The sequence below is a fragment of the Bubalus bubalis genome, chromosome 3 (genome assembly GCF_019923935.1).
Source record: "Bubalus bubalis isolate 160015118507 breed Murrah chromosome 3, NDDB_SH_1, whole genome shotgun sequence".
Lineage (NCBI taxonomy): Eukaryota > Metazoa > Chordata > Mammalia > Artiodactyla > Bovidae > Bubalus > Bubalus bubalis.
In genome coordinates, this window is record NC_059159.1 from 75,065,395 (window position 1) to 75,209,573 (window position 144,179).

At 36.7% G+C, this 144,179-nt stretch overlaps 1 long non-coding RNA gene across 1 annotated transcript; it reads left to right on the top strand.

Moving 5' to 3' along the window:
- Positions 1-39,720: 39,720 nt before the first annotated feature.
- Positions 39,721-104,017, top strand: LOC123332756. The gene is made up of 3 exons (XR_006549761.2): positions 39,721-40,178; positions 100,520-100,629; positions 103,958-104,017. It is a non-coding gene; the product is annotated as an uncharacterized LOC123332756 (long non-coding RNA).
- Positions 104,018-144,179: the final 40,162 nt, after the last annotated feature.

Here is a 144,179-nt window from a genome sequence, read left to right on the forward strand (position 1 = left end):
GTTGGACATGACTGAGCGACTGAACTGAACTGAAAGAACAGCTGGTCCAGTGTTTCTCCACCTTTTAAATAGTCTTTCAAGCCAAGATGATTTAGTTCCCATACATTCCTAACATGAGCGAGCATTGCTTATTTTTTATTTATTTTTAAATTGGAGTACATTTGATTGACAATGTTATGTTAGTTTCTGGTATATAGCAAAGTGATTCAGTTAATGTGTGTGCATGCTCAGTCACCTCTGACTCTTTGTGACCCCATGGACTGTAATCCATCAGACTCCTCTGTCCATGGAATTTCCTAAGCAATAATACTGGAGTAGGTTGCCATTTCCTTCTCCATGAAATCTTCCCTACTCAGGGATCAAACCCACATCTCCTGCATTGGCAGGCAGATTTGTTATCAATGAGTCACCAGGGAAGCCTCATGCCATACAGTAGGTCCTTGCTACTTATCTATTTTATATATAGTAGTTTGTGTCTGCTAATCCCAAAGTCCTACTTTATTCCCACCCTACTCTCTTCCCCTTTGGTAAGCATGGGTTTGTTTTCTGTTTGTGGGTCCCTTTCTGTTTTGTAGGTGGGTTCATTTGTATCCATTTTTAGATTCCATACATACGTGATATAGTAAAAAAATTTTTTGATCTATTCCAATTTCAAAAGCATAAAAAATTGTCTATCCCAATTTCAAATGTATCTCAACAAGAAGGACAAAAAATAAGCTCCTTTGTGATGTTATACAATGGAGAAAAGACAATCTCTTTAACAAGTGGTGCTGGGACAACTGGTCAACCACTTGTAAAAGAATGAAACTAGAACACTTTCTAATACCAAACACGGAAATAAACTCAAAATGGATTAAAGATCTAAGCATAAGACCAGAAACTATAAAACTCCTAGAGGAGAACATAGGCAAAACACTCTCTGACATATATCACAGCAGGATCCTCTATGACCCACCTCCCAGAATATTGGAAATAAAAGCAAAAATAAACAAATGGGACCTAATTAACCTTAAAAGCTTCTGCATAACAAAGGAAACTATAAACAAGGTGAAAAGACAGCCTATAGAACGGGAGAAAATAATAGCAAATGAAGCAACTGACAAGCAACTAATCTCAAAAATATACAAGCAACTCCTACAGCTCAATTCCAGAAAAATAAATGACCCAATCAAAAAATGGGCAAAGAACTAAATAGACATTTCTCCAAAGAAGATATACAGATGGCTAACAAACACATGAAAAGATGCTCAACATCACTCATTATCAGAGAAATGCAAATCAAAACCACACTGAGGTACCATTTCACGCCAGTCAGAATGGCTGCGATCCAAAAGTCTACAAGCAATAAATGCTGGAGAGGGTGTGGAGAAAAGGGAACCCTCTTACACTGTTGGTGGGAATGCAAACTAGTACAGCCACTATGGAGAACAGTGTGGAGATTCCTTAAAAAACTGGAAAAAGAACTGCCTTATGACCCAGCAATCCCACTGCTGGGCATACACACTGAGGAAACCAGAAGGGAAAGAGACACGTGTACCCCAATGTTCATCGCAGCACTGTTTCTAATAGCCAGGACACGGAAGCAACCTAGATGTCCATCAGCAGATGAATGGATAAGAAAGCTGTGGTACATATATACAATGGAGTATTACTCAGCCATTAAAAAGAATACATTTGAATCAGTTCTAATGAGGTGGATGAAACTGGAACCTATTATACAGAGTGAAGTAAGCCAGAAAGAAAAACCCCAATACAGTATACTAATGCCTATATATGGAATTTAGAAAGATGGTAACAATAACCCTGTATATGAGACAGCAAAAGAGACACTGATGTATTGAACAGTCTTTTGGACTCTGTGGGAGAGGGAGGCGGGGGATGATTTGGGAGAATGGCATTGAAACATGTATAATATCATATATGAAACGAGTCGCCAGTCCAGGTTCGATGCACGATACTGGATGCTTGGGGCTGGTGCACTGGGACGACCCAGAGGGATGGTATGGGGAGGGAGGAGGGCGGAGGATTCAGGATCGGAAATACATGTATACCTGTGGCGGATTCATTTTGATATATGGCAAAACCAATAAAATATTGTAAAGTTCAAAAATAAAATAAAAAAAAGGAAAAAAAATTTAGAAGTCCCATTTTATAGGATATTTTACTATTAAATTAATATCAGCATATATTAGGTTGATCTTATACATATTAATGTCATCAAATATGTGTATCTAGAAATTTATGGTTATGATCACAAATGCAAATTATAAAAATCATTTTTCACACATTTAAAAGAGATTTATTTATTTTTAGATTTGGCTGCACTGGGTCTTTTTTCTGTGTGTGGGCTTTCACTAGTTCTGGTGAGTGGGGGTTACTCTTTGTTTAGGTCCACAAGCTTCTTACTATGGTGGTTTCTTGCAGAGCCTGGGCTCTAGGGCATGCGAGCTTACTAGTTGCAGTGGCATGGGAGATCTTTTTGGACCAGGGATCGAACCCATGTGTCCCACATTGGCAAAGGATTCTTAACAACTGGACCCTCAGGGACGTCCCTAAAAATCATTTTTAAACAAGAGGAGTTTTACTTTATTCCTATGTTATTATAAGTGATGGGTTGGGTTTACTTCGAGAATTCTTTATAAAACAGAAATTTCCCCTGAGATTATGCATAAAATAGGAGAAATGCATTCTAAAAGCCCTTATGTAGAAGAACTAACATACATTCTATAGTATGTATTAGGTTTGTTTTCTTAGAGCTGTTATGGAAATAATTCTAATGTAGGAGGATTCAGTACAAACAAGTTTTAGAAAATGTGCCTCGATGAATGAAACATACCTGTGGAGGTGTTGGTATTTATCATCATGGCAGGTGAAAGGAAAATCTGTTGCAGACTTTCTAGATACTTCCTGCGCATCTCGCGAGGCAAGATAAGTAGTTCTGAAAACTTCACATCAGACCTATTTCCTTTTATGTGTCTATTGGCAGTTTTCACTATACAAACCCAAAATATCTTGAGCAGAGTATCAGCTACATGTATGGAATTTAAATTGATCTTTGAGAAGATAAAGGTGTTTGCCTTTAGAGAAGCATATTTGAAATTTTACTTTTCTCTGAAAAGCATAGAAACAAATATTTTAACAACTTGTTGAATAATATTAAAATAATTTAAGAAATCAAAATATTACTTTCCTTTTGGATATCATTTGTCAGCTTAGATGTCAAAAACTTAAATATATACCAATGAATTTAGTTTAAAAATGTATGGGTTAAGAAACATAGAAAGACATATTTTTTAATCACTGTATTTTTTCTAGTTTTGATTTACAGTCTTTGTGATTTTAAAATGTTTATTCATAGCAGAAATTGTTATATACTTAAAGTGACTCCTTGCTTTCAAAGAGAGTAGCTTTAGAAAAAAAGGGAAATGTCACTTGCCTCATAAATGCTGAATGTGATCCTTCCAGCAGGGAGGCAAAGTGATATATGAGTGAGGATGTGATAGGTTTCATCATTCAGACTAATTCTAGCTGATTATGAAGGTAGGCTTGGGGGCACTTTGCTAAGAATGGTTTTTCTTCTGATGATGTGAGGAGTGGCAGTCTGACTCCATAGTCCATTTTTAATGCAACGAGACTGCTGTTACCAACCTTGTTGTGTAAAACGGACGACTCCCCATATCCCCCTTTTCCTAAACTGTGGCAACCACCATCATCTACTTGCTACTTCTAAGATTTTGAAATTTTAGATACCTTATTTAAATGAATCATACAATATTTGCCTTCTGCAACTTGCTTATTTCATTTAGCATAACATATTAGGTTCATCGTGTTTTTGTAAATAGAGGTATTTCCTTAAGACTGAATGGTAATCCATTATATGTGTATACCACATTTTCTTTATCCATTCTTCTGTCAGTGGATATTTGGCTTGTTTCTATATTCTTGCTTTAGTGAATAATGCCACAGTGAACATAGGACTGCAACCATCTCTTCAAGATTCTGATTTCATTTCTTTTGGATATATGCCAAGAAGTAGAATTGCTAAAGCATATGGTATATATAATTCTAATTTTTGGAGAAAGCTCCATGTAGCAAATGCACCCTTTTACAGTTCCATCAGCAGTGTACACAGTTTACAAACTCTGCATATCCTTGGTAATAATAATAATTTTTTGGTGATAGCTATCCTATAGGTGTGAGGTGATGTCTCATTTTGGTGGTTTTGATTTGCAACTTCCTGATGATTAGTGATATTGAGCACCTTTTCATATACCTGGTGGTCATTTGCATGTGTTGTTTGGAGAAATATCTATTCAGGTCTTATGCCCATGTTTTAATCAGGTTGTTATTATTTTTATTGCTAATGAGTTGTAGTAGTTTCTTATATATTTTGGATGTTAACCACTTATCAGATAAGTTGTTTACAAATATTTTCTCTCTCTCTCTAGGTTGTCTTTTCACTCTTGTTTCTTCTATTATACAAAAGTTGTTTTTTTATATAGTCCCTGATGTTTATTTTTGTTTTTGTTGCCTATGCTTTTGGTTTCATATCCAAGAATTTGCTAAGACTAATACCAGGTAAGCCTTTTCCTTATTTTTTTCTATGATTTTTAGAGTTTCATGTCTTACACTTGGGTGCTTAATATATTTCAAGTTGCTTTTGTATATGGTATAAGATAGGTGTCCAATTTATTCTTTTACATGTAGATGTCCAGTTTTTCCAGTGCTATTTGTTGAAGAAACTATCCTTTCCCCTTTGGGGTATTCTTGGCACTCTTGTTAACAACTGTGCCTGTGCAGTGGGAAGCCAGAGGACAATGATGGAGGCCTTAGTGGTCCTGGTGTGCAAACTGGTCATCTGATTCGGGTGTTGGAACAAAAGACCAACTGAACCATGTAACAGCTGCTTCCCTCTGAAGTTTCCCTCAGGACAGAGGGAGCTCTGGCACACTAACCTCTGTAGTTTTATCCAATGAAGCAAATGATTAGAAGTCTTGGTGCCAGACTTACCTCAACTTATTATTAAAGTTTAAATGAGTTACAAGCTTAATCCTCTGATAAAATATCTCTTGTAGGGGGGAAATGAAAGAAGGAGATTAAATAGCCCAAAAAAGTTCAACAAATAAAACAAAAAAATCAATCCATCGAATAATTAATTATAAGGTGGGGTGAGAAAACACAAACGAAATTTGTATCTATCAAAAAAGAAAGTAAACAAATTTAAAACACATGCAGAAATACAAATACAAGATGATTGCAAATTGTAGGAATGTTACCTGAAAAGATTGGTTAGATTACCTTTGCATGAGTGCATGCTAAGTCGCTTCAGTTGTCCGACACTTTGCAACCCTATGGACCATAGCTCGTCCGGCTCCTCTGTCCATGGAATTTCCAGGCAAGAATACTGGGTTGAGTTGCCATGCTCTTCCAGAGGATCGTCTCAACAGAGGGATCAAGCCTGTGTCTTTTAAGTCTCCTGCATTGGCACGCAGGATTTTTACTACTAGTGCCACCTGGGAAGCCCGAAGATTACCTTTAGTTAACAAATTGAGCCATTTGGGGAACTAAAACTTTTTATTGGTTTAACAGTATTTTCAACCATTTAATTGAATGTCTTAACCCTTCCCACAGTTCTGAACCTGCTGCCTCCTCTCATGGAAATGTGAAAATGACTTATATGATTGCCTAGAGCACATATTTTATTATGTTTTTAAGATAACTTCCTGGTACTACATCACACATTCTTAGGAGTAAGTTTCCTTTAATAAGTCTTGTACTTTCTAAAAGAAAATTACCCAAAAATGATAGGATTCAACCATATCAACAGACTTTTGAACAAATAAACTTATAACAAAATAGAGTCACAGACACAGAAAACAAACTTATGGTTACCAAAGGGGAAAGGGGATGGAGGGATAAATTAGGAGTTTGGGATTAACATAAACACACTACTATATATAAAATAGAAAACCAACAAGGACCTACTGGAGAGGACAGGGAACTATACTTGGTATTTTGTAATAAGCTATAGAGGAAAAGAATATGAAAAGAAAATATATACATAGCTGCCTCATTTTGATATACACTTGAAACTAGCAAAACACCATACATCAACTATGTGTGTGTGCCCAGTGGTTACCGACTTTTTGTGACCCCATGGACTGTAGCCTGCCACGCTCTCTGTCCATGGGATTATCCCAGCAAGAATATACTTCAATTTAAAAAAAAAAAAAACAGACTTTGGATAAACATGTTTAATTATTTTTTTTGCAGAAGTTGCATTTTGTTTCTTCTTTTGAACTTGCCAACACTGCATTATGTATAACCCGTAGGCCTGTAACATTTACAAGCATCACTTGGTTTTCAAGTGTCCCAGAAATACTACTGAACATATGGTAGGTGCACACATTTTCCCAGGGCAGAACCAATATACAACACCCAAGTCAGAATGTGGAGCATGGCTAGGGCTAGAAGTCCCCGATGTGATGATGTACCTCCCCTTCGCAGAGCAGTTTGATATCGATCATAGAGAAAAAGCAACCAAAAGATACTATTGACAGGGAATTTTAGCTTTGATGTACTCCATTGTAATTGTCCCTTAACATTTAATGAAAGGAAGAGGTGGTAGAGTGTTAGAAAACCAAGCAGAACAAGTGTGAACAAGTGAAGCGCACAGAGGCATGGACTTTTCCTGTGTGTGTGTGTGTGCTCAGTTGTGTCCGACTCTTTGCGACCCCCGTGGACAGACTGCAACCCACCAGCCTCCTCTGTCCATGGGATTTTCCAGGCAAGAATACTGGAGTGGATGCATTTATTCCTCTAGGGGATCTTCACGACCCAGGGATTGAATCTGCATCTCCTGTGTCTCCTGCATTGCTGGCATATTCTTTGCCACCAGGAAAGCCCCCAGTCAAACAGATATACATTCAAAAGTAGGGAAAAAAAAAAAAAACCTTGAAAGTCCAGTAATCTCCATAGCAAGTTTTCCTTTAGCTTTTTTCATTCAGTGAAATTTGAAAGAGAAAATAGAATGAATTCTCATTATTAAATTATTGACTAGTTCACAGGAGATATAATAAATTAGGACAAAACAAAGTATTTCTCACCAAAAGTGTTCACAGGAATTTCTAGAAATCTGTGCATGTTTAATATAGATACTAGTGAAAAAGGAGGGCCCTATTGTCTTTGGTAAAAACTCTACCTTTTCTTTGGAGAAGGCAATGGCACCCCACTCCAGTACTCTTGCCTGGAAAATCCCATGGATGGAGGAGGCTGGTGGGCTGCAGTTCATGGGGTCGCTAAGAGTCCGACATGACTGAGTGACTTCACTTTCACTTTTCACTTTCATGCACTGGAGAAGGAAATGGCAACCCACTCCAGTGTTCTTGCCTGGAGAATCCCAGGGACAGCGGAGCCTGGTGGGATGCCGTCTGTGGGATCACACAGAGTTGGACACGACTGAGGTGACTTAGCAGCAGCAGCTACCTTTTCTTTAAGGGTAGCTTTTGAAGTAAAATATTTAGTAGGTTTCCTAGTTTTATTGCAATCTCAATACTATACACTTTAAAGCACAGCTGAAGATAATCTGAGCACCTCATAAAAAAATTACATTTTCCAAAAGGGGAAAAAAAGAGTAGTGAGAAAAGTAGCATTGTTTTATATATTTGCAAATTTCTTAATAGAATTGATCTTTTCCAAGAACCTAGCCTGGTGGTTACCAAGGGCAAGAGGCTGGGGGAGATGTTTATCAAGGAGTACAAACTTCCAGTTATAAGATGAATAAGTTCTGGAGATCTAATATACAGCATAGTGATCATAGTTAATAATTCTAAATTCCATATTAAAAGTCACTAAGGGAGTAAATCTTAAATGTTCTCACCACAAAAAGAAATGGTAATTATGTGACAGGATGCAGATATTAGCTAATGTTATAGTGATAATCATTTTGCAATATGTAAATGTATCCAATCAACATGTCATACACCTTAAATTTACCCAATGTCTTATGTCCACTGCATCTCAGTAAATCTGGAAAGATATTTAAAAAAAAAAAAAGGAAAAAAATGAGGAAAGTCAAGAAATGAGGAAAGCTTGATATAAAGGCCAGAAGGAGGACAGAAAACTCTCTGACTTCAGTGGTATTTACACTCTACTTGAGGGGCTTTGTTAAAATCTTTAAAGTGATATTCCAGTTGATGCCTTTGCCCTCTCATCACCTTCTGATCTCCAAATAATTAAAGTAGTTTAAGAATATAAGGACAGTGATCACAGATCAAAATAATAGAATATCCCTTTATTTAATTTACTTTTTTCATTTTTTGGTTTACCTTCTAATAAAATAAAGCCATTCACCTCCTTTACTCATTTTGTGTATTTCAACAAAACTCAACATGACTATATTTTACCCTTGTATGTATATATATATATATATATGTCCTGCTATTTTGTTCTCTTTGAAAAACAGTAGACAAAATACAGTGATACTATCAACATGAAATAACTAAGACTCTTTAAAGTGCTTATTTAAATTCATTTCTGAATTCAAACTAAAAATTAAAATTTTCTTATCAATAGTGTGTTTATTTGGAAATAATATTTTCAAATAATTATTTGGAAAAATACACTGGAAATAAACTTTATTCACTTGAAACTTATTAGAAGAATGGAATATTACTGAAGTCTTCTTTTAAATGTGTTGTTATAATCCAAGGGAAGGCTATATTCAAAGATAAATTCCTCTTGTCTGTTTCATCTTTCATCATGATCAGAGTAAGCAAGAATTTCTTTGTGATTCCTGAAGAGAGACAGGCTTCAATATATTTGTATAAAAATCAGAACATTTATAATAGGATGTTGTCCCACAATCTGTTATAAAGTCCTTTTAAAGTTATTATTTCTTATGTTATAGTGACTCATCATCTTTAGAGTATGCAACAAATTCAACTTTGCAATTAATTTTAAGGCTATTTTTGTCTGAGGATGATGGCTAAATTTTGCAAACACATATCTAAATAATATGCAGTATGGAAGTATGTAGGATAAAAGCAATGTAGAAAGTTATTTAAAAACTGATTCAGATTCATATCGATTTAGAGACTGAAGCCAATTAAAGGAAAACAAGTAGCTGTGGCAGGAAAGAGCTATATGTCAACATCTATTTCTTTTTAGATTTGTTTGAGAACTGACTAACTGTTTGTGAAATGTCTAATACCAATCCTTTATCAGAGCAAATTTATTTAAATTAAAAATATTGATTAAATGTATTACCTGTAGCATTTATGGAAGTGAACTTTTAGCATAAAAAGTAACTGATTTAACTGCTTTCTGCCTGCTCTCTGTGCAAATGTGACGATAGTAACTTAGGGGATAACCCTAATGGAAATGACCATAGTAGAATTGTGCTGAAAATCGCAATTTCACCCTTAAAATTAGGTGAAATAAAGAATTTTCACCTTAAAAGTAACAACAGTAAGTAACTAGAAAGAACTTTTTATGGCTCCTTGAACTTCAAATTTCAGTGGTTATTTTGAACCCCAATGCCTTAGCAATAATTCACATTTCTTTCTCTTTTATTCTTTAAAATTGTATCACCAGTAGATCAATGATTAGAATTAGAACCGCTGATTATTTTTTAACAGTATTCTCTGAGAAACCATTAAAAAGTGGGCAACATTTTATTCTGCCATACTGCCACATAAAATTACAGATATTGGATAAACTGTGTTATTTATTAGAGATTCACAGTGTATAAGAATAGATAAGATTCTAACAGCTAAGACTGAAAGCTTTGTTTCTCACAGGTTAACTGCATATCTTGTTTTGTTTTTGATCAACATTACTGGTTTGAATACATATGTTTTGCATATTTACTACTTGCATATGTACAGAATTTCCACCATGAGTCTCACATGATTTAGCACTGGGTATTATAATGCTGAAAAACTAAATAGTTACTACTTTCATGGAGCTTCATTTCTGGAAGAAGTTGATGATAGTCATACAGATATTCCTAGGTGACTTAGTGATAAAGAATCTGCCTGCCAATGCAGGAGATGTGGATTCTATTCCTGTTGAGAAGATCTCCTGAAGGAGGAAATGGCAACCCACTCCAGCATTCTTGCTTGGAAAATCCCATGGAGAGAGAAAGCAGCCTTGCAGGCTAACAGTCCATGGGGCCACAAATAGTTGGATATAACTTAGCAACGAAACAACAACAACAGTACATATACACACATATACATATGTGTATATACATATCAGAAAGCACTGATGAATGCTGTGGATAAAACAAATAGAAAAAAGGGGTATCATTTTTGATAAGGTTGTCAAGACATGTTGGTCATCATTTACATGACAGAAATCCTTTAGGTTAATTGGTAAGCCAAATTCCTCCTGGTTGAGAATATGCTCAACACTGAATCTCCCTGAGATTGAGCATATATAAACTAGATATTAGATTAAACATTTACATACATAAATATCTGTTGCAATTGAAGGAGAATTATGAGTATCTTTTTTCTTTCTTTCTTCTTCTTGTTTTTTTGTTTTTTTTTTCTTTTTGCTCCTAAGGCAAGAAGTAAGCAGAATGGGAAAAATAGCTCTGTCACAACTAAACTAGCTTATAGGGCATGGCTCTGAAATGTCAGTTTTTTTTTTATTTTTCAATATTAGTCCTCGAGATAGAGTTAGCCCATTCAAGCATAGATGATGCTGAAGAACTGCAGCCCTTCCCTATAGCCTCCTTTCCTGTACCAATAAAATGTAATTGGTATTTTAACAAGTTTCAGTGTTTATTACATTCAAAGGCCAAAATATATTCTAGTCCAACTGTTACATATAATTTCACTGAGTGGAGAAAAATCATGTTTCCTTGGATCACTACTCTAGTTCACTGTGATATCTGCTTACTTTGGGATAACTGGTATGCTTGCAACCACTTTAAAGTCACAAACAATGTCAATTCTGTAAACAGAATGCTCAGATAAAAAAAGTTAAAAATACAAACTCTGAGCTTGGTTTAATATCAAATATTTTCCCTTTGCTGCTTGAGCATACTTTCAGAGCAAGCTTGAAGGAATAATATATTTAGCTCTCTCCTTACTCTCATTTTCTTTCTTTTTTTTTTTTTTTTTTAATTTCTTTACTGGTTACTCTAAGAAAGAGAGAAAACGTTTTGCAGATTTTCTAACATCCATTATTAGTTCAGTTTGTTACACATACCGACAGCAGCATTTTCTGTCACAGGGTTCTACTGAAGTAACTTGGCTTAGAGCTGGCATGGAGCATGACCTTGGTCTTCTTGGGGTATTCTGCCAAATCTGGAAGTTTTAGACTGGCAATAATCTTGTAAGAGCATATTTGTTCCAAATGAGAAGCCGTTTATTTGCTCCAATTTCATAGTTCAATCACTGGACAGGAACTTAAACATTTAAGTCCAATGGAGACTCACTCTTCTTTGAATAACACTAGATAAAGAAATCAGTGCAAATCACTTTTTTTCAAAATCTTTGATCACAAGTCAGTGAACAAAGGCTTATGGACTTCCCTGTTGGTTCAGTGGTAACTAATCCACCTGACAGTGAAGGAGACATAGGTTCAACCCCTGGGTTGCAAAGATTCCCTGGAGAAGGAAATGGCAACCCACTCCAATATTCTTGCCTGGGAAATCCCATGGAGAGAGGAGTCTGGCCGGCTACAGTCCATGGAGTTGCAAAAGAGTTGGGCATAACTTAGTGACTAAACAACAATTAAAGGCTTCACTTTTGCTACCTTGGGCTTCACGTGGTGGCTCAGATGGTAAAGAATCTGCCTGGAGTGAGGGAGACCCAGTTTGGATTCCTGGGTCAGGAAGATCCCCTGGAGAAGGGAATGGCCACTCACTCTAGTATTCTTGCCTAGAACCTTACCAATCATATACTGTTTTTCAAAAACATAGCACATAGGTAAGAGATCCCTGCCTTACAAATAAATAGCCATAAAAAATCAGTTCTTACCTAGGTTCATTTCATAGTGTTTTCTGATTAACATAAGTAGAGGAAAACAGGCAGTAAACTATTGTTCAGTGGCTTCTGAATCTCTTGTCAACCAGATCCAGCGATTGATAGAGCACCTAGACTATGTCTCCAAGTTTAACACAAGCTTGTGTGCTTAGTCAGTCATGTCTGACTCTTTGTTACCCCATGGACTGTGCCCTCCAGGCTCCTCTGTCCATGGGGACACAAGCTTAGCACACATTATATCCTCAACAAATCTAAGTTATTCTAAATTCATTGCATATTGTATACTTATTCTATGCAAAATCTAGTAAGGAATAAAAAGAAAGTCCCAATTGTTTCTGCAGATGGTTTAAATTTTAGTAGCTGGGATGAGAAAAAAAAGACAAGTATTATGCAAGATGGAAAGAAATAAATATCACAAGACAGATATAGATACCATGCCACGGACATTCAAAAATGGAAGAAAATATAGAAATGCATAAGTGGGAAAATAAAAACCAGAAGTTTAAATAAAAGTATAAGGCAGAAATGTGACCTGAAGAAATGTTGAGCTAAATAAGAAATAAATTCTAGCTAAAATGAAGAAATATGCTGGTTTACATATAGTAAGACTCAGAAATGAAGGAATGATTAGATGGCTAATTAATTCAATAAACATATGTTCAGCTGCTGGGTTTAAGATAAATAAGATTAACAGTGCCAGCAGCTTCTAATCACTCATACTTTAGAGGAAGAAATAAATAAGTAAACACCCACTTTTAATAAATTTGATACATTTAAAAAAAGAATACTATAAATATTGGTGCAGCTAACTCAGATATCGTGGATCAGGGAATGTTTTTCTGGCAAAAAATAAGTAGATTCTATATATGCTGTGCTGCACTTAGTTGCTCAGTCATGTCTGACTCTTTATGACTCCATGGATAGACCGCAGCCCACCAGGCTCCTCTGTCCATGAGGATTTTCCAGGCAAGAATACTGGAGTGGGTTGCCATGCCCTCCTTCAGAGGATCTTCCCAACCCAGGGATCGAGCTCATGTCTCTCACATTGCTGGTGGATTCTTTTCCATCTGAACCACCAGGGAAGCCCAAGAACACTGGAGCAGGTAGCCTGTCCCTTCTCTGGGGGAACTTCCCAACCCAGGAATTGAACCAGGGTCTCCTGCATTGCGATTCCTTGTTGAGGAAGGTCCACTAGAGAAGGGATAGGCTACCCATTCCAGTATTCTTGGGCTTCCCTTGTGGCTCAGCTGGTAAAGAATCCGCCTGCAATATGAGAGACCTTGGTTTAATCCCTGGTTTGGGAAGATCCCCTGGAGAAGAGAATGACTACCCACTCTAGTATTCTGGCCTAGAGAATTCCATGGGTCCTTGTGGTCGCAAAGAGTTGGACACGACTGAGCGACTTTCACTTTCACTCCTGAATTGCAGGCAGATTCTTTACCAGCTGAACTACCAGGGAAGATTCCATATTGGCCTATGAAAATGAATAGGAATCATCCAGTTGAAGTAAGGGTTGTGTGTGTACTTCTATACAAGCATATCTATTTATCTATAAAGTCACTGTGGTGCTATGTCCTAAATATTTCTGTATTTTCTGATTTCTTCACTTGACATTTGTAACAATATTGTGACTTTCATCTCTCTGCTACATATGTGTCTAGCATTATCATGTCTATTGTCTCTTGTTTGGGATTCTTTTTTTTTTCTTTCCCTAAGACTTAAAAAGCAGTTCAGATTTCCTTACAGTGAAGGATAATGATAACAGTGCAGTTTTACACTACTCAGTCCTCCAAATTATCTAGGAAAAACAAACAAGGACAGCAAAATAAATAAATTTTACATCTGTAACATCATTAATACAAAAAATTGATAAGGAATCTCCCTGAACCACAAAGCGAATGGATAGGATAAAACCATGTAGAACTTGATCTCGCCAAGGAACAGCCCAAGTTTGCTAGCAGGCCAGAGGTGGCAGAGTGAAGAGAAAGAAGAGCTTTACCAAGCACAGGAGCACAGAGTTGCCAATGGTTACGCACTTGTGAGTTGAGAGGACACCTTATCAGTAACTCTGGTACTAACCAGTGAAATAGGGAGAGGCCTTCATAAATGTCAGGGTTTTTTAACAGCTTTTCTTCAAGTGTAATTTACGTCGATAAAAATTTACTTGATTTCAGTATACAGTTTAATTTTGGGTAAGTTTATGGAGTTATACAGCTATCACTACAATCCAATTTTGGAATATTTTAAGCACTCCAAAAAGATCTCTCATATCTTTCCTAGTCACCCCACATTCCTAACCCTAGTCCTAGCCAATCACTAACCTGCTTTCTATCCTTTTAATGGCAAATTCATATACATTGAGTCATAAAATAGGTGGAAGGGTTGCTTGTGGCTGAATTAGTTTTCACTGTATAACATTATTGAAAATCATCCATATGGCAGGTATTGGCATTTTCCTCCTTTTTATTGCTGAATAGTAATCCACTGTATGAATATACCACATTGTACTATTTACTTACCGGTGGATAGACATTTGATTGTTTTTAGTTTGGGGGCATTACGGATTGTGTTGCTATAAACATAACATAGAATTTTTTGTGCAGGCATGTGTTTTCATTTCTTCTGGTTAGATTCCCAGGAGTGATATTGCTGGGTCATGTGGTAAATTTATACTTATGTGTTTAAGAAAACGCCAAACTGTTTTAAAAAGGTACTATACCATTTTACTTTCTCACCTGCGGTGTATGAAGATATCAGTTCTTCCACATCCCTGCCAATAGATACTACAGTCTGCCTTTTTGAATCATTGTAAAGTATATATAAAGTGGTATGTCACTGTCCTTTAAACTGCTTTCTCCTTACTATGATGCTGAACATCTTTCCTTCTGTCATTTGTCTAAATTCATAGTTCTTTGATGGAATGTCTATTTGAAACTTTTGTTCATTTTTAGAGTGGATCATTTGTCTTCCAGTTATTCACTTACCAGTTTAGTTTATAAATTTTAGATACAAGACCTTTACTAGATAAACGCTTAATAAATATTTTCTCTCAGATTGCATCTTGTCTTTCTGTATTTAAAAAGATGCTTTGTAAGTACCTTTGATTTCAGTTTTGACCAAACTCGTTTTATCATTTTTTTCTTTTATGGATGATGCTCTCTTCTAGTGTCTAAGAAATATTTTTCTAACCCAAAATCAGAATTATCTTCTCTTTATTTTCTTCAAATGCTTTATAATGTTAGCTGTTGCAATTATGTCTCAGATTCATTTTGAGCTCATTTTTAAGTATAATGTGAGAGAATCATTTAGAATCATCTTTTAGTATTTGGACATTCTTGAAAAGACTATTGTTTCTCCATTCAGTTAATTGCCTTTGAGCCTTTGTTGAAAAGTGTGTTTATCTTACATAAATGTAAAGGTTATATCTGGACTCTTAATTCTGCCTTATTGATCTGTGTGTATGTTTATCATTTTCTCGGTACCACACTCTCTTGATTACTCCAGCTTTGTAGTAAGTCTGAAATTGGGAAGCGTCAAGTCCTCCAATTGTGTTGTTCTTTTTTAAAATTGCTTTTGCTGTTTTGTGGCTTTTGCCTTTCCATATAAATGTTAACATTAACTTCTAAATTTCTAGAGGGAAGAAATCTGCTGGAATTTTGATAAGGATTGCATTGAATGCATAACCAATCAATTTTAGAAGAATTTAATTTTAATCATCTCAAAACTCTTAATCCATGAAAAGGAAAGGAAAGCTCCCTCCATTTATTTAGGTCATATTTGATTTCTCTCAGCAGTATTTTTCAATTTTCATTGTACAGTTCTCATAATTATTTTGATATTTTTCCCTGCTTTATTTGATGGAAAGTGTTTTTACTTTCATTTTTAATTGCTCACTGTTAGTCTAAACACATTTGACTTTTTATTTATTTTTGTCCTGTGAACTTACTGAATTTATTTTTTTAATTTTAGTGGTTGTTTTTGCATATTTATTCGGTTCAGCTGAGTCACTCAGTCATGTCTGACTCTTTGTGACCCCATGGACTGCAGCATGCCAGGCTTCCCTGTCCATCACCAACTCCTGGAGCTTGCTCAAACTCATTCCATCAAATCAGTGATGCCATCTAACCATCTCATCCTCTGTTGTCCCCTCCTCATCCTGCCTTCAATCTTTCCCAGCATCAGGGTCTTTTCTAAAGAGCCAGTTCTTCGCATCAGGTGGCCGAAGTATTGGAGCTTCAGCTTCGGCATCAGTCCTTCCAAAGAATATTCAGGACTGATTTCCTTTAGGACTGATTGGTTTGATCTCCTTGCAGTCCAGGGGACTCTCAAGAGTCTACTCTAACACCATAGGTCAAAGGCATCAATTCTTTGGTGCTCAGCTTCCTTCGTGGTCCAACTCTCACATCCATATGTGACTACTGGATCTTTCTTAGGAATCTGTGTAACCTGAATCATGTTGTGTGTAAATAAAGGTACTCTTATTCTTCTTTTCTAATCTGAGTCCATTCTATTTTTTTTTTCTTTGCCTGATTTTGAGAGTAGATACCTTTATTTCTGAGCTCTATGAGAGTACAGTTTTTTGCTGTGATATATGATGTTAAATGTCAGTTTCTGATAGATGTCTTTTATCAGGTTGGAGAAGTTCCTTCTAAACTTGTGTTTTGAGCTTTTTTCATGGATGGATATTGGGTTTGGTTAAACGTCTTTTTCTCTATCTATTCAGGTTTTGTCCTTTTTTGTATTAGTATAATGTATTACATTAATTGATTTTAAAATGTTAACCTTTTTGGCAATTCAGCATAGTCATTCTTTATAATTCTTTTATATTAGATTTACTCATATATATTCCCTATAACAATATTGTATTACTTCAATACATAATAGGAATTTATTAATCACACCTTTGAGTAAAAGCTGTTGTCTAAGATAATATATTTAATTTAATCTGTAGTTTTGCTTTACAATTTGGAAACAATTGTACATCTTTGGATGTATTAATATTCTGATATGTAAACATGGGGAAAATAATTATTGGCTTAGAAAAATAAAGAATTATTCCTGAATGAGAGAAGAGTTTTGAACAGATAAAATCTTGGCTCTATCAATAGGAGATTAAATGAGGGAATAGCTGTTTCATAGAAAAGTATTTGGAACCATAGAAATTATCTGAAAAGGAAACATCTTCATCTGAAGATTTCTTAAAACATTGGAAAGACGTCTATGCCTAATGTATTTTAGGGTGAATTTAAATGGTATTGGGAAGGATATATTTTATGATTAATTCAAGTTTAAAAATTTTTCCTAGAAATGACCATTTCAGTGAGTAGTAAAGAATATGAAGATAATGAAAATGTACAATGTGCTGCTAGGTATTATTTCAAGAGTGAGAAGTTTTTAGCGTGAGAGTGAGAAAGGTGTGTTTGATCTGAGTTTTGGGTACTGCTTAAGTCATTGCTGAGGGAGAAGATCCCAAGGCTGAGAGAATTTCCACTTCCCTTCTGGAATGGACATGGTTGATACTCATTCCAAAGTGAGAAACTCCTGTCCCATTTGCTATTTTTATAGGTTGTTTCCCAGGCTTTTGCGTGAATTTGGGCCTAATAGTATTCACCTGCAACTCAGAGAACTTCTCTCCATCTGCTGAAGCCACCTGCTCTTTCTGGAAAATGCCTGTGAGCCTGTTGTCAGAATTAACCAGTGACTGATGAAGGAAGAAGCATAAAAGCCCAACTCCCTTATATCCAGTTGGGGAAACACTGACACATAGTAGACATTCCAGGGCTTCCCTTCAAGATCAGGCTGACATTACTCTCTAAGAGAGTTGCTAAATTTATGCCCTTGCTTGATTTGGTCTTCTCCTTCTCTCTGCTACTTCCCCTACTCTTTTACAGGTTTCTCCTCAGAGCACATTTACCACATCTCTGATACACAGAGATTTACTCCTCCTTGTCTGCTTCTGAGGGACCCACACTAAGAAACATCCTCCACAAATACAGACAGTATTTGTGTACAGATAGTACCTGTGTATGTAAATATATGCATAATTGGGAGCAGTGATGGGCAAGGGGATTATTTAATACTGCCTGATTTTTACTGTCATCTTTGGCCAGTTACTAATAGTGAAGCCTGGATGGGAAGAGAAGTTAGTTCAACCTTGGGAAAGCATGGGAGAATAGAGATAAGAAAAATGGAATGAATAAGCTTGAAGTCTAATAATAAAAAATTATACACAATAAGTCCATTAAAATTACAGTCTTCACCCAAGGCAGTAGTAACAGGAAAGTAATTGGAAGATAGAGAATTGACATAAGAATAGTGCAAGTTTTAATTAATGGGAGTTGGAGAACTATTGGCAGGAATGCTGATGAGAATTTCACCAGTTTTTAAAGAGGTGTAAAAATTGGATTGACAGAAAGGAATTGTGAGAATATTCCCTCTTGTAGCATTATGTGGATCAAGATGTGAAAGCTAAAACAAAGACCAGTCTATGTTAATACATGAATAAAAATGATGACATAGCTAATAATTATTAAGCTAATTATTGAGCTAATTATTAAGAGCTAAACACTCTTAAGTGTTCCCTGTTTTGTCTTTATTTACTAACCACCCTGTAACAGAGGTTTTCTTATTATAAATGACTATAAGGCACATAGATGATACATAATTTTTCAATGATATGTAGAAGATTAATATTCATAGATAATATGTTTCTGGAAGGAATATCTTATATTATTCTGGAAGAGTTGGTTAGAAAAAATGGACTTTAATTTTTAACAGAAATTGAGGAAACAATGTTTAAATAACAGGGGTGGAAGGTAGAGTGCTCAGAGTACATGCTCTAGGTACATTAATTTCATGACACTCAGAAAATTTTCAGATTCATAAAAGAGTTACAAAAGATGAGGCTTGTCAAGAGAAGACCAGTTGAGAGGCTTTTGCATCCACTTATTCCTAAGATAAGGACCTGAACAGCCACAGTAGATGCTAGGTTGTCAAGAAAATAAGTGGGATGATAACTACTAAATCTCTAATTATATCCCTGTTGCTGCAAATGGCATTATTTTGTTCTTTTATATGGCTGAGTAATATTTCATTATATGTATATACGTGTGTATATATATATATACATACAGACCACATATTCTTTGTCTGTTCCTCTTTTGGTGGACATATAGGTTGTTTCCATGTCTTGGCTGTTATAAATAGTGCTCCAGTGAACATTAGGAAACATGTATCTTTTTGAATTATAGTTTTCTCTGTATATATGTCCAAGAGTGGGATTGTTGAGTCATATGGTAGTTTTATATTTAGGTTTTTAAGGAACTTCCATACTGTTCTCAGTTTGCTATACACCTGAAACTAACACAACATTGTAAATCAAACATACTTCAATAAAAATTGTTTTAAAAAGAATAATAAAACATCTAAGTCATACCAAGAAAAAAAAAAGTGGTACAGGAAACAGTGCAAAAAATATTGAGGCAAAGAGGTGTGTAAAAAATGATCAAATTAGAGCATTAAGAGCTATATGTGGACATTTTCACCTCCACATCTAGATATCAGCAATGATAATACAAGCCTCTGCAAATCACAACATTATAAACTTTACTTAAGGTCTGAAAATTCACAGGATATTCATTTATGTCTATATTTATAGCTACTTCTCTACACATCGCATTGAAGTAATATTCTTAGAACATTGATTAAATGTGGGTGAAATGCACAAAAATAAGCCTTCAGTAAATGTATTGGCTCATCAAACCATTTATGTTGGATTTTTTCCTGGAATATAGTAAGAAGTTATGAAGATGATTTATTGCTGGTGTAATTCAAATTGTTGTCAATCAAACTTTAGGTTATGAATATTGTTTCATTAATTTTAGTGCTAATGTTGTCTGAATAGGTGCCATGTTATGTTTTTTATCATGTTTTGATCTTTGTGTGATTGTATAAAGAAATGCAGAATTTAAGAGCATTCAGGAAGACTCTTCTCATATCTAAATTCATTGGCCCTTCTGTAGCTTCATATATGATCATCTGTCAGATTTTTACTTTTCAGCAATTTTTCTGAAACTATAAAATAAATGACCACCTCTACCTCCATGATACCTAAAATTATCTTAAATGAATAGCTGTCCCTCTTTTATTGAATGTACTTTGTCTAGATCATGTCCTGGAAACTTTCTTTGTTTTATTTCTCTATAGTAAAAGTAGTTTAGTTTGTTTCTTCAGATTCTGTCAATAATAGCCAGGTATGCCCAGTCCTGGAGAAGGCAATGGCACCCCACTCCAGTACTCTTGCCTGGAAAATCCCATGGATGGAGGAGCCTGGTGGGCTGCAGTCCATGGGGTCGCTAAGAGTCGGACACGACTGAGCGACTTCCCTTTCACTTTTCACTTTCATGCATTGGAGAAGGAAATGGCAACCACACCAGTGTTCTTGCCTGGAGAATCCCAGGGACAGAGGAGCCTGGTGGGCTGCCGTCTCTGGGGTTGCACAGAGTCGGACACGACTGAAGTGACTTAGCAGCATGCCCAGTCCTCTACAAAAGTAACACCTGCTGCTGCTGCTGCTGGAATTATTTAAAAGCCCTGTATTTTATATATATGGAAAATATGACTTGGGATTTGAAAATTAAGTCATATTTATATCAATGGCAAAGTTCTATACATTCCTGTGGTTGTAATAACAGGGCAGTATGTTCTAATTTGGGCTTTCTTGATGGCTCAGGCAGTAAAGAATCTGCCTGCAATGCAGGAGACCTGGGTTCAATCCCCAGGTCAGGAAGATCCCCTGGAGACGGGAATAGCAACCCACTCCAGTATTCTGACCTGGAGAATTCCATGGACAGAGGAGCCTGGTGGACTACTGCCCATGAGATCTCAAGGAGTCAGACAGGTTTGAGCAACTAACACTTTCTTTTCACTTTTCATATTCTAATTTAAACTAATTAAATATTGGCTGAGACTGTTAAGATTTTACTCCAGGCCACTATTGTTTTAAGTTTGGAGGCAACCTATATTCACTACCAAAGTTTATTAAGAAGATAGAGAAACTATCAGTTGTGAGTGGTAGCTATTGAAACATACAAGTCTGGTGATGCTGTGTGCTGTTTATTGGATTCTGTAGGTATGCAATTTGTAAAATAAGCTTTATTAAAAAAAAAACAGTTTGGACTTACACAACAGTGATAAAAATAGTATAGAAAATTCCCATATACCCCATATTCAGTATCTTCTATTATTAGTATCTTCCGTTAATATGGTACACTCTTACCAATAATTAACCAATATTGATGTGTTATTAATTAAAATGCACAGTTTATTTTTACTTCCTAAGTTTTTATCTAGTGTCCTTTTTTTTTATGCTCCAGCATCCTATCTATAATATCTCCTTAGAGTTAGTTATATGTCTCTTTAGGCTCCTCTTTGATAACCGTGACAATTTTGAGGAATCCTGATCAGACATATTATAGGATGTTCACTCTATTGATAATTTGATGTTTTTCTCATGGTTAGATGGGATTTGTGGGTTTGGGTGAGGAAGCTCATAGAGGTAAAGTATTTTCATCACATACTATTAATATGATTTATAACTGTTGAGTTAACCTGATTATTTGACTGAGGTAGTGTTTGCCAGATTTCTCCACTGAAAAAATACCTTCCTTTCCAGGCTGAACTCTTCGGAAGGAAGTCACTATGTATAGCACAGAGAGTCTGTATCAGTTATTTTGAATTCTTCTGCAGCTAAGATTTTTCTCTTCAGCCACGTTTATTATATTAGTATACACTCATAGGTCTCATATTTTACACTTGGGGTTATTCACTTTGTTGCTCATTTGTCCCAGTTTGACTATTAAGAGTTCTTTTAGTTTGATCTTGTGCCCCTTTGACATATCCCTATCTATCTCTTTATCATCTATCTGTCATCAATCTACCTATATACATTTTTTAAACATTTCGTTACTTTTTGACACTATAAGATGCTACTGCTTCTGCTGCTAAGTCGCTTCAGTCGTGTCTGACTCTGTGCGACCCCAGAGACGGCAGCCCACCAGGCTCCTCTGTCCCTGGGATTCTCCAGGCAAGAACACTGGAGTGGGTTGCCATTTCCTTCTCCAGTGCATGAAAGTGAAAAATGAAAGTGAAGTCGCTCAGTCATGTCTGACTCTTAGCAACCTCATGGACTGCAGCCTACCAGGCTCCTCAGTCCATGGGATTTTCCAGGCAAGAGTACTGGAGTGGGGTGCCATTGCCTTCTCCGACTATACGATGGGCCAGGGTCATTATGTATATTTACTCCCCACTCCTAGAATCACATTTCTTTATAGTGTCCTAGCTCCTTTTATTGTAGATGGTATTAGAAACCATGATCTGGATACTAGGTATGCTCATTGCTAGTCTTTTAGATCTTCTCTACTTTTTCTTTTTTTTAATGTTGTTAATTATTGATTCAATTTTTTAAACGGATATAGGCCTATTCAGATTATCTGTTTCACCTTGCGTGAATTTTGGTAGTTTGTGTCAAATTATGAAGTTTGCAGCCATATAAAGTTCATAATGTTCCTTTTTTTAAGTAAAAGCTTTTTAAAAGATCAGTTTTAGATTCAAACCAAAATTGAGAGTAAGGTACAGAGATTTCCCATATACCTCCTGTCCCGTACATGCAGAGCCTACACCATTATCTTATTCTTAAGTTATTTGTACGTTTTGGGTAATAGTCCCTTATCAAATGTGTCTTTGCAATTTTTTTCTCAGTCCACGGCTTGTCTTCTCATTCTCTCAACACTGTATTTCATAGAGCCGATTTTTTAAATTTTAATGGAGCCCATTTTATCTTTCATGTTCTATGCCTTTGGTATTATATTTAAATAATCATCACCATACCCCTGCTGCTGTGTCGCTTTAGTCGTGTCCGACTCTGTGTGACCCCATAGACGGCAGCCCACCAAGCTTCCCGTCCCTGGGATTCTCCAGGCAAGAACACTGGAGTGGGTTGCCATTTCCTTCTCCAATGCATGAAAACGAAAAGTGAAAGTGAAGTCGCTCAGTCGTGTCCGACTCTAGCGACCCCATGGACTGCAGCCTACCAGGCTTCTCCATCCATGGGATTTTCTAGGCAAAAGTACTGGAGTGGGGTGCCATTGCCTTCTCTGCAGGTCATCTTAAATTTCACCTATGTTATCTTTAAGAGTTTTACAGTTTTGTGAAGGGTATAAGGTCTGTGTCTAGATTTATTTTTGTGTGTGGATGTCCAGTTGTTCTGGCACCATTCATTGAAAAGACTGTCTTTGCTCCATTTGTCTAAGATAAGTTGACTATGTTAGTGTACTTATGTTGCATTGATTTATCTGTCTGTTCTTTCACTGATAACACTGTTTTGATTACTAATATCCCTTATTTATCCATTCAATACTCATTAGTTTAGCAGTGATAACCCTTCTTTTATATCTGAGATTAGTAATTTGTACCTTCTCTCTATTCTTTTTCATAGTTAGCCTGGGTATATGTTGATCATTTTTACTAATCTGTTCATATTGTTCCCCTGTATACAATTTCATTGTTTTTTATAAAATAATTTTTATTTCTTTTCTTCTGCTTCTTTTAGGCTTAAATTAGTCTTCATTTTTAGTTGCATAAAATGTAATCTTAGATTATTGCTTTTAGATCACCTTCTTTTCTAGTGTAGTTATTAAATGCTATAAACTTCCATCTGTGCATTACTTCTGCAACATCCACAAATTTTGACAAGTTGTGTTTTCATATTAATTTGTTTTAAAATAACAGATTTATGTTGAAAGTTATTTATTGACCCAAATGTTATTTATAAGTACTTTGTTTAGTCTCAAACCTGTGGCAGATTCAAGTTGATATATGGCAAAACCAATAGAATATTGTAAAGTTAAAAAAGAAAATAAAAAAAATAAGTAAAAAAAAATATTTAGGGATTTTCTAGTTACATTCCTGTTATTGATTTCTAATTTAATGTCACTAAATAAACTTTATTAGAGTGCACTTTATTTGATTTATTTGCATTTAATTTTGTTAAGGTGTACTTATGGCCTAGAGATGTGGTCTGTATTGGTGAATGTTCTTTTGTGATCTGAAAATAGTATATGCAGTATATGTTTTACTGTTGTTGGATTAAGTATTCTATAAATGTTAATCAGATCAACTTGATTGATGGTGATGCTCAGGTAAAATCTGATAGAATTGAAATAAGAAATAGATAATTCCACTTTTATAGTTGAATGCTTTAACATGCCTTTTTGGCAAAATTGAGTTAATCAAGCAGGCAGAAAATCAGTAAGGTATTTGTGAAAATTGAGGAGGCTGGTGTGGTTGGAGGAGAGTGAAGGAACATGTGCAGGGAATGTGCTCAATATCAGCAGGGTCGGAAGACTGTGTGGGCCTTACATAAGATGTGAAGAAAGGGACCAATTTGGAGGAAAGATGAGTTCATTTTTATAGAATGATAAGTTCAAACTGAATATTAGAGTCTCAAGAGAGGATGTCAAATGGGCTTCTGGGATATTATCAACTACATTATACAGCCTCTAAGAAATACTGTGCCTCTATGAAATACTGTTATATAGTCCTCCATGGCTGAAATTATCATATCCTCCCCCTAGTGGGAAATGCATTATGAATGTCTTGCAGAATTAAGGCCCATTGGGTTTTTTGGTCATCTGCTGAATATAGAACCAACCAACATGATTTTGTCTTATTTCTACTTATCTTCAGCTGTTAAGGTATATGAAGAAGATGTGGGGAGTTGTTCTTAACAAGATTGAATGTGAAACAGTAATAGCAGGGAATGAAAGGTGGAGCATTAATACAAGACAATTTTACTTTTGAACATTGGATTTTTTAAAAGTTTGAGGTGGGAAGTAAAGGCAAAGAATGAAGATAGATGATGTAGACTAAGTCTAAATGTAGATAAGCTATTTATGCTAGAGTAACAGAGAAAGTAAGCTAGGAAGACAGATATTAGCAAGAGAATATAATGCTTGAGTGAGTATATTGACAAACTATTGGTTTTGCTAGTGATGAAAAGGTGGGCTGTGACCATAGGTACGAGTGGCCAATAAAGCAAGGGTGGAAGACAAAGTCTTTGGAAGAAGAGATTTTAAAAAGTTAGATACTGGCAGAATCATCATATGTTGCAGTTATTTGCTCAGTCATGTCTGCCTCATTGTGACCCCTTGGACTGTAGCCTGCCAGGCTCCTCTGTCCATGGAATTCTCCAGGCAATAACACCGGAGTGGGTTGCCATTTCCTTCTTCAGGGGATCATCCTGTCCCAGGGATCGAACACAGTTCTCCTGAATTGTGGTCCGATTGTTTACCATCTGAGCCACTAGGAGCCCATGGATATTAAAATCATGAAGGTTGAAGATGACAGTAATGATGGAGAGACTGGTTGTGACTAAGGTGCTAATCTTCAAGGAATAAATCAAGTGCTCTTGGGGTATATGGAAGGTCAGAGCAGAGAAAAGTAGCATCTGGTATAATCTGATGAAGTGCAAATCAAAGCTCAAAAATTTTAGGAAAGAAAAAGGGAAATGTCCTGGAAGTGTGAACAAGGGATAAGAAACTAATCTGTCCCATCCTTAGGTCAAACAATGTACGATGTATTTAAAAAGAAAAAAAAATTAAAAAAATGAAGAGTCAACCAAATTCACAAGTGTCAGAACTGAACTCCACTCAGATCTTTTCTCTTAAAATCATTTCTTCTTTAAACTTTTCCTTGGCGATGTAAAATAAAATACTTGATTCATGGTCCAAACCTACTGTGGACAAGGCTAAGAAATATAATGTTCAAGTGATACCAGGAAAAGGAAATGAAGCTGTGAATGTCCCACCAGCCTGCCACAGATAGATATAGCCTATTTACATTTTTATGAGAAAAAAAAAGTAGTTCTGGGATAGGAAGGTACAAAAAAGGAATTATGAAAATACATACAATGTGTTGAGAAAGAAATAGGGAGAAATATCTAAATATACCAATGAACCAGACAGCAAGCTGTCAGATGAGTTCAAAAATAAAAACAGAATTCATGTCAAGAAAACTTGAGTGACTTTAGTTGCTCAAAGGAGCATTAGAATCACATTATTAATGCAAAATAAGAAAACACCATAGAAAACTTTAAAAGCAATAGAATATATGCCATCTTAGAATTATGCCAACATAAAAAACTTTCAAAGGGATATAGTATGTAGAACTAAGATGGAAAAGTCTCCTGTATGTAAGACCACCCAAGAATGGTATTATGTGGAAATTTTAAAAAACTTAGAAGGTTGTCATATTTCACAAGATATCGAGAAATCCTAAAATGTATTGAAATAAGGAAACTGAAAGGGAAAACATCTTGTAGCAAATTACCTGCTTTGTCAAGACTTGTAGTGGAGTGGAGGCTGAATAGCCTTTTGGTGTGGAATGGGAAAAACAACCAGGAAAAGTCGTAAATTTAGTTGCAATGTTAGCTTTAGTTCTAATGTTTTGGGGGTTTCTTGGAAATTAGGCAATAAGCTCTAAGTGGTTACAGAAAACAGGATTTGTCTTCAGTAAGATTTATACAGGGAGATTTAACTTTGACACTTTAGCCTAAATAAGTCAGATTATGATTATTTATTGCCTGCACTCAACTAATACTGGTCATATTTGTAGATTTCTTGGGTAGATTTTAAATACGTAAGACTCAAGATAATTTAGTTTAAGTTTCCCTGGTGGCTCAGACGGTAAAGAGTCTGCCTACTATGCGGGATACCAGAGTCTGATCCCTGGGTTGGGAAGATCCCCTGGAGAAGGAAATGACAACCCACTCCAGTATTCTTGTCTGGAAAATCCCTTGGACAGAGGAGCCTGGCGGGCTACAGTCCACAGGGTTTCAAAGAGCTGGATATGACTGAATGACTTCACTTTCACTTTCAATGATAGAAAGGTCCAGAAGGCATTTCTATACAATGCAACCACTGAATGTAATTTTTTAAATTTCTCTTTCTTAATCTGGAAAGATATTAATGATACATTCTTAAGTGAAGCTTGAAAAAAAAACATACTATTCATTAGAAGTACTGAGTCCTGGGTACTTGGAACTAAAACAGAGTCTCTCTATTATTATACTGTTATTTAAATAACAATGAATTTTCATATGAACATTTCTAAAATGACTAGAAACAATCTCTACAGAGCAATAAGTTTAAAGATAATTTGAAGCTTCCATTTCACTTTATCTCTTTGGATATTTAACTGTAAATTAACATTTTTTGAAAATGAAAATAATATATAGCAAGGGCTTATGAAACAAATGAAGTCAGAAGGGAGGCTATTCCATAAATGATAAATATGCTTATTTAGAACTTGGTTTTGCAAACTGTTTTTACCACACACAAAGAAAGCAGGGAAGATCACACCATCTTCTTCCAGTGCCAAATTCCCACTACCCAGGTCCCCAGAGTAGATCCCAGTTGCTCTAATGTTTGTTTAGAGAAGTCTTTCAAATATACAAGGAACATTAAATTAAATTATTCAGTGTTGTATCTTTAACTAGGACACTGTGGATAACAGACACCTTGCCTGCTTCGTAGAGGGGAGCCATAGAGACTTAAGTGTAGGTATAATTACATAACCATGTTACTTAAATAATGTAAATATGGAGTCTTAACCTTTATTTGGTCATGAACACATAATATCATTTAGTTAAAAACAATGCTGAAGGATCCTAAACTTTTCAGTATCAACCTGCTTGAATTTTTTTTTAATTGTTTTGTAATCCATAGGAAATCTCCAAGAATAGTACAGCAAATACTGATTTATTCTTCACCCAGATTTAGCAATTGTTTACATTTTAGTATATACATATAATTCAGTATATGTTCTTGAAAATATTTTCAAACCATTTGAAAGTCGGAGGCATCATATTATTTTTGCCCTAAATACTGCAATGTGCATATTCTAATAAGGGTATTCCTCTTTATAATCACATAAATATATCTTCTACATAGTCCTCTTCTCACCTTAGGAAAAATTAGTTCAGTTTAGTTCAGTCACTCAGTCGTGTCCGACTCTTTGCAACCCCATGGCTGCAGCATACCTGCAGACTGTCCATCACCAACTGCCAGAGTTTACCCAAACCCATGTCCATTGAATCGGTGATGCCATCCAGCCATCTCATCCTCTGTCATCCCCTTCTCCTCCTGCCCCCAATCCCTCCCAGCATCAGAGTCTTTTCCAGTGAGACAACTCTTCACATGAGGTGGCCAAAGTATTGGAGTTTCAGCTTCAACATCAGTCCTTCCAAAGAATACCCAGGACCGATCTCCTTCAGAATGGACTGGTTGGATCTCCTTGCAGTCCAAGGGACTCTCAAGAGTCTTCTCCAACACCACAATTCAAAAGCATCAATTCTTCAGTGCTCAGCTTTCTTTACAGTCCAACTCTCACATCCATACATGATCACTGGAAAAAACATAGCCTTGATAGATGGAGCTTTGTGGACAAAGTAATGTCTCTGCTTTTTAATATGCTGTCTAGGTTGGCCATAACTTTCCTTCCAAGGAGTAAGCATCTTTTAGTTTCATGGCTACAAGCACCATCTGCAGTGATTTTGGAGCCCAGAAAAATAAAGTCAGCTGCTGTTTCCACTGTTTCCCCATGTAATTGCCATGAAGTGATGGGACCAGATGCCATGATCTTCATTTTCTGAATGTTGAGCTTTAAGCCAACTTTTTCACTCTCCTCTTTCACCTTCATCAAGAGGCTCTTTAGTTCTTCAATTTCTGCCATAAGGGTGGTGTCATCTGCGTATCTGAGGTTATTGATATTTCTCCTGGCAGTCTTGATTCTAGCTAGTGCTTTCTCCAGCCCAGCGTTTCTCATGATGTACTCTGCATATAAGTTAATAAGCAGGTTGACAATATACAGCCTTGATGTACTCCTTTTCCTATTTGGAACCAGTCTGTTGTTCCATGTACAGTTCTGTTGCTTCCTGACCTGCATATAGGTTTCTCAAGAGGCAGGTCAGGTGGTCTGGTATTCCCATCTCTTTCAGAATTTTCCACAGTTTATTGTGATCCATACAGTCAAAGGCTCTTGCATAGTCAATAAAGCAGAAGTAGATGTTTTTCTGGAACTCTCTTGCTTGTTTTTGATGATCTGATAGACGTTGGCAATTTGATCTCTGGTTCCTCTGCCTTTTATAAAACCAGCTTGAACATCAGGAATTTCATGGTTCTCACATCGCTTAAGCCTGGCTTGGGGAATTTTAAGCATCACTGTACTAGCGTGTGAGATGAGTGCAATTGTGCGGTAGTTTGAACATTCTTGGCATTGCCTTTCTTTGGGATTGGAATGAAAACGGACCTTTTCCAGTCCTGTGGCCACTGCTGAGTTTTCCAAATTTGCTGGCATATTGAGTGCAGCACTTTCATAGCATCATCTTTTAGGATTTGAAATAGCTCAACTGGAATTCCATCACCTCCACTAGCTTTGTTCGTAGTGATGCTTTCTAAGGCCCACTTGACTTCACATTCCAGGATGTCTGGCTTTAGGTGAGTGATCACACCATCATGAAAAATGTCATTTGCTCTAGGAACTGTATTTAAATTTCACCTTTTTAATTAAAACACACACACACACACACACACAAAAGTAAAACCCTGGGTTTTAGAGCTTCTTTTCAATTCATGATTCAATCATGTTTCATTTTTTGTATTTGGATGCTTCATCTGTTCAGACTATTTATACCAGTCCTTGTGGCTTCTTTTTGTTTGTTTGTTTGACAGTTTTTGTTCTTTTTTTTTTTAATTTTATTTTTAAACTTTAAAATATTGTATTAGTTTTGCCAAATATCAAAATGAATCCACCACAGGTATACATGTGTTCCCCATCCTGAACCCTCCTCCCTCCTCCCTCCCCATACCCTCCCTCTGGGTCGTCCCAGTGCACCAGCCCTAAGTATCCAGTATCGTGCATCGAACCTGGACTGGCAACTCATTTCATACATGATATTATACATGTTTCAATGCCATTCTCCCAAATCTTCCCACCCTCTCCCTCTCCCACAGAGTCCATAAGACTGTTCTATTCATAAGTGTCTCTTTTGCTGTCTCGTACACAGGGGTATTGTTACCATCTTTCTAAATTCCATATATATGCGTTAGTATACTGTATTGGTATTTTTCTTTCAGGCTTACTTCACTCTGTATAATAGGTTCCAGTTTCATCCACCTCATTAGAACTGATTCAAATGTATTCTTTTTAATGGCTGAGTAAAACTCCATTGTGTATATGTACCACTGCTTTCTTATCCATTCATCTGCTGATGGACATCTAGGTTGCTTCCATGTCCTGGCTATTATAAACAGTGCTGCGATGAACATTGGGGTACACGTGTCTCTTTCCCTTCTGGTTTCCTCAGTGTGTACGCCCAGCAGTGGGATTGCTGGATCATAAGGCAGTTCTATTTCCAGTTTTTTAAGGAATCTCCACACTGTTCTCCATAGTGGCTGTACTAGTTTGCATTCCTACCAACAGTGTAAGAGGGTTCCCTTTTCTCCACACCCTCTCCAGCATTTATTGCTTGTAGCCTTTGGATCGCAGCCATTGTGACTGTCATGAAATGGTACCTCATAGTGGTTTTGATTTGCATTTCTCTGATAATGAGTGATGTTGAACATCTTTTCATGTGTTTGTTAGCCATCTGTATGTCTTCTTTGGAGAAGTGTCTATTTAGTTCTTTGGCCCATTTTTTGTTTGGGTCATTTATTTTTCTGGAGTTGAGCTGTAGGAGTTGCTTGTATATTTTTGAGATTAGTTGTCAGTTGCTTCATTTGCTATTATTTTCTCCCATTCTGAAGGCTGCCTTCCACCTTGCTAATAGTTTCCTTAGTTGTGCAGAAGCTTTTAAGTTTAATTAGGTCCCATTTGTTTATTTTTGTTTTTATTTCCAATATTCTGGGAGGTGGGTCATAGAGGATCCTGCTGTGATGTATGTCGGAGATCTCCTCTAGGAGTTTTATAGTTTCTGGTCATACGTTTAGATCTTTAATCCATTTTGAGTTTATTTTTGAGTATGGTGTTAGAAAGTGTTCTAGTTTCATTCTTTTACAAGCGGTTGACCAGTTTTCCCAGCACCACTTGTTAAAGAGATTGTCTTTAATCCATTGTATATTCTTGCCTCCTTTGTCAAAGATAAGCTGTCCATAATGCGTGGATTTATTTCTGGGCTTTCTATTTTGTTCCATTGATCTATATTTCTGTCTTTGTGCCAGTACCATACTGTCTTGATAACTGTGGCTTTGTAGTAGAGCCTGAAGTCAGGTAGGTTGATTCCTCCAGTTCCATCCTTCTTCCTCAAGATAGCTTGGCTATTCGAGGTTTTTTGTATTTCCATACAAATTGTGAAATTATTTGTTCTAGCTCTGTGAAGAATACCATTGGTAGCTTGATAGGGATTGCATTGAATCTATAAATTGCTTTGGGTAGTATACTCATTTTCACTATATTGATTCTTCCAAGCCATGAACACGGTATATTTTTCATCTATTAGTGTCCTCTTTGATTTCTTTCACCAGTGTTTTATAGTTGTCTATATATAGGTCTTTAGTTTCTTTAGATAGATATATTCCTAAGTATTTTATTCTTTCCATTGCAATGGTGAATGGAATTGTTTCCTTAATGTCTCTTTCTGTTTTCTCATTATTAGTGTATAGGAATGTAAGGGATTTCTGTGTGTTGATTTTATATCCTGCAACTTTACTATAATCATTGATTAGTTCTAGTAATTTTCTGGTGGAGTCTTTAGGGTTTTCTATGCAGAGGATCATGTCATCTGCAAATAGTGAGAGTTTTACTTCTTTTCCTATTTGGATTCCTTTTATTTCTATTTCTGCTCTGATTGCTGTGGCCAAAACTTCCAAAACTATGTTGAATAGTAATGGTGAAAGTGGGCACCCTTGTCTTGTTCCTGACCTTAGGGGAAATGCTTTCAATTTTTCACCATTGAGGATAATGTTTGCTGTGGGTTTGTCATATATAGCTTTTATTATGTTGAGATATGTTCCTTCTATTCCTGCTTTCTGGAGAGTTTTGATCATAAATGGATGTTGAATTTTGTCAAAGGCTTTCTCTGCATCTATTGAGATAATCATATGGTTTTTATTTTTCAATTTGTTACTGTGGTGTATTACATTGATTGATTTGCAGATATTGAAGAATCCTTGCATCCCTGGGATAAAGCCCACTTGGTCATGGTGTATGATCTTTTTGATGTGCTGTTGGATTCTGATTGCTAGAATTTTGTTAAGGATTTTTGCATCTATGTTCATCAGTGATATTGGCCTGTAGTTTTCTTTTTTTGTGGCATCTTTGTCAGGTTTTGGTATTAGGGTGATGGTGGCCTCATAGAATGAGTTTGGAAATTTACCTTCCTCTGCAATTTTCTGGAAGAGTTTGAGCAGGATAGGTGTTAGCTCTTCTCTAAATTTTTGGTAGAATTCAGCCGTGAAGCCGTCTGGACTTGGGCTTTTGTCTGCTGGAAGATTTCTGATTACAGTTTCAATTTCTGTGCTTGTGATGGGTCTGTTAATATTTTCTTTCTTCCTGGTCGACTTTTGGAAAGTTGTACTTTTCTAAGAATTTGTCCATTTCTTCCACATTGTCCATTTTATTGGCATATAATTGCTGATAATAGTGTCTTATGATCCTTTGTATTTCTGTGTTGTCTGTTGTGATCTCTCCATTTTCATTCCTAATTTTATTGATTTGATTTTTCTCCCTTTGCTTCTTGATGAGTCTGGCTAATGATTTGCCAATTTTATTTATCCCTTCAAAGAACCAGCTTTTGGCTTTGTTGATTTTTGCTATGGTCTCTTTTGTTTCTTTTGCATTTATTTCTGCCCTAATTTTTAAGATTTCTTTCCTTCTACTAACCCTGGGGTTCTTCATTTCTTTCTTTTCTATTTGCTTTAGGTGTAGGGTTAGGTTATTTATTTGACTTTTTTCTTGTTTCTTGAGGTATGCCTGTATTGCTATGAACTTTCCCCTTAGGACTGCGTTTACAGTGTCCCACAGGTTTTGGGTTGTTGTGTTTTCATTTTCATTTGTTTCTATGCAAATTTTGATTTCTTTTTTGATTTCATCTGTGATTTGTTGGTTATTCAGCAGTGTTTTGTTCAGCCTCCATATGTTGGAATTTTTAATAGTTTTTCTCCTGTAATTGAGATCTAATCTTACTGCATTGTGGTCAGAAAAGATGCTTGGAGTGATTTCTATTTTTTTGAATTTACCAAGGCTAGATTTATGGCCCAGGATGTGATCTATCCTGGAGAAGGTTCCATGTGCGCTTGAGAAAAAGGTGAAATTCATTGTTTTGGGATGAAATGTCCTATAGATATCAATTAGGTCTAACTGATCTATTTTATCATTTAAAGTTTGTATTTCCTTGTTAATTTTCTGTTTAGTTGATCTATCCATAGGTGTGAATGGGGTATTAAAGTCTCCCACTATTATTGTGTTATTGTTAATTTCCCCTTTCGTACTTGTTAGCATTTGTCTTACATATTGCGGTGCTCCTGTGTTGGGTGCATATATATTTATAATTGTTATATCTTCTTCTTGGATTGATCCTTTGATCATTATGTAGTGACCATCTTTGTCTCTTTTCATAGCCTTTGTTTTAAAGTCTATTTTATCTGATATGAGTATTGCTACTCCTGCTTTCTTTTGGTCCCTATTTGCATGGAAAATCTTTTTCCAGCCCTTCACTTTCAGTCTATATGTGTCCCCTGTTTTGAGGTGGGTCTCTTGTAGACAACATATGTAGGGGTCTTGTTTTTGTATCCTTTCAGCCAGTCTTTGTGTTTTGGTTGGGGCATTCAACCCATTTACGTTTGAGGTAATTAGTGATAAGTACGATCCCGTTGCCATTTACTTTATTGTTTTGGGTTCGAATTTATACACCATTTTTGTGTTCCCTGTCTAGAGAATATCCTTTAGTATTTGTTGGAGAGCTGGTTTGGTGGTGCAGAATTCTCTCAGCTTTTGCTTGTCTGAAAAGCTTTTGATTTCTCCTTCATATTTGAATGAGATCCTTGCTGGGTACAATAATCTGGGCTGTAGGTTATTTTCTTTCATCACTTTAAGTATGTCTTGCCATTCCCTCCTCGCTTGACGAGTTTCTATTGAAAGATCAGCTGTTATCCTTATGGGTATTCCCTTGTGTGTTATTTGTTGTTTTTCCCTTGCTGCTTTTAATATTTGTTCTTTGTGTTTGATCTTTGTTAATTTGATTACTATGTGTCTTGGGGTGTTTCGCCTTGGGTTTATCCTGTTTGGGACTCTCTGGGTTTCTTGGATTTGAGTGATTATTTCCTTCCCCATTTTAGGGAAGTTTTCAACTATTATCTCCTCAAGTATTTTCTCATGGTCTTTCTTTTTGTCTTCTTCTTCTGGGACCCCTATGATTCGAATGTTGTAGCATTTAATATTGTCCTGGAGGTCTCTGAGATTGTCCTCATTTCTTTTAATTCGTTTTTCTTTTATCCTCTCTGATTCATTTATTTCTACCATTCTATCTTCTAATTCACTAATCCTATCTTCTGCCTCTGTTATTCTACTATTTGTTGCCTCCAGAGTGTTTTTAATTTCATTTATTGCATTATTCATTATATATTGACTCCTTTTTATTTTTTTCTAGGTCCTTGTTAAACCTTTCTTGCATCTTCTCAATCCTTGTCTCCAGGCTATTTATCTGTGATTCCATTTTGATTTCAAGATTTTGGATCAATTTCACTATCATTATTCGGAATTCTTTATCAGGTAGATTCCCTATCTCTTCCTCTTTGGTTTGGTTTAGTGAGCATATATCCTGTTCCTTTATCTGCTGGGTATTCCTCTGTCTCTTCATCTTGTTTAAATTGCTGAGTTTGGGGTGTCCTTTCTGTATTCTGGCAGTTTGTGGAGTTCTCTTTATTGTGGCATTTCCTCACTGTGTGTGGGTTTGTACAGGTGGCTTGTCAAGGTTTACTGGTTAGGGAAGCTTGTGTCAGTGTTCTGGTGAGTGGAGCTGTATTTCTTCTCTCTGGAGTGTAATGAAATGTCCAGTAATGAGTTATGAGATGTCTATGGTTTTGGGCTGACTTTGGGCAGCCTGTATCTTGGAGCTCAGGGCTGTGTTCCTTTGTTGCTGGAGAATTTGCTTGGTATGTCTTGCCCTGGAACTTGTTGGCCCTTGTGTGGTGCTTGGTTTCAGTGTAGGTATGGAGGTGTTTGATGAGCTCCTGTCAATTAATGTTCCTTGGAGTCATGAGTTCCCTGGAGTCAGGGTTTGGACTTAAGCCTCCTGCTTCCAGTTATCGGTCTTATTTTTACAGTAGTCTCAAAACTTCTCCTTCTATACAGCACCATTGATAAAACATCTACGTTAAAGATAAAAAGTTTTTCTACTGTGAGGGTCACCCAGAGAGGTTCACAGCATTACATGGAGAAGAGAAGAGGGAGGAGGGAGTTAGAGGTGACCCGAATGAGATGAAGTGGAATCAATAGAGGAGAGACTGGGTTAGCCAGTAATCGCTTCCTTATGTGCACTCCACACCTGGACCACTCAGAGATGTTCACAGAGTTATACAGAGAAGAGAAGAAGGAGGAAGGAGACAGAGGTGGCCAGGAGGATAAAAGTGGGGAATGAAAAGGAGGGAGACAGATCCAGCCAGTAATCAGTTCCCTAAGTGTTCTCCACCATCTGGAACACACAGAAATTCCCAGAGTTGGGTAGAATAGAGAGGGGTTAGGGAGGAGACCTGGTGGAAAAAAAGGAGAGTCCAAAGGGAGAGGGAGCAGTCAAGCCAGTAATCTCGCTCTGTAGTGAAAAATGGGTACTGAAGATTGGGTTCTTAAAGGTAGAAAATTGGTAACAAATACATAAAAGCAAAAATTAAAAATCCAGAGTAGAGTTTGGAATTGCAAAAATACAATGTTAAAGAAAAGAAGAAGGAAAAGAAAGAGAGAAAAAACGAACAAACAAAAACAAACAAGGTTGCGAAAATTATGAAGAAAATATAGGTACAAAATTGATAACAAATACCAAAAAGCATAAATTAAAAATCTAGAGTAGAGTTTGGAATTTCAGATATACAATGTTATATAAAAGAAGAAGAGAAAGAAACAGAGAAAAAAAAAAGTCACAGAAATTATAAAAAAACTATAGGTACAAAATTGATAACAAATACCAAAAAACTATAATTAAAAATCTAGAGTAGAGTTTGGAATTTCAAAAATACAATGTTAAAGAAAAGAAGAAGAAAAAAAAAGTCAAAAAATTATAAAAAATGTATATATGAAGTTTGCTTTAAAAAAATAGGGTTTTTTTTTTTTGCAAAGTAATAGGTTATAAAAGTGAAAATTAAAGGAATAATCTACTAGGACTTAAAATTTTTTAAAAACATTAAAAGAAAAAAAAAGAAAGAAAGAATGATCGTAAAAATAGTAAAAATATATCTAGGACTTTCTCTGGTTTTGTTGTGAGTATTGTGGGTTCAGTTCATTTTTGGCTAGTTCCTTGGTCCGACTTATATTTCTCAAGATCTATAGGCCCCTTCCTATGTAGTCAGTAGTAACCACAGGGTTTAAATCTATTGCCTGTAGCTTCCAAGGTGGTTCCCTCTGTTATTTCTTCTTCTTTGCTGGTCTCTTCAGTGTCTGGTTTCCGCCCTGACACAAAGGGGATGGTGGAGGACACTTTTTTTTTTTTTTTTTTTTAGACTCACTTGTTCAGTCGCGCTGTGGGGAGGGAGGGAGGGATGCTGCAAACAAATAACACTGGCATGTGCTCGCAGTGCCTCAGCTTGTGGCTTCTTTTTAAATAAAATTTTTATTTTAGAATGGTTTTAGATTTGCAAAAACAATTCTGAACATAGCATAAAGAGTTCTCATATACTCTGCACCATATTTTCTCTATTATAGACATCTATATTTGCATGGTACATTTGTTATAGCTGGTGAACCAATACTGTTACAGCTGGTGAACCAACATTGATACATTTATTAATTAAATCCATGTTTATTCATATTCCCATAGACTGTTTTTTAATCTAAGATCCTCTTTGATGTTCCTGAATCACACCCAGAATAAATTTATTTCCATTTCCTTGGGCTTGTGTTGGCTGTGAAATTTCACAGGCTTTTCTTTTCTTGATGATCTTCATAATTTTTAGGATCACTGACCAGATAGTTTATAGTATTTATGTTGAGTGGAAATTGCCTGATATTTTTTCTCATAACTGTACTATGATTATCAGTGTTTGGAAGAGGACTGCAAAAATAAAGTGTTATTTTCATCATACCATAATTCTTGGGTTTTGTATTGTTTTGCTATGGCTGCCATAACAGAATATCTCAGACTGGATAGTTTAAAGAGGGAAATTTATTTTTCTTACAGTTTTGGAGGCTAGATCTAAGATCAAGGTGTCAGCAGATAGTTTGAAGATGGTTGTCTTTGCCTTTTGCCTTCATGTAATCTTTCCTCTGTGTCTTTATCCCGGTATCTCCTCTGTGTTCAGATTTCTTCTTAGAAGGTCTCCGGTCAGATTGGATTAGGGCCCACCCTAACAGCATCAATTTAACTTAAATCACTTTTTTTCAGGGACTTCATTTATTTAAACCAGTTTTAGGTTCCTAGAGAATGGATGGTGTAGAGATTTCCCTTATGTGCTCAACCACCATGGATGTATAGCCTTTTTCATTATCAACATCTCTCACTCAGGTCAGTTCAGTTCAGTTGCTCAGTTATGTCTGACTCTTTGAGACCCCATGAACTGCAGCACGCCAGGCCTCCCTGTCCATCACCAACTCCCGGAGTCACCCAAACCCACGTCCATTGAATTGGTGATGCCATCCAGCCATCTCATCCTCTGTCATCCCCTTCTCCTCCTGCCCCCAATCCTTCCCAGCATCAGGGTCTTTTCAAATGAGTCAGCTCTTCACATCAGGTGGCCAAAGTATTGGAGTTCCAGCTTCAACATCAGTCCTTCCAATGAACACCCACGACTGATCTCCTTTAAGATGGACTGGTTGGATCTCTTTGCAGTCCAAGGGACTCTCAAGAATCTTCTCCAACACCACAGTTCAAAAGCATCAATTCTTCGGCGCTCAGCTTTCTTTATAGTCCAACTCTCACATCCATACAGATGGTACATTTGTTATAACACATGAACTTGTATTGGCATATTAGGATCACCCAAAGCTCAAATTTTACATTATAGTTCGTCTTGATGATCTAACTCTAAAGTTTATATAGAGAGGTAGAAGGCCCAGAATAGCCATCACAGAAATGAAAGTACAGAATGGAGTTGGAGGACTGAAATTAGCCAACTTCAAAATTTACTATAAAGCTACTGTAATCAGGTACAATAATATATGATATATATTGTGGATAATTAAATACATTGTTGCTTTTATTCCTTTGAATAATCTGTCCAATTATGAATAAGAAAATCCACTGTTTTATTTTACCCTCACTTATTCATTCTTTGATGCTTTTCTATACTTCGTGTAGATCCGAGTCTGAGCTATTTCCCTCTCTCCAAAGATTGTCTTTTAACATATTTTGCAAGGCATCCTTATTAGCAGCAAACTCCTTCAATTTGGAAGTTTCTATTGATATATCCTGGAGCTCAGAGATTCTTTCCTCAGCTGTGTCTAGTCTACTAATAAGCCCATCAAAGTATTTCTTCCAAATTCCTCATTGCTGTAATGGTGCCTTTGAGCTCTACCATTTCCTTTTATTTCTTTAGAATTTCCCTCTCTCTGGGTTACATCGATCATCTGTTCTTGCATGCAATCTACTTTACTTATTAGAGCCCTTAGCATGTTCATCACAGTTTTTAAAATTCAGGTCTGATAATTCCAATATCTCTGTTGTATCTGACTCTGGTACTGATGCTTGGTTTGTGTCTTCAAATTGTACTTTTACCCTTTTACTGTGCTTTGTAACTTCATCTTTATAGTCACACATGATCTATGGGTAAAATGAACTGCTGGAAACACGGCTTTAGTAATGTGGTGTTGAGGTTAGGGGCAATGGGACACATTCTATGATTTGGTTTCAGTCTTTTAATACGCCTATGCCTCTGGATGGTAAATTTAATGTGTTCTTAGTTTCTCCTTTAGTTAAAATGGGATGGCCAGAATTCAGTATTTCCCTTCTCCTAAGTAGAAAGCTAGGGCTTCCCAGGTGGTTCAGTGGTAAAGAATCTGCCTGCCAATGCAGGAGATTCAGGGGACACAGATTCGAACCCTGAGTGGGGCATGGCAACTCGCTCCAGTATTCCTGCCTGGAAAATCCCATGGATGGAGGAGTCTGGCTGGCGATAATCCACAGGGTCGCAAAGAGTCGGACAGGAGTGAGCTACTGAGCACCCACGTAAGTAAAAGGCTACAGCTGACTGGAGTTTGGTATTTCCCTGCCCCCGGAGAAGGCAAAGGCAACCCACTCCAGTACTCTTGCCTGGAAAGTCCCATGAACGGAGGAGCCTGGTGGGCTGTAGTCCATGGGGTCGCGAAGAGTCGGACACAACTGAGCTACTTCCCTTTCACTTTTCACTTTCATGCATTGGAGAAGGAAATGGCAACCCACTCCAGTGTTCTTGCCTGGAGAATCCCAGGGACGGGGGAGACTGGTGGGCTGCCGTCTCTTGGGGTCGCACAGAGTCAGACACGACTGAAGCGACTCAGCAGCAGCAGCAGCAGCTCATTTAGGAACTATCCCAGAAGTTTGGATTCGCCTTAATTAGTTTCTCCTGAAGGCATTCTTCTTAAGAACAGAGTGCTCTGGTCTATTTCAAGGCTGTTACATTTCCCCTCCCACTACGAGATGCATTAGGGGATTTTTCTCTGATTTCACTAAAGGACCTGTTTGAGCTCCAGGGAGGCAACTCTCTGGAAATTGTGGGGATCCTCAAATGACTGACTTCCTCTGGACTATTTTAACTCTCTCGTCGACACTGAGCTCCGGGGAGACAACTCTATGGAAATTGTGCGGATCCTCAAATGACTGAGTTCCTCTGGACTATTTTAACTCTCTCGTTGACACTTAGCGTCCAGCAGTTGGCGAACTAAGTTTCGGGTTTTCCTACGCGGATTGGCTTCTGCGGCAGTTTCGACTTGTGGTTATCTGCTCCGGTAAGCTATAACTCTTTGTTTTCTCCTTTCTTATTTTGAGGGCAACAGTTTGCCCTGAATTCTCCTCTCTTTTACCGGCTAAGAAAAGTTGTTCAGCTTTTTACCTGTTAGGATGGAATGGAGACTTCCAAGGCTTCTTACTGGTGGACCTGGAAACATGAACTTTTAGGAACTTTCTCATGAGCGTATTTTCATATGCGAACAGGCAGATTAGAAAGCGTCATGGTTCATAGGTCTGCCCAGCCTGAGCCTCCCTCTCAACTTCGACAGTGAATGGCAACTCTCTCAATTTTTTTCCCCCCATGTCTCTTCTATGCTTATAACCTGAGATCAAGTGACCTTACCTGAAGACATGGTGATCTTTCCCTCTATTTATAGAAGTAGACGTAAAAAAAAATTAAAAAAAAAAAAAAGGAAAGAAAAAGAAAACTTGGTGGTGTATATCCAGAGGCTTTGTACTTATTGTTGTTATTTTTAAAATATTTGTTTATTTGGCTGTTCTGGGTCTTGGTTGCAGCTTGCAAACTCTCAGTTTTGGCGTGTGAGATCTAGTTCCCTGACCAGGGTTTGAACCTGGCCCCCCTACGCTGAGAGTGCAGAGTCTTTACCACTAAAGCACTGGGGAAGTCCCAGACCAGAAGCTTTGTACTTTAAATACTCAAAAAAACCTTTTGGGGGGTTTGTTATTTATTTTAATATTCCTGAATAAAGAGACTGGCTAGTGAAGAAAAGACATTCTTTTAAAATTTTAGTTGTGCTAGGCCTTTGAATGATCAGGGATTTTGTGAGAGATTGGAGCTGTCTGAAATGGACTGAAGAGGTATTGCTTGCCTCTTTCTGTGGGGGTATTCAAGCAGATATTTGACATAGAGCTGATGCAGGTATTGTAGAAGTAACTGGAACAACAGATGAGAATTAGTGTTTGTGTTCTAAGGTCTTTTCCTGCTTTATGTGGTAAATTTATACATTTAAAAAAATAATAGTAATAGTCATGAATTTCACTTGAGTCTACCTTCATAGTCACCAAATCTTGAGTGAGTGAGTAAAGTCGCTCAGTCCTTTTTGACTCTGCTCACCTGGCTCCTCTGTCCATGGGATTTGCCAGGCAAGAATATGGAGTGGGTTGCCATTTCCTTCTCCAAATCTTATTGTGACCCAAGTAACTAATTACTTGGTCAGGCAAAATACTGCCACTAACTGACCAATATTATCAAATAAACCAAATGCTTGAGGTCAGATACTACAAATTCATTTTGAATATTTTAACTCATATTTATATGCAAATATGATTTCTTACTTTAAATTTGTAGGATTCTTTGTTGATAATAGTTAGGGAAGCTGTGGAGTAGGAAAATTGCTGGAAATGTTCAGGCACCTAACTTACTATAGAAGAGAGCAGAATTGAAAGATGAAGGAAAGGGCAAGCTGACTCATAAAGGCTTGAATTTGATTTGTGAGGGTGGAATGAAATATTATTGTGGAGTATGGGACATAACAGTGATACAAATAGGAACAATATGTAGAAGATTTGTGACTGATGTGAGGTAATAGATAATTTTTATGATATAAAATTGATGTAAAAGGGGTCAGCTATAAGAAAGCATTGAAGCTCCGAAGTATCAGAATTGGAAAGAACTTCAAGGAGGCAGAGAAGGGCTTTGAAAAGAAATCGCTTTGAACTCTGTGCACTCTGCAAAATGATGCAATTCAATTCCAAATTCTCTGGCATTTATGCATGTGATTTTAGGGGCAGCCAGTAAAGGGCATCAATATTAATGTAAAATTGTATTTTCAAAAAAACATTCAAGAAACTTTCATTAGACTAAACAAAACATTCTTTTTTTTGTGTATGAAATAAAGCACTTTAAAAGGCATCGTATTAGCTTTAATGAAATCAAAATTAGTGGCTATTCAGTACTAGTTGGTTCATTATTTATGCCACTATCTTCTTCTGTCGGGTCATTTTTGTTTTGTTTGAAATGAGGTTTATAAAATATGGTGATGCTTTTTAAGTCTCTTCCACTTGTTCGTGATTGGACCAAGCATTTGTAAATAAATGTGAAACTTCTTACGTATCACTAGTTCTTTGGAAATGAAAAATATATTACTAATCCTAGTGGTTTCCAAGAACATGATTAAGTTGACTGTCTGTTGATACCACAAACTTAACTAATTCGATACATTCAATGGTTAAAAAAATAAACTTGACTTTCTTTCATGAAAAGTGGATTAGTAGCCCCAGGATATCTTGACATTTATTTTTAAAGTACAAAATAACATTTTGGCTAGAAGAATATTCAGTGTTCTCTTTTTTCCCTATTTTAGTCTATAGTAAACACAAAATCATATGAACACAGGTGTAGTCGTTAATGTGAGCTAGCAATCATACAGTTCAACTAATTACCAATATCAGTACTTTTCACTTGATTGCATAGAGCTGTTGTAATCTTCATACAGGACAGAAAGATTTTTAAAGTAGATATGGGTTAATGGTCTCATGCTATCTATATAAATGAATAATTCTATTTTGGCTAGATCTATGATGCAGTATTAAAATTTGCAAAGGCTGAATTTGGGTTGTTAGCAACATAATTGGGCTTTGAGATAATAAAAATTGGATATGGACCAAACTGGGATCCTGAGCAGGATTTCAGAAATAGCAAAAGTTTTTCAAAGTGGAGGATTGTAAAGATATTCCTTTAAAGTGAATGTTTTCTAGTCAAATTTAATTCTAGTCAAATTTAGAATTAAATTTTTAAAAATTTTTAAAAAATTTAAAAGCTAAATTTAAATAACTTTAAATTGAAGTACAGAAACATACTTCAATTAAAGAGTACCTAGTAATTGTGTTATTTCAAGTGCAGTACTTTAAAGAAAGTTTTCAGTTAATAAACATTACAATAGGCACTTGGTTTATTTCAAGTAAAATCATTTGTAAAAACAAATTGGAATTTTGCTTGGTTGTTTTCAAGATCAGTTCTTTAGAAATATGCATCATAAAATTTTACATTTCATGCCATGAGGTTAAGAGCAAATTAATAGAAAGTATGTAAAATACAATTGGTGATTCCTTCTTTACTACATTGTGGGTGTTTTAGATTTCTTTTACTTTATATTTGAAATGGGAAACAGAAATGATTTTCCGTCTTAACATGCCAATCACTTGTTACCATAACTAATTTTAAGTTCATGAAAATATATATATATATAATTTTTAGCTTAAATAGTTTTTCCAGGACAATGTAAGCAAGGAAAATTACTTAAAATACCAGGTTTTTTTGTTTGGAAGCAGTCCTAAAAGTAAAAAAGTTAAAACTGAATTTTTAATAAACCTATGTATATTATCAAAGATGGAAGAATTATATAAGATACCATGTTTATGCATAAATGTTATAATATGAGAACAGGAGGTGTGTGTATAAAAGAATTCATTAGAACATATCATGGAACATACTGTGTACCTCAGCATTATATGTATATGAGTTAGGTGTTTAATTTGAAAATTCTAGTTGAGAGATTAAAAGTAGAACATCTAAGTACAATGAGTTTCAATAATGCATTTAAGCAGTCTACTAAAATATTACTTCAATTGTAAGTGATGTAAAAATATTGATATTGTTTCCATACTAGGCCTTCGGAATTTGGGGTGTATTTTGTAGTGATCATGCATTTCATTTTAATTATTAAAGTACAGTTGACTTACAATATTACAGTAGTTTCAGGTGTACAACACAGTGATTCAGATTTTTTAATAGATTGTCCTCCATTTAAAGTTATCATAAAATAGTGACTCTATTGCCTGTGCTGTGCAATATCCTTATATATTTTTATCTTATACATACGTTTTTACCTCTTAATCCCCTATCTCAATATTGACCCTCCCCCTCTATACCTCTCCCCACAGTTAACCACTAATTTACTGTATCTGAGTCTGTTTGTGATATTCATTGTTTTGTATGTTTTAGATTCTACATATGAGTGAAAATATACAATATTTGTCTTTCTATGACTTTTTTCACCACAAATTGCTATGTCAACAATGCACATTTTAAGTATTCAGCAGTCATGTGTGGCTAGTGGCTTTTCTTGGCAAACATAGTTCTGTACAAAGAAGAGTGTTTCTCAGTGTTAATGGTTGAAGTGGGAGGAAGAGACATTTTCCCTCTGGGTAAATAGTTAACCATCCTGCTTGCACTCAGTTGGAAACAGCAACTTGAATTTATAATAAACAAAACTCATGTAAATATGTAATCTAGCCCTAAATGTCCATTTACAAAATTACTTTAAATTGTTATTTAAGGGTATTCAACTTGAAACTATGCTGACTAAAATAATGCACTTAATATATATTGATATGTCTGAATTATTTCAGTGACATGCATGAGAAAAACAATGGAATATTGAACTAAAGATAGAATTTTATGCCAGAAACTTCATCGCTTTAAGCTCTAAACAGGAATATTTTGCATCAAAGATTAATTTATATGTTACCAACTATCTATGTAGGAGGAATAAACTACAAAAAATACCAGCCAACAGAAACCTTTACATGGTGGTAAAGTTATTCTGTAGAAAGAGCTCATACTAGTAAATTATAAAGAAATAAATTCTGACATTACCTTTCCCACCTGCTGAATGGCCTGGAAAAAGTTATGTAATCTCTCTGAACCTTGAGTTTTCTCTTCTCTGAAATGATTATACCTTCCTTTCAGAACTATGCCAATTAAATATAATCAAAGACACCATTCGAATTTCTGTGAAAAGTTTTGCTGACCACGTATCATGTTTACATATCAAACAATAGATTCTAATACATACTAGTGTTGCTCTTTTCTGAAAATACCTCACTCTGTTGCTGTGCCTCACTTTGGCATTTTGTAGTCTCAGAAAAAAATCTGAAACATATCAAACACTGATTTGATTTAACAACATTATTTGCTTCTAGCAACTTCAGTTCAGTTGCTCAATCACGTCCGACTCTTTGGGACCCCATGGTCTGCAGCATGCCAAGCCTCCCTGTCCATCACCAACTCCTGGAGTTTACTCAAACTCGTGTCCATTGAGTTGATGATGCCATCCAACCATCTCATCATCTGTTGTCCCCTTTTCCTCCCGCATTCAATCTTTCTCAGCATAAGGGTCTTTTCAAATGAGTCAGTTCTTCACATCAGGTGGCCAAAGTATTGGAGTTTCACCTTCAAAAATAGCCCTTCCAATGAACACTCAGGACAGATATCCTTTAGAATGCACTGGTTGGATCTCCTTGCAGTTCAAGGGACTCTCAGGAGTCTTCTCCAGTGCCATAGTTCAAAAGCATCAATTCTTCTGCACTCAGCTTTCTTTATAGTCCAAGTCTCACATCCATACATGACTACTGGAAAAACCATAGCTTTGACTTAAACGAACCTTTGTTGTCAAAGTAATGTCTCTACTTTTTAATATACTGTCTAGGTTGGTCATAACTTTTCTTCCAAGGAGCAAGCCTCTTTTAATTTCATGGCTGCAGTCAGCATCTGCAGTGATTTTGGGGCCCCCCAAAATAAACTCTGTCACTGTTTCCACAGTTTCCCCATCTATTTCCCATGAAGTGATGGGACCAGATGCCAAGATCTTAGTTTTCTGAATGTTGAGCTTTAAGCCAACATTTTCACTCTCCTCTTTCACATTAATCAAGAGGCTCTTTAGTTCTTTACTTTCTGTCATAAGGGTGGTGTCTTCAGCATATCCAAGGTTATTGATATTTCCCCGGCAATCTTGATTCCAGCTTGAGCTTCATCCAGCCCAGTGTTTCTCATGATGTACTCTATAAGCAGGGTGACAATATACAACCTTGACATACTCCTTTTCTGTTTGGAACCAGTCTGTTGTTCCATGTCCAGTTCTGTTGCTTCCTGACCTGCATATAGGTTTCTCAAGAGGCAGGTCAGGTGGTCTGGTATTCCCATCTCTTTTAGAATTTTCCACGGTTTATTGTGATCCACACAGTCAAAGGCTCTTGCATAGTCAATAAAGCAGAAGTAGATGTTTTTCTGGAACTCTCTTGCTTTTTTGATAATCCGATAGATATTGGCAATTTGATCTCTGGTTCCTCTGCCTTTTCTAAAACCAGCTTGAACATCTGGAAGTTCATGGTTCACATACTGTTGAAGCCTGGCTTGGAGAATTTTGAGTGTTACTTTACTCTCATGAGTGCAATTGTGCGGTAGTTTGAGCATTCTTTGGCATTGCCTTTCTTTGGGATTGGAATGAAAACTGACCTTTTCCAGTCCTGTGGCTACTGCTGGGTGTTGTGAATTTGCTGGCATTTTGAGTGCAGCACTTTCGCAGCATCATCTTTTAGGATTTGAAATAGCTCAACTGGAATTCCAACACTTCTACCAGCTTTGTTTGTAGTGATACTTAGTTTACTTTTCTTTAATTTCATAAACTACAAGCTTGGATTATTAGCGTTCCATCTTCTTTTCTTATTTAGGTGTTTAATGCTGTGAATTTTGTTCTCTTCACTGCTTTCACTGCATCCCATAAATTTTAAGTTGTTTTTTAATTTAGTCCAAATATTTATTAATGTTAACATGGTATATCATTCTCCATCACATTACTTTTGGCCTATCTGTATCTACATTTAAAGTGGGTTTCTTATAGTTAACATATGGTTGGATCTTGAGTTTCATTCACTCTGAAAACTTCTTTGTAATTGCTATATCTAGATCAGTAATATTTAATATGGATATTGACATAGAATAGTTACATGTTGACAATGGTTTCCTATTCATTGTACTTGTTTGTGTTTTTTTTTTTTTCTGTTTTCCCATTTTTTTTTTTCTTTCTCAGGTTAATTGAGCATTTTATATGATTCCATTTTCTCTCTTCTCTTAGTTTATTAATTACACTTCTTTTTTTTTAAATAATTTTTATAGTAGTTTTTGGTTGAAAATAAAATCAAAAGGCAGATATAGAGACTTCCCACATACCTCTTTTTCCCTCTTTTATGCACAACCTCTCCCGCATCCACATCACTCTTATATATATATCACTGTATACATTGTATATAGTACCATAAAGAGTATTTTCTCAGTCCTAAATATCCTCTGTGCTTCACTGATTCATACCTGTCCCCACAGCCGCTGGCAACCACTGATCTTTTCATTGTCTTCACAGTTTTACTTTTACCAGAGTGTCTTGTTTTATATTTGGAATCATACAGAATGTAGCCTTTTCATATTGCCTTTTTTTTTTTAGTTAGTAATAATGCATTTAAGGTTTCTACATATCATTTCATGGCTTAATAGATCATTTCTTTTTAATACTAAGTAATATTCCATTGCCTGGATGTACCACAATTTATTTATTCCTATTCCTTCTCCTACCGAAGGACATCTTGGTTGCTTGAGAGTTTGGTAGTTGTGAATAAAGCTGCAATAAATATCCACATACAGGTTCTTGTGTTGACATATTTTCAGCTATTTTAGGTAAGTACCAATGAGTGTGATTGCTGGGTCTTACAATAAGTGTATGTTTGTTTTTGTAAGAAACTTGTGGGCCGTCTTTTAAAGAGACTGTACCGTTTTAATTCCTTCCAGCAATGAATGAGAGCTATGTCCATGCTCATATCAGTATTCGTGTTGTGAGTGTTCTGGATTTTGGCTGTTCTTGCAGGTGTGTCAGTTCAGTCGCTCAGTCATGTGCAATTCTTTGCGACCCCATGAATCGCAGCATGCCAGGCCTCCCTGTCCATCACCAACTCCCGGAGTTCACCCAGACTCACATCCATCGAGTCAGTGACGCCATGCAGCCATCTCATCCTCTGTCGTCCCCTTCTCCTCCTGCCCCCAATCCCTCCCAACATCAGAGTCTTTTCCAGTGAGTCAACTCTTCTCATGAGGTGGCTAAAGTACTGGAGTTTCAGCTTTCGCATCATTCCTTCCAAAGAAATCCCAGGGCTGATCTCCTTCAGAATGGACTGGTTGGATCTCCCTGCAGTCCAAGGGACTCTCAAGAGTCTTCTCCAACATCACAGTTCAAAAGCATCAATTCTTCGGTGCTCAACCTTCTTCACAGTCCAACTCTCACATCCATACATGACCACAGAAAAAACCATAGCCTTAACTAGACGAAGCAGGTGTGTAGTGGTATCTTATTAGTGCTTTATTTTGCATTTCTGATGACATGGTATGAAACATCTTTTCATATGCCTGTTTTCCATCTGTATATTTTCTCTGGGGTATTGATCTTCTTTTCTTTTCTTTTCTTTTTTTTTTTAACCATGTGCTTTATTTTTTATTTTTTTTAATTTTATTTTATTTAACTTTACAATATTGTATTGGTTTTGCCATATATCAAAATGCATCTGCCACAGGTATACATGTGTTCCCCATCCTGAACCCTTCTCCTTCCTCCCTCCCCATACCATCCCTCTGGGTCATCCCAGTGCACCAGCCCCAAGCATCCAGTATCGTGTATCGAACCTGGACTGGCGACTCGTTTCATATATGATATTATACATATTTCAATGCCATTCTCCCAAATCATCCCACCCTCTCCCTCTCCCAGAGTCCAAAAGACTGTTCTATACATCAGTGTCTCTTTTGCTGATCTTCATTTTTAAAATCAGGTTTGTTTTCTAATGGCTGAGATTTTTATTGAAGTGTAGTTAATGTACAGTCTAAGTTACAGGTGTAAAGCATAGTACTTCACAACTTTTAAAGGTTGCACTCCACTTGTAGTTATTGGAAAATATTAGGTATACTCCCTGTGCTGTGCAGTATCTCCTTGTAGCTAATTTTGTACATAATAATTTGTACCTCTTAATCCTCTGCTCCTTCCATGTCCCTCCCCTTCCCTCACCCTACTGGTAACCACTAGTTTGTTTTCTATATGTGAGTCTGTTTCTTTTTTTTGTTGTTGTTATATTCATTAGGTTGTTATACTTTCTAGACTCAACATGTAAGTGAAATCATACAGTAGTTTTGTCCTACTTGTTTTATTTAGCATAATACCCTCCAAGTCCATCCATGTTACTGCAAATGGCAAAATTTTGTTCTTTCCAATGGCTGACTAGTAATCCTGTGTGTCTGTATCTGTCTGTTTTCATTTCAAAGTTGATATATTAATAAGTATGTTTCTTATTTGAACTTAAAGAATGGAATAATATTTGAATTCAGTATGAAAAAATATGCCTTGAGAAGTTATCCTTCAATAGTGAAGGAGAAATAAGACTTCCTCAGACAAACAGTATATTTTTTTTTTTTTTTGCCAGAGCACTTGCCTTGGAAAAAGCCCAAATGAAAATCTTTAGAGAGGAAGTAAATAATGTAGAATATATACATGAGACTCTCAGGTCTATGTAGAGGAAAGAGCATAGGATGTGGAATGAATGAAGAGTTTTATATCCAGCTGAGGAAAGACACCCAGCAGAGAACACTTGCCCATGATGACCAGGAACTGACAAGGGTGATAGCCTCCCCCCTGCACCAGATGAATTTCAGTTTCCTATCTTACTGTCATCTAGATCAGGGTTCCCCATAAGATCAACCTCCATGATCTTATGCCTGATGATCTTAGGTGGAATTGATGTAATAATAGAAATAAAGTGCATGTTACATATCATGCATTTGAATTATCCTGAAACCATCCTCATCCTCGCCCCAGGCCCATGGAAAAATTGTCTTCCATGTAACTAGTCCCTAGTGCCAAAAATGTTGGGGACCACTGTCTGTCTAATATCAGTACACATTTCAGCATGGTTTCCTGACCTTTGTTCATCCTCTTATGGAGAATAATTTAGGTTTGTTTTTGGAGAAGCCTTACCTGATACAGGGTCCAAGTGCATGTGATGTATTGAGGTGAGATTTTGAGGGGAAAAAAAAAAGAGCAAGGGAATCAGGATGGATCAGGGAAAGACACTAAGTAAGGATGTGGTCTTACCTGGAATCTAACTCAGCCTGAACCCCTGGGACTCCCTGGAGCATAAATGGTTCCACATATCTGTCTTGCCCTGTGACAGATAGGTAGGTCTTTTGTAACTCCAAGGCAGGGAGTCATTACATACAGGATAGCCTCAGACGATGCATAACCTACCATGCAGCATGTCTACTAACCTCAACAAGTTCCAAAAATTTTAGGAGCACGTATTTTAAAACAGGACTGTGATCAATCTGAAGGTGTATTTTTTTCAGCTAACATAAGTTGTGCTCATGTCTTTAAGATGAAATATTTCACTGTATATAAACTCCACCCTATTCTCAAATGTATTCAGTAGCACCTTCATGCTATGATATATTCTGGTTGTATTAGAATGATCTCTAATTATGGATGTAGTAGTCATTTTTCTGTATCACCTCAGTAGCTTGTAGAGCTTGTAGCAGTATAGGGAGTACCATTTCACTCTCTTCTTACTATCTTTAGGCCAAATGTTACCTGGCAGCTGCTCACTGAATCAATTATGAGCTTACTGAGATGGAGGGCAAAGACAGTCATCACTGGAGAGTTCAATCATGTTTTCTGTTCACTGTGCCAATCATTTCCTTTCTTTTCATCAGTTTCCTTTAACGGGAAACACTCCATATCAACTGTTCTTGTTAATGTTACTTCTGCTTTACCTTATAACACACAGGCTTCTAAGATAAAACATCTCCAAATTTATTAAAAGCAAATCTCCAAGTGATGTGGGACCCACTAGTTAAATATAAACTAAATAGTCACTTTCAAAAGAAAAATCCCTTGTTGCTGAAGATCTTTAAATGATCCTATTTTAAATTTTGGTATTTTCTTGCATTATCACAAATTCTCCAGTGTTGGCAGAAGACTCTTGAGAGTCCCTTGGATTGCAAGGAGATCAAACCAGTCAATCCTTAAAGGACGTCAGCCCTGAATATTCATTGGAAGGACTGATGCTGAAGCTGAAACTCCAATACTTTGGCCTCCTGATGTGAAGAACTGACTCATTTGAAAAGACCCTGATGCTGGGAAAGATTGAAGGCGGGAGAAGGGCATGACAGAGGATGAGATGGTTGGATGGCATCACTGACTCGATGGACATGAGTTTGAGCAGGGAGTTGGTGATGGACAGGGCAGCCTGGTATGCTGCGATTCATGGGGTCGACTGAGTGATTGAACTGAACTCCACCATAAACACGTACATATGTTGAGTTAGTGCAGATCTCTTCATTCCATCTAAAGGTGACTTACTTATGCCCATTCTTTTCAGTTTAACCCAAATTGAAATTGCATTTCAGCAAACTTATATGCCAATAAAAGAGCATAACTTTGAGCTGACTCTGAAATCTCTTAATCCTTTATGTGGGCTGATAGAAAATAATCTGTTTACTTAGAGTTGAAGACCCTCCCATAATTGCTCAACTATGTTTTTGTAGAAAGTAAATGAGAAATAATTTGTAAATTGTGAGTGAACAGTTCAATAATGTAAGATGGACTTCTGAAATATAGAATGGGAATCACATTTTTGCTTCACAGTATGATTTTTTTTTTAATTTACTGACTTGTTAAGTTGAAATTTGTTGTCTTTACTGAATAGACAAATCTGAGTTTTAAAATTTGTTACCCAGTTAGGAAAATTCTCTATTTAGGGTACTAAAGATTTTACTTTTTTTTGGAGTTGGGAAGCTTTGTTTTCCCTTATCATGTGTTACAGAAATAGTATGTGAAAGACTATATTGGATTTGTTCACAGGAGTTTTAGAAGTCAATATCTCCTACAAAGCAGCATATGACAGTTATAGGTAATCTGTTCTGCCACTTCTGAATTGCTATTTAAGTGAATGTGTAAATAAGCTGACTTTTTCCCATGAGGGCCAGTATATTTTAATGCTAGGAGAAAGTGCTGAGCAAATTAAGAGAAGTTATAGTATTCCGTATTCTCAAATGAGTTTGTCAAGAGAGAATATGGATTCAGGAGTTCATGTTAACATGGCTTTTATTATTTTGGAGTGCACTGGTAGCTTTGGCCACAGAACATCATGCGTCTACCTCTACTCTAAATTTTGTAGTTCACTTTTTCATAAAAATTGTGACAAATTGTGTGATGGTTAGATTGATATTTAGTATTTATTGATTTAATATTAATATTTAACAATATATCAATTAACATTATATAATCTTAATATTAGTAATCAACACTATATTATATAATATTATATCTAATATAAGTTAATATTATATTAACTATATAATATTAATATATTGATAAAATATTAATATTAATAATAATGAAGTGTGTAGACTTTCCCTTCTCCAGGGGATCCTCCCAACCCAGAAATTGATCCCAGGTTTCCCACATTGTAGGTGGATTCTTTACCAGCTAAGCCACAAGGGAAGCCCAAGAATACTGGATTGGGTAGCCTATCCCTTCTCCAGAGGATCTTCCTGACCCATGAATTGAACTGGGGTCTCCTGCGTTGCAGGTGGATTCTTTACCAACTGAGCTATCAGGAAACCCCAATTTAATATTAAATATTTTTAATAAGTATTGCAATTTTCAGTGTTAGTTACTACAGTGATATAATTGTTTTATCTAAATGATATGGAATCCAGTTCTACTAACCCACATTCACATTTTACATATAACAAATATATGTAATGTACATACGTACTTGTGTGTAAATACATAGGTGTTTTATTTCCTTTGAAATCCAGTCACTAAATAGAATGTTCTTGCTTGGTTTGAAATATCAGTTAAGTATATTACGTAAGAAGTCAGAGCTTTAAAAATTGATAGATTCTCAAAACAGATCGAAAGGAAAAAGGTAGAAACCAAACATAAGTCTTTTAATAAAGTGGTAAATAAATTGGAGAAAGAGTAAATATAAATAGATTTTCAATTATAAAATATATACATGTATCTAATATATAAATGTATTAAAATCTATACTCAGTTCAGTTGCTCAGTCATGTCTAACTCTGTGACCCTAAGTCTTGCAGCATGCAAGGCTTCCCTGTCTATCACCAACTCCCAGAGCTTGCTCAAACTCATGTCCATCAAGTCGGTGATGCCATCCAAACATCTCATCCTCTGTCATCCCCTTTTCCTCCTGCCTATAATATATCCCAGCATCAGGGTATTTTCCAGTGAGTCAGTTTCTTCACATCAGGTGGCTAAAGTATTGGAGCTTCAGCATCAGTCTTTCCTATGAATATCCAGTACTGATCTCCTTTAGGATGGACTGGTTGGATCTCCTTGCAGTCCAAGGGACTCGCAAGAGTCTTCTTCAACACCACAGTTCAGAAGCATCAATTCTTCTGTGCTCAGCCTTCTTTATGGTCCAGCTCTCATATCCATACATGACTACTGGAAAAACCATAGCTTTGACTATACATACCTTTGTTGGTAAATTAATGTCTCTGCTTTTTAATATGCTGTCTAGGTTGGTCATAGCTTTTCTTCGAAGGAGCAAGTGATTCCATTTCAAGGCTGTAGTCACCATCTGCAGTGATTTTGGAGTCCAAGAAAATAAAGTCTGTCACTGTTTCCATTGTTTCCTCATCGGTTGCCATGAAGTGATGGAACTAGATGCCATGATCTTGGTTTTTTGAATGTTGAGTTTTAAACCAGCTTTTTCACTCTCCTCTTTCACTTTTGTCAAGAGACTCTTAAGTTCCTCTTCACTTTTTGCCATCAGGGTGTTGTCAGCTGCTTATTTAGGTTGTTGACTTTCTCCTGGGAATCTTGATTCCAGCTTGTGCTTTGTGCAGTCTGGTATTTTGCATGATGTACTGTGCATATTAAAGTTAAATAAGCAAAGTGACACTGTACAGCCTTGAAGTACTTTTTCCCAATTTGAAACCATTCGGTTGTTCCATGTCTGGTGCTAACTGTTGCTTCTTCACCTGCATACAGATTACTCAGGAGGCAGGGGGTCTGGTATTCCCATCTCTGTCAGAATTTTCCACAGTTTGTTGTGATCCACACAGTCAAAGTCTTTGGCATAGTCAGTGAAGCAGAAGTAGATGTTTTTCTTGAATTCTCTTGCTTTTTTGATGGTCCAGCGGATGTTGGCAATTTGATCTCTGGTTCCTCTGCCTTCTAAATCCATCTTGAACATCTGGAAATTCTTGGTTAACATTCTGGTGAAGACTAGCTTGGAGAATTTTGAGCATTACTAAGAAACAAGATATTCTAAGTATAAAAGTAGACTTTGTGATAGAAGGATGCCTGAAGACTTTAGGACTTGTAGCCACAAAGATGGTTAAATAACAAGGACTGTGGATTTTATGTTGAAACAGACATGAAAAGAGATAGTAGTTTTAAACCTTGAATTAATTTTGCTAAATAAGCACATGAAAAAATTGGTTCATTTCACCTCATTACAAAATAAATTACTCTGTTTGTTCATAGTGGTTTCTTTAGTAGCCTTTTAAATATCTGTAGAATCTATAATGTTCTTTATCTCATTCTTTAGGTTATAATATTGCTATTTCTCATTTTCCATGATTAGTCTATCTAGATGTTTATCAATTAAACTTTTCAGAATATGAAATTATGGGTGTGTTCATTTTCTGCACTGTTTTTCATTTCCTAATTCATTAGTTTCTGTGTTCATTCTTTCTTTTTTCTAAGTGATTTGCTTTTGTTCTTTTTTATTTTTAAAATTATCATTATTTTATTTTTGGCTGTGTCAGACCTTAGTTGCCACACACAGCATCTTTTTCGCAGCATGAAGAACCTTTCTTTGTGGTGCCCCGGGGCCTCACTAGGTGTGGCTTAGGGCCTCCGGAGCCTGTGGACACTGTGGTTGGCAGTGCCCAGGCTCCTAGTTGTGGCTGGCGGGCTTAGTTCCTCCAGGGCACATGGGATCTTAGTTCCCTAACCAGGGATTGAACCCACGTCCCTTGCATTGTAAGGTGAATTCTTAACTACTGGGCCACCAGGGAAGTCTGTGTTTTTTTTTGTTGTTGTTGTTGTTAAGTTGATATTTAGATTATAGATTTAATACTTTTTTTTTCCCCTAATGGGAGCGCATGAAACTGTACATTTCCCTCTTAGAACGACGGGGCTTCTGTGGTGGCTCAGGTGGTAAAGAATCCATCTGCAATGCAGGAAACTGGAGTTCAATCCCTGGGTTGGGAAGGAATCTTCCCAAAAGGGAATGGCTACCCTCTCCAGAATATGATTTCCCTTTTGACCATTCACTTATTTAGATGTTTGTTGCTTAATTTCCAAATGTTGAGGTTTCTTGGAAATCTCATTATTTTAAATTTCATTGCATTTTTTTATCAGAGAACAAACTTTATATTTCAACATTGAAATAATTTACTGACTGTATTTTATGGATCATCGTGTATCTTAGTTGTTCTTGAAAAGAATTGTACTTTGCAAATACTTGATATAATGTTTTATAGATATCAATTTTATTTTATTATTTATATTATGCATATTTTATATATTTTTGAAAGGAAATAATGAATTTTTATTAGAAATTAGTGAAAATAAATATTAATTTTTTTAATTTATTTTTTTATTGAAGGATAATTGCTTTACAGAATTTTGCTGTTTTCTGTCAAACCTCAAGATGAATCAGCCATAGGTACACATATATTCTCTTCCTTGTGAACCTCCCTCCTATCTCCCACCCCATTCTACCCCTCTAGATTGATACAGAGCTTGTTTGAATTTTCTGAGCCATACAGCAAGTTCCCGTTGGCTATTTGTTTTACATATGATAATGTAAGTTTCCATGTTACTCTTTCCATACATCTCACCCTCTACTCCCCTCTCCCATGTCCACGAGTCTGTTCTCTCTGTCTGTTTCTCCATTGCTGCCCTGTAAATAAATTCTTCAGTACCATTTTTCTAGATTCTCTGTATGTGCTTTAGAATATGACATTTATCTTTCTCTTTCTGACTCACTTCACCTCTGTATAGTAGGTTCTGGGTTCATCCACCTCATCAGAACTGACTCAAATGTGTTCCTTTTTATGGCTGAGTAGTATTCCATTGTGCATATGTGCCACAACTTCTTTATCCATTCATCTGTTGAGGGACATCTTGCATCTTATATTTTATTGCTTGGTTTCCTTATGCTTGTGAAGTCGTGTATATCAAGGACAGAGGGAAGTTAAACACATCCAAATAGGAGGATGGTTTTCTCTATTTCACCATTTACTCCTACCTGTTTTGCTTAATGTATTTTGAAATTCGGTTGTTAGGTGTGTACACTTCAGGAAACATAATTTATTTTATTTAATTTATTTTTTTTAATTTTATTTTATTTTTAAACTTTACATAGTATCAGGAAACATAGTTTAAAACAAAATCTCTTGACAATCTATCAAACCTCTCCATAAAAGTACAGGAAAAACAAAACTACTGTTAGTGAATAAACTTTAACCCAACTTGTGATGGGCATCATAGGCAATTCACAAAACAAACTGCAGACATAAAGTGATCTCATTCTTTTATATAGTTGAGCAGAGGTAACCTGCTCAATACATGTTTCAAACATGTATTTGAGATAAGTGATAACTCATGGAAGCCTTTGTTATATATAGTTTGTCACATATAGTTTTTGTCACACATGGTTCATCCTATACATCTGGTAATAGGACAGCCTTTTTGCTTGCTAACTGCCTTTATCTAAAGGAAAATGAATTGCTCCCACCTTTATGATGGGCAAAAAGTTTCTAACCTGGAGTCAGTTGCAGTAAGGTTTCTATCCTCCCAAGGAGAATGGGAGGGAGGGGTGCTATCTCCCTTGATGATTATATTTCCAGGTGGCTTACAGACCCTTGAGGAAAAGATTTCTGGACTGTAAAACTGGCAAGGGGTTTCTTGATCTTCTAAAAATTTTTAAATATATCTTGAAAGGGCAAAGAAAAAAAATTCTCAATTATGAACTTTCTAATGAAATGCTCTAAGAATGTAATGGGGAGAACAGACTTCACTTGTCTTCTTTCACCAGAGAAAATTTATTTTTATTTATTTAGATTTGTATTTAACCTAATAATACACTTTTAGTTTATGTCTTCTTAACTAATTAAGTGACTATTTAACTTCTTGAAATCATTTTATTTAGTTGTAAACTCAATTCAATTTTTTTTATTGCATATGATCACTATTTTTCTTACCATTACTTTTGCATGGTATACTTTTTCTATCTTTTTTTACTGTTCTTCTTACAACTACATATTTATTAGTTTTCTGTAGTGTATCCTCTATTGATTTTCTTTCTTCTATTGTGTCCCTTTTGATGTTAATATCATACAGTGACTTTAAAAAATCTGTTATTTTAATATTCAGTGCTAGGTTTTCCATTTTGTTCGTTTTTACAGATTCCAATTCTCTCCTTAAATATTCTCTCTACTGGCCTATTTTATCCATGTTCTTTTACAAAATTATGTTTAGCATAATAACTTTCATGCCCTTCTGGTGCTAATTATAACTTTGAGTTGTGTATTTTTTTCTTACTAAATTTTATTTCTCTCACCCATGGTTTATATGTCCCTGTTTCTTTTAATGGGTATTAACACTGTATCATATACTGGATGTTTTGTTATAGTCTTGAAACTCTGCTTCCATTTTATTCTTCTGACAGTAACCTTATAGGGGGTTACCTTGGACTCCTGTAGGCTTGTTTTTATTTTCTTTTGTTAAAAGGTAGTTCTATTTCAGTTTGCCCATAATCCTATGGGGAATCCATAGTCCAGGCATAGTTTTTTTTTTGGTCCCTAATGCAGTGTTCTTTGAGGTTTCAAGTGAAACCAAGAGTTCTTTTTCTAAACTGTGTCTACTTGAACAGAATCAAACACACAATTTTGCCTTACCTATAAACTAGGCAGCAATTTAAACCTCTGTTCAGTTCTTTCACTTTACTATATATTGTTTTTTCCTGAACTGCTTCGAATCTTACTTGTGTGCGAAAAGTTCAGAGTTTATTGAAGTGTTTAGTGGATTTCTTTTTTTTTTACACAGATTAGGAGTTTATGCCCCTTCCTCCCCAGCCATCACTATGGCTTTGACTTTCTCCTGACTTATAGAGACAGCCCCAATTTCCAAACACTTAGGCAGTCCCAGTCTCCTCTGACTTCAGAGGCCAATCAGGCTGCAATTCTTGACTTGAACCCTAAGGCAGAGCACTTTGCAGACACTATGGTTCCCTCAGTAGAGAATCTATAAATTTGTCTAGTACTGTTGTGGTCCCTTACCATCACTATCAGAACTAAAATTTAAGTTGTTTTTTTTTTTTTTTCTCTTTGTATATAAATTGATTTTGAGAGAAAACTTGGAAACATGGGATTCAATTTCAGAAATTTTGTGCTTGTAAAAAGGTTTGGCAATTAATTAATTTCCACTATAGGATTTAACAAAAAATTACTCAATCTGTGAAGCACTCTGGCCCATTGAATAGTGTTAAACTAACCAGGCTTCAGCAATACGTGAACCATGAACTTCCAGATGTTCAAGCTGGTTTTATAAAAGGCAGAGGAACCATATATCAAATTGCCAACATTCCATGAATCATCAAAAAAGCAAGAGAGTTCCAGAAAAACATCTATTTCTGCTTGATAGACTATGCCAAAGCCTTTGACTGTGTGGATCACAATAAACTGTGGGAAATTCTGAAAGAGATGGGAATACCAGACCACCTGACCTGTCTCTTGAGAAATCTGTATGCAGGTCAGGAAGCAACAGTTAGAACTGGACATGGAACAACAGACTGGTTCCAAATAGGAGAAGGAGTACGTCAAGGCTATATACTGTCAGCCTGCTTATTTAACTTATACGCAGAGTACATCATGAGAAATGCTGGACTGGAAGAAGCACAAGCTGGAATCAAGATTGCCGGGAGAAATATCAATAACCTCAGATATGCAGATGACACCATCCTTATGGCAGAAAGTGAAGAGGAACTAAAAAGCCTCTTGATGAAAGTGAAAGAGGAGAGTGAAAAAGTTGGCTTAAAGCTCAACATTCAGAAAATTAGGAGCATGGCATCTGGTGCCATCACTTCATGGCAAATAGATGGGGGAACAATGGAAACAGTGTCAGACTTTATTTTTTGGGTTCCAAAATCACTGCAGATGGTGACTGCAGCCATGAAATTAAAAGACACTTACTCCTTGGAAGAAAAGTTGTGACCAACCTAGATAGCATATTCAAAAGCAGAGACTTTACTTTGCCAACAAAGGTCCATCTAGTCAAGGCTATGATTTTTCCAGTGGTCATGTATGGATGTGAGAGTTGGACTGTGAAGAAAGCTGAGTGCCGAAGAATTGATGCTTTTGAACTGTGGTGTTGGAGAAGACTCTTGAAAGTCCCTTGGACTGCAAGGTGATCCAACCAGTCCATTCTAAAGGAGATCAGTCCTGGGTGTTCTTTGGAAGGAATGATGCTAAAGCTGAAACTCCAGTACTTTGGCCACCTCCTGTGAAGAGTTGACTCATTGGAAAAGAGTCTGATGCTGGGAGGGATTGGGGGCAGGAGGAGAAGGGGACAACAGAGGATGAGATGGCTGAATGGCATCACTGACTTGATGGACGTGGGTTTGAGTGAACTCCGGGAGTTGGTGATGGACAGGGAAGCCTGGTGTGCTGCGATTCATGGGGTCGCAAAGAGTCAGACATGACTGAGCAATTGAACTTAAACTAGAATTTTAAGCAAATATACCATTCATAGTCGTGTTCACTGTATATACATAGGAGTTTTCAGAAGCTTTATGATTATGAAATTTCAGTTATGCTTTAAAAAATATTTGCTCTTGCTTGTGTTGAGCAACCAGAGATGCAAGATTTTTTTTTCCATCCATATTTTGGTATCAACAACAGCTTTAAAGTTTCAGGTTCATTTTGAATTCAAGCACATAAACTGTCTAAAGTATTATCCAGTTCAGATATAATTAAAATCCTTATTAAAGCATATTAGTTTACTTTGGGAAAATATTATTCAAGGAGATTAGAATATATTGTAAGAGAAACAAAGGGAACAGAAAAATCAAGGAGAAGAATCCATGTATTACCCAGAAACTAACAAATTATTGACCCAAGTATTCACATTTTCATAGGAGAAAGCAAAAGAATTATAACCAATAAAATAAATGTAGAGGGAAGTTTCTTAACTAATATGAAAATTGAAAAGGAGTAAAAATAAAAATGAGTGTCTTATATATGGACATGGTAGTCCATATAAAGTTTCAGTAAAGCTTTTTCATTTCAAAGTACTCTAATTTCTTCTATCTATAATATTGTACCATATTGTTCATTATACAGATCATACCATCTTCTCATTCTTACAGGTAGGAGAATGTAAGTAGTATGGCAAGTGTAACATTCCTGATTGTTTAATAACCTCATCAATCCAACCTCACAATCCCCCTATAATTCCTGGTCCACACTGTCTCACGGGTAGGGTATCTAAGATGGATACAGCAGGAGCACTTCATACTTTTTCCACTTCTGTAGTAAACTAAACATGTAATTATTGTCCTTTTTTTTTTTTTCCCCTCGTTTTCCAAATTCTGTAATAGTCCATACCATATCCTGGTATGTTGGTGTTTTTACCCAGTTTTGGTCTATGTTAGGTGTGACCTTGAAGAGTCATGCTCTAGGTTCTCTCAATGATTTCTCTTAACTAATAGTGATCTGAATGGGTTTTTTTGGAGACGACTCCTAAAACAGTTAGTTGACCTCCTCCCCAGCCTTTGTTACCAATAACAAGAAACTGGATAACAAAGGTCTGACTGTCCTCTTCCATTTTCCCCTAACTACTAAATTCAGCAAAAACAGAACACAAATCAATATCTCATTTTTTGCTGTCTTGTTTATTGTATTAGTCAACTTTTTCTTCCTAGAAGAAGAGAGAAAGGATATGGCAACTTCACTACCTGTGGGTTTTCTAGGCGTTTCAAGAATAGGGAAAACTAGGAACAGAATTGCTCATTTATAAAGCCAGATCAGTGTAAAAGGGTTCCCTTTTCTCCACACCCTCTCCAGCACTTATTGCTTGTAGAGTTTTGGATAGCAGCCATTCTGACTGGCGTGAAATGGTACCTCATTGTGGTTTTGATTTACATTTTTCTGATAATGAGTGATGTTGAACATCTTTTCATGTGTTTGTTAGCCATCTGTATGTCTTCTTTGGAGAAATGTCTATTTAGTTCTTTGGCCCATTTTTTGATTGGGTCGTTTATTTTTCTGGAATTGAGCTGTAGGAGTTGCTTGTATATTTTTGAGATTAGTTGTTTGTCAGTTGCTTCATTTGCTATTATTTTCTCCCATTCTGAAGGCTGTCTTTTCACCTTGCTAATAGTTTCCTTTGATGTGCAGAAGCTTTTAAGTTTAATTAGGTCACATTTGTTTATTTTTGTTTTTATTTCCAATATTCTGGGAGGTGGGTCATAGAGGATCCTGCTGTGATTTATGTCGGAGAGTGTTTTGCCTATGTTCTCCTCTAGGAGTTTTATAGTTTCTGGTCTTATGGTTTACCCTTTTACACTGTTGGTGGGAATGCAAACTAGTACAGCCACTATGGAGAACAGTGTGGATATTCCTTAAAAAACTGGAAATAAACTGCCTTATAACCCAGCAATCCCACTGCTGGGCATACACACTGAGGAAACCAGAATTGAAAGAGACACGTGTACACCAATGTTCATCGCAGCACTATTTATAATAGCCAGGACATGGAAGCAACCTAGATGTCCATCAGCAGATGAATGGATAAGAAAGCTGTGGTACATATACACAATGGAGTGTTACTCAGCCATTAAAAAGAATACATTCGAATCAGTTCTAATGAGGTGGATGAAACTGGAGCCTATTATACAGAGTGAAGTAAGCCAGAAAGAAAAACACCAATACAGTATATTAATGCATATATATGGAATTTAGAAAGATGGTAATGATAACCCTGTATGCGAGACAGCAAAAGAGACACAGATGTATAGAACAGTCTTTTGGACTCTGTGGGAGAGGGAGAGGGTGGGATGATTTGGGAGAATGGCATTGAAACATGTACAATATCATATAAGAAACAAATTGCCAGTCCAGGTTCGATGCAGGATACAGGATGCTTGGTGCTGGTGCACTGGGACGACCCAGAGGGAGGGTACAGGATGGAGAGGTGAGGGGGTTCAGGATGGGGAGCACGTGTACACCCGTGGTGGATTCATGTTGATGTATGGCAGATACAATATTGTAAAATAATTAGCCTCCAATTAAAATAAATAAATTTAAATTAAAAAAAAAATAAAGCCGGATGAGATCTCTTAGCTTTGCCTAATTCAAGACAAGTCATCTCCTCATCAGGCATTACCTTAAAAACAAATTAATACACTGAGTTTAATGCACTATTGATTCCTTGCCAGAAGGAGAAAGATCTTGAACTGTCCTTATTTCAGAAGAATTTCACTTTGAAGCCTGGCTGTCAGTTCACAGCATGACACAAGTGTTTGAAAAAACAAACTGCTGTTGAGCACAAGAAGTATGACAAAGTGAAAACTATAGATTTCATCTTTTTCACTTCTTCCATTTTTCAGCATCCATTTATAAAACAAGTCCATGTTTTCGTTCAAAGAAAACAGGTGGTTATAATCACACCAAACTGACATATCTTAGTTTGATTCTTCATTTGACAAGAAACAAAAATCAGGAACATACAAGATAAACAGGCTGCTGGAAGTTAACTACAAGTTGTTAACTGTCAGGTCTGAAATTGTAACAACTCTTAAGCTTCTTCTTGCTCTGTCCTTCGAAGAGGATCTGTGATATAGCCCTAATATGACTTTTCATCATTTTCAGATTATTCAATTTAAAATACATTACATTTCCACTAATTTTCTTTTTTTTTTAAATCAATTTGTTATTCTCCTACAATAAATGACTTACATTATTTCACGCTGTTCTCCTTTGTCTCTTTGATGTCTCTTTCTGCTCAGTTCTGATATGTCTAAAATCTACACCTTCTTTGAGGTCTAAGTCAAGGTTTATTTTTTACCCCTTCGGCAGATATCTCTAGAGAAATACGTGATTATTGTCTCTGAGCTAACAATAAATTTATCTGAAATAACCGTTTGGCCCTTAATACTATATTACATGATTATGACAAAATTTAATCACTTCCTCTTTGATTGTAAGTATCAGGGCAAATTAATCCTTATATACCTTACACTGAGCATCTCAATTGCAATAATATCAATATCCACTTATTTATTGTGTATCTCTTTGCAACAAAAATTATGAGTACTCATGAACAATGAAGTACATTGTTTTAATGACTCCAGGAGTCACTCCTGGCATTTAGACTGGTAACAAAGGTCCAAAGAACTCAGGGAAGGTAGGTTCTATAAATTCAACCTAGTTTTCAACTTGCCTCAGGGGATCCTGGAGGAAATTATGAAACAATAGGGGCCACCTGGGTTGACTCAGTACTCTTGTACAGATTGCTACAAATTGCATACTTTGGAGGCAATTGGAGACTGTATGTGGTGCTTTAAAATTCTCTTGGATTCCAAATTATAAATCTTTCCAAATTATTCTGCCAACTGGTATGCCAGCACTTTCTGAGAGAAGGAAAAAATCAAATACTTGTACAAATTCTGATAATTTCACACAGAATCCTATGTCTCATAAAAGGTAAAATAATGATCCTACCTAGTTATTAGGTATATTGATAATCATCATTAAAAATGATCTAATATGGTCACTAGAAATTTATCAATGAATAATAAAGATGTGTGATTTCAAGGATGTTTGTATACATTTCCTTTTTCTTAAATGCAATTTTCGCTATACACATAGGACTCATGTTAGCATAAACTACCACCACTTTGGGTTTGATACAATAAGACTTAATGATTTTTCTCTAAGAGTTTTTATAATGTTTTTGTTTTGCTATTTTAATGTAACCAACTGAACAAATTTTTAGAACTTCTTTATGTCATTATGCAAATTTAGGCCTCATAAAATAAACTGAGGTTGGTTTTTGAAATAAAAAGGTTCACATGTCTTAGTTCAAAGGATTTGTGGTCTCTGAGAATCAATGTTAGGTTGCTGACAGTATAAAAGAGATCATTGATGTATTCTCTAATGTATTGTATTCCTCTGATAAATGTTCATAATTATGAAGATACTGATCATAAACTGTTACGTTCAGTTAGTTTGCATAAACTTACAGTCAAATGCCCTGTACTCATCATAAGGAATTAAGTAAGGAATTAATTCTTGATCACTATTTCATCTAAGTACCAGTATTTATTTTATAATTTTGATTAAAAAAATCATGAATTTTATTTCTTGTTTTGCAAGCATATTATATTAAAGATAAAACTTTAGCATGTCAGAAACTTCAGCAAATATTTGTTCAAGCTCATTGATTTTACAGTTAAAGGAAATAAAGCCTGTCAGTGGTGGAATGAATACCTTAATGATATTCCTTATTTTTTTTTTTTTGATATTTCATGTTGATTCCCAGTAGTTTAACCTATACTTAACCCAGAACAATTTCTTTGACTATCAATAATATTCTACTTTCTGTTCGAGTTCAGTGTAATCTCCAGGGATGAATTGGTATAAGATTTGCTGTACTTTAAGTTAGTCATTTCTTTTACAGTGGAGTTGGTATTTAGAATTACCAATTTTGAGAGAGTGGGTTACTTTTAATTTCAAATTTATGTCCAATTCTTAAAAAGTGGATGATCATGAAGATAAGATTTTGCATAGTAGGCAGGCACTGTGTTTTTGTTATACATGTCTCAAATGGAAAATATTTGCTGAGATATGAATTTCTGCATCTTTAACTGGGGGCTGCTTTCAGTACAAGTTCTTCAGGAAGACAAAAGGCATACTCTCGAAAAAGCTCATTGTTTATTAGTCAGAGATTTCGTTTCAAAGCCTTACCTCAGTCTTTCTCAATGTGTTGTGTTGTTTGGTTGACATCAGAGGCAAGGGTTGATTGCTTGTTAGAAATGCAGATTCCCGGTCCTCCACCCACAACTGATGAAGTAAAATTTCTAGGAATGGGGTCAGAGAATCTGCATTTTAAATAAGCAACAAAGGAATTCTTGTGCACATTAACAGAAAGACCAACTATCGCTGTGTTTTCCTACTCAGGCATTTATGAAATACAAGGAAATATTTTGTTCATTAAACTTTGGTTCAGCTCTTAAAATAGGATAAATACCCTCCAAGATCCCATTTGCTTTGGGTCTAGGCCTTATGTTTGGAATTTGACTCTTGATTGCATATCTGTCTGAAGGTAGGAAAGACCAGGAGAGAGCCACATGAAGAGCCTGAACTCCAGTAAAGACCCTGGTGTTTCAATTCCTCTAGAATACTCATCCTCTAGAAAAAAAAAAAAAAAAAATCTACTATCTTGAACCAGATGTTTGCTCCAAGTCACAGGGGTTAAGTTTCAAATATGCCATCAACTATTATGAAGGTCAGCTGCTGTTTATAATATATTATAAAATCATGCAGCTCTACTAAAAGGCAGAGAAATGTTGAATTCATTATTTATTTGATGAATATTTATTGAGAACCCACTAGGCACTAGAAATAGAACAGTGGGGAAATTGATAAAATTCATGTTCTTATGGAAATTGCATCTTTAATGGTTGGAAATATAACAAATGAATCTTCTGAGACAGTAAAATATAAGCAAAGGAGAAGAGAAAATAAGGTATGTGGGTATCTGGAAGAAAGTATTCCTGGTAAAGGAAACAGCATATGCCAGCACTCAGAGGGAGAAACATTCTGGGTGTTTGAGAAACAACAGTTGTGACTGAAGTAAAATAATCTGAGGACACGAGTCATGTCTGAGAGATAGTGGGGTGAGGTGGTGAGACAATGGAATGAGCTTGTTGGCGTATCTGGAAATTTCAATTTTTACTCTAATAAAATTGGTGGGCTACAGAAATTTTGAGCAGTCTAGTTATAAAATTCTAGATTTTATAAAGCCACTCTAGATTTTATGTTAAACAAAATATAGAGGAAAATGGAAGGAAGCAAGATGATCCAAAATCTATAATTCAGGTGAGAAATGATTTCAAGTTAGGTCAGAGGAATAACAGTGGAGGTGATAGCTTGTGGTCAGACTCTGGAAATATTTTGAAAGTAACTTGGTGGATTTTAAGTGAAGTGCACAGGAAAAGTAAAAACTAACTCTAAATTTTTGGTTTGAATAAGTGGAAGATTTTAACAAAGATAGGAGATGACTGAGAATAGTAGCTTTATAGGAAGGTCAATAATTTAGATTTTGAAATTTTCAACTTTGTTAAATTTTATATGTTTTATTTATTTTTCATTTTTTTTTGGTCGTGCCTTGAGGCATGTGGCATCTTAGTTCCCCAACCAGGGCTTGAACCTTCACCTACTGCATTGGAAGCACGGAGTCTTAACTTCTGGACCTAGATAAGTCCCTAGATATCTTTTAGACCTCCAAGTAGAGAGAACAAGCAGTTGAATATGAATATCTTGTATTACAGAGACAGTTTCTATGGAGACACAGATGTGAAGTTATCTCTCTTTAGATAGAGCTTAACTCCAAGAACCAAGATTCAGTCACCAAGAGAGTGAGCACTGTTAGGGAAAGTGAAGGGATTAATGTTTGTGCCATAAGGCACCCAGCCTTAAGAAGTCTGGGAAATGAAGAGGAACTAGGAAATGATTCTGAAAAAAGGTAGGTAAAGTAAGAAGACAGCTGGAAGTGTGTTGTGTTCTAGATGGTATGAAAGTGTTTCAAGGAGAGTGGCCACATCTGCCCGGTGCTGCTGGGAAGTACAGTCATAACAGCCCTGCTAATTGGCCATTGGATTTACTAATATGAAGGTTATTGAGAATAACTATCTTTTATACAAAGAAAACGATATGGGATGGGGGCGGGGGTTATTGCACTTCAGCATTTGAGTGAGGGCGGTTATGCAAACTGAACTCAATTGGCCAACACAATAGTGCAGGTGATTCACCAAAAATTTGAGTGATCATACGTCACAGTTTGCTCATGACAGTCCCTGTTTACTTCAGACAGTCCTGATTTATCCCTGTGGTATTTAACAATGACACTGATTTTCACTTTCAGATGTTTTCCAGCTGCGACAATAAAATAAGTGGTTATATTATCTATAATAGCATCATTAAGGGCTGTGGTCTTAATGCACAAAACCTAATGTCCTGTCTAGAAAGCAAGAACAGTCAATATGACATTGCTTTTATCCGGTCATTTTGGCTACAGTGGTGCAGATGTGGAAGAAGGCAGAGACTTGGATTTAAACTGAGATACTGTTTTGTCAGTGCAGTTTAGATGAGGAAATGGAGGAGCAAGAGAGTTAAGGGTACATGCAGAAAGTTTGTGATGTTTAGCTATTGACTTCCATAGAGAAAGGAAGAGAAAACGAGTAGGTGGCTGTGGGGAGAAAGGGTGGTGAGAGAGATTTTCAATTGCAATGGGGTTGAGTATTTTCTGGATCTGTGGAAATAGAAGGACTGAGATAGAAAGTGATGGAATGGAATGTTAGAATTTGAAATTAGAGTCAGTGACGATGTTGAAAATGACTATTTCCAATGTATGATTATGAAAATAAAGGCTGAAGTCAACTAGAGAATAAGATCACTGGAGGAGAAATGTTCAAGGATCAGAGACAAAAGATGGGATAGATCACCTAGATATTTATATTATAAGAAATAGAATTGGTATTATATAGGAGAGAGTGACAGTAATTCAAGAGTTAATATATATGAGAAATGAGGAGAGTGACTTTTAAGTTTGTTGACCCAAATTAGGAGTTTTGACTGTATTAATCACATAGCATAAATTTCAAATCTAGCTATATTTAGAGAGGAAGAGAAACTGGCCTGAAAGTATTGGGTTGGACAAAAAGGCCTCCCAATTTTTGGCCAAACCAATAGTATTTACGAGAAAGAAGACACCTGCCTGCTTTAAGAACTAGTGATGAAATGTGGTGTGGAAATAGAATATTTAATATTTGAACATAGGGAAAGCATTTGAGGAAACTTCTTTTCCTGAGTCCCTTTCATTCTGTTAACTGATCATCAAGTTGGGAGTGGGCTTCCCAGGTGGCACTAGTGGTAAAGGACCTGCCTGCCAGTGGTGGGGATGTAAGAGGTACAGGTTCAATCCCTGGGGCAGGAACGTCCCATGGAGGAAGGTGTGGCAACCCACTCCAGTATACTTGCCTGTAGAATCCCATGGACAGAGGAACCTGGCGGGCTACAGTCCATAGGGTTGCAAAGAGTCAGACATGACTGAAGCAGCTTAGCACGCACGCACAAGTTGGGAAGTACTCCTCTGTTCAATGCAAATATTCTCCTTCTTACTTATTTTATCTTTCTCCTCTTGTGTATTAATCCCTTGGGTCTTTCTCCTCCTTTCCCAGAGTCCCTGCTTCATCTTCAATAGAGAATGAGAAACTGGTTTTGCAAAAATTCAAAATCTTTTGTGCATATATATCAGGTAATTTGTTAAACTTTTCTTTTTTTTTTTTATGTTTTCCTGGGGAAATGAGTCAGCATGCCAGTGAAAAAATAAAAATAGATGGTCATTCTTAATAATCAGATTAGCCACTTTCTATGAAACCACAGCATATAAAGAAGAACCAAACCATGAGATAGTAGAAAACCTTTGTTCTTCATCAGAATGATTATCTGATTCCCAAACTTGTGGTTAATCTATGTGTCGAATGATGAAATGCTGGGAATATGTCCCCGTGTCGCTCAGGAAGGTAACCTTGGGAGAAACTATGCATTTACAATTGCCTGTCTCTGTGTCTTTATTGGCCAAGGTGGAGTACTTGAATGGGTAATACTGGCACAGCTCAGCAAGGAATACCTGTGTTGGGCTGAGTTCGAGACAGTGACCTCCAAGCTGGCCAGGTTCCCTGTGCTCACTTCTTACGTGGGTTTGTATTGCAGTATGTGCTGAATTCCTAAATCAAAATCGTTGTTACCAAGAAAAATCGGGGTTTTGTCTCCTGAGATGAGACTATTGCTATTGCAGGTGTAAATTAAGATGAGTAAATGCATGATAATCAGCTGCCTTGAAAGTTGCTCTCTGCATATACTTAGGTGTCACAGGCAATCATATCTAGAACATACATTTGGAGAAGTAGTGCTAGTAAAGAGTATGGAATGACACCCTTGGCAATAAAACTGTTGACAGAGTAGGCAGCTTATCTATTTTTATAGACAAAGATTTTATCAGGATTAATTATCAAAAAAAATCTAAGGTGTTTGGGAATGCCCAGATAATTCTTTCCTGCAGACTCTTCTTTTCCACGAAGAGATGTTTTTCTTTAATTTCAAGCACTGCACAAACAAAAACCATCAACATAAACTTATTTTAAAAACTCTAATAAAATGGTCTTGAAAGTTCCACAGAAACAGGAAAATGGAAATTTCTGTTTGGAATGTGAAAGACCACATGATTCTACATACAATGTTTTATTAAATCTATACTGCCTTTGATTTTAAAGATATTAATATGTGGAAAAAAGTCATCTCAGAATTGATAAGTAGTATTTCATTTAAAAATCCTCTTTAAAAACAAGGGGTATATTTCAGATTGTTTCATACTTATTCATTGAAATAAAGATTTTATGATTGGCGTCATATGTGAGATTTTATATTAGCTTCTGTGAAGAAGTCCATGTTTGAGAAAGAACATTACCTTTTTAAAACAGAAAATTTATAAGGAAATAAGGCATTAAACATGTTATATGTAAGATAAATTGTTAAATGCCAGTGATTTACTACCTCCTAGAAGCGACTTAGCAGCAGCAGCAGCAGCAGTCTGACTAAAGCAATTTAGCAGCAGCAGCAGCAGTCTAATTATGAATGCTTTGTGGGTGAATTTTCCCTATATCATTTGGAAACTGACAGATACTGGAAATGCAGGGACTAGGAAAACAGAAATAATGTAAAAGCAAATAAATGGCATAAAGAGTTACAGGAAATTATTACTTATTTTATTAATTCATTTAGATTAACATTTTTGCTAAATAACATTATTTAATGCAAAGTTTTTTCTATTTCCTTTATTTATAAATTTTTCATGATATAAATGTTTCCTATTTGTAAATAGAAGAAGAAGAATATTATGAAAACCCAGAACTCCAAATTCTGTGGCACTTTCCTCATATGGGCATAGAGTCTGAAAAAATAATGACTCTGAATTTTGTTTGCCATCTTCTTATTCTCCCTGTATCTTTCATATACTCAATTATAATAATAGTTTCATTGTGCTTTTTAACTCTGTATAGATGATATATGTATGGTACTTTTATTTTCCACTTTTGCTCAAATGTCCATTAGTATTGATACATACAGCTGGAGTGTATTTGTTTTTTAATTCATTTTCAAGTAAACAGTATATTCATTATAATTGTTACTATGTTGTATCAGACCAACTACATAGGAATTTAAATTGGTTACATTCAATAGCTTTAACTTGCCAAATATTTGATTAATCTTTATCAAATTTAACACATACTACGGTCCCATCACTTCATGGGAAATAGATGGGGAAACAGTGGAAACAGTGTTGGACTTTATTTTTTGGGGCTCCAAAATCACTGCAAATGGTGACTGCAGCCATGAAATTAAAAGACGCTTACTCCTTGGAAGGAAAGTTATGACCAACCTAGATAGCATATTCAAAAGCAGAGACATTACTTTGCCAACAAAGGTTGTCTAGTCAAGGCTATGGTTTTTCCAGTAGTCATGTATGGATGGGAGAGTTGGACTGTGAAGAAGGCTGAGTGCCGAAGAATTGATGCTTTTGAACTGTGGTGTTGGAGAAGACTCTTGAGAGTCCCTTGGACTGCAAGGAGATCCAACCAGTCCATTCTGAAGGAGATCAGCTCTGGGATTTCTTTGGAAGGAATGATGCTAAAGCTGAAACTCCAGTACTTTGGCCACCTCATGGGAAAAGTTGACTCATTGGAAAAGACTCTGATGCTGGGAGGGATTGGGGGCAAGAGGAGAAGGGGACGCCAGAGGATGAGATGGCTGGATGGCATCACTGACTCGATGGACGTGAGTCTGAGTGAACTCTGGGGGTTGGTGATGGACAGGGAGGCCTGGCGTGCTGTGATTCATGGGGTCGCAAAGAGTCGGACATGACTGAGTGACTGAACTGAACTGAACTATAATATACCTTAAGTTTTTGGTACATTTTTTAAAGTGGTCAAGCATTTTGACACTGGAAACACTTAATGGATAATGTTCATCCGAACAGCAGCTTCTTGTTGCTCCACCCAGTATGATAACTGTTAACATCCTCCTTTTCTTTCTGTTGGTGGTAGCTACTGTATTATATATTCAATAACTAAATTAACAGTGTATTCATTAGCAAGCCTTCTGAAATGAATATGGCTTCTTAAAAAATAGGACTTGTGGATATATTGAGATCACAATAAAATTGGGGGTATCACTAAATCATTAGAACAGTTGTAATAATTGGTAAGAGTCATTAAGAGCAATGTAGTTATGTGTTGCTAGTTCTTGATTAGTTTTGAGTACTTAATTCTAAGTCTTATCACCAATCACTATGCCATTTCAATTGAAATCAGTAAAAAAAAAATCAGAAAAGAGAAAATGAAATAGTTGAAATAAGGAAGGGTATCCGTCATGTGCCAACGGGATTGTATCTTCTGACTTTTTCCTCTGCAAGACTTGTTCAAATGAGTTTATATTTGGGAGGATAATAATGAACTATAATTTACCATAAAAAATGGAATATCATGTGAAGAAACAAAGCACTTCATGATCATTGTGTGTTGTGTGCTAAGAGCTACAGCTTAAGTGAGTCCATGGGGCATTATGTGATTTATGTTTTGGCTGCCTGAAGGCTGTGTATGTATGTGACTGAGGAAAGTATACTTGCATCTGGGACAGAGAGAATGTAAAATGTTGCCTCTTGGCAAGTTGGGTTCTACATAAAACAGGAACATTTTCACAGTGTGCTCCTCCTGAGGATAATCATGTCAATTCAAGAAGTAGAGAAGTTCTCCAGCTATATTCAAGGTGCCCTTGAAATAAACAAAGAAGATCTGTACATATCAGTGAAGTTAGCTTCCTTATATCAGAGGCTTATATATGAAAAAAGTGCCCTATTAAAGCTATGCGAAGGCTCAGGAAATGGATAAAACTCAGGAGTTAAAGGCAATTATTTCAGTGAAATGATCAATAGGGTACTAGTGAATGGTTGTAAATCTAGTGTTGAATATTAACATCTGTTGATTATTATTGGTTTGGAAATATGTATTGAATGGTCACTTGATGTCAGGAACCATTCTAGATACTGAGGCTATAGCAATGAATAGAGCAGTGGAGTTCCTACTCTAAAGAGGGTCAGTAGACTGTAGACAGTTAAGTTCATAATGTGTAAGTGATTTTAAGTGCTACAGAGTAAGTTAAAACAGAGTAAGAAGGTAAGGAGTGAAAGTATGGATTCTTTATGTAAAGATAAAATTAAGGGAATCTTGACATTTTTTATGGAGATTTAGTTGATTTACAGTATTATTTCAGATATATGGCACAATAGTTCAAGATTTTTATACATTATACTCCATTTTTAGTTATAAAATATTGGCTGTATTCCCTGTGCTGTACAGTATATCCTTGTAGCTTGTTTTACTGTTTTCATAGTAGTTTGATTTTTGTGAACAATCAAATTGCTAAATTCAAAAGAGAAAAGAGGGTGTGAACTGCAGATAAGATAGTAAACAAACAAAAACAAAACTAATGAGTTAATAAAAAGTCTGAGATAATTTAATGTGGGGATTGTGTGTGAGAGAGAAAGATGATCTACATGAACTGAATTCAAGGAGAAGCTAAAAAATATTGCTCATTTGAAGATAACCTTGAGTATATAAATGAAGTGAGGGGCTTCCTAGGTGGTGCTAGTGATAAAGAACTCACCTGCCAATGCAGGAGACACAAGGGGCGCGGGTTTGATCCCTGCGCTGGGAAGGTCCCCTGGAGGAAGGCATGGAAGAGGAAGTTCAGTTCAGTTCAGTCGCTCAGTCGTGTCCGACTCTTTGCGACCCCATGAATCGCAGCACGCCAGGCCTCCCTGTCCATCACCATCTCCCGGAGTTCACTCAGACTCACGGGCAATCCACTCCAATATTCTTGCCTGGAGAATCCCATGGACAGAGGAGCCTGGTGCGCTACATACAGTCTATGGGGTCACAAAGAGTTGGACATGACTGAAGAAGGCAATGGCACCCCACGCTAGCACTCTTGCCTGGAAAATCCCATGGATGGAGGAGCCTGGTAGGTTGCAGTCCATGAGGTCGCTAAGAGTAGGACACGATGGAGCGTCTTCACTTTCACTTTTCACTTTCACGCATTGGAGAAGGAAATGGCAACCCACTCCAGTGTTCTTGCCTGGAGAATCCCAGGGACAGGGGAGCCTGGTGGGCTGCCGTCTATGGGATCGATCACATAGAGTCGGACACGACTGAAGCGACTTAGCAGCGGCGGTGGCGGAAGCAACTTAGCATGCACGCACGTGTGGATGAAGTGGGCTCACTAACTATAAATGTAATTAATGAAATCAAGATATGGTGATAGTTCATACTTATTGTTTATGTATACTATTTATGTTTCCTGTGTACTATTTGCTGAGCAGAGTGTAAAGTTCTGTGTTCAGTATATTATTTTTCCCTCTCCTTGCCTCCATCTTTCCCTTTTTCCTTTCCCCTTCTTTCCCCTCTTTCTTCCCTCCCTGGTCCCCCTGTCTCCTTCACTCCATTCCATTTTTTCTTTTCTAGCAAGAGGCAAAGGCAATAGTCAAACTCAAGTATATCTTATTCTAGAGTCTAGACTATAAACATAGTCCTGTTTATAGCCTTTGAAGTGAAGTGAAGTGAAGTCGCTCAGTCGTACCCCATGGACTGTAGCCTACCAGGCTTCTCTGTCCCTGGGATTCTCCAGGCAGGAATACTGGAGTGGGTTGCCATTTCCTTATGTTGACTCAAAAAACATGAAAGCAAAAAAAAAAAAAAAATTATTCAGAAAGGAAAAGCAGTACATTAGACCAAAATAGAATGGGATATGTTCACAATGATTTCTAAAAGGGTGAGGTTGGGGAAGCTTTCAGACGGAAACATAATTATGTTTATTAGTTATATGTAAAAGTAGTAGGAATATAGCTAAGGCATGGAAGGACACTGAGAACATGCCTCCCATTGCCTTTTATGAACACTGCTGAGAAAATCATCACCAACTCAGTGATGCATCACTGACTCGATGGACATGAGTTTGAGTCAGCTCCTGGAGTTGGTAAAGGACAGGGAGGCCTGGCGTGCTGCAGACCATGGGGCTGCAAAGAGTCAGACATGACTGAGTGACTGAACTGATGAGAAAATACACCAGGCAACTCAGAAAGAAATACAATGTAAGAAGCAAGAAAGGGAAAGAGATGACATAAAGTAAATGCCAATACTATGAAAACAGATTTTTTTTTTCTTTTTGGTATAATATGAATATGGGATTCAAAGTGAAAATCAAAAATAATTGAAAGACTGCTTGAACTAAAATTAACAAAACCATGTAAATAAAAGACTACTTAGTGCTGGGAAACAGTGGGAGGTTAAGATGAGACAGAGGGAAGTATGTAATCATAAAATGCTAAAATTCTCATGTTAAAAGATTTGATTCATTTTTTTCTCCAGTTTTATTGAGATAAAATAGACATATTTGGCCCATGGACTCACAAAGAGTTGGACATGACTTAGTGATTGGACACACACACTGTGTGAGTTTAGTCACGGAAGCTAGGTCACTTCAGTTGTTTCCGACCTCTTGTGACCCCATGGACTGTAGCCCGCTAGGCTTCTCTGTCTATAGGATTCTGCAGGCAAGAATACTGGAGAGGGTTGCCATTTCCTTCTCCCCGAGATCGTCCCGACCCAGGGATCAAACCCGCAGCTCTTGCATCTTCTGCACTGGCAGGTGGCTTCTTTACCACTAGCATCAACTGGGAAGCCCCAGCTTAAGGTGTATGACATGATATGACATAGTGACTTGACTTAAATGCCTCATGAAATGAGTATCACACTTTAAATTTAGCAAATATTGTCATTTTCTATAGATACAAAAATTAAAAAATAGAAAAAAATACCTTCCCTTGTGATGAGCACTCAGGATTTATTCTTAACTATTTTCACAAGTAATATACAGACGTGTGATGTTATAAATTGCTTACCTAGTACTTACCTTGTAACTAGGAGTTAGGACCTTCTGCCTACCTTTTTCTAATTTCCCCTCTTTCCATACCCAATTTCTGGAATCAACAAATCTGGTCTTATTTTCCATGAGTTTGTTATATTTTGAAGTATAATTCACTTACACTGCTATGTTAATTCCTGTTATAGAACATAGGAATATTTCTACACGTTTCAAAATGATCACCAAGAAAAGTCTAGTTACAATCTTGCACCATATAAAAGGATTATATAGTTATTGACTCTGTTCCCCAGGTGGACATTACATGCCTGTGGCTCATTTATTTTGCAGCTACAAGTTTGTACCTCTTACCCTCTGTCCCCTATTTCTTCTCCACTTCCTCCTTTCTGGCGACCACTTGTTTGTTCTCTATAGCTTCAACTCTATGTTTTATTGTGTTCATTTGTTTTGCTTTTTAGACTGCACATATTAGTGAAATTATAAAGTATTTGTCTTTCTCTGGATTTATTTCACTTAGGTGAATACCCTCCAGTTCCATCCATGTTGTCACAGATGGTTAAATTTAATACTTCTTAAGGCTGAGTTTGTGTGTGTGTGTGTGTGTGTGTGCGTGTGTGTGTGTGGTCTTGATCCCTTCATCTGCTGATGGGCACTCAGGTGGCTTCTGCACCTTGGCTGTGGTGATAGTACTGCAGTGAACATTGCAGTGCATGTGTCTTTTCGAATTAGAGATTCTGTTTTCTTCAGATAAATACCCAGCCGTTGGAACTGCTGAATCATGTTCAGTTCAGCCGCTCAGTTGTGTCCGACTCTTTGCGACCCCACGAACTGCAGCACAGCCAGGCCTCCCTGTCCATCACCAACTCCCAGAGTTCACTCAAACTCAGGTCCATCGAGTCGGTGATGCCATCCAGCCATCTCATCCTCTGTTGTCCCCTTCTCCTCCTGCCCCCAATCCCTCCCAGCATCAGGGTCTTTTAAAGTGAGTCAACTCACGCATGAGGTGGCCAAAGCATTGGAGTTTCAGCCTCACCATCAGTCCTTCCAATGAACACCCAGGGCTGATCTCCTTTAGGATGGACTGGTTGGATCTCCCTGCAATCCAAGGGACTCTCAAGAGTCTTCTCCAACACCACACTTCAAAAGCATCAATTCTTCGGCGCTCAGCTTTCTTCATAGTCCAACTCTCACATCCATACATGACTACTGGAAAAACCATAGCCTTGACTAGACGGACCTTTGTTGGCAAAGTAATGTCTCTGCTTTTGAATATGTATGCTATCTGGGTTGGTCATAACTTTCCTTTCAAGGAGTAAACGTCTTTTAATTTCATGGCTGCAGTCACCATCTGCAGTGATTTTGGAGCCCCAAAAAATAAAGTCTGCCACTGTTTCCACTGTTCCCCCATCGATTTGCCATGAAGTGATAGGACCAGATGGCATGATCTTCGTTTTCTGAATGATAAGCTTTTTCTGAATCATGTAGCAGTTCTCTTTTTAATTATTTAAGGAATCTCCATATGGTTTTCCATAGTGACTACACTAATTTACATTTCTACCGAGTATACAAGGGTTTCCTTTTCTCCACATACTCACCGGGAGTTGTTATTTGTTGTCCTTTTTTATATGAGCCATTCCATCAGGCATGAGGTGATACCTCATTGTGGCTTTGATTTGCATTTGCCTGATGTGTGATGTTGAGCACATTCTCGTGTGCCTGATGGTCTTTTATGTCTTTGGAAAAATACCTGTTCAGATCCTCTGTCCATGTTTTACTTGGGTTGTTTGGTTTTTGATATTGTGTTGTATGACTTCTTTGTATATTTTGTACACTAACCTCTTACCAGATACAAAGCTTACAAATATCATCTCTCATTCAGTAGGTGACCTTTCATATTGATTTTACATATCTTGAACCATCCTTGCATCCCTGTGATAAATCCCACTTGATCATGGTATATGATCCTTCTGATGCATTGTTGAATTGAGCTTGCTAAAATTTTGTTAAGGAGTCTTACAATTATGTTCGCCAATAATTTTCTTTCATGTGATATCTTTGGTTTTAGTATTGGGTGACGCTGGCATCATAGAATGAGTTTGGAAGTGTTTCTTCCTCTGAAATCTTCTAAAATAGTTTGAGAAGGAGAGGTATAAACTCTTCCTTAAAGGTTTAGTGGAATTCACCTGTGAAGTTTTCTAGTCTTGGCCTTTTTTTAATTGGAAGTTGTTTTCTTATTCATAATTCAATTTCACTTGTGGTCATTGGTCTGTTCATAATTTTCTATTTCTTCCTCATCAGTCTTCAGAGATTGTAAATTTCTGAGAATTTGTCCATTTCTGATAGGTTGTCCACTTTATTGATGTATAAATATTCATAGTGACCTCCAACTATCTTTTGTATTTCTGTGGTGTCAGTTGTAACTTCTGTTTTCATTTTTGAGTTTATTGATTTGGACCATCTTTCTCTTTTCTTGTTACATTTGGCTAAAGGTTTGTCAATTTTGTGGATCTTTGCAAAGGACCAGCTTTTAGTTTCATTGATCTTTTCTATTTTTTTTTACAAAGTGTCTATTTCTTTTATGTCTGCTTTGATGTTTATAGTGTCTGTCCTTAAACTGTCTTTGGGTTTTGTTTGTCCTTTTTCAAGTTCCTATAGGTATAAGGTTAGATTGTTTATTGGAGAGTTTTCTTATTTCCTGACATAAGTATCACTATAAACTTCCCTCTTAGAACTGCTTTTCCTGTGTCCCATGGGTATTGGATTATGATGTTTTCATTTTCTTTTGTCTCCCAAGCATACTTTAATTTCTTTTATTTCTTCAGTGATACATTGATTGTTCGCTAGTGTATTGTTTAGCTTCTATGTATTTTGAGTTTTTTGCAGTTTTCATTATTAATAACAAAAGATCAGCAAGGAAGCAAAAAATTTCAGTATAATTTAGAAAACTGAAATAGAAATATAAATTGCTAAGTAAACTACAAAAATTTTTTATTTTGTCAGTAATCAATAATATTCAAATGAAGGAAAACATAATTAATATTACTGTGGTTAGTCTTGGTGGTAAAACACCTGATTACTTACTACTGCTATCAATAAAAGCCTAACAGTGTAAACACTTTGGTAAGAAAATCTGGTGGTTTTATACTGAGACCTTTAAAAAATATAGCCTCCCATGTTTAAATAAATTTTCTTCTGAGAATTTTTCTTGTAAAAATGTTAGACACACACAGAATGTTCTATGTTTTCACATTTTCTTTATTAAAGTAGTTACAATATTTAAAAATGGGCAACAATTCAAGGGTCTAATCATTTAGCAATATCAAGTTAATTTTGAGATAGGAGCATGTTAAAGTGCAGTATAACCATTAAAGTCTTGCTGCTGTAGACTGTCTTATACTGGTGAGAGATTATCATGTAATGTTAAGTAAAAAGATGCAACTTAAAATTATGTATAGATCATGATGCTAATTTTATATAAAATATTTTAATAGCTCAAGTGTATATATAATTGATGACAGTTGCCTTTCTTTTGTCTTTAGGAAATGGAATTTTTCTTTCATTTTCTTAAATTTTTCTCAAATTTTCTTAAATTTCTTTCTGAAATAGGTAAAGTCAGAAATGATATTTTCATTCAAATGTTGTAATCTAAAAATTGTTGTGAATATAAAACATGTTCAGTTCAGTTCAGTCACTCAGTCATGTCCGACTCTTTGCAACCCCATGAATTGCAGCACGCCAGGCCTCCCTGTCCATCACCAACTCCCAGAGCTCACTCAAACTCATGTCCATCAAGTCGGTGATGCCATCCAGCCATCTCATCCTCTTTCGTCCCCTTCTCCTCCTGCCCCCAATCCCTCCCAGCAGAGAGTTTTTTCCAGTGAGTCAACTCTTCGCATGAGGTGGCCAAAGCATTGGAGTTTCAGCGTTAGCATCATTCCTTCCAAAGAACACCCGGGACTGATCTCCTTTAGGATGGACTGGTTGGATCTCCTTGCAGTCCAAGGGACTCTCAAGAGTCTTCTCCAGCACCACAGTTCAAAAGCATCCATTCTTTGGCACTCAGCTTTCTTCACGTCCAACTCTCACATCCATACATGACCACTGGAAAAACCATAGACTTGACTAGATGGACCTTTGTTGGCAAAGTAATGTCTCTGCTTTTCAATATGCTATCTAGGTTGGTCATAACTTTCCTTCCAAGGAGTAAGCGTCTTTTAATTTCATGGCTGCAGTCACCATCTGTAGTGATTTTGCAGCCCAGAAAAATAAAGTCTGACACTGTTTCCACTGTTTCCCCATCTTTTTCCCATGAAGTGATGGGACCATATGCCATGATCTTAATTTTCTGAATGTTGAGCTTTAAGCCAATTTTTTCACTCTCCTCTTTCACTTTCATCAAGAAGCTCTCCTCTTTCACTTTCATCAAGAAGTTCCTCTTCACTTTCTGCCGTAAGGGTGGTGTCATCTGCATATCGGAGGTTATTGATATTTCTCCCTGCAATCTTGATTCCAGCTTGTGCTTCTTCCAGCCCAGCGTTTCTCATGATGTACTCTCCATATAAGTTAAATAAGCAGGGTGACAATATAGTGTATTGATCCCAAAATGTATCAGAATTGTAAAGTGATTCTAACCAAACTGTTTCCAAATATGCATTTGTTTTTATGTTTAATTGTTATTAATAGGGTCTTCTGCAACTTCTGATGGTACTATTTTAAACAAAGCAGGGGCTGTTAGCAGAGTTTATAATGTGTTATATCTAACACATATGCCTTGAAACTGGGACAGAGCCATGCTTTTGTAAAAATTTGACCAAAGTCCAGGTCAGTGTACTTGATAATATCAAGGGTTTCTAAATGAAGCCCCTTGGAACTCTCCTGAGAACCCCTTGAAATTGGCTACTTGACATAATTTTGTACTATGTCAGCAGAATAGCTCTAGACTAAGGACTGTAGACTGAACTTGCAATGGCTTTTAAGTTCCTAGTGCATTTATTAGATATGGTTATATGGCTGTTATAGGTATTTAAGGATCTGGGCAATATCCAAATCATAGTACTCTTTGAGGAAATGAGTTATTAAGAGGCTATAACAATAACAGCAGGTCATTACAACAATGCCTTTTTCCCATAGGCCTCACAAAGAGCATAGTTAATATTATTGGGCCTCTGAGATGAGTAAGTAACAAAGATAATTTCCACATTTGTGAACAATAAAATTATGGCTCAAGAAGTACCAATCATAATCAGGAAGTGATGTGAAGGACAAACTAAAGATAACCATCAGTTATCCATATATATCAGAAAAAGTGTATTTAATTGTGTTTACATACAAAGGATAGAGCAATCTCCAACAGACAGTATGAATTCACAAAGAGCTAGGACGGTTGCAACATCACGCACCCTCCTGATGTAATGTCCTGTTATGGCATAATATTAAAACATAGAAGAGTGGGATTTTGGAAAGCTATGTGACAAAAATGTACTTATGTCACTTGTATAAGTGATAAAAGTGAATTTGAGACTCATAGGATGACTTGTAGAGAACGTTAAAACTGGTTAAGTAATCTTAACTGGTGTACTATAGTAAGGGTGTAAGGCAACCTTAATGGGCAGGGGAAAATCTAGGTTTAAACAGCAGGGTTTTGAAATATATATATATATATATATATATATATATATATAATTAAATTAATTTTATTTTTGGCTGTACTCGGTCTTTGTTGCTATGCGAGGGCTGTCCGTAGTTGCAGCTGGTGGGGGCTTCTCTCCATTGCAGGATGAGGGGGCTTCACATGGCCTTGACTTCTCTTGTTTCAGGACACATACTCTTGGGCATGCAAGCTTCAACAGTTGTGGCTCAGGGGTTTAGTTGCATTATGGAATGTGGAATCTTCCCAGACCAGGAATCAAACCCATGTCCACTGTATTGGCAGGCAGATTCTTAACCACTGGACCAACAGGGAAGCCCTTAAATGGCAGGATTTTGTTGTTAGTTGTATTGTGTTAAAACACTTTTGTTGTTACTATGAGTGAGGTCCTGGATGACACTGGAAATTATCTGATGGCAGGCAACTAGAGTGATGGTTTTGATTATGACTATCTCACATGGATTGTGATATTCAGGATCTAAAATAGCATCAGCTGCTGCTGCCGCTAAGTCATGTCAGTCGTGTCTGACTCTGTGCGACCCCACAGATGGCAGCCCACCAGGCTTCTCTGTCCCTGGGATTCTCCGGGCAAGAATACTGGAGTGGGTTGCCATTTCCTTCTCCAATGCATGCACGCATGCTAAGTAGCTTCAGTTATGTCCTACTCTGTACGACCCCATAGACGGTAGCCCACCAGGCTCCTCTGTCCCTAGGATTCTTCAAGCAAGAATACTGGAGTGGGTTGCCATTTTCTTCTCCAAAATAGCATCAAAGGGAGATCTAAAATAGCATCAGAGGGATGAAAGAGTGGAGCCAAGTTAACTAGATCAGACTTATTAAGATGACTATAAAGAATTGCATTTTTATTTTAAAGTCTCCAGAGGTAAAGAATTGGCAAACTGGGAATGCAGTTGACTACAAGTTTATAATCAGGCCAAGTGAAATGTGGCAGCACAGCACTATCTACCACTTTCGTAGACTGCCTTAACATAATAAAGAATAATATTTATGATGATTTTAATAAGAAAGTAGCCAATAATGGTTAAGTATATTTTAGTACATTTCTTCACTTCCTGTTTGGAGCATCATTGCGTTAGGAAATAAAATATTGCAAGCAGACAAGATTCCTCTTGTCATCCATTGCTCCTTCCACCTTCTAGAAGTAGTGGGTTACGGTGGTCCTGTTTTCCTTATGTCAAGAATGTTAGATGATTTTTAAACAATTCAGATGATGAAAGGGCATTATCACAATAAAGTCAAGACTTCCATTCAGTGTACGTGATTCAGTGGGATCATAACAGTGGGTCTTCTTAAGGAAATGAGTCCTTATGAAAAAAAGTCAGTGTTGACTTTTGCATGGTACTTGCCCATCCCAGTCAGTTATGTTGATCCATTTGACCAGGATCTAGAACTCCATTTACAAAACATAAATTAAGAAGACTGCCTATATAAAATTAGATTTACTGAAAAACTGCCATCTTAGGAAATTTGAAGAAGATACTTTTTGGAAAAGAAAATGCTAGCTGATGTGACTGAAAAGAAAAAAAAAACACAAAACCCTTTTAATACATAAAGGTTAATTAATACCTCCTCTGACATCCTCTTCACTCTGGAAATGAGGACATTTATCTTAGGAAAAAAAAATGCCATTTAATATTAAGACAGGCTGGGACCTACTGAAGTGCTTGCACCTAGATACACCTCTCCTTGAGCTACGCACAAAGAAACTATATGGGACTAAGAATAATTGCATGCACAGGCCAAATTCTGGACCAAAAGATACAAAAAAAAAAAAAAACAAACTTAAAAACTGCCATTTGTGAAGAGCGGGAGCAAAAACTGCGTGAGTGACTGGAGCAAAAGCAGGACACTGGGCATGTCCCTCTGCCCTCAGCAACATGAGGGGGTGGGCAAACTGTCTAAGCCATCACTCTAGCCTGACTGACCCTGATCACACCCCCACTCCATAGAAGGAACACGCTTTCCCTCCTCCCCCAGGGAGCTGGTAAAGGAACTTGTCACTTGTTTCTGCTGCCTCCTGCAGCCAGCACAGCAGTCCCAATAAAGCCTTGTCTGAATTTCCTGTCTAGCCTCTAGTCAATTTCTATTGATTAGGGAAGGCCAAGAACACTGGTCGGTATCAATATGACAAGCTATTTCTAACAGAGTATCTTAAGCGACCTATACAAGCCTATACATTCTGGCCGCCTCTGCTTCTGCACCTTCTCTCCTGCTGCTTTTGCTCACTGTTACTCTGCTCTGGCCACTGGCCTACTTGCTGTTGACATGAGCTTATAGCTCTTCTGAGGAGTTCTTTCAAATACCATCATGATTTTCTTCACTTTCTTTTTTTTTTTTTAATATAAATTTATTTATTTTAATTGGAGGCTAATTACTTTGCAATATTGTATTGGTTTTGCCATACATTGACATGAATCTGCCACAGGTGTACATGTGTTCCCTATCCTGAACCCCCCTCCCACCTTCCCCCTCCTTCCCATCCTTCTGGGTCATCCCAGTACACCAGCCCCGAGCATCCTGAATCATGCATTGAACTTGGACTGGCGATTCATTTCACATATGATATTATACATGTTTCAATGCCATTCTCCCAAATCATCCCACCCTTGCCCTCTCCTGCAGAGTCCAAAAGACTGTTCTATACATCTGTGTCTCTTTTGCTGTCTTACATACAGGGTTATCGTTACCATCTTTCTAAATTCCATATATATGTGTTAGTATACTGTATTGGTGTTTTTCTTTCTGGCTTACTTCACTCTGTATAATAGGCTCCAGCTTCATCCACCTCATTAGAACTGATTCAAATGTATTCTTTTTAATGGCTGAGTAATACTTCATTGTGTATGTTTCTTCACTTTCTTTAGGTCTGAACCCAAATATCTCCTCCTTAGGGGGGACCTCTCAAATCACTTTTCTCTCTAATTCTAGATTCCTTTCCACACTTGAGTTTTCTAATTATTTCTCATGAGCATCTGGCATATTCTACATTGTTCTTATTTCCTATTTCTTTTATTTTTTTGGTGAGCACTCCCACTCCAACTAAGAGGTAAGTCTTATGAATACAGATATTTGTATCTGTTTGTTCACTGCTGTGTTTCCAGTGCCTATGATAGTTTTATTCTATTTAATGTGGCTAATACATTTGTTGTTGTTGTTCAGGGGCTAAGTCATGTTTGACTCTTAATGAATCTGTGAACTGTAGCACACCAGACTCCTCTGTCCATCACTATCTCCCAGAGTTTGCTCAGATTAATGTCGATTGAATCAGTGATGCTATCTGAACATGTCATCCTTTGCCACCCCCTTTTCCTTTGCCTACAGTCTTTCCCAGCATCAGAGTCTTTTCTAGTGAGTTGGCTCTTTGCGTCAGGTGGCCAAAGTAATGGAGCTTCAGCTTCAGCATCATCCTTCCAATGAATATTCAGGGTTGATTTCCTTTAGGATTGACTGGTTTGATCTCCTTGCCATCCAAGGGACTCTCAAGAGTCTTCTCCAGCACCACAGTCCAATAGAATCAATTCTTTGGCACTCAGCTTTCTTTATGGTCCAACTCTCACAACCATACATGACCACTGGGAAAACCATAGCTTTGACTATAGGGATCTTTGTCGGCAAAATGACATCTCTGCTTTTTAACATGCTGTCTAGGTTTGTCATAGCTTTCCTTCCAAGGAATAAGCATTTTTAATGTCATGGCTGCAGTTACCATTTGCAGTGATTGGAGCCCAAGAAAGTAAAATCTGTCACTCTTTCCACTTTGTCCCCTTCTATTTGCTATGAAATGATGGGACTGCTATGCTATGAAATGCCATAATCTTATTAATAGTTTTATGAATGTTGAGTTTTAAGCCAGCTTTTTCATTCTCCTCTTTCACCCTCATCAATAGGTACTTTAGCTCCTCTTCACTTTCTGCCAATAGAGTGCGATCATCTGCATACCTGAGGTTGTTGATATTTCTGCTGGCAATCCAGCTTGTGATTCATCCAGCCTGGCAGGCATTTCACATGATGTGTTTTGCAAATAAGTTAAAAAGCAGGGTGACAATACCCAGCCTTATTGTACTCCTTTCCAATTTTGAACCAGTCAGCATGATACATATCTATTATTAAATATAACGCCTACATTATTTTTTACCTATATAATCAATACAGCCATTTCACTTTGATAGTTCCATTTCAGAAAAGAGGCTTTTTTTTGTTTTGTTTTGTTACATCTTTGAATGTTAGTATTAAAAGATTAAGTTAAGCAGATGGTATAGTATGTAAGCATTTTATGAACAGCTGCTAAATTGAAATATATCGGCCTTTACAGTATTTTCAGTACAATAAAGCCTCATGCAAAGATGGCAAATATTATATTAATAACCATAAATTAACAATCATATTGAATACTTTTTGCATTCTATTATTAAACAATGAAATTGTAACTAAAAAAACAGCAGGAGGGAATATATAGAGATATTTGATTTGTATTAAAAACTAAATTCTCAGCAATAAATGATAATTGGAACCACAGAAACAGGGAGAGATTGCTAGAATAAAAAAAGCCCATTATTGACTTCAAAAAGTAGCTGCATTTTCCCTGAATATCCAAGCTCTTGTTTTTTCCTCCTTTATCTATAATACTGCATTTCAGAGATGCTGTGAATATATTTGGACCAACAGAGAATAAAATGAGAGAGTGGGCCAGATACCGTGTATTTTTTATTGTGGTTAGAGCTCTTCTTTTACTTTTTTTTTTTTTTTTTTAATCTCTTCCACCTTCTGCTTTCTGCCTCTGGCTCAGGATATTTCACTTTCTATCACATGCATTTACCAGATTCTTGATGTACTCATCTCTCTCTGCTCTCAGCAGGGTCTTGGAAACACAAAAGGAAAATTGTTTAGGAGGATGAGTACATTAAGAGCAAGAATTGGCAAGCAGCCAGAGAACTGTCTTGGAACGATAGGTAGTTGACAGAAGGCCATGGACATTTTACAGAAAAACACAGGAAGCTAGATTTCCGTTATTAAGTACACAAGTGGTCGGAAGATGGTCCCGAATTTCGATGTCAATTACTACATTCTGTGCGGAAGGTCATGAGTCTCAACACTCGGAGGATTCACCAGTCATCACACTCAAGAGACCTGTCTTTCTGGTTGTCAGCTTTGTTCCCATTACCTGACTCAGAGCCCCAGGCCTCGCACCAGATGCAGCTCTGCCCGCCCCACTTCTGTGTGGACTTTGGCTTGCTGTCACAGGTAAAGCAGCTGCTGGGACAGTCTTGCACTGGAAATATTTTTCTGTTTCTGTAGATCAGCCTTTTGAGCCCTTTTTCTCTGTAGGTCCCATGAAGTGCTTTGATAGTGTATCTCCCTCTCCTGGGAATGTACAATCTATGAGTGCTGGCAGGTTTTATATGTTTTTTCCTCAACTCCTTATGAAGTCAGAATGAGGCAGGAGCTCTAGGCTCAGGGGGAGCTATCTTTTCATCTTCTAACTGAATAGTTCACATGCAATATCTGCAAATACCTTCTTTCTGAGAAATCCAACCTTTAAACAAGCAAATAACATTTAAAAACTTTAATATATATATATATGACATATGTATATCAGAAAATGATAACTATCATGAAGAAAATTAAAGGAGGATAAGGTACTGGAGAATGATGATAATTTATATAAGTTGATTGACTTTTTCTGAACGGTGACTTTTGAGGAGAGCTCTCGGCTCTCACTTGAATGTAAGTTCAGTAGGGCAAGGGTTATTACTTATCTCCACTTTTTAAACGCAGTGCCCCAAATGGTGCTGACACATATTGATAAGCAAAAATACTTCTTGGAAAATATTTGGTAAATCAAGTAATATTCTATTCTGCTTTCTCTTTTTAAAAAGGCATGCAACTTAAAGTGGAAATATTTGTATATAAAATGGTTAACTATAAAATCTGTTTCTAAGAGTTTTGTACCCAGTTATCCAGATATGTTGGCTGATTGGAGGAATTTATCACCAAAAAGATTGTTTTTGTTAAAAAAAAAACAAGGTATCCACAAACATGGCAGAGTGATGCAGTGGACACAGTGGAAATGGAAAGAGAGCTCTTTAACCTTCAGTTCAATTCTTTGGATCTGGACCAATTTCTTCTGCCCTATGAGAGAATAACTGCTTCTCCATTCAGAAGTAACACAAAAGTTTTCTCCAGTGAATTTCCTTTCCTTTTGAAAGGAGAGAGGTCCACAGATATCAGATTCAGGCCTTCTCAGAATCTTCCTGACAGATGTGTGACTTACATATAAAATGATAAAGAATCATGCCAAGCAAGCACTGGGGAACTTTGGAGATTAATAGGTTTTTGAATCTTTTATCTCTAATCAGTACTGCAAATTGACCTAGTTCCAAATGGTCAAGGTAAAGCATTTTTGTAGTATATATTTAAAATCCTATTTTGATTTAAAGAAATCGTGTTTAAAGGCATGCAGAACAAAAAGACGAAGATGACTGGAATAAGGTCTGGCAGAGGACATAATAGAAATGGAGTAAATTTTGAGGCATAAGTAATGCTCAATTGTTTTCTGTTCCTAAGCATATAAAATCAAATTAAATATGTCCTTAGAGCTAAATTATATCCACATTTTAAGCATAATTTATGAAATGAATTTAGGAGAATTTATAACCATATTACCTTATTTCTTTTTTTTAATCATAAAGTTTGTTTCAATTTGTTACTATTTTGTTATACATTTTTTGACATGCTATCAAGATTTTTGCACCTCAAAATAGGTGGAGAACTACGCTTTAAGTGTGTGTTTTCATCCAGTCACTTTGCAGACATCTATTTTCCTCTTCATTCACCATCAGGCAAGGTAGGAAAGTATGAGTATATATGAATCATTTAAAGACAAATTGGTTTAAATAATAAATAGGCCAAAATGATTAATCATGTAAAAATGAATATTTCTAGACAGAGATTTTTTTATGCTATATATTAGTCATTAAAATAAGTTCCCTGCTAGAGATAACAGGTTGAACAAGAAGATATTTTTTCTTTTTTGAGTGTATAACAGTAAAAATTTAAATAGAAGGAGTCATTAGATGATATTTATTCTTCTTATAGCAAAAATGCATGCAGTTCTCCTGTGTAGCTTTTTATCTTCACCTGTGGGGGACCTAGACTAACTGAAGCAGTACCTATGTTCCTGGGAGGGGAAAGAGAGGTAATCACTGTCTGATTATATACATGCAACTTCAGGACAGCTGTTTACTCCTTCTTTTATTGTTTTAGTGGATGGAAGTGTAAAATACAGCCCAGAAAAGTGATTTAAAGTATGCAGAGGAAAATAGCACATAAAGCACACAGTTGTAAGTTCATGCATACACCTGGACACTCAGGTGTTTCAACTTTAAATATGGCACTGACTTCTGTCACCTTCTGAGGGGAAAACACACGATATTATGTATGTGGAACAAGTGACAAATGATAGGAGATTTTTACTTTCTTATAATATGTTTTTAAGTCATATCTTTGCTGTTCCGTTTTCCATTATTCATGGTGAATTTTTAGATGCATCACACTTAGCTACTCATTGCATGTTCCTGTTTTATTTCTGACTTTTTAAAAACATGAAAATTTATAAATAAGTATATGTATATATACATAATATATGTAGCCTCATATATATTATTTACATTTTACAGTGTTTAGATGATTCTCTAGAGCAATAGATTTCAAATGCATTATAAATAACTCATCTTAAAATGAAAGCATACTTGGAATTTTAATTTTGAAATAGAAAAAGTGGCACAGGACCCTCAGGATTTTAGTATATTGCTCCCTTTTACTAGGGAAATGTTAATATGCATTAAAATAGAGAAATAGAGACTTTAGGTCCTAGTTTAAAAAGTTAGCTTTCTAATGTGGAGATTATGTCCCCTAAGTCATTCAACTAATATATAAACTAACTTGATTAATATGTATGGAGCTCAGTATTTATTTTGAGTACAACCTTCATGGGAAAGTGAATTTATAAGTACAGAAGTAAATTTTAGAAACAAATATATAAAATTTCCTAAGTGAAAAATGATAAAATAAAAACACAGTGAAAGACTTTATAGCAGAAACCATCTCTATGTTCCATACAAAAGAGCATACACAAAATAGAGACATTCAGAAAGGTTAAAAATAAAAGGCACACCTAAAATAAATAGTGACCATAAATCTAATCAGACATGATATACATCAAGCTTAAAATGTATTATATAATATAAAAAAGACCTTATAATGCTGAAGGCAAAAATTTACAATGAAGAAATTTGTTAATATCTGAGTATTGTCATACAAAACAATTGCATAAAGATGAAAGTAATGAGATGCAGGAAGAATCAGAAGATATCTCATTGATTAGAGAAGAATTTAGCACATATCTTTCAGTCTAAGACAGAATTAATAGAAAAAGAATGTTAGAAATGAAAGACAATGACAGCATAATCAACACGGTGGGTCTTAGAGATACATAGGGAACTCCAAGCCCCAGCAATGAAGGACGCAGGTGCCCACTGAACACTTGCAATATCGTAAGTCATAGGGAAAATCTCCATAAACTTAAAAATAAAAAGAATATAAATATTTTCTGAATACACATTAATAAAACTATAATCTTTGCTGGTAGCTCAGCTGGTAAATGGAGAAGGCAGTGGCAACCCACTCCAGTATTCTTGCCTGGAGAATCCCATGGACGGAGGAGCCTGGTGGGCTGCAGTCCATGGGGTCGCTAGGAGTTGAACATGACTGAGTAGCTTCACTTTCACTTTTCACTTTCATGCATTGGAGAAGGAAATGGCAACCCACTCCAGTGTTCTTGCCTGGAGAATCCCAGGGACGGGGGAGCCTGGTGGGCTGCCATCTCTGGGGTCGCACAGAGTCGGCATGACTGATGCAACTTAGCAGCTGGTAAAGAATCCACCTGCAATGAAAGGGACCCTAGTTCGATTCCTGGGTTGGGAAGAGCCACTGGAGAAGGGATAGGCTCCTCACTCCAGTATTCTTGGGCTTCCTTTGTGGCTCAGCTGGTAAAGAATCCACCTGAGATGCGGGAGACCTAGGTTTGGAAGATCCCCTGAAGAAGGGAAAGGCTACCCACTCCAGCATTCTGGCCTGGAGAATTCCATGGACTGTATAGCCCATGGGGTCTCAAAGAGTCAGACACAACTGAGCGACTTTCACTTTTCACTCTCAACATCAAAGGACATACTTACACAGTAAGAATTTAAAAACACAAAGAGCTCAAGAGACTCAAAAGTTTGTGTCAAAAAAAGCACTCACCTTCTGCGATGGCTCAGTCTCTATGGAGTGTTTCTCTCTGAATAAATCCATTTCTTACTTATCACTTTGTCTCTCACTAAATTCTTCCTGTGATGAGACACAAAGAACCTGAGGCTCAGTAAGTCCAGACACAAGGGGACACAGGTTCGATCCCTGGTCAGGGAAGTAAGGTCTTTAATGTCACAGAGCAACTGAACCCTGAGCACCTCAACTACTGAGCCCTCACACCTCAAGTAGAGAGTTCATGTGTCACAATAAAGGATCCTGCATGATGCAATGAAGATCCCATGTAAATAAATCAGTATTCTAAAAATATTTAAAAAAGTTTGAATCAAAATAGTAGAGGAAACTTAGTAATTCCAAAAACAGAATTTAATGTGTTATTATTGACAAAAAATAGAACTAACAACCAGATGAACAAATTTTAAACACAATAAAACAACAATGATGCTATTAAATAAAAACAAACACAAAAAACAACAAGGAGCCAATTATACAGAACAAAGGAGAGAAACAGATGTATACAGAGTTGTCATGAAAAAGAAGAAACAGCCATCAAGAGAGAACATTACAGAAATCACAAGATACTTCCATGCACAATTGTATGCAAATCAATTTGAAAATCTAGATCAAATGCTTAACTTCTAAGGAAAATATGCCCTCTATGACATATGCTTATAGAAACACAACATTCAAACAGAAAAAAATTTGCAGTGTAGAAAAATGGGGGAAATAGCTCTACTGTAGAAAAGTACTGGGCCCAAAATTTTTTACATAGGGATCCTCAAATACTTAATTTTTTTTTATTCAAATAGTACTAAACTATTTGAAGAGCAAAGAAAATGTCTGAGCTGTTATTTGATAAAAAAGATCCAAGAGTATATTAAAAGTATAATACATTATGGTGAAGTTGGATTTATTCTGGAAATTCTAGGGTAATCCAGCACTATTAAATCTACTTATCTTTTGTTAAGTGATCTGATAGAAAAAAAATCATTATCATCTTACTAGAAGCTTAAATTTATTTCTTTAAAAATAAGAAATAGGAACAGATGGATTTTTACAGGACAAAATACAGATATTTGCTCAAAAGCTCATATCTTACTTTATCAAAATTATTGGATACTTGTTCAAAATTCCAAGGAATGGCTGTATGTTTTGATACTATTTAATGTGTTTTTGGAAGTGTTAGCCAGTTATATAAACAAGGGGATAAAACTATTAAAGCATAAAAGTTGTAAAGAAAGAGAGCAAACGTGTACTTAATTTTGGAGAAAGAGGTGACATAGAATACTATTGTCATTTTTCTCTTTGGTAAAGTGGATGTTAACCTTGATAACATTTGGATACAGTGCCGTGAGGGAGTTGAAGAAGAGAAAATAAGAGAACATCACACTTAAGGCACATATTAACACTTTATTGTTCTAGCTGTCATGTTCCTCTGACCATTATTGGACTTAACTATGCAACTGCATGGTTTCCTTGGCCCTTTTAAATGGATTTTACTTACTTTCTATCATTAAGTTGAAAAGCATGTAAATTGCATCTTGTAGAATTACCAAATTAATCCTGGATATTAGGTGTGTTAGAAGACTGGTTAATAGTCTTGGACTTCTGAACATGTTTGTTTTCATTATCCATGCACCCTGTATTCCTAATTTCATCTGCCCTGAGATATAGTTGAGTCTCCTACCATTCTATGTAGAGATCTAATAAACAGAAACACTGTGGATATATATAAGCATCCTAGAGAAGTTTTAGGAGATGGTTTTTGAAAGAAGTAGAGACATAGTTCACCATGTGCCCTTTGCTTTCTCTTTTTTGAAAATTTTATTTATTTTTTAATTGAAGGATAATTGCTTCACAGAGTTTTGTTCTTTTCTGTCAAACTGCTTTCTCTTTTTTAAGCATGTATGTCATTATCTGTGAAATTATTATCAGTCTCATACTGACTGTGTTTATATGGGTTGAATGGAAATAACATTGACATCATGAGATGAAGTGCTCTATATAAATAAGATGTATTATTTTTACAAAAGTGAATTATTTTGGAAAATTGGGAACATAACCACTTAAGGGGTGGAACATAGCAGCTGTTGAACAGTACACTTATAGAACTACAGTACAATTTGCAAAAGGGTGCCAGGATCTGCTGTCTAATTTTATTTTTTGAAACAAAATTACTGGAAGAATTTAGCTCTGCAGCACAGTGCAATTAACTAAATGGGAGTTGGCCAGGAAACAAGAGTAATAACCTCATTGCTTTCATGGTCTTAGTTTTAATTTGATACTGCAAAATGAACTGATATACATGTTACCAAAATGGAAGGCAGATTAATAATACTTAAGTTTTTTAGTGATCAAACCCTCTGTTTCAATCTTGGACCCCACAGTTTTGTTTTGGTTTCTATTTTCCTATAGACAGAGCCTAAAACAGAGCTTCCCTGGTGGCTCAGTGGTAGAGACACCACCTGCAATGCAGGAGACTGCCTGTAATGCAGGCAGTGTGGGTTCAGTCCCTGGGTTTGGAAGATCCCTGGAGAAAGAACTAGCAACCCAGTCCAGTATTCTTGCCTAGGGAATCCCATGGACAGAGGAGCCTGGTGGCCTACAGTCCAAATGGTTGCAGTAGTCAGATACAGCTTAGCAACAAAATCCACCATCACCACCAAAACATTTTATGCTATTTGAACCCAGACTGATCAAATTATTGAAGCCCATAGCCTTTAAAAAGAAAAAAAAGTTGGCAAAATACAATGAACTTGTTTAGCTCATCAAAATGTTATATGAGAGAATGATTGTCATTATCTTTAAAAAAAATCGGTTACTTCATGCAGAAATTTTGTGTCTTCATTCAGCTACCCTATCATTAATTTAATAAACCTTAAAACAGCAGACAGAATGTGGTTCAGTTATGAGAAGGAAACTAGATCAGATTCCACTAGAAAATACTGTATTATTAAACAGATTTGATTAGCTTTTATACATAAGGCGTCTTTAACTATAATACATATAGAATGATTGTTAATGTTCAGTTGTGAATTCTCCAACTTGATACCGCCTTTCACCATTTTATTATCAATAGATCATTTTCCCACAGTCTTAATTATGCAAACAATTTTTTGAGATATGTTTTATACAGCAACACAATTATTCATGGGGTTTATTGAACCAAAGAGCAAAAATTAATGTGCTTAGGTAGAATATGTTTCCCCTAAGCTGTTTGCCTCAGTGGTCCTGGCAGGTCTTCAGTAGTAGCACAGCACAGCTTGACACCACAGTGGAGGTCATCCTTAAATCAGTGAAATTTATAGAAGTATCGGAAGTCTGGAAGATGATGAAAGGCAGGACTAACGGGAGAGCAAAACAACCTTCTTCACTTGACTTGGTTTTCTGCAGCCCTTCTGAAACATGAACAACGTAGCTTCCATCATGAACCTGACAGTTCTACAAATGCCCAGGGATTTTGCTCCTTACCCCAAAGTTGCCCAATAGAGATCATCAGGATAGCAATTGCTACAATCACTACCTTATTTTAATAGTATTTTCTTTATCCTTCTCATTAGATAAATTATAAAATGAAGAGGGAGTCCAGATTTACTATGAGACTAATGAATTTAAGCTTAGGTTATGTACATTGACCTCAGTGTGAGCTGGAATTTAAAGTATTAAAGTATTCTAGGTGGAGAGGAAAAATCAGATTGCAGTTAAGAAGGATTTCTATGCAACCATTTCTGGTAGGATTGCTGAACAACCCTTGCTACTGCTACTGCTAAGTTGCTTCAGTCGTGTCTGACTCTGTGCGACGCCATAGATGGCAGCCCACCAGGCTCCCCCGTCCCTGGGATTCTCCAGGCAAGAACACTGGAGTGGGTTGCCATTTCCTTCTCCAATGCATGAAAGTGTAAAGTGAAAGTGAAGTCGCTCAGTCGTGTCCGACTCTTAGCGAGCCCATGGACTGCAGCCTACCAGGCTCCTCCGTCCATGGGATTTTCCAGGCAAGAGTACTGGAGTGGGGTGCCATTGCCTTCTCCCTTAGAAGCAAGTTATTTATATTTCTTAGACGTTTGCTAATTATTTTCTTATTCTAAAATTATATTCACTTTTTTATGTTTGTAATTTATTAAAAAAATAGTTTGTTATTTTTTCTTAAATGAGTCTCTCAAACTTTCATAACATTTTGGTCTCTCCAAACCTAGATCTTCTCCCCAGAGAAAATGAGTTTGGGCATATCTGCTACCCCCATCACTGATTTATAAGCTAGAGCCCTGGATCACTTACCTGCTGCCATCATAATGCCACCCATTCTCAAATCTTAGTGATTTAAAACAAACACTTATTTAGCTCATGAGTCTGTAGGAAAGTGATTTCAGCTAGTCTTAACTGGGCTCACAAGTCTGGGGTCAGCTGGCTAGAAGCTGAGCAGGGATGGTTTTAGTTTAGATAGCTGGGGTGACTTGCCTCTGTTAGACATCTCTTTCATCCTGTAGTGAGCTACTCTGTGCATGTTCTGTGCAGGAAAGCATAGTGAGAGGAAACACAGAAATACTTGTGCATCTCATAAACTAACACCTTATTGACTAAGTCAAATCATAGGGATAACCTCACCAGAATCAAGGGTGCAGAAACAAATTGTCACCTTGGAAAATGCTCATCAGATTATCCAGTCCTTCCTTTTAAAGATTTAAACTGAGATATTTGCAGTTGAAATTATTTGAGTTATTAGATTTGCTTCAAAATAATATGAAAAGAGAGAAATGGTAGAAATGAAATGGAGCAAGATGAATCATGAGTTGATCATTGTTGAGGCTGGGAGATGAGTATATAGTATTTATAGTATTATTCTCTACTTTTGCAGAACTTTGGAGAAAGAGCCTTTACTAGACTTTCATTGCATTAAAAGGGGCTACTTTTAGCATAAATTTATTTTCAATATAGTAATTATATTATTTCCATATAATATTGATATATGATGGCTAGAGAAAAATGGACAATTGATGTTACCTAATAAAATATTAGTTGACTATTAAAAATCAAATGTTTTATCAATTTTACATATTGAAGGATGGGGTTTAATTCTGGCTAATCATTGGCCCATCTGTGTGCCAGGCACATTTCCAAGCTCTGGCCATTGGCGAAAACACATGTGTGAAATTTCTGGTCTTGAGGATTTTATAGTCGTGTTGCTTTTCTATCATAGCTGTAACAGAGTTAATAGAGTACCGCAATTTTGGTGACTTAACACAAGTATAAAATCTTAAAGTTCTGTAGGTCAGACCTCAAACATGGCTCTCACTGGACTTAAATCAAGCTATTGTCAGGAATGCATGTCTTTCTGACAGCCAGAGGGGATAATCTGTTTGCTTGTGTTTTTCTTCCTCTACAGACTCCCCTAGGTTTCTTGGCTTATGACTCCTTTTCTCTGTCTTCAGAGCAGTCATTGGTACATACTTCTGTGCTTATCTTGTGTACTCCCTGTGACTGACTATAGCCAGGAAAGGGTTTGCCATTGTTAAGGATTCCCAACTCAAGGTCTTGACTCTAATTCTAGAAAGTTTCTTTTTTCATGTTAGGTAACCTGTTCTCGGGTTGAAAGGTTTAGGATGTGGACATCTTTGGAGGGCTGTTATTTTGCCTACCATAATAGCTAAGTGGTGGGAGAAAAGAAAATAAAAATGAATAAATAAGCAGAATATATACTTTCAGACACTGATATGTAATTATAAGAATCCATAAAATAGTGGTACAGTAGACAGTTACTGGCAACTTTTGTTTCAGAGAAGACATCACTAAGGAAGTGACACATCACTTTTGTGGTAAGTGGAGACTATTTTGCAAAGTCCTATAGGCATATCATCTCTGGTAAAGACAAAGCTAATGTAAATACCCAAAATGGAGGAATAGAATGATGGTGAAGAAGTATTTCCTGACCTGGGGTATTAGTTAGGGTCCAGGTTTCTTGGCTTGTACAGGGTCTGAGTTACTCAGCTTTACTCATTTTAAATCGGTTGTAAAGAAAAGCCAACAGAGGACTTTAAGGGGAGAAAAGACAATCTGATCTGGTTTGTTTGTGAATAATAAAATGTAGTTGTCTGTCCTCCACAGAACACATTTCTAGCTTTTATTATTACATCCTAAATTAGTAAACTCACAAACTTCTAATATTTAGCAAAACATTCCTTCTTCAGTAATTAATACTAAGTTGGAAAAGGATCTAAAGGACCCATATGAGATTTGGAATGGATAAGTAAAATTGCATTAGATAATTATTTATTTTTCTTAAGTATTCTTCCTTCAGTAGAGGTAATTCTGATATTTGGCATTTATCTCACAGGTTCAAGTAGAAATAATAAAATATTCACATATTCTTTTAACAAATCCCAGTTTCCAGTATCTGTGATATTCCTTCACAATTTTAAATCTAAATAAGAAGGATATCAATAAGTCATACTGCATGGAAGTGTTTGAAACCGGTGTTATTGTTTAAATTTGTGGATAGACATTAACCATTTCACAAGTAAAAATTAATAAAATTGGCAGGAGATGGATGAATGAAATACTATCTTATCAGAAATTAATACTATTTTGAAGTGAAAGTTGCTCAGTTGTGTCCGACTCTTTGCCACCTCGTGGACTAAACAGTCCATGGACTTCTCTAGGCCAGAATACTGAAGTGGATAGCCTATCCCTTTTCCAGTGGATCTTCCCAACCCAGGAATTGAACCGTGGTCTCCTGCATTGCAGGCAGATTCTTTACCAACTGAGCTATCAGGGAAGCCCGATATGATTCATGTTTATGGTCTGCACTGTGCTAAAGAGATGAGTTCGATTGTTTTCTCTTGTGATATAATCTGCTTAAAAGATCATTCAGTGAACAGGAAAGTAATTGGATCATTTAAGTGCTAAAATTTGCATGTGTTAAAAGATGATGGCTAGAAGGGAAACCAGAAAACTAATCAAGTGACAGTGGAAGTTGTATATGAAGCTCTATTCCATCCCTGCCTGTCCTATCAGAACCAAGGTACCAATTTCTTATTTTGGCAAGGAAGGGTTCTAAAATATTCTCACTTATATGTGCTTTTAATGTGTATCCTTTTGTCTGTTTTGCATGTTAAACATATAACCAGGCCTATCCCTCTGGTGAAGAGTTCTGAAAGCTTAAAACATTGATACAAGTTGAAACATAATTTAGAATTGACTTTCTGGGAAACAGAATTACTACAGAAAATATAAATTGTTTGCTTTTTCAGTAAAGATAATGGTGACTAATTGTATCATTACCTAAAGATTAAGTTTTAATTTTTGATGATATTGAATTCATGATGATATTGAAATGATATGCTTTAATATACTATAATCTGAGCACCGAAGAGTTGATGCTTTTCAACTGTGGTGTTGGAGAAGACTCTTGAGAGTCCCTTGGACTTCAAGGAGATCAGTCCTGGGTGTTCATTGGAAGGACTGACACTAAAGCTGAAGCTCCAATACTTTGGCCACCTCATGCGAAGAGTTGACTCATTGGAAAAGACCCTGATGCTGGGAGGGATTGGGGGCAGGAGGAGAAGGGGACGACAGAGGATGAGATGGCTGGATGGCATCACTGACTCGATGGACATGAGTTTGAGTGAACTCCGGGTGTTGGTGATGGACAGGGAGGCCTGGCGTGCTACGATTCATGGGGTCGCAGTCAGACACAACTGAGCGACTGAACTGAATATACTATAAAACTGATTTTTCCCTTTCCCTCTGTTAAAGTTATCAAGATGTGTGTGTGTTTGAGTGTGTGTGTGTGTGTGTGAGAGAGAGAGAGAGAGAGAGAATGACTTTATAATCACTCATATGCATATGGCAATTTTCAATGTAACTTATCAGTAACTGAAAACAAAATTAACACACATTTTGACTACAAAATCTCATTTTATTTGATACTGTGATTGTTTTCTGATGCAGTTCAAGGTGACTGTATTAACAGTTTTGATATAACTTTTTCTTAGTAACCCATTCAAAATGATGGCTATTGTTGGAAAATGACATTCTTTCTGAATAGCCTTGTAACCATGTAATGAATCTGTAATTATGCAAACAAGCTTTCCCCTATAAAATGTCAACAGAATCAGTTCTTGCATCTGCCTTTGGTAAGTAAAGAGAAACTAAGGCATTTGCCCTCACTCTCTACTCCAATGAATAAATAAGAGGAAGCCATCTTCAACAGACTGCTTCATTTTCTACTCTTTTTAATCTCCTCCTGCCTTTCTGTAGACCGAGGAGAAGTAATAAAGCAATTAATCATGTGATATTCATATCCTGGCAGCACCAGCCTCTTATGACTACATTTACGGCTTGTACTGCCAAGCCTCTTTTATGCCACATCCTCTGGTTTGTCAAAGCTTTCCCAGTACAACTCTACACCATCCATTATTTAGCACAAGTATCATTTTATGTCAATTCAAGAGTGATTACTTAGGTAGAGAAATCAATAAAGAGAAGGTCTATTAAAACCCAGGTAATAATAGAAGGTACCAGAAAGATTCTAATCTGCCCTGTGACTTGGCAAGAGGCCCTGTCTTAAGTCATTAAGAGTTCACTTGCTCTTGTAGCATCACTAGACATTTTTTAACCGTAGAATATGATCACCTCCATGCTGTGACTTGCGGATAGATTCTTTAGAGGGGGTCCAAGTTGATCTTCCAAGGGAAACATTTGGAGTTTCTGATTTTGATAGACCAGGGGAGTAACTGAACCACCCTTCATTTTTCACTTTCCTGGGTATGAGTTGCACTGATTGAAATACACTAAGGGGTCTTCTGGCGATGACCTGATAATTAGGGAGATTCCAGAAGGCCCCACAAACTGGATAAAATTGAAATTTGCCAAACAATCCCATCGTTTGAGTAAGTCTTAGATTCTAGTTATTTCTGAATGATTGGGAAAGACATGATAAGACAGAGAAGCAAGAAATTCTCTTCTAGAGATCATAGGGGTGTGCTTCAAGTCCTTTCTAAGTGCCAGTATTGAGAAACTTATTTCAAGGAGCATCCTCTACAATGCTATTTTTGCTCCTTTCTACAACTGGATGTCAGGAGTCCATCCTGATAAGTGCATTGATTGTGGAATTTATAGCATGCCACAGTCAGCATCTTAGACTGCCCTGACTGCCCTCAATTGTCTGACCAGGCAACAGAGTGGAAGGGGAATACTAAACCATATCCAGACACTGCGGAGAGCATGTTCCATAACAGAGACTCAGCACTCCAGAGATCATATGACTACTAATGTTCTTCATCTTTCATTTTATGTAAACTTGGAGAGAAGTTGGAGTGTCTGACTTCATTCAGTGGAATCTACTTTAAAGAAGACTAGGCTTTAGAGTAACAAGAGAATGTATTGGCGTCCATTATAAAATAATTAATTAAAAGGTTATGTTTATATTAAGAAGGTTCTGGCTGACTTTGAAATCACTCTTAAAGATATATGATTATTAATGCCAGTATACAATATGCATGAATACAGAGAGTGATTTTAGAATTTACTGTATGAATGAAGTAATCAATAGTATTTCTACTTGTTTATTTTTATGTTTGTTTCAATGGTATCTGATAATATATAGAGTTCCATGTACTGCCTAAATAAACTTAAACACAGGTGCTTAGGTTCTGGCAACACAAGAAAGAAAAAGAGAATGAGTAGTTTATGTTCTCAGAGTTCCACATGTAAGGATATCATGCCTTTCAAAAAATTAAACATTTGCTAATCTCCATGTTGATAGACTTAGTAAAAATATAGAACTATGAGTTCAGTTTTTGGCCATAATTACATCAGAAGATATCGTGTTTCAGTGCAGTGTTTTTTGTTACTTTTACTTCTCCTGTAATTTCACTTAGTTTATTTTTCTGTATATTAAGCAATAAATCATATTTAAATGTAGTAATGGCAAGGAAAAAGATGAAGTCACTTACCTCCAGGTTAGTCCCTACAGTGAAACTATTGTTTTTTCTTCTCTAGAAATCTCAGGCCTGGAATACAATGGCTCTTAGAAATTAGGTCAGATACCAAAAGGAAAAAAAAAAAAATACACAAAATGAACAGAAAACCGTAGGATCAACAACAAGTAAACACATTAACCATCTCAAAGTGTCATCAACCTGACACTTTGTGGTGTCAGGTAATATACTTTCTGCCTTGGTGATGTGCTTACATATATATTTTTGAATGATTTGCAGACGATTTTGTTACAACCTAATGATTCAACCAGACTGTAGGAAGAAAAGTAAAATCTGTATGTTCTATTGAGGCAGAAGACGATTTGAGGGGAGACACATGAATGAGACAGGTGAGTCAAATTCTGAGGCACTACAACCCAAGAACGTAATTTTCTAAATACTAGTTTTCTATTCCCTTCAGCAGAGGAAAATTATTTTTTCTCAAAAGATATCAGTGCTGGACATGTCTGGGTTCTCATAAGGAAAGTTGTCAATAGAAAACATGACATTTGTAAAGAATGACCACTGATCAAAGTAGTTCTGACAATAAAAATTCACATAAGCTTTGCATCCAATAAATAGTACCATTTAATCTACCACTGGATTTTTCAAATTAATCAAGAAGAGGGTTATTTCTGCTTACAGAGGGGGAATAGTCATCCATGGTTTAGTCAGTTTAGTCTTAGGGGGAAAAAAAAAGAAAGCTTTGTGTTGCATGGTGCTTGGAAAATAAAACCTGAGAAGAATTCTATTAAGTTTATTCCACGCTGGTAGAAAGCAGAGTAAGCATTCACTTCTGAATTACTAGTTAAAGAAAAATAGTAATACTGATGAGTGGTCCTCCTATGAAATGTGACACTGTGGGGCTTTTCTACAACTTATTGAATGAAATGGCCATGTCAATTTCATATTTTTCTGAAAAGAGAAAAAAAGCATGATTGACTTTTATGGTGGATATTAAGGAACTTAGATTTAAAGGGGAACTTAATTAAGACTTCTAAATGGAGTCTTCTCTCTACACTGTGTTCTCATCCGTTACTTTGACTGATAAAACTATTTCTGTGCAAAGGGCTCCCCAAATCTCTGACTCATCCCTGAGCCCCACATTTATATGTGCAGTAACCTAATAAAGTTCTATTTTATATTAAGAGTGAACGACGCACTCTAGTTTTCAATCCCAGCACCTGAAATAAAGTCTATCCTCCTTACCACGGCCTGCGAGTGCCTCATAATTTGGCCATCTAATTTGGAATTTGTTCCCCAGCACTCTTCATGCGGCCTGCTAGACTCTGACCCTTGCTTTCTTTCTGTTCTTTGAACGCTGAGCTCATTTCCATTGGGAGCATCTGCATTCTGTTTGTCTGGATGACTTTCCTTCAGCTATGTCAGGCTCTTTCCTGTCTTTTAAGTCTCCTGTTAAAGGGCACTTGTCAGTAAAGTCGCACTGCACTGTCCATCTGAATGACCCCCTGGGGTCCCAGCCGCACCTCACAATTCCCTATCACATCTTCTGATTTCCATTTTCTTTAATTTTATTACTGTTTGAATATGCTATAGGTTTGAACAGACATGTGTTTCCTCCCAGGTGACTACGCCGCCTGCGACACAAATACAACTAGTAAACGATGAATAGATGTTTGTAAAAATGAATGTTTGCTTGTGTTTAAATCTATTTCTACTCAATCTATAAGTTAAGTTCTTTGTATTCCACATGAATTCCTCTTATTTTTTCTTGAATCTCCTAATCTGGACTTTATAGCTGCTTCCATTTATTTCCATTATAATTAGATTTTTCTGGATAATATTTACACTATTTTGACATAAATTGAGGGAAGATTTATACCACTCTTCATTCCAAAAAACTATCTTTAAATAGTGAGTTGCTTCGTACAATACCAACTCTATTTTCTAGAATTATTTTCAGTGTTTGTGAATAAAATAGTCAAATGCACTGTTTTATTTTGTGTGTGGTAAGTTGAACATTGTTCACAGGTTTGCAGTTATTCACATCTCTCTGTCACATGTTTTTGTCTCTGAGACTGTTTTTCTAGAAAATGTATTAATGGTTTATTCAAAGTGCTAGAAAATGAGACTATATCTTTTTAAAAACAAAGCATATCCCTATTATGAAAATTCAGGTGGTCAGATGTACATGGTCTTTACATCCTTCTACATTAGAAAACTTTCCAAGAAATCACATGGAACTATCTTTCTTGCTCTTTAGCACTGTGAACATCTCATTGACTCTGCCATATCTTTTGTCTCAAAGTTAGTCCAATGTAACCCCAAGAATTTTAGCAAAGTGAGACCTCTGCTTTCATATAACTTTATGTCTTTTGGATTCAGAAGTTTATTGGTATAGATGTTCTTATAGTAAAAGTTTATTTTCTAGGTTTTGGCAGGACAGAGAAGTAAAAGTAGGAATGTTATTTTGATTCTGCAAATTTAAATAATTAAAAAGAGAATAAAGTAAATAATTAGATAAGACATACTATAAGATTGATACATACGCCAGACATATCAACACAGATTAGTGAAAAAGTATCTAGCACGTGGTATGTAGAAAGTAGTAATATTATTAAAGTACGTACGTGTTAGGCTAGGATATGTGTTGATAGACAATCCCACAGTCTCAGTGGCTTAACAAAAGTTTTATCTCCATATTCCAAGGGATTTTTGCTCCACACTGTCATGTCTGATAGAAGCTCCAACATCTAATAACTTTATCATCTAGCAAATGCACTCTGCTAGTTTTGACAAAGGAAGACACTCTGTTACAGTTTCTAGTAGGGTTAACATATAAAAGATACATTTATTTTAACAAAATATTGTGTATTTTATTTGGGTGAGGGACTGAAAACAATGAAGTATATAATACAGATATATATATATATATATATATATATATATATATATATATATATTTCTACAAAGTTTTGCCTGGACTGTATTATCCATAAAAAAAATGGCTAGATGATCAGTTGTCAAATGGAAGGTTTTTTCTTAGATTTATCCTCTCCAATTTTAATTAATGATTTAGAAAATATATGAGCTGCTATATATTATCTAGTGATAAAACAATTCTGTTTAAAAATTTAGACTTTATGGATATTTCAGTGAGTTGTGGAAAAAGTATTTCATGCATCATTATAGATGATGACAAGTATATTTTACCTCCCATGTAGAAAGTAAGAGTTTTACATGTCAAAGCATTACTTTCTTGTTCTGGCTTTCTGCAAGATCAGGTGAATTTTAATTTATTTTAAACCTTCCCCATTGCTTATTATAATGCAGTTATATTTATACTTAGAGTTTTATTGGCCCTATAGAAGTCACTGTGACTAATTAATATTTTATATTTCCATAGATGTGATAGTTTTCTATTATTAATGATTTTGTAAAAATATATAACCAATAGAGCATTTTAACATAAATAAAGAAGAAATAAATGGAAAACAGATACAAGTATATATTTTGGGTCATAATGATATATTCATATGTACCTTGAATACTCAATAAAAAGCAGCTAAATCATAAAAAAAAAAGTTTTGAATTCTCTTTGAGTACATTTCATTGATAGAGTATCTGTTGCCTTCTTGTTTCTTCTTGTCATCTGATTTTTATTTTGTAAGTTTCAGGTTATACATCATAATTTGAATGTCTGTACCTTCCATCTAGCTTTCCTGGTAGCTCAGCTGGTGAAGAATCCGCCCGCAATGCAGGAGACCTGGGTTCCATCCCTGGGTTGGGAAGTTTCCCTGGAAGACAGCATGGTGACCCACTCTAGTATTCTTGCCTGGAGAATCCCCATGGACACTAAAGCCTGGAGGGCTACAGTCCATGGGACCCCAAAGGACACGGCTGAGTGACTAAGTGCACACACACTCACCTTCCATCGGTGTACTCATACTCTCTGCTATCAAAGAAGGCACTGCAATTGTTCTTAAATAGGTCTTTGTCTAAGAAAGGAGAAATTGAAGCAGATTAGTAATAAAAGTTGTAAGATAAACCGTGAACACTATAACACAGTCAGAAAAAGGAGAGACCTGCCACAAGAAATATTTACCAGAGATAGCATCATGAAATGTCAAGGGCTGTTTTGCATGTAGTTTAGCCTAAACAAAGGACAGGACCTCAAGAAGTCAGAATAAAAGCACTTGATTTCCCCAGGGCCGTGGAGGTAGATAATTTTATGTCTTGGGTGTTTAGAGGAGCAAGGATGAATTGAAAGTTGATGAAGAATAAAATAAAGGGTAAAAGCCTGAGCATACTGGTAATTTGAGTTTAATAAGTTATGTTGTGTAAATTACTTACCCATGTCAAACCAACATGTTACGCACAGTGTAATATATTTACTTTCTACAAAACTTCTGGCAGTATTGTATATGTGTGAGGTAGAAGGGAGAAGGAAGAAAGGGAATGAGGAAGAGAAAAGGAGGGGAGGGGAGGAGAGGAGGGGAAGAATGTGGGGGGAATGTAGGGGAAGGAAGGATGGGAATACATGAGAAAGACACAGAGATTTATATCTTTTGAAAATCCGAATTTGGTCTTTGGTTTCCATTTTGGAATGAAAGCCCCAGTGACAATATAATTGTCATTTCATTTAAACTGCCCCCCCCCAGGAAGATTGCTAATCCCAAGGAATAAGCAAATTAAATATTGGGAAATGAATTCCTTGAAGCCCAGGTTTCTTTCTGATGATATGCAGGGGGAAAGATTTTCTGTAAAATAATTTTTTTAAAAAAGGGTTGTGTTTTCAGAAATAGTGCAAAACCAAATTATTTTGATTCCATAGATGTCTCAAGAATTAAATTGATATTATTACTTCCTTAAAATAACTAGCCTGTAGATTATTTTCTGACAAATATGTCATTTCTTTTTGCAATTGATCTTTGAATATGCCTAGTTGCATCAAAGTCTTCTAGTTTGGAAATCTAGCATTGATGACTTTTTCTTTACAATTCTTATGTTCACTACAGTTTCTTACAGCTTCAGTTGAAAATTCTTGAGACTCACACTTTCCTCTCATTTCCAAACAATATATTCAGTTTTTATGTTTATACATTCCTTTGGAAGTGCTTTCTGGTCTTTCTAATTTATTTTTACTTCCATTGAATCCTGGTTATTATTTCCTCTATACAATTTAGAGATTACAGTTCCCCAAATAATCATAACATGATCTCATTGTTTATGTTCATGAAAATATAATTTGAGTTATATGTTTACACCATCATTATGATCAAGCCATTTAAAGCTTATTCTCATTAAAAATTCCAAAATATTGGAGTGAATGACCGAAACCCATTTAGCATCAACACACTATGATACTATATTACTGTCTGCCAAATTAAGCTTGAGTAAGTTTTTTAAGTTTCTCTTCATATTAACCCATCTTAAATTTCCAATCTAATTTCTACTATTGCTCAGTGTGTATTCTCAATTGTAGTTAAACTAGTCACCTTCTATAAACAAATTCTGCAATTATCTATGTTGATTTGACTTTGGCAATTGTTTGACCTCAGTCTGAACATTAATTTATCTCTGAATTTTCCTCTCCCATCAGACACCAAAAAAAGAACCTGCATTGGCTATGGTCTACTGTTTTAGAAAATATCTTATTCTCCTTTCACAGAATATTTTTTGCTTTCCATTCCATATAGGTATCTGTCATCTTTTTCAGAATTCCAAGCTAAACCAAATGTATGCAAGATTGCATTTATGTAGTGTGATTCTTCTCAAATTCATTTCTTCTGTGTAAATTGAAGCAGCATTCTGATTTCTTGCACTTATATCATCTCTTCCTCATGTGTTTTTTAATTGTTGATATTTTCCTTTAGGGGAGTCTCGTTTTGCATTTCTGCTCTAAAATGTAGCTCACTCTGACCTGTATGGATCCCTTCAGTTTAGTTCCTGTGTTTTAGGATGCTGTGATAGACAGCATCCGTTTGTCTATCACTTTTTTGTTTTTGCATGTTTTTCCGGTTACATGCTATCTAATTGCTCATTAATGGCAGAATTTTCTACTCTGTCTCTAAATAAGCAAAACTATACTTCTTATTGTGAGCATCAAAATGGAGTAGGCTCATTTAGGAAGTAGTATCCCAACTGAATGGGAAAAAAGTTGAAAATCACTTGAAATTGCATCTGTAAAGTTAACAACTCATGTTGTTATTTGAGGAGTCTTCCAAAAATACTTATTTTGATATATGCCTCAATACAGTGTGTGTGTGTGTGTGTGTGTGTGTGTGAAAAAGAGAGGAGAAGGGAGAGAAAGGAAAGAGGAGAAAGAAAGAAGCAATCACATGTGTGTGTTTGTAATATTATAAATAATGCTGCAGTAAATGATTTGTGCACGTACCTTTTACTTCTGCCTTATAAAAGCACTCAAGGTTGATTTAAAGGGTCAACAATACTTCCAGTTAAGATTTTAAGACTAAATAATTAGAATTGCTTTATTTTGCTTCCTCACATAATTATGGCATTTTGGTCTTGTGCAATTATCTATCTATATGGAGTCATATTATAATAAAAAGATGTATAAGATTCCTTAGTGAATTCATAATGTACCTTTAAACAAAACACAGTATATTAAGAGCTCAGTCGGTAGTACTTGATATAATATTTATGAATGTTCATGCTTACATTCATGTGTATATTTATGTGTGAATGGAATCTATCTTACATAGTGATCATAATCACTTACCTTCATTAGGCAAAAATATTGTTACATACCAGGCAATGCTGTAAAATTATTTTACTGAATTATTGTATAAATATGGAAATGGAGAAACATAGTAATAACTTAACCCAGGGTTGTGGTTATTAAATGATATCACTATATTTTTACCAGTGTCTAAGATGTCATAACTAAAAATTGTTAAGGGAGAAAATCAGCTATCAAAGAAAAATGACTTTTTAATTAGTCTTCCACAAATGAAGTAGATTTTACTGCAGTTCTTTACCATAGATAGTCATAATCTATGGCTTTTTTGAAGATTGAAATTGTTATTTTTTAAAAAAATAGTAAAGAATGGCAGATATATCACATACAAAAACAAGCATTTTTTTTTTTTTTTTTTGCTATGGAAAAAGCAAAATTGATTTGTAAAGTAAAATTGTGATGTTGACAAAGTAGATAATAGTTTAATTCTAACTTCAGAACCAGGCTTTACCTTAAGGAATATTAACTATGAGTCATCATTTCTCCTGTGTTGAATTTTAAAAATGCATATTTTAAATTAGAAAGAAAACTGAACTCTACTGAGTTTACTTTAATATTGGCTACTTTGTTTAACTGAATTTCAATACAAGGATGACAGTGTGTACTATCCAAAGCATTGTGGTGATGAGAAAACAAAGTCTATAATAGTGTATCCAGAATTGGACTGAAATTAACCCAGTTAGAGTATATACATGGAGAAGGCAATGGCACCCCACTCCAGGACTCTTGCTAGAAAATCCCATGGACAGAGGAGCCTGGTAGGCTGCAGTCCATAGGGTCGCTAAGAGTTGGACACGACTGAGTGACTTCACTTTCACTTTTCACTTTCATGCATTGGAGAAGGAAATGGCAACCCAGTCCAGTGCTCTTGCCTGGAGAATCCCAAGGACGGCGGAGCCTGGTGGGCTGCCGTCTATGGGGTTGCACAGAGTCCGACACGACTGACGCGACTTAGCAGCAGCAGCAGCAGAATAGATGCACAGGTCAGAAATAATACTGAGATATTCCCTAAAAATTAGAAGTGGATGAATAAATTTTGTCTTCTCTAAATGAAATTGATTACAGCAATTATTAATTTTCTAGGAATACCTTGATGTTATAATAGGTGGCAATTTACTGAAAGAATAAGTGCACATGTATACCTGTGGTGGATTCATTTTGATATTTGGCAAAACTAATACAATTATATAAAGTTTAAAAATAAAATAAAATTTAAAAAAAGTAAAAAAAAAAGAATAAGTGCATAATTAATTAAGGTAGCAAATTGTAAAGAAAACAATCTTTGACAAGTCCCTTATAATGAACTTCAGATGTCATATCAACTGCCTTGTGTTTTAAATGAAGTATAACTCAGTAATTATCTATTGTTAATACACCAAGCAATGCCTTCATCCTTAATGATTTACCCAGACCAAGAAAACAGGTAACTTCATGGGGTTATAAGCATTCCCATGGGTTTTCCTGGTGGTTTAGCAATAAAGAAATCCCTCTAGTGTAGGAGAAGTGGGTTTGATCCCTGGGTCAAGAAGATCCCCTTGAAGGAAATGGCAACCCATTCCAGTATTCTTGCCTGGAGATTCCATGGACAGAGGAGAATGGTGGGCTACAGTTCATGGGGTAGCAAAGAGTTGGACATGACTGAGTGACTGATATTTTCACTGTTTTTTTTTTTTTTTTTTTTTTCATAGTAAAAAGCATTGTCTATGTATCTATCTATTGTGGCTAAATTCAAAACCATACCTTAATTACGGTACCTCTTCAAAGCCATTGATCACTCTAATTGTCTGACAAGTCACATTGCTAAATAAAATTAAAACATAGCATGAGATCCAGAAAATCATAAGCTTTATTAAGTTACATGTTCACATTTGATATACAAAACTAAATGTGGGCTGGTTTGACTTATGTATTTTTTACAGTTACTGTGGGTGGAAGAAACTCAGCAGTAAATGAGAGAAGAAGTAAATTTAAATTTCTATGCAAGAGAAAAGAGATGTGCATAGTGAATGTATCACCAGATGATCAATACCAAAATCAGATTGATTATATTCTTTGCAGCCAAAGATGGAGAAACTCTATACAGTCAGCAAAAACAATTTGGGAGCTGACTGTGGCTCAAATCATGAGCTCCTTATTACAGAATTCAAACTTAAATTGAAGAAAGTGGGAAAAACCACTAGATCATTCAGGTATGACCTAAATCAAGTCCCTTATGATTATACAGTGGAAGTGACAAATAGATTCAAGGGGTTAGCTCTGGTAGAAAGAATGGCTGAAGAACTGTGGATGGAGGTTCGTTACATTGTAAAAGAGGCAGTGATTAAGATCATCCCCAAGAAAAATAAATGCAAAAAGGCAAAATGGTTGTCTGAGGAGGCCTTACAAATAGCTAAGAAAAGAAGAGAAGTGAAAGATAAAGGAGAAAAGGAAAGATAGACCCATTTGAATGCAGAGTTCCAAAGAATAGCAAGGAGAGATAAGAAAGCCTTCCTCAGTGAAGAGTGCAAAGAATAGATGAAAACAGTAGAATGAGAAAAACTAGAGATCTCTTCAAGAAAATTAGAGATACCAAGGGAACATTTCATGCAAAGATGGTTACAGTAAAGCACAGAAATGATATGGACCTCACAGAAGCAGAAGATATTAAGAAGAGGTGGCAAGAATACAAAGAAGAACTATAAAAAAAGATCTTTATGACCCAGATAACCACAATAGTGGGATCACTCAGCTAGAGCCATACATCCTGGAATGTGAAGTCAAGTGGGTCTTAAGAAGCATCACTACAAACAAAGCTAGTGGAGGTGATGGAATTCCAGTTGAGCTATTTCAAATCCTAAAAGATGATGCTGGAAAGTGCTGCCCTCAATATGCCAGCAAATTTGGAAAACTCAGCAGTGGCCACAGGACTGGAAAAGGTCAGTTTTCATTCCAATCACAAAGAAAGACAAGGCCAAGGAATGATCAAGCTACTGAACATTTGCACTCATCTCACACACTAGCAAAGTAATGCTCAAAATTCTCCAAGCCAGGCTTCAACAGTACATTGACAGTGAACTCCAGATGTTCAAGCTGCATTTAGAAAGGCAAAGGAACCAGAGATCAAATTGCCAACATCCGTTGGATCATTGAAAAAGCAAGAGAGTTTCAGAAAAACATCTATTTTTTCTTTATTGACTATGCAAAAGCCTTTGACTGTTTGGTTCACAACAATCTGTGGAAAATTCTTCAAGAGATGGGAATACCAGACCACCTGACCTGCCTTCTGAGAAATCTGTATGCTGGTCAAGTAGCAACAGTTAGAACTGGACATGGAACAACAGACTGGTTCCATATCAGGAAAGGAGTACGTCAAGGCTGTATTTTGTCACTTTGCTTATTTAACTTATATGCAGATTACATCATGCGAAATGCCAGGCCAAAGGAAGCACAAGCTGGAATCAAGATTGCAGGGAGAAATATCAATAATCTCAGATACGCAGATGACACAACCCTTATGGCAGAAAGAGAACGGCTAAAGAGCCTCTTGATCAAAGTGAAAGAGAGTGAAAAAGTTGGCTTAAAACTCAACATTCAGAAAACTAATATCATGGCATCTGATCCCATCACTTCATGGCAAATAGATGGGAAAGCAATTGGAAAGAGTGACAGACTTTATTTTCTTGGGCTCCAGAATCACCACAGGTGGTAACTGCAGCCATGAGATTAATAGAAGCTTGCTCCTTGGAAGGAAAGTTATGACCAACCTAGAAAGCATATTAAAAAACAGAGGCATTACTTTGCCAACTAAGGTCCATCTAGTCAAGGCTATGGTTTTTCCAGTAGTCATGTATGGGTGTGACAGTTGGACTATAAAGAAAGCTAAGCATTGAAGAATTGATGCTTTTGAACTGTGGTTGTTGGAGAAGACTTTAGAGTCCCTTGGACTGCAAGGAGATCCAACCAGTCCATCCTAAAGGAGATCAGTCCCGGGTGTTCATTGGAAGGATTGATGCTGAAGCTGAAACTCCAATAATTTGGCCACCTCATGTGAATAGCTGACTCATTTGAAAAGACCCTGATGCTGGGAAAGATTGAGGGCAGGAGGAGAAGGGGACTACAGAGGACGAGATGGTTGGATGGAATCACCAACTCAATGGACATGGGTTTGACAGGGAGGCCTGGTGTGCTGCAATTCATGGGGTTGCAAAGAGTTGGACACGACTGAGCGACTGAACAGAACTGAGGCAGATGACACCACCCTTATGGTAAAAAGTGAAGAGGAACTAACAAGCCTCTTGATGAAGGTGAAAGAGGAGAGTGAAAAAACTGGTTTAAAAATCAACATTCAAAAAACTAATATCATGACATCTGGTCTCATCACTTCATGGCAAATAGATGGGGAAACAATGGGAACAGTGATAGACTTAATTTTCTTGGGCTCCAAAATCACAACAGGTGGTGAGTGCAGTCATGAAAATAAAAGATGCTTGATCCTTGGAAGAAAAGCTATGACAAACCTAGACAGTGTGCTAAAAAACAGAGACATGACTTTGCTGCCCAAGGTCTGTATAGTCAGAGCTATGGTTTTTTCCAGTAGTCATGTATGGATGTGACAGTTGGACCATAAAGAAGGCTAAGTGCTGAAGAACTGATGCTTTTGAATTGTGGTGTTGGAGAAGACTGTGTAGTGTCCTTCGGACTGCAAGGATAGAACACCAGCCAAAATTCTAAAAGAAATCAATCCAGAATATTCATCTGTGGAACTGATGCTGAAGGTGACACTCCAATACTTTGGCCACCTGATGTGAAGAGCCACCTTAATGGAAAATACCCTGATGCTGGGAAAGATTGAAAGTAGGAGGAGAAGGGGATGTTGGAGGACAGGATGTTTGACTTAATGACTCAATGGACATGAGTTTGAGCAAGTTCCGGGAGATGTTGAATGACAGGGAAGCCTGGTGTGCTGCAGTCCATGGGGTCACAAAGAGTTGGATATGACTGAGCCACTGAACAATTGCTGGATAGAACTCAAAATGGTGGGCAGTGTATACCTGTGGCAGATTCATTTTGATATATGGCAAAACCAATACAATATTGTAAAGTTAAATAAAATAAAATTTAAAAAAAATGTCAGAATAAGGATCCAAAAAGCTGTGGGAGGGCATTCATTCTTGTGCCGAGGCAGAAAATAAGTCAGAGCCCTATTCCTAGACTAAATAAGTATTTTAGTTAATAAGGTCTAGGGAACATAATGAAAAGGCAAAAATAAGGATAGCAATGGTGACTGCAGCCATGAAATTAAAAGACGCTTACTCCTTGGAAGGAAAGTTATGACCAACCAAGATAGCATATTCAAAAGCAGAGACATTACTTTGCCAACAAAGGTCCGTCTAGTCAAGGCTATGGTTTTTCCTTTGGTCATGTATGGATGTGAGAGTTGGACTGTGAAGAAGGCTGAGCGCCAAAGAATTGATGCTTTTGGACTATGGTGTTGGAGAAGACTCTTGAGAGTCCCTTGGACTGCAAGGAGATCCAACCAGCCCATTCTGAAGGAGATCAGCCCTGGGATTTCTTTGGAAGGACTGATGTTAAACCTGAAACTCCAGTACTTTGGCCACCTCATGTGAAGAGTTGACTCATTGGAAAAGACTCTGATGCTGGGAGGGATTGGGGGCAGGAGGAGAAGGGGATGACAGAGGATGAGATGGCTGGATGGCATCACAGACTCGATGGACGTGAGTCTGAGTGAACTCCGGGAGTTGGTGATGGACAGGGAGGCCTGGCGTGCTGCGATTCATGGGGTCGCAAAGAGTCGGACTTGACTGAGTGACTGAACTGAACTGACCTGAACTGAAGGTAGTAATTGTAAGGGAAATACCATATAGTTAGGAACCAGGAGAGGTATGTTTCAGTTTTAACTTTGTAACAAAGTTGTCTTTAATATTCCTGTGCCTCATTTTCTACACCTGTTCACTAGAAATTAAACTCCTACCCTAAGTAACCAACTGACTTAATTATTTTGAAAATTAAATTCAATATTGCATATGAACATGCCTCGTAAATAGCAGTGTGCTATATAGGCATTTTAACATTATTAAGAAACTCTTCCTGCTATTTTATTCACAGGGTTCATATCAGGGTTCCCAGTTTAAATGTCACTCACCAACTATGGATAAAGACACTAATATGCTAAAACATGGCAGCTAATTGCATAAATTTATTCAACCATGAAATTACTTTGTTAATACATTAAGGAACAGGTTTGTTATGTGTGTTATTGTAAATGAATACATCTGTGTAAAGAGTGACCTTCACAGGACACTTCATTTTCTTTATTCTTTTCCTGGTAGAATAATATTTGCAGACATAACTCTCTACCACTTGTAAAAACACAGGGAGAGTCATCTAATTTTGCATCCATGGTCAAGGGCAGTAATGATGAAACATGACCTATTAATACAGAGCAGAAATAAAGAATGTAAATGTTCTTTCTGTGGGTTGAATAGTCATTTTTCTTTTGTTTCGATTATTGGTACAAAGCCAATAATGTGAAAAAAGAGATATTAATGTGACACTTTTTTTATAGCATACATTCTCTTGGGTTTTTCTTTGAATTATTTTGTTATTTTCTTCACTGCCTCAGTGGACTACCTTTCTGTGCCAGAAATGTTTTTTAAATAACAGATAATATTTAGGTGTTTTGTCTACAGTGTGGAATAGCCAATACAAATCAATCTTGAGAGTTATTTAAATTTAAGTAAATCAGCTATAATTAAATCCTTTACTTTTACTATTCCCTTCTTATATCTTTGCTACCTCATGGAAACTCCAATCGATGACTTAATGCTTATTTTTTTAAATCAAAACATTTAGTGGCCTATAATAATCTTTGGAAATTATGAGATAGTGAGGAGGCATGATGAAAAGAGGATGAATTAGCTCTTCTTAACTTGTACCAGTCATCCCTCAGAGCTCACACAGTTCCTTTATCTTTCATGGATTGAAATTTGTTTGTATTAACTTATTATTTTCTACTCTTATTATTATCTACTAAGTAATGTGTGTGTTGTATGGTAAGCAATTATGAGATTTTCTTCTCAAAGATATAAGTTTAGAGAAATCATGGACATAATTCAGTGACTAATAGGAAACAATATGTACATAAGCATTAAATCTGTCTTGAAAAACTATAAAAAATGCAGAAATAAAGGGCTAATGTACACTTGTGAGTTCTGATTGTGGGAACCAGTTAGAATCTGGGTTTGATGAATGCTGAAGAAAAGTCTTCAGTCTTTTCCTATTAGAAAGGAAAACAGGTAGACACAGTCTTGTTTACAGTGACAGAACTGGCTAGCCGGGAGAAGATAATGAGCAAGTTTAAGTAAAATTTATTGAGTGGTTCCAGTTTTAAGACCGAGAAGCAAGAAACCTGAAGTGGTCATTGCACATTTGTTGGCAGGGGAGTTGACAAGGAAAACTGCATGAAAGGTAATGGGGCTTTGCTGCTGCTGCTGCTGCTATCTCACTTCAGTCGTGTCCGACTCTGTGCAACCCCATAGACGGCAGCCCACCAGGCTCCCCAGTCCCTGGGATTCTCCAGGCAAGAACACTGGAGTGGGTTGCCATTTCCTTCTCCAATGCATGAGAATAAAAAGTAAAAGTGAAGTCACTCAGTCGTGTCCGACTGTTAGCGACCCCATGGACTGCAGCCTACCAGGCTCCTCCATCCATGCGATTTTCCAGGCAAGAGTCCTGGAGTGGGGTGCCATTGCCTTCTCCAACTGGGGTCTCTTCATCATCAGCAATTATAAAAGAGGTAATAGTTACTGCACTCCAAGTTTATCCCAAGCATGATTGAAATACATGTTTTATCTCATTTAATATTATCAACTCCATGGAAGAAATGTACAGTATATTTCCCTTTGCAGTTGAAAAAGAATCAGAAAGGTTTTATAAATTGCCCATGGTTAAATGGTTAATTAGTGATCTGTCCTCAGAGGGTCTCAGATCTCATTAAATTGGAGGAGAAAGTCTAATACATTGGTGATGGCTACCTCGATGAGTGGTTTTTATGTAATTTAAAAAATTGATATCTAGGAACATTTGGAAAAATTATAAAGAGCAATGAATGTGGAAAAGATAATCATATACTTTACATAATTAAAGTAAATATCAATATATTAGTTGTATCACAAAGTATACAAAGTAATAGAAATCTCAGAAATAGATACAAATCCATATATATAAATATGGTCTTTTTTCATATAGTAAAGGAGGAACATTCTTTTGATTTCAGAATAATTAAAAAACAATGTTATATTCCATTCTCACAAGTGCCAAGTTAAAATTAAATCCGAAGGCTGCAGGAATTGTTTTTTAAATAATAAAGACTGATGAGAAATAGAAGAAAATATAAGTGAACATAAATCTAAAATAAAAAGCAAGGGTTTATAACTGCATGAAAATTATGTAAGAAATGATAAAACTACTGTAAAAATAATTTAATAAAAAATAAAATGGTAAATTTTCAAATGATGAATTAGGATAAATGTCTTCAAGGTACTAGAAACATAAAAGTTAATGTTATAAAGATATTAATAGTTTTTCAAGTCAAGAATAAGATTTTAAAATTATAAATTAATGATATATCGATAACACTGAACAAAATATGAAAACAAATTTTTCAAAGGTAAAAGCTACTAATGGATACTAAAACATATTCAAAGTAAGTAATATTTGAAGAAATGTTAAACACAGTAAAATTAATGACATGAAAACAAATGATAATGTAGGAAAGAATATAAGGAAAATCATTACTGAGAAATAAATTTAGGTAAAACCTTGCTAGAAGGCAACTGGGAAATATTAAAAGGAATTTCTTTAATTTCTGTAAGTATTGATCCAATACTTCTAAGAGTTTATCCTGAGAAAACAATCAGAAATATACTGAAATACAAGAGTTTTATTTACATATTTACAGCACGGTCCCATTTTTAAAAGCAAACTCCCTCGAAAAACATGAATAAATACATGAGAATGTTAACATTAATATTTCTGAATGATGAAATGATATACATTTTCATAAGCAAATTTTCTTATGTAACTTTATGTTCATATTTTTAAGTAACTTACAAAGGCAGAAAACACAGCACAACTGGGATTCAAATCTAGGTATGTCTGAGTCATGTTTATTAATATGTACTTTGTACAACAGTATCATATGGATAGTAGGAGATGAGTATAAACAGTTAGGATTTGCCTAAAATTCATTAAGTGCTCAGTAAGTAGCTGTGGTTGTTTATTTTTTGTTGGTGGTAATGTTCATAGTGGTAATAATGGTAGTATCAATGGCAGTGGTAGATGAAAAATAGGTCACAAGGAAGTGCTTGAAAGAGTCATAAAAATAATAATCGTGCCAGAATCTAAATACAATTAAGGTTTCCAGTAGTTGACGAAAACCAATACCAGAAAAGTAATAGATTGTTTCATGGTATTTTAGTTGGAAATGCAATAATGTTTAAAAAAAATCTGAGATGCCACATAATAGATGTGTGGCCTTGAATAATCTGAGGACATGATGTTGATCTGTTTCCTTTTCTATAAGACAAGATGTATAATATTATACTTGACAGTTTGATATTCTCATGGAAGTATGAAGTATCATAGTATATGACAAGCATCCAATACAGTTATGGACACATGGTATGAGAAAATAGTTTTTCTTCCATTTGTTTCCTTAAAATAGTATACAAATGATTTTATTTTCATGAAAAAAATCTTCATTAAAAATGCTTACATAAACTTTTAAGTCATGTGCAGATCTAAAAACAGACTTTGACATTTTTAAGCATAATGACATCATATCCTGTATCCTTTTTCACATTTTAATTTATTTTTCAAGTATATGTATTTCTCCTAACTGAATGGTGGTATCCTCCAGGGAAGAGGCTGGGTGTAGTATTTTTATTATTCCTAATGCATGACACCTGGAAAATAGAAGGTGCTTATTTTTCTGGTTGGGTTTAAGAATCAGGAATAACAGCCTAACTATTATTAATAGAAAAGCAGAGATGAGAAGTTAGCACAACCTGAAGCTGCTGTTTTACAAACATGAACATGAATTCCTAGGAAATGACACAAAGACTAAAAACATTCCCAGAAATATTTAAGAGAAAGCTAAGAAACTGTAGGAAATACAGTCAATGTGAAAAATATTATATTTACATGGGAATTGGATGTGAGGTATTTATTCCTCTGCTTTTGAGAGCAGCTATGTGTCTTATCATCAGGTTGATGTCCTGGTTAGCTTTACGTACCTTAAGTCTTGAGAAAATCCTCTGTGGGCACTGGCTTATGAATAGAGGCAGTCCTTGAACAGGGTAAAAGTAACATCCTAAGAGGACAAAAGGCCACACATTCAGTGTTGAAACTGATGAGTGCAAAAATTGCTTTGTAAATAGAGTTCTACAGCATTGAAATTTGAAAGATAATATTATTCCCCTTTTGCATTGACTCTGGATCTTCTAATGAACTCGCATGTTTCTTGATTCTATATGTTGGTAAGACAGTTTACTGGTGTTAACAAATCTCAGGAATCTGGTATAATGACCCAGAGAGGGCAAGATGATGTTTCATAACAGATGAATGAAAATTAAAAGCTGCTAACATTATTGGTGACAAAGCAGGTGAGATCCTTATAATTTAGGCCCTGAATCTTTACATGGGTTTATGGGGTAGAAAATGTGTACCTCTTGCACACTGCCTTAAGTCCCCTTAGACCATTTTTGTTTTGTTTTATTTTTGGCTTGCTTTTGCTTAAACCATGGGTGCAGCACCCAGCTTTTCTCAGATGTGACCTGACATCATCTCATTTCAGCAAGACTTTATCTTTCTTCTGCACTGGAGATTTTCTGGGTTTTGCTGCCATGATAACTGTTGTGAAAATCTACCAAATAATTCTGACATACTCACAAACTTGGAATTTTCCAGAGTAAAACTTGATTTATGAGATACGAAAGCTAGTAGATAAAATATATTCCTCTTTCTTGTCTCAGAATTAAAATTCTGGGGTGTGCACTCTCCATGTTCTTAAGTGTCCTGAGAGGAATCATGTCTCATTTTCTCACAATGCTTACCTACTCCATAACATACTCTGGGTTTGCTTTCCTTCCTTCAATTCACTGTTTTAGTCCACATTGATTTTGTTCATGGAGATCAGTCCTCAAAATAAATAATATACATGCAAACATTTGTCTAAGACTTAGCTTTTGGGAAGAGCCCAGACTAAAAGTGGGGAGAATGGTCGCAGACGGCAGTTTCTCAGAATGGGACTCTGGATGTGGGTCTTTCAAATGTCAGTGATCAGGACTCCTGCTGAAAAGTGGGAGGGGGACAGTCCCTGACTTGTTCCTGTGTCAAAAGTCTCTTTAAAAGTGTAAAAGGTATTACATGGTAGAGTAATTTGTGGTAGAGTGGAATCCTGTGCCTGCGAAGTTTGAAACTGGTTTCTGTAGTGGTGATGGTCACTTAAACATTGTTGGGTAGAAGGACTGTGGGATTGGCTGGTTTTTGTTAGTAGCCTTGAAAAATAAGAAAAGAAAAAGGCCAGTGTATCATACTAGTCAACTGTTAGCTCAAGGCACCTGGTGAAAATCAGAAAACCTCCAAGGCAGTGTATAAAGAGCACTTGATTTCTGCAACTGCAAAGAAGTCTTTGATCAAAATCTGGCCCAGTTAGCAGTCAGCATAGCATACAACTACTGCACACAGTAGAGACTGAAGGCTTGGTCTCTTTGTCTTCCAGGCCAAATTTAGTGTCCAACACAAGAACATGACTCTGTAACTTGGAATGTAGATATTTTAGTACAAATGCTTGATGATCTTTCAACCGTAGTTTCTCCTGGACTTTACAGCCATAAGTTGTAATTTCCTCCTCTGTTTAGACGAGATGAGCATCCTTGGCTTAGAGATGATGGTTATCTCACTAGAATATACTAGTTCACAATCAATGCTTGTTTTCCATGAATTACCATAACGTCTCTAATATTTGCATGTTGATCAATAAGTTGGATAGCTTTCCAGTGTATTTTGAAGGTGGGGAGTACAGTCCTTACTGTTCTAAGAGATAGTTTCCTCACCAAAACAGTCGAACATGACTGAGCGACTGCCACGCACACAGGGTATTTTGAAAGTGGGGAATACAGTTCTAATTTAAAAAACTGCTCAGTAAAAAAGTTGATTTTGTATACATAACTCATCTATTCTGGTAGGAAGGAGGGAACACATATGGAGAAATATTGGGATAACTGAACCAGAGAGAGTGGAATAGAAGGCTGGAGAGGGGAGAATTTAATGACATAGTAGTCATCTTGTATAATTTTTAGTGTATAATGTTTATGTATCAGTCTGTCCTACCAGCTAATTAAATGTTAACAGAAAATTAAGGAAGACTATGCTTGAAGTTGTTTTATAATAAAGAGAATGTTAAAATATAATGGCACTTACATCAAGTTTGTAGAAAGACAGTTCAGTTCAGTTGCTCAGTCGTGTCCGACTCTTTGTGACCCCATGAATCGCAGCACACCAGGCCTCCCTGTCCATCACCAACTCCCGGAGTTCACTCAGACTCAAGTCCATCGAGTCAGTGATGCGATCCAGCTATCTCATCCTCTGTCATCCCCCTCTCCTCCTGCCCTCAATCCCTCCCAGCATCAGAGTCTTTTCCAATGAGTCAACTCTTTGCATGAGGCGGCCAAAGTAGTGGAGTTTCAGCTTCAGCATCATTCCCTCCAAAGAAATCCCGGGACTGATCTCCTTCAGAATGGACGGGTTGGATCTCCTTGCAGTCCAAGGGACTCTCAAGAGTCTTCTCCAACACCACAGTTCAAAAGCATCAATTCTTTGGTGCTCAGCTTTCTTAAGAGTCCAACTCTCATATCCATACATGACCACTGGAAAAACCATAGGCTTGTCTATATGGACTTTTGTTGGCAAAGTAATGTCTCTGCTTTTCAATATGCTATCTAGGTTGCTCATAACTTTTCAAGTGTGTGAAAATGCTCTTAGATTAAAAGCAAACATCTTCAGATTTTGAAGGAATATTCTCTCCCCACTGGAGAATTTACACCAGCAAGAGAATAATCAAGTAAAACTGATAAAGTTTGCTAAAGCTTCAGGATGTTGTAGGCATTGCCAAAATGATCATTTCCATTTCTAACATATGTTGTGTTTATCTTTATGAACAGTATCTCAGGAAGAAAAAAAATGAATGCCAGAAGGATAAAGATCTACATTTTCATTTGGAAATCTGAATGTCATTTTGGGGAAGTATCATTTTCCCACTATAAGATAGTAATTCAGAGAAAAATATTTCAATTTCTGTTTTTCTTCCTAGAGTTTTATTCCTCTTGGGATACTTTTTTTTTTTTTTTAAGACAGAGCCCTTCCATTCATTCAGATTATTACATTATTTCAACTAAAAGCACAGTTGGTGGATTGGATCCATTTTACACAAAGCATTTCCCTACTGTTCTGATACCTATCTCTAAAATGCAAATCAGTATACTTCTCTAATGCTCCCATATTAATCACCATCTATAGAATGCTAGGGGGCTTCCCAGGTGGCATAGTGGTAACGAATCTCCTGCCAATGCAGGAAATAAATGAGACCTGGGTTTGATCCATGGGTCAAGAAGAACCCCTGGAGGAGGAAATGGCAACCCACTCTTGTATTCTTGCCTGGAAAATCCCATGGAGAGAGGAGCCTGGTGGCTTATAATCCATGGGGTCGCTAAAAGTTGGACGTGACTGAGTGACTGAGCACACATGTAGCGTGCTAGAATCAGTTGTTAATTTTCAGCAGCTTTTGTCCATCACTTCCTGTTCCTGTCCTGACTGACTACACGATACAAAAGGGTGTAACATGTAAGGTTCACTCTTCCTATTTTCTGATTCAGAGAATATAACATTGGTCAGCATATTAAGGGTACTTTCAGCATCATCAATAGCTTAAGACAAATGGTTCCCCCATCCTGAATGTGCCAGGAGGTAGTCCATTTGTGTCTACATAAACTAAGCAACTGCTCTACCTCCTCCAGGCCCTGCTGAGTCTATACAGAAAACTTTTTGATGATTTTCAGGCTGATAACATTGTATTACATGTTGTCTACCTACCATAAAGCCAGTATTGGGTTTTACCTTTGGAGGAAATTCCATCTGGGTTCAAAGTTAAGGTTGTGGCAAACCTTTTTTATATGTAAAAATTATAAAGTTATTAATACCTGTTACTCTCTTCTTCTTTGATTTAAATTGGGATAGCTCTCTGTTTGCAAGAATTAATTGAGTATATAAAGTGATTAATGTAGTATTTGATCCACAATTGTAGTAAAAAATCTAGCAAGTTATTTCTATTACAATGAATTACAGCTCTTTGTTGGGGAGGAAGAAATTTTCCTCTGCCTTTCAAGGTGTTCCTGGCTGGTCTAAGAATTAAATTGACATGAGACATTAACAGGAGAAAATCAGACAAAGTTTAGTAATATGTATATCTAGGAGAGACCCAGAAAAATTGAGTAACTTGGCACCATGACCAAAATACTCAACCTGAATATAATTTTAAGCTCAAGACAAAAGTGGATGTTGGAGGTAGTGGCTTGGGACTTCAAAGGGAAAGAAGGCAATTTACATGGAGATGGACAAGCAAAGATTTGGAAAATGAGTGTTAACTATGCCATGCAGAGACAATGGACACAGAATGGACTGTTACCGCTAAACCCTGCATAGAATCCCCCCACCACACCTCACCTGTATTTTTTGCAGATGTCTCTGGTGACAGCTCTGTTATGGGACAGGCACTCTATCTAAATTTTTTTAGGCATAAAGGGGAAGGCCACAGTTTATTCCTGAGTCTTTGGGGCCGTTATTGTTTTCAGCTCAAAATAATTTAGATGCCAAATGCATTTGGGGGAGGCAAGTGTGGCTCCCTTCAGCCTTCAGATAGTTGGCTTCCATTTAGAATAATGAATTCCCAACATGGAATTTTATTCATTGTAAAATTTAGAAAATACCTGAAAAAATTAAAAGACATGTACTTTTAAAGCTAGCAAAACCCGGAGATTAAAAAAGAAACAACTAAAGATTAAATTCCAGAGAAGTATCAGAATTTTCCAGAAAACCGGACAGCATTGGTTCAATTTCTTTGGGCATATACTCAGTCTTGAGATGCAGGTGGGTATAGTATCAAGCCTGACAAACATAAAGACACTCCGCTGGTATAATAAGAAGCCAGCGGAATGGCTAACAAACCATTTGAGCTAGAATTCTGTATTAGAAAGAACTTATTTTGCCTCTGTGATTTTTTTCATGCTTAATGGAGGTAGCGATCAAGGTGCCCTTGTCTATTCACCGTCTTGACAAAATCAGGAAACGTCATAATACCATTTTAAGTAAATAACCACTGATCCAGAGTTCACAATGCAGAATTGTTTGTCTGTTACACTCCTCAGATTCTGCTTTGACCTTCACCATAGGTTTCATACTGAAGACTTGTAATTGAATTTCCCTGGGACTTATAGGATAAAAATGAATTAACTTCATCAATGTCAGTACCTGCTAATGCTGCATGTTTACTTCAGTGCTCTCTTTCTTGCACGTTCATATTTTCCATTAATTGCTAGCCCAAATTTTCCTAGATACTTTGGATCCTGCTACTAAGATGATAAAAGGCAAATACTTAGCATCAGTTTACGTTCAACCTGCTATAAACTATACAGTTTATCACTTAGAATTGGATAACATAGTCTCTCGACTTTTAGCTTAAATTCAACAATCTATAAGCAATTATATGGTCATTTTCTTGAATATTTAACTATCAATCTCTTCCTTTGAATGTTGAGAAATTTCACTTTTCTAGAGATACTCAGTTTGATGTTTAAGCTTGTGTGTGCTGGGTTTAGTTGCTTCAGTTCAGTTGCTCAGTCATGTCCAACTCTTTGCGACCCCATGAACCTCAGCACGCCAGGCCTCCCTGTCCATCACCAACTCCTGGAGTTTACCCAAACTCATGTCCATTGAGTCGGTGATGTCATTCAACCATCTCATCCTCTGTCATCCCCTTCTCCTCCTGCCCTCAATCTTTTCCAGCATCAGGATCTTTTCAAATGAGTCAGCTCTTTGCATCAGGTGGCCAAAGTATTGGAGTTTCAGCTTCAACATCAGTCCTTCCAATGAACACCCAAGACTGATCTCCTTTAGGATGGACTGGTTGGATCTTCTTGCAGTCCAAGGGACTCTCAAGAGTCTTCTCCAACACCACAGTTCAAAAGCATCAATTCTTCGGTGCTCAGCTTTCTTTATAGTCCAACTCTCACATCTATACATGACTACTGGAAAAACATAGCCTTGACTAGACAGACCTTTGTTGGCAAAGTAATGTCTCTGCTTTTTAATGTACTGTCTATGTTGGTCATAACTTTCCTTCCAAGGAGTAAGCGTCTTTTGATTTCATGGCTGCAGTCACTGTCTGGAGTGATTTTGGAGCCCAGAAAAATAAAGTCTGACACTGTTTCCACTGTTTCCCCATCTATTTCCCATGAAGTGATGTGACCAGATGCCATGATTTTAGTTTTCTGAATGTTGAGCTTTAACCAACTTTTTCACTCTCCTCTTTCACTTTCATCAAGAGGCTCTTTAGTTCTTCTTCGCTTTCTGCCATAAGGATGGTGTCATCAGTATATCTGAGGTAATAGACATTTCTCCTAGCAATCTTGATTCCAGCTTGTGCTTCATCCAGCCCAATATTTCTCATGATGTATTCTGCATATAAGTTAAATAGCAGGGTGACAATATACAGCCTGGACGTACTCCTTGTCCTATTTGAACCAGTCTGTTGTTCCACGTCCAATTCTAACTGTTGCTTCCTGACCTGCATACAGGTTTCTCAAGAGGCAGGTCAGGTGGTATGGTATTCCCATCTCTTTCAGAATTTTCCACAGTTTATTGTGATCCACACAGTCAAAGGCCTTGGCATAGTCAGTAAAGCAGAAATAGATGTTTTTCTAGAACTCTCTTGTTTTTTCGATGATCCAGTGGATGTTGGCCATTTGATCTCTGGTTCCTCTGCCTTTTCTAAAACCAGCTTGAACATCTGGAACCAGCTTAAACAATTAAGTTTAATTGCTTAGCTTTGTCCAACTCCATTTTGATCCCATGGACTGTAGCCTGCCAGGCCCTTCTGTCCAAGGGGATTCTCCAGGCAAGACTACTGGAGTGGGTTGGCCATTTCCTTCTCCAAGGGATCTTCCCAACACAAGGATTGTACCCAGGTATCCCACATTGCAGGTAGATTCTTTACATCTAAGCCACCAGGGAAACCCTGTTTTTAGCTTACTCTACTTTAACTATAGTGTGACCCTCATAACTCTCCCGAATTTCTCTCATTTATTTTTTTCAATTGTCTTATCATGTCTTTTATAGTTTATTTAAATTGGGACTCATATTTTACTTCTTACTGTGGATTTCTTCTCCTTTCCTTTATTAATACTGAAGTTCTTGCGGCTTCAAATATCCTCAGTTGTCTTCCAATTTTCCTGTCCCTCAGACTCTTAATTCCAAAGATCAGTTTTATTTTTTGATGAGGCCTTTCAGTTTTCTATTTTTCAGAATCATTTGGAATTTTTATATTATAGAATAAGTGTCTTAATATTTTTAAAGTCTTTGCTAGCTGTAGTCTTTGAAGAAACAAAAAGTTCTTTATACACGTAAATTTACAAGTATATCTTTATAAATAAAATATAATTGAGACAATCTACTTATTAATTCTCTTGGTTATTTTTTTTTCTTAAACACATCTCTTTATAGTTTACAGTATTTTCTCTTTCAGACTTAACATAGGTTTTCATTTGTTTAATATAATTTGACAATGTAATGATAATGGTGTTCTAATAAAACTTAACTCTGCTTTCAGTTTTCTGAAGCCTTCAAGTACCTTAGTCTTACCACTGCTATAAGTCTGATATTTAAGCTTGAGGACATCATTTTGAGAAAATGAATGTTCTCATTTTTTAGGATTTGGCTGCAGTTAGCGAACATATACATTGCAACAAGGATGTCTTGAACATGCTGTGTTTGGACTAAATAGACACTTTTTTCCTGTTAGTGACCCAATAGAATATCATGACTTTTCCCTTATATATTTTCATAATCTATGTGCTATGTTTAGTCGTTCAGTCGTGTCTGACTCTTTGTGACCCAATGGACTGTAGCCCGCCAGGCTCCTCTGTCCATGGGGATTCTCCAGGCAAGAATACTAGAGTAGGTTGCCATGCCTTCCTCCAGTGGATCTTCCTAACCCAGGGATTGAACCCAGGTCTCCCACACTGCAGGTGGATTCTTTACCCTCTGAGCCACCAGGGAAACCCATGAATACTGGAGTGGGTAGCCTATCCATTCTCCAGGGTATTTTCCCCACCCAGGAATTGAACCGGGTTCTCCCACATTGCAGGAGTATTCTTTACCAGCTGAGGTACCAAGAAAGCCCTTCATAACCTATATTTAAAAAAATAAAATTGGATATTAATAAGAATAAAATTATTAAGATGAAATGTAATAAATATAGTATAACTGACCTTGAATAATGTGGGTTTGCATTGTGAGGGTCTATTTATACACAGATTTTTTTTTTTCCAGTAGCAATTACTATAATAATATGGTTCTATACAATCTGTGGTTAGTTAAATCTAGGGACATGGAATTGAGGATAGGGAGGGACTAGAGTATAGTGTGATCCACAAAGTCAAAGCCTTCCTCAGCTATCAATGCAAAGAAATAGAGGAAAACAACAGAATGGAAAAGACTAGAAATATCTTCAAGAACATTAGAGATACCAAGGGAATATTTCATGCAAAGGTAGGCTTGATAAAGTACAGAAATGGTATGGACCTAACAGAAGCAGAAGATATTAAGAAGAGGTGGCAGGAATATACAGAAGAACTGTACAAAAAAGATCTTCACAACCAAGATAATCATGATGGTATGATCATTCACCTAGAGCCAGACATCCTGGAATGTGAAGTCAAGTGGGCCTTAGAAAGCATCACTACGAACAAAGCTAGTGGAGGTGATGGAATTCCAGTTGAGCTATTTCAAATCCTGAAAGATGATGCTGTGAAAGTGCTGCACTCAGTATGTCAGCAAATTTGGAAAACTCAGCAGTGGCCACAGGACTGGAAAAGGTCAGTTTTCATTCCAATCCTAAAGAAAGGCAATGCCAAAGAATGCTCAAACTACCTCACAATTGCACTCATCTCACACACTAGTAAAGTAATGCTCAAAATTCTCATCCAGGCTTTAGCAATACGTGAACCGTGAACTTCCAGATGTTCAAGCTGGTTTTAGAAAAGGCAGAGGAACCAGAGATCAAATTGCCAACATCTGCTGGATCATGGAAAAAGCAAGAGAGTTCCAGAAAAACATCTATTTCTGCTTTCTTGACTATGCCAAAGCCTTTGACTGTGTGGATCATAATAAACTGTGGAAAATTCTGAAGGAAATGGGAATACCAGACCACCTGACCTGCCTCTTGAGAAACCTATATGCTGGTCAGGAAGCAGCAGTTAGAACTGGACATGGAACAACAGACTGGTTCCAAATAGGAAAAGGAGTACGTCAAGGCTGTATATTATATGCAGAGTACATCATGAGAAACGCTGGGCTGGAAGAAGCACAAGCTGGAATCAAGATTGTCAGGAGAAATATCAATAACCTCAAATATGCAGATGACACCACCCTTATGGCAGAAAGTGAAGAGGAACTAAAAAGCCTCTTGATGAAAGTGACAGTGGAGAGTGAAAAAGTTTTCTTAAAACTCAACCCTTAGAAAACGAAGATCATGGCATCCAGTCCCATCACTTCATGGAAAATAGATGGGGAAACAGTGGAACAGTGTCAGACTTTATATTTTGGGCTCCAAAATCACTGCAGATGGTGACCACAGCCATGAAATTAAAAGACGCTTACTCCTTGAAAGAAAAGTTATGACCAGCCTAGATAGCATATTCAAAAGCTAAAAGACATTACTTTGCCAACAAAGGTCCATCTAGTCAAGGCTATGGTTTTTTCAGTGGTCATGTATGGGTGTGAGAGTTGGACTTCGAAGAAAGCTGAGCGCTGAAGAATTGATGCTTTTGAACTGTGGTATTGGAGAAGACTCTTGAGATTCCCTTGGACTGCAAGGAGACCCAACCAGTCCATTCTAAAGGAGATCAGCCCTGTGATTTCTTTGGAAGGAAAGATGCTAAAACTGAAACTCCAGTACTTTGGCCACCTCATGCGAAGAGTTGACTCATTGGAAAAGACTCTGATGCTGGGAGGGATTGGGGGCAGGAGGAGAAGGGGATGACAGAGGATGAGATAGCTGGATGGCATCACTGACTTGATGGACGTGAGTCTGAGTGAACTCCGGGAGTTGGTGATGGACAGGGAGGCCTGGCGTGCTGAGATTCATGGGGTTGCAAAGAGTCGGACACGACTGAGCAACTGAACTGAACTGAGAGTATAGCGAGGGCCAGAATGGTTTTTCAAGCTGTGATGGGATTAGTGCCTCTAACTCCTATGTTGTTGAAGGGTCAACTGTGTAGTGTAATGTTGAGTATGTGTGTATATATATTGTGTGTGAGAAGTTTTTTGCATATATATGTATGTATAAAGAAAGCATCAGAAAGGAGATATTTAGGTGTGAGCAGGATTATTTATGAGTGTCATGATTATGGGTGAAGTTAATTTTTTTCTTTATATGTTTTGGTATTTTTTGAAATTTCTGAAAATGAACATGTAATACTTTCATATGAAAAAAGTGTTTAAAAGTATTCAGCTTTTAAAAATAAAATTCTAAAATCATATTGTTAGCTTGTTTTTATCCTAAATTCTGAATTTGAATTGTGATTTGGGATCAATTTTATGTTTTCTCAAAATATCATGGAGGCAAATAGGCATTGAACTTTTCCTCTTATTCAGGGATTGTTTTTATCTAAATTTTGTAGTTCTATTTTTGTTAAATGTTAAAAAACAAATGGAAAATGAATTTTTATAAATTTAAGACTTTTGCACCTCAAAATGTATGAAATGCTTCTTTTAGCAAATATAAAAGATGTAAAGATTTCTATTAAGTACTGTTTGTTAACAGAAAAATTTGTTAAATCAAACTTCTTTTCTCCCTGAGGTTTCTTCTTTTTTATTGAAATACAATTGATTTAAGTGTTGTATTAATTTAATGTGTACAGTTAAGTGATTCATTTATTTGTGTCTGTATTCTTTTTCAGATTATCAAACTTTGTGACATAAAGCTTTACTTTTCTACACCTAAGAAGCATAAACAAAATAATAACAGAAACACAAGGGTATATGTTTATGTTCATTACTAGCATTGATTATAAAGGTATAGACATTAGAAATAATCCAAATGTCCACAGTTCTGAGACTGGATTAGAAGTTTATGATATATGTATTCAATGATATTCTACTTACCTTGGAGAATTAATGAGGTGGTACTGTATGTGTGGTCACAAAACAATGCCCACGGCTAAATGGGGGGAGGAAAAGTGAATTGTAGAATAGTTAACTAGTATGATCACCAGTGATCCCGTTTTGTTATTAAAATGTGCTGGTAAACATGTGGATGTTCTCAGAGAGACCAAGAGAATGGGGAGAGAGGGCAGGCTACAGGAAGGGCAGTTGGGGAGGGAGTCACAGTGAGGAAGGAGGGAACTCAGAGAGGGAAGATACAGGAGGAGAGATAAGAAGAGAGGAGGATGGAGGGAGTGGAGCAAGGTGAAGTGGGTGCAGTTAAAGAAATAGAGAAACGCTTAGAATCTGTGTGTGGATGGACTGAAATAGGATCAGTGGATTTGAAAAAGAGGTTTCCTTTTTACCTTTAAATGATTTAGTGAAGTTTGACAATTCTATGAAGTAGATGCATTTTTTCATGATGAAATGTAAAGTATTTTTGTGTGTCAGTTTAATCATGTCTGACTCTTTGCAACCCCATGGACTGTAACTTGCCAGACTCCTCTAGTCCATGGGATTCTCCAGGCAAGAATACTGGAGTGAGTTGCCATTTCCTTCTAAAAGAGTATTTGTATTCATGAACAAAATGAAAAGAACCCACAATGAGAAAATGTAACCCACCAAGCAGTTGCTATCTTTAGCATGAAAGCTAAACTTTCAAACCAACTTGGCATTATGAATAAAAGGGCACTGAAAAACACATAAAATGAAATGTAAATAGATGAAAACATGGGAAAATATGTACACCTTCTGGAAAGAAAGAAATATAAATTAAAATACTGATCAGATATTTTTTATCTTCTAAATTAGCAAAAAATCATTGAAATGTATATTTAGTGTTGATAAAAATTATACACTGTTATAAATTTAAGGATTATTTTATTTTGGAGGCAATCTTGTGATACATTTCAAGAGTCACAAGCAATTTTATGTCATTTGCTTTAGTAATTATGCATCTAGAAATGTATTTTGAAAACTGTAAAAATGTGGAATAAGATTTATTTACAGTGTTAATCACATCTTTAAAGACTTGCATTTTCTACAAAATGGTGATTGTTATAAAAATAGTAGTTATACAGAATTTGTGTAGCCAGTGATTATTTTGAAAAATATTACTGAGTGTCGTAGGGGAAGGCTAAAAGAAAATTCAAATAAGAAAATGGGATAAGTTGTTGAAGGAGCAAATTTCCTATAAAGAGTGTGTCTGTGTGTATGCGTGTTCTTTGTCTTAAAAGAAGCTCTGAAGTGCTCTTTCCTTCTTTGCTTGTTATTAAAAATATTTATAACAAAAGAAACAGATTTTGCAATTAGCTATTCATATAGATCATTTTTCAAATTCTATTTTATCCTTCTGATAATAATAATACTCTCATTTTATAAATTATGGAAACTAAAATTTAGATAAGTATTTATGAAATACACTGCTCTGTTAAAAATTGGGAGTCATTTTATAAAAACCCTTGATTGGTCTTCTACAATACAAGGAATGACAAGGCAAAGTGATAGAGAAAAAGTAAGTAAGTAAAGTCGCTCAGTCGTGTCCGACTCTTTGCGACCCCATGGACTGTGGCCTATCAAAGCCCTCTGTCCATGGGATTTTCCAGGCAAGAGTACTGGAGTGGAGAGAAAGTGAAAGTGATGTTGCTCAGTCATGTCTGACTCTTTGCGACCCCGTGGACTGTAGCCCACCAGGCTCCTCCATCCATGGGATTCTCCAGGCAAGAATACTGGAGTAGGTTGCCATTTCCTTCTCCAGGGGATCTTCCCGACCCAGGGATCAAACCCAGGTCTCCCGCATTGCAGTCAGACGCTTTAACCTCTGGGCCACCAGGGAAGCCCTAAATTGGTTGGGTCCAAACCCCATTCTATTAATTAATAGCTATTGAAAGTGAAAGGGAAGCCGCTCAGATGTGTCCTACTCTTTGCAACCCTATGGACTGTAGCCTACCAGGCTCCTCCATCCATGGGATTCCCTAGACGAGAATACTGAAGTGGGTTGCCATTTTCTTCTTCAGGGGATCTTCCCAACCCAGGGATTGAACCTGGATCTCCCGCATTGCAGGCAGACTCTTTAACCTCTAAGCCACCAGGGAAGCCGGGTCTTGGCCGTATTACCTAAGCTCTCCCTTCCTCAGTTTCTTCAACTGGAGGATGGGAGATAGGATCCCTTTACAGGATTGTCTGGAGAATTACATGTGTTAATAGATTTTAAAGCATTAAGATTAACTTAATATAGATAATGACTAAGAAGTAAACAAACCTAATTGTATTGAATATAATTGTTTCCTTGAGTAACCTTACTAGGCCAAAACTTGATACTATTTCCAGTCAAAAATACATGCTTTTTCCAGTTATTCAAATTTAATTGAGAGCCTTGGACTTACGAAATTATTGATTCATATTTAAAGAAAATTCATGGAGATGATTTCCACTCAATATCAATCATTCACTTAAAGGAATTTTATAAATGAACTTTTTGTGCACAGAAATGTCTCTGAATAGAAAAAAAAAATATATATATATATATATAATAGTTTGACAAGAATAGTTCCATGGGCTTAGCTGGCTCTTAAGTCATCTGCTTTACTAAAATTATTGATCATTTTGTTATTCAGTTGTTCAGTCATGTCCAACCCTTGCAACCCATGGACTGTGGTATGCCAGGCTTCTCTGTCCTTCACCATCTCCTGGACTTTGCTCATACTCATGTCCATTGAGTTGGTTCTGCCATCCAAACATCTCATGCTCTCCCCTCTCCTCCTGCCTTCAGTCTTTCCCAGCATCAGGGTTTTTTTGCTTGTTTGTTTTGTTTTGTTTTTCCCAGTGTGTCTTCTCTTTGCAGCAGGTAGGCAAAGTATTGGAGCTTCAGCTTCAGCATCATTCCTGCCAATTAATATTTAGGGTTGATTTCTTTTAAGATTGACTGGTTGGATCTCCTTGCAGACAAAGGGACTTTCAAGAGTCTTCTCCAACACCACAGTTCGAAAGCAGCAATTCTTCAGCACTTAGCTTTCTTTATGGTCCAGCTTTCACATCCATACTTGACTACTGGAAAACCATAGCTTTGACTATAGGAACCTTTTTAGGCAAAGTAATGTCTCTGCTTTTTAATATGCTATCTAGGTTTGTCGTTGCTTGTCTTGAGAAGCATCTTTTAATTTCATGGCTGCGGTCACTGTCCACAGTGATTTTGGAGCCCAAGAAAAGAAAGTCTGTCACTGTTTCCATTGTTTCCCCATCTATTTACCATGAAGTGATGGGACTGGATGCCATGATCTTAGTTTTTTGAATGTTGAGTTTTAAAGCCAGCTTTTTCACTCTCCTCTTTCACCTTCATCAAGACGATTTTAGTTCCTCTTCACTTTCTGCCATAAGGATGGTTTCATCTGTGTATCTGAGGTTATTGATATTTCTCCCTGAAGTCTTGATTCCAGCTTGTGCTTCATCCATCCTGACATTTCACATGCTGCTGCTGCTGCTGCTAAGTCTCTTCAGTCGTGTCTGACTCTGTGCGACCCCATAGATGGCAGCCCACCAGGCTCCCCTGTCCCTGGGATTCTCTAGGCAAGAACACTGGAGTGGGTTGCTATTTCCTATAAGTTAAATATATTCATCTGCATATATGTTAACTAAACAGGGTGGCAGTAGATAGCCTTGATATAATCCTTTACCAATTTTGAAGCAGTCCATTGCTCCATGTCCAATTCTAACTGTTGCTTCTTGACCTGCATACAGGTTTCTCAGGAGGCAGGTAAGGTAGTCTGGTATTCCCATCTCTTTAAGAATTTTCCAGTTTGATGTGATCTACACAGTTAAATGCTTTAGCATAATCTATGAAGCAGAAGTAGATTTTTTTTTCTGGAATTCTCTAGCTTTTTCTGTGTCCATGGATGTTGGCAATTTGATCTCTGGTTTCTTTGCCTTTTCTAAATTCAGCTTGTATATCTCGAAGTTCTCGATTCATATATTATTGAAGCCTTGCTTGAAGGATTTTGAGCATTATTTTGTTAGCAGATGAAATGAATGCAATTGTATGGTAGTTTGAACATTCTTTGGCATTGCCTTTCTTTGGGATTGGAGTGAAACTGGACCTTTTCCAGTCTTGTGGTCACTGCTGAGTTTTCCAAATTTGCTGGCATATTGAGTGCAACACTTTAACAGTATCATCTTGTAGGGTTTGAAATAGTGCAGCTGAAATTCCATCACCTCAACTATCTTTGTTCATAGTGATAGCCCACTTGACTTCACACTCCAGCATGTCTGACTCTAGATGAGTGATCACACCATCACGGTTATCTGGGTCATTAGGATCGTTTTCGTATAGTTCTCTGTGTATTCTTGCCACCTTTTCTTAACATATTCTGCTTCTGTCAGGTCCATACTCTTTCTCTCCTTTATTGTGCCTTTATTTGCATGGAATGTTCCCCTGTTTTCTCTAATTTTCTTGATGAGATCTCTAGTCTTTCCCATTCTATTGTTTTCTTCTGTTTCCTTTCATTGTTCACGTAAGAAGGCTTTCTTATCTCACCTTCCTATGCTCTGCAACTCTGCATTCAGATGGGTATATCTTTCCTTTTCTACTTTTCCTTTCACTTATCTTCTTTTCTCAGCTATCTCTAAGGCTTATTGTGAGGTTTTGATCACTGCCTCCCATACAATGTTATGAACCTCCATCCATGGTTCTTCAGGCTCTCTATCAGATCTAATACCATGAATCTATTTGTCCCTTCCACTGTGCAATCATAAGGGATTTGATTTAGGTCATACCTGAATGCCCTAGTGTTTTTCTGTGTTCTTTAGTTTAAGTCTGAATTTTGCAATAAGGAGTTCATGATCTGAGCCACAGTTGGATCCCAATCTTGTTTTTGGCTGACTGTATAGACCTTCTCCACAAAGAATATAAAGAATTTAGCTGCAAAGAATACAATCTATCTGATTTCAATATTGACCATTGATAAACCAACTCATGTATTACCCATGTTGAAATATGTACACTGTTGAGTACAGTATCAAACTATATTGTGGTTTTTATCCAATATTTAATTTTGAAGGCATTCCAGTAAGATCTATCTATAGATACATATATTTATTTCTGTATATGTATGTACTTGATTTAGGAGATTCATAAAAATTATTTTTGCATAATATTTTCACATATGAAATTATAACTATATACATATGCTATATACTGTGAATGTATCATTGGAATTTCTGCTTTAATTGGATGACTGTCAATCTTTACACTTCCTTTATTAACCTTGAATTTGGGAATAATATTTTCATTGAACCTAGCATTCAGTGTATGTAGGACTGATTGGAGGATGCAGGGGCACAGATTTTGCTCATGTGTGTGAATGGTATCAAAACATGCATGCTTGACTCATGATGCAGAGCTACAGAAATATGTCTTAAAGCAAAGGGTCTCAGTATCTGCCCCATCCAGTGTAGCACCAGTTAATTAAAAAACATTTACCATGTTGCAAACTGTCATCAATTTAATGCTGCTCTGCCTCAAACCAAGCTGTCCTCTTGTGGCAAAAAATATGAAGTTAAATACCCTGAATAATAAGAAACTTCAATAGCAGTACAGTATCTGTGTGTGTGTGTGTGTGTGTGTGCGCGCGCGTGCACGCACGCGCGTGCGTGTGCCCACACGCACGCACCCGTGCATACTCAGTGATTTCCGACTCTGCAACTGCATGGACTGTAGCCTGCCAGGCTCCTCTCTCCATGGGATTTCCCAGGCAAGAGTACTAGAGTGGGTTGCCACTTCCTCTTCCAGGGACCTTCCCCACCCAGGGATCGAACCCACATCTAGTGTGCTTCCAACATTGGCAAACAGATTGTTTACCACTGAGCCACTTCAGAAACATGCAACACAGCATAGTTCATATCAATACGGAGAAGTGCTTATGGGGATTGGAATTTGGATTTGTGTTTTAATTTCAGGGCACAATTAAAATATTTGGCAAAATGTCTTACATTCAAACCTCTTTAGGAAAAAAAAAAATTAATTCATGGGTTTTTTCCTGCATGCTGCTTTTGTTCTCAAGTGTGACATATTCTAGCAGCATGGATTGATAAAATCTTGCCAAAGCATTTTGTTGTAATTTTCCTTTGCCAATAAACACAGCCAGATTCAGAAAAAAAAAATGTAATTTTTCAGTTTTAGATTGCTTGAAATATTCATTTTGGTTTGCCCATGATGTGTTACCATTATAGAATCTAAACTTGTGCGGATAAAAAATGAGTAATAACAAAATCACGAAAGTAACTTGTTTACATAGGTAAGAGCTATAATTACACCATAGGTGAAGCAAATATTTTTCAAACCTTCTCCTTAAGGAAGTTGGAGATTTAGTATTTGAAGAGATGATTTGGGGACAGTACAAATTATTTCAGAATTCAAAACCTACGCATCAAATACTTGGACATTTAGGAAAAATGAGTGGCAAAACTGATGTTCGAAGACAGTTACTCATGTGTAATGGATGACATGTCCTGGAATTTTAAATTTTCAATTTTTCCCTATGGCATCCTTCAACAGATGCTTTCAAATTGACCAGTTGGCTTTTTCCTATTTAGTTCTGGACATTTAGTTTCATGGGTGTTGTGAAACTTGTTTGTTGTCTTGTTTGTTTTGTTTCATAGACACAGGAGATCCTAGAGAGAGTTTGTTTGTTTTCTGGTGTGTATTCCTTCTCAGTGGTAAGAATGATAGCAATGGATATTGTTATATGCCAGGAACTGTCCCAAATGTGTACATATATAATTTATTTAATGCTCACAGCAATACTGTGAAGTAGATACTATTATCACCTCCTTTTAAAATATGAAGAAGCTGAGACACATAGAGATTAAGTAATTTGCCAAATAAAACAGTTTGCGGCAGGCTAGAGGATTCATCCCAGAATGTCTGGCTCGCCTCCCTGTGTGCGGTGAACCACTCTGCTCTACCACGGGGTGTGGGTGCTGCCAGGAAGGGGGCTGCTGTACTAACTGCGGGTGGCTCTTTCCTAGATGAAAGAATAGTCTCTGTTAGCAAAATAGAAGCAGGCTTATGAGCAGTAAGTATAAAAGAGAGAGGAAAAAGAGATCAGTGTAATGGAAAAGTAAAATAGATTGTAACAGAGAACATGTGAACAAATTGAGAGGCCGTAAAACCTGAGTGATGCATGAAACAAGCAAACCAAAAAACCAGACTGGGGGGTAGCGCCAAATGTGTCTTGGCCTTTATATTGCAGTGACATGGGAAATAGCACACTTAGGAATTTTGGGGGCTCCCCCGGTGGCTCAGTGGTATAAAAAAAAGAAAAAGAAAGAAAGAACTCACTTGCAGTGCAGGAGACTTGCAGGAGATTTGGTTTTGATCCCTGATCAGGAAGATCCCCTGGAGAAGGAAATGGCAACCCACTTCATTATTCTTGCCTTGAAAAATCCCATGGACAGAGCAAACAGGCTGGCTACAGTCCATGGGGTCATAAAGAGTCAGACATGACTGAACAACTAAACAACAAGGGAGTTTTGGGGAAGTCTTGAGTCTAAAATGTCCTGTGGGATTTTTCCTGTACTGTTGTCTTCATGAGCTTTTGGTTTTCTGAGGGCTTCATACCTTTGTGTTCAGGATAAAATGTATACGGTTGACTTCCCAACAGATTGAGCTGTTGAACATTCCTCTTTAGGTGTGCAGAAGTGTTGGTGATGAAGAATCATTTTTATTGAGATTGCTTTAAACTGGGATATTTGAATAGACATCTGTTCTTAAAGACAATAAGGAAAATTGGGAGAGTTGCGAGAGCAGTGATACTCTTTTTTTTTTTTTTTTAATTGATGTATAATTGAAATATACTTAGCTATTTTATTATATTAGATTCTGGTGTAGAACATAGTGATTCAACATTTGTACACATCACAAAATTATCACCGCAATAGGTATAGTTGCCAGTATTATCTAGTTACAATATTATCGGCTATGTGTGCCATGCTGTCGGAGAAGGCAATGGCAACCCACTCCAGTGTTCTTGCCTGGAGAATCCCAGGGACGGGGGAGTCTGGTGGGCTGCCATCTATGGGGTCGCACAGAGTCAGACACGACTGAAGTGACATAGCAGCAGCAGTGCCATGCTGTATATTATTACACATCCCCAATGGGTTATTTATTTTATAACTGGAAGTTTGTTTTTCTTAATCCTTTTAACCCATGTACTCCTCACCACCTCACCTCTCCTCTTGGAACCACCAGTCTACTCTGCATCTGGTAATCTGAGTTGTACTTTGCTTTGTTTGTTTGGAATCTGTATATAAGTGACAGGCAGTATTTGTCTTACTCTGTCTGATTTAGTTCACTCGCCATAATCTTTTCAGGGTCTGTCCATGTTGTTGCAAATGGCAAGGTAAATTCTTTTTTTATGGCTGAGTAATATTTCTGTGTCTGTGTGTGTTCTACCTCTTCTTTCTCGATACATGTGTTCATGGGCACTTGGGTTGTTTTCACATCTTGGCTATTGTAAGTAATGCTACAGTTACTGAAGGGGTTACAGATACCATTTCAAATTAGTCTTTTCATTTTCTTCAGCTAAATACTCAGAGGTATAGAATTTCCGAAGGAGACGCTAGCTCTATTTTTAGTTTTTTGAGGGACCTTCATGCTGTTTGCCACAGTCCCTATAGTAGTGTGCATTACTACAAACAGTGCATAAAGCTTCTCTTTTCTCTACGTTTACCAACACTGGTTGAGTGAGTGAGTGAGTGATCGTCACTCAGTTGTTTCTGACTCTTTGCAACCCCATTGACTGTAGCCTGCCAGGCTCCTTTGTCCATGGAAGTCTCACGGAAAGAATACTGGAGTAGGTTGCTATTTCCTTCTCCAGCCAACACTGGTTATTTTTTATCTTTTTGATAATAGCCAATTTGATAGGTTTGGGATGATATCTCACTGCGGTTTAGATTTGCGTTTCCTTGATGATTAGTGATGTTGAGCATCTTTTCATGTGCTTGCTGGCCATCTATGTCTTCTTTGGAAAGTGTCTATTTAGATCCTCTTCCCATTTCCACCAGATTGGTTTTTGTTGTTAATGAGTTGTATGAGTGCTTTATATACTTTCAATACTGCTTCTTTATCATATATATAATTTGCAAATGTCTTCTCCCATTCCTTAGGTTGCCTTTTCATTTTGTTGATTATGCCTTCACTGAGCAGAAGCTTTTTAGTTTGATACAGTCACAGGTGTTTGTTTTTGGTGTTGTTTCCTTTGCCTTCCGAGTTAGACACCCCCAAAAATTACTAAGCGTGATGAGAAGGAGCTTACCACCTGTGTTCAGGTCTTAAGTCCATTTTGAGTTAATTACTTGATACAGTGCAAGATAATTATGCAGTTTCATTTATTTGCATATTGCTTGCTGATATGTCCTTCTGCTTGATCCAGTCTGCTATTGAACCCCTTAAGTGTATTTTTTAGTCACTGTATTCTTCCGCTTTCTAATTTTCTCTTTGTTGATGTCCTCAGTGTTCATCCATTCTTCTCCTGAGTTTCATGAGCATCTTTATTATCATTACTTTGAATACTTTATCAGAGAGATTACTTGTCTTTATATCACTAAGCTGTTTTTTTGAGGTTTTAATTTTTTTTGTTTGAAATATATTTCTGTTTCCTCATTTTGTTTAAATCTCCAGTTTCTGTGTATTAAGCAAAGCAAGCACCTCCCTCACTTTTGAAGGAATAGCCTTGTGTAGCTCCTGATCCTCCTCGTTCAGCCCTGCTCTAACTCTTGGTTGTCTCTAAAACTTTTATCATTGTATAAACTTCCTGATTTATTCTTGATATACCCCCATTGTGGAGGGTGTGCTGGAACTGTCAGTATTCCAAGAGGAGGGGTCTTATTTAACACTTATTTTCAGGTTGATTAGATAGCAAACCCTCTGATGGCAGCTTTTAAAGTATGAAATATTTGTAGTAGTGTAGGTCCACCATTGTGGACCTTGAGTCGAGGAGATCTGAAGGTGTCCTCTGGGTGACAGTTGTGAAAGTTGGGGATCTAGATGAAAGGTATGAGTTCCTTTCTTGAAAGTTTCATTGAGCAATAGGGAGGTATGTAAGGATGCTGTCTCTCTGCATACCAGTTCACTGGGAGTGCCTCCTTAGCATCTTAAATGGGTATAAACCTAAAGCCTGTCCTTCAAGTTAATGCTCCAGGCTAATATATTGATCTTTTTCATAGAAAGAAAGCTGTGTGTGTGATAGATCCAATATAAGTGATATCATACTATATTTGTCTTTCTCTTTCTGGCTTACTTCTCTTAGTATATGGTCATCTCTAGTTTTATCTATATTGCTGCAAATGGCATTATGTCATTCTTTTATGGTTAAGCAGTAGTTCATTGTACACACACACACACACACACACACACACATTCATACCACATCTTCTTTATCCTTTCATCTGTTAATGGACCTTTAGGTTGTTTCCATGTCTTGGCTATTGTGAATTGTAGTTTTATCCAGATATATGCCCAGGTGTGGGGTTGCTGGATTAAAATTAGCACTATATTTTAAATCAACTATATACTTCAATACAGAAAGAAAGAAAAATAAAGAAATAATAAATGAAGAAGCCGTTAAGATAAAGAAACCTGGTCTGGCTGTGTATGTCGTGGTGGTACTCAGATGATAGGCAAGAAAGAGTTATCTTCTGATGGTTACAGTCCCATGGAAGTCTGGAATGCCAGTGCCCCTGGCTACCAGGGCTGGCCAAGAATTGTTCCTGTGTGGGTTGTGCATTCCCACTGGCTTTAGCTAGGTAGCTGGATGAGGGTAGGGAACGGCTTGCTTTGTCTTGAGCATTGCAACATGAGAGGGTCTTGTCTGTCTATACCTGTTTATATGTGTCTGTCTGCCCCTTGTCTGTCTGTCCTGTGCCCTACCACTTGTACTCTCCAGCCCCAGCTGGGAGGTGGCAGAATGTTGCAACAACCCCTGCTCTGCAGCTTCAGAAGGATGACAGGCTAGTGGTGCAGCCACTTGCCTGCAGCTGTCTTAGCTCGGTGGCAGGTGAGTGAAGCCTCAGAACTTGCCCCTGTGGTAGCAGGCTAGGTGGAGAGTGCAAAAATCTCCTGACTGCCAGGTCATTGGCTCTGTCTCTAAGTAGTGTTTCAGCTGTGCTCTCCAACTGAAACTGTTAGAGTAGCCAATGAATCACCATCATGCACAGTCTAGGCACTTTTCAAACTGGTGCTCTTTTTTTTTTGTCTTTATCTCAGGATTAGTGAGACTGCATGCAAGTCTGTTAAGAGAGGAATCTCAGTTTTCTATAGCACTTTGGGACTCTCTGATGTCAGCCCTGCTGGTTTTCTAAACCAGATGCTTTGCGGGCTCTTCTCTTCGGTGCCGATCTCAAGGGTTAGGATGCCTATTGTGGGGCAGCAGTACCTCACTCCTTGAGGGAGAATCACTTTCTAATGAGATCCTTCTCTATAGTGTGTTGCTGCACTGGAAGTGGGTATTTTGCATGACCTTGTCTCTCTCTCTTACCCATTTTGATGTGGTCCTTTTATTCTTTGTTGTGGAGAGCAGATATTTTTCTGCTCATCTATTTTTCAGATATTTTTCAAAGGGAAATGATCTGTATGTATCTGTGTATTGGGTGTGTCCATGGGAGGAGGTGTCTTCAGATTCTTCCTATGCCACCATCTTGGACTTTGCCTCCCAAAGAGTGATACTTTGGGGATAAAAGTTACACTGTAGATGGAAGGTCCACGATAGCATTTGTCAAGAGGATGCTTTTCTTTTTTAGATAGATATTTAAAAGCTTCTTTTTGTTCTTCTGTCATTTTTATTACGCATCCATTTTATGCATCTTAAAGTATCCCACACACACAGACAGACAGACACCTAGACACAACTTACATCTCTGCTCTTTAAGGATAAAAAGTTAACTTTATTGTAAACTCAGAGATGTACTCTGACCCAAAGCAAAGAAAGAGAGGAAAACAAAAAAGGAGGGTGGTGAGGATGAGGTCAGTTAATCATGAAAGTGAACAAATGGGCAGACAGATCTGTACAAGATAGGTCAAAAGCCGTATGGGGTGAACAGAGTCTAATAATTAGGAGAGGAGATAGTGGGTGAAAGATAGGACCTAGCATGGACTCAGCACACTATTATCTTCACAGAGTTTTCTGGATACAGTAGAAGGGGTTATCCACATATAATGTAATTAATAAAGATTTAATTATCAACACTGTATAAATTTTATTTTGCTTTATATTATAAAATTTTGTTTTAGCCAGACTTTTTTGTCTTGTAGAAGAATAAAAAGCATCTAGATCTGGTTAAAGAAATAATCATGCATTTATGTGGTATATTAAAGTGATATTAAATTCTATTAACTTTATGTTTACAATGAATTGTATTTATAAACACCATTAAAATGATATTAGAAATGTATATTTCCTTATGGAATACCCATATTATGACCATTTCTTGATTTATGGTTACTCTGAATGTAAAATATATACATCTATTAAAATTAGCACAGTATAATTTATAGTGAATGTATGCTTTCCATACATAATCACACATACTGTAAATCAACATATTTTTCTTTACTGTCTTGATTTTTCTGAACTATAATAAACCTATAAAATTATATATGACTTAGGGAATAGATGAATCTAAATTTATTTGCATATAATAATATATTTGCACATAATTTATTTGCATATAATAATATATAACATAAGAGACAGGAAAACCATCCCTTAATGATCTGAATTAGCAAATTATTCTATAAACTGAATTAAAAAAAAAAGAAATGAACATACCATTAGTCTCTCTACATACTCCCTTCATTAAATGTATAAATAAAATTTTTGAATGGGATGGGAGGCATTCTGTTAGCCAAGTTCACCTGTTTTATATAATATTTATATATATATATATACATACATACATTCATTCACAATTTAGTCATAGCTTTCAAAAATAAAATGAAAAATGAAAACTAATATTAGCAGTAGCTTAAGAAAATCTTGAAAACACATTGAAAGAAAAGCGTCCTATAATATATCAGTTACTGCATGGAAAAGAAAATATTTCAAAATTTCTTGCAAGTTAGTTTGTAACTTTATGCACTTACTTTGATTTATTAATTTGAGAATTTTGGGTTTAAGAAGTAATTCTGCAGATAATCACATAAATAATGGGGCAAAGGCAGTCAAGAACATACTTAAAATAAAACAAGGAAGATGTTTCTTTGCAGATATCTTAATATGTTTTCCAAAAATGGTTTAACACATTAAAGAGTTACAAATCAATTAGGGAAATGCTTGTTTTAAATATGGTATTGAACAATTAAGAAAATTTGGGGAAAATGGGAATAACATAAAATACATTTATAGAAAAAGTTCTACATCCAGCATCTTTAAAACATAGCAGATGGACTGAAGAGATAAATGAGCAAAATGAAAACATTTCAATATTGGAAGAAACACAGATGTATATGAGGTGAATGTTTCTTATATTCTTGAATTAGTAGGCTCTCTTTGCTTTAAGATAAGTACATCATTAGAAAAATTGCAGACACTGCATGCAGAAAATTCTAGAGAAATTATAAACAATTTGACTCATTACCTCTTGCACTATCAAGTTGGAATTATCTGTCTCTCCAGGGCAAATAGAGTGGATTGCAAATAAAGTTTTAGGTGCTACTTAAGCTCTAGCAGGAAGCTGGAATCTTTTTCTTGTGTTCTGTACTAGCATCTGGAAATTGACATTGATGTGTTAAGAATTAAAACTGAGGGCTGGTTTCAGGGAAGGCTTGATCCAGATTCTCTGTGATCCCTCTTAAGGATGGCTAACAGCAGTTCCTTTGAGTTGTCTTTGTTTTCCATAGCCATGAAATGCCTGAATGATTGAGTTAGGAAGCCAATACTTTTATACCCCTAAGGTCCCAAACCTAGGCATGGATTAAGGCACCAGAGATTTAGTTTGTGCTCAGTCCCTCAGTTGTGTCCAACTCTTTGCGACCCCATGAACTGTAGACCACCAGGCTCCTTTATCCATGGGTTTCTCCAGGTAAGAATACTGGAATGGTTTGCCATTTGCTTCTCCAGGGGATCTTCCAATTCAGACTTAAATTGAAGAAAGTAGGGAAAACCACTAGACCATTCAGGTATGACCTAAATCAAATCCCTTATCATTATACAGTGGAAGTGAGAAATAGATTTAAGGGCCTAGATTTGATAGATAGAGTGCCTGATGAACTATGGAATGAGGTTCATGACATTGTACAGGAGACAGGGATCAAGACCATTCCCATGGAAAAGAAATGCAAAAAAGCAAAATGGCTGTCTGGGGAGGCCTTACAAATAGCTAAGAAAAGAAGAGAAGCAAAAAGCAAAGGAGAAAAGGAAAGATAATAAGCATCTGAATGCAGAGTTCCAAAGAATAGCAAGGAGAGATAAGAAAGCCTTCCTCAGCGATCAATGCAAAGAAATAGAGGAAAACAACAGAATGGGAAAGACTAGAAATCTCTTCAAGAACATTAGAGATACCAAGGGAATATTTCATGCAAAGATGGGCTGAATAAAGGACAGAAATGGTATGGACATAACAGAAGCAGAGGATATTAAGAAGAGGTGGCAAGAATACACAGACGAATTGTACAAAAAAGATCTTCATGACCCAGATAATCACAATGGTGTGATCACTGACCTAGAGCCAGACATCCTGGAATGTGAAGTCAAGTGGGCCTTAGAAAGCATCACTACGAACAAAGCTAGTGGAGGTGATGGAATTCCAGCTGGGCTATTTCAAATCCTGAAAGATGATGCTACTGTAAAAGTGCTGCACTCAATATGCCAGCAAATTTGGAAAACTCAGCAGTGGCCACAGGACTGGAAAGGGTCAGTTTTCATTCCAATCCCAAAGAAAGGCAATGCCAAAGAATGCTCAAACTACCACACAATTGTACTCATCTCAACTCTAGTAAAGTAATGCTCAAAATTCTCCAAGCCAGGCTTCAGCAATACGTGAACCGTGAACTTCCTGATGTTCAAGCTGGTTTTAGAAAAGGCAGAGGAACCAGAGATCAAATTTCCAACAATGCTGGATCATGGAAAAAGCAAGAGAGTACCAGAAAAACATCTCTTTCTGCTTTATTGACTATGCCAAAGCCTTTGACTGTGTGGATCACAATAAACTGTGGAAAATTCTGAAATAAATGGGAATACCAGACCACCTGACCTGCCTCTTGAGAAATCTGTATGCAGGTCAGGAAGCAACAGTTAGAACTGGACATGGAACAACAGACTGGTTCCAAATAGGAAAAGGAGTACGTCAAGGCTGTATATTGTCACCCTGCTTATTTAACTTATATGCAGAGTGCATTATGAGAAATGCTGGACTGGAAGAAACACAAGTTGGAGTCAAGATTTCCGGGAGAAATATCGCTAACCTCAGATATGCAGATGACACCACCCTTATGCCAGAAAGTGAAGAGGAACTAAAAAGCCTCTTGATGAAAGTGAAAGAGGAGAGTGAAAAAGTTGGCTTAAAGCTCAACTTTCAGAAAACAAAGATCATGGCATCCGGTCCCATCACTTCATGTGAAATAGATGGGGAAACAGTGGAAACAGTGTCAGACTT